Genomic DNA, 144,179 nt, shown 5'->3' with positions numbered 1-144,179 from the left:
AGACAGTGAAATGTCTACGCTCAAATGAAAAAAAAATAAAAAATAGAAAACGTGTGTGTTAGCATGGATGTTTTACATTAAATGTAATGTGTGTGCAATGAACAATGTGCATTAAGATGGCTTTCAGTTCAATAAAATAACAAAAAACTACATTTTGAATTTTTATTTAACTAAAGTGGGCATGCTGTGATCTGTACTGTATTTTTTTTTTTGTGACAGATTCCGCCAAAAAGAAATACAGGGAGGGAACGTGAGTCATTCTTCCGGGATAGAAACGGGAAGGGATTTTCCCCCAGTTTTTTTGTGTGATTGGGACGGGATGGGATCTTATTTTGCGGGAGTGGGACGGTAAAGATTTGAAAATCCACTCCCGTGTGTCACCCTCTACTTCACACACCTGCCACAGCAGCCACATCAGTCCAAGGGGGAGTTGACGTCACTCCGATGCGACTCGTGGCTGCTGTGGCAGGTGTGGGAAGTAGAGGTCGACACGGGAGTGGATTTTCAAATCTCTCCCGTCCCACTCCCGCAGAAAAAAAGATCCCAACCCCTCTCAATCACACAAAAAAACTGGGGGGAAATCCCTTCCCGTTTCAATCCCGGAAGAATGACTCACGTTCCCTCCCACCAGGGGTGCAACTATCCAGTGTTAGGGGGGTATGCAGCAAAAAATTTTGCCCCCCCTTAAATAAATAAGTGTGCCGGACATCATCATGTATATGTATACATATATATACACACACACACATATATATATACACACAGTACAGACCAAAAGTTTGGAAACATTACTATTTTTAATGTTTTTGAAAGAAGTTTCTTCTGCTCATCAAGCCTGCATTTATTTGATCAAAAATACAGAAAAAAAAGTAATATTGTGATATATTATTACAATTTAAAAATAATTGTTTTTAAATTTATTATACTTTAAATTATCATTTATTTCTGGTGATGCAAAGCTGAATTTTTAGGATCATTATCACATGATCCTTTAGAAATCATTCTAATATGATGATTCATTATCAAAGCTGGAAACAGTTCTGCTGCTTAATATTTTTTCAGAGCATGTGATACTTTTTTGGGATACTTTGATGAATAAAAAGTAAAAAAAAAAAAAAAAAAAAAAAAAAAAGCTATGTTTTTAAAATATAAAAATTTTGTAATAACAATATACACTACTGGTAATTTGGGGTCAGTAATTTTTTTTTCTTTCTTTTTTTTAAATAAAATCAATACTTTTTATTCAGCAAGGATGTGTTAAATTGATAAAAAAGTGATAGTAAAGAAACTATATTATTAGATATAGTTTTATTTGTTATTTTTTTTTTTTTTTTTTTGAATAAATGCAGTTCTTTTTAACCTTTTATTCATCAAATATATTAGACAGCAGAACTGTTTCCAACACTCATAATAAATCAGAATATTAGAATGATTTCTAAATGATCATGTGATAGACTGGATGTTACATGTGACACTGAAGGCTGGAGTAATGATGCTGAAAATTCAGCTTTGCATCAAAGGAATAAAATATTTTTTTTTTTATAAATTCAAATAGAAAAAACTATTATTTTAAGTTGTAATAATATTTTACAATATTACTGTTTTTCTGTATTTTTGATAAAATAAATGCAGCTTTGATGAGCAGAAGAAACTTCTTTCAAAAACATTAAAAAATAGATACCTTTAACCAGGGGTGCAACTGTGAGGTGTTTGTGGGTATGATTAAAGATTTTTTGTCGCCCAGCAGATGTAACTGTAGCCTGTATGTCTGACAGCACAGCTGAGCTAACATGAACAGCTAATGGTTAAAAAATAAAAAATAAAAATAAGTTTAATAATCTATTTGTGTTCATGATAAACCACCCTTATTGCATAAGTAAATGGTTTTCCAGCGTTCTAGTCATGTTTTGTGCATGCTACCTTATATTTACCAGTTGTTATTTTACTTTAATAAAAATTGAGATATGTCATGCTGAACTGAAAGCCCTAAATGGGACCCGAAAATCCCCCCCAAAGGGTATTCCCCAGCATGGGATCGAAAAATAAATAAAATAAAACTTTTAAATAACACATGAAAATATAACGACAAAAATGAAAAAAAAAACCCCAAATTTTTTTTTAAAAATAACAAAAGCGATCATGGACAAAAAATAATCCCGTGAAATAAAAAAGAAAACCCACTTTTAAAAAAAATATTCCCACAAAACTAAAACTGAATTAAAAATTTTTCCAAACGCAAACAAAACCCGGGTTTCCCTGTTTCATGTTTTTATTTTTTTTTTTGGGGCTTTTTTTGGTCTTTTCCTTTTCCTTTTGGTTTTTCCACGTTCTGCACTTCCCCGTTTTTTTAAATGTTCCCGGTTGATTTTCAGGGTAAATCAGGGCGGGCTTCAGGGGTCACCGGGGGCCCCCAAAAAGTTTAGATTGACAGTGCTCCTCTAGCCAATCAGTCCAAGGGGGGTGCGTCATCCAATCCCCAAAAACCTTTTGGCTCCCCTGTGGCCGGGTGGGGTGAAGGGGTTAAAACCCGGGCCGTCAGCGGAAAATTTCCCGGACGATCTCGGGGTAATTAGCCAAAAATTTTTTGTTAATGGGGGACAGAAACACCCCTTTTGGTGTGTTATGATTTTTCTGAAAGCTCTGTGTAGTCCGAGTAGGCCCAAAATTATGTAGCCCGAAAAAACCCGGTCTTTTTATTTTGGTTTAGTAAGAATACTTTATTTTTGGGCCCAGTGGGGGCTGCCCCTAAAATCGCCCCCCGATTTGATGGCAGCTTGTCAGTAAACCCCCGGGTTCTGAAATCAGCGGAAAACCCCTTTACCTGCCCCACTTTCTTTAAAGCAGAAACTTTACAAAAACGGGCCTTTTATGTGCCCCCAGGTGAAACCCGGCGCAGGTGACGGAGAATTACCGCTGATTACAGAACCGGAATGCAAATACAGTATTTTAGTGTATATTTGTGGTTGTAGCAAAGAGATCAGCTCCCGGAACCACATTATTTTTTTTCTACCATTTCGATGGGTGTTTTATTAAAGTTAACACCTACCCCAACCTACCCTTCAGTAATGCAGATACATTAAAAGCATTGTTTAGCACAAGAAAAGACGCAAATTGATGGCGCATGCTCAGTAACCTGGTAGGAAATGTCAGACAACCAGCCTTTACTGACAGACCGCATTCAATATTGCGATGCATTTTCGGCAGCCCCGACAGTGCCTACAATATAACGTATTTTGTACTAAACCAAAGAACAAGACACCTGTTAACGACTGATAATCGGCCTACTCGGACTACACAGAGCTTGCAGAAAATATCATAACACACAAAGTGAATGTTTTCTGTCACCACATTAACAAAATATTTATGGCTAATTACCTGAGATCGGTCCGGATTTGCCTTCTGACACTGGTTATCCATTCTCACACTAGATCTTCACATCTATTAATCACGCGGATTGGGACGGCACAGGAAAAAAATGTCAGCGGGGAGTGGGCGGGACGGGAATCGTACACTTTGATCCCCAATTTGTACAACAATAGCAGCCTACCTTTTAAAATTAAAACTATAAACTGTAGGCTTATATTTTAACAACTTTGAACTCAATCTACTTCCCCGGTGTCTTTATGTTTTCCTCCTGTCTGCTTTGGTGGGCGAGGTTCAGGAATGACCTCGCGCGGAATGACGTTGTGAAGGACAGACCGGTAATGGCTGGTCTAGGTGGTAATACAGTAGCTACATCGGGCAGGAGATCCAAAAGCCCAGCTATCATTCATAGACCTCAATATATAGCTTTTCATCTAAAAGATGTATGTAGTCACAACTTTACATGGCCGCTCAATCAATGTTAACCCACACGAAATGTGTGCTCTTGGAGTGTGTGCACAAAACTGAACAGCAGCGCGCTTCACAGCAGGGACAGATGGAGGCACCGGTGCTCTCACTGGCTCTCTTAAAATACTCCGTAATCTTTGGGCATACAGATTTAAAGTAATAAATCTTTCGAATCCATATACGTTCATTTGTGTGCACTCAGAAGAACACACGAAACGTGCTTCTGTAAAATAATTAAAGCAAAACGATGCGGTTTCTGTCATCTCGGTCATGTGAACTGAGCGCGAGAAACTTCGAAACTCTGTATGTTAAAATAAATCTATAGACAGTGAAATGTCTACGCTCAAATGAAAAAAAAAATAAAAAAATAGAAAAAAGTGTGTTTAGCATGGATGTTTTACATTGAATGTAATGTGTGTGCAATGCACAATGTGCATTAAGATGGCTTTCAGTTCAATAAAATAACAAAAAAACTACATTTTGAATTTTTATTTAACTAAAGTGGAAATGCTGTGATCTGTACTGTATTTTATTTTTTTGATAAAATAACAAACAAGAAAGAAATCCAGGGAGGGAACGTGAGTCATTCTTCGGGATAGAAACGGGAAGGGATTTTCCCCCAGTTTTTTTGTGTGATTGGGACGGGATGGGATTCTTATTTTGCGGGAGTGGGACGGTAGAGATTTGGAAAATCCACTCCCGTGTCACCCTCTACTTCACACACCTGCCACAGCAGCCACATCAGTCCAATGGGGAGTTGACGTCACTCCGATGCGACTCGTGGTTCTGTGGCAGGTGTTGGAAGTAGAGGTCGACACGGGAGTGGATTTTCAAATCTCTCCCGTCCCACTCCCGCAGAAAAAAAGATCCCATCCCGTTCAATCACACAAAAAAAACTGGGGGGAAATCCCTTCCCGTTTTTCAATCCCGGAAGAATGACTCACGTTCCCTCCACCAGGGGTGCAACTATCCAGTGTTAGGGGGGTATGCAGCAAAAAATTTGCCCCCCCTTAAATAAATAAGTGTGCCGGACATCATCATGTATGTATATACATATATATACACACACACAAACATATGATATACACACAGTACAGACCAAAAGTTTGGAAACATTACTATTTTTAATGTTTTTGAAAGAAGTTTCTTCTGCTCATCAGCCTGCATTTATTTGATCAAAAATACAGAAAAAAAAGTAATATTGTGATATATTATTACAATTTAAAATAATTGTTTTTAAATTATTATACTTTAAATTATCATTTATTTCTGTGATGCAAAGCTGAATTTTTTAGGATCATTATCACATGATCCTGTTAGAAATCATTCTAATATGATGATTGATTATCAAAGCTGGAAACAGTTCTGCTGCTTAATATTGTTCAGAACATGTGATACTTTTTTGGGATACTTTGATGAATAAAAAGTAAAAAAAAAAAAAAAAAAAAAAAAAAAAGCTATGTTTTTAAAATATAAATATTTTGTAATAACAATATACACTACTGGTTAATTTGGGGTCAGTAATTCTTTTTCTTTTTTTTTTTAATAAAATCAATACTTTTATTCAGCAAGGATGTGTTAAATTGATAAAAAGTGATAGTAAAGAAAATATATTATTAGAATATATGTTATTGGATTTTTTTTTTTTATTTTGAATAAATGCAGTTCTTTTTAACCTTTTATTCATCAAATTATATTAGACAGCAGAACTGTTTCCAACACTCCATAATAAATCAGAAATATTAGAATGATTTCTAAATGATCATGTGATAGACTGGATGTTACATGTGACACTGAAGGCTGGAGTAATGATGCTGAAAATTCAGCTTTGCATCAAAGGAGCCTAAATCTATTTTTTTAAGTAAATTCAAATAGAAAACTATTATTTTAAGTCTGTAATAATATTTCACAATATTACTGTTTTTTCTGTATTTTTTTGATAAAATAAATGCAGGCTTGATGAGCAGAAGAAACTTCTTTCAAAAACATTTAAAAAATATATATAGCACAGATCTTTAAAGATAGAGAGAGAGATGTGACCCTAATTACAGCTTACATGTCACCCAGCAGATGTAACTGTAGCCTGTATGTCTGACAGCACAGCTGAGCTAACATGAACAGCTAATGGTAAAAAAAATAAAATAATTATAATAATCTATTTGTTTCCATGATAAACCACCCTTATTGCATAAGTAATGTTTTCCAGCTTCTAGTCATGTTTTGTGCATGCTACCTTATATTTACCAGTTGTTATTTTACTTTAATAAAATTGAGATATGTCATGCATGGGATTGGTACCATAGGGTTTTAACCAAAATCTAAATGTAGATATCAGCAACATTATTTTGCAGTAAGTTATTAAACACTTGCCAGTCAACATTAATATTTGCAAGCCTCCAAGTTTGGTAGCAAATCTATGCATGATTCCATGGTAAACCAGAGATATTAAAGTTGTTTTCCAGATTCTTGTCATTTATTGTAAATGCTACCTTATATTTTTCAGTTTTGGGTTTTGCATAATCTAAGCTAGATACATATTCTGTCTTATCTAGCTAACGTTAGTCTGTTAACTGTATTTGCAAGCCACCAAGCATAGACGTCACATTTTAAATCCTACCTGTTGCCTTTCACCATCCACTTATTTAGCTGCTGTTGCATCCCCTGACATGCCATCTCCTTTTTCCCTCTTTCTTTTTCTATTTTTAGCCCCGATAGCTTTTTTGCTTTATCCATCTTTTTCGAGTTTCAACGACAACTCACTAACGTTACTGCTGCTCACTCAGCGCTCACGGCGCCCCGCCCACTCGCGATATTACCCTTCTATGTCTAAATTCTATGATGGAATCTTATGAGGGCACCGGCGCCTAGCCCGTTAGTCCTCTAAAATTTATATAACTTTTTTTATATATAACTTTTATATAAATTTATATAACTTTTATTATTTTAAAAAAAATTTAACCATCGCTTTGGCGCCTCCCATGGTGCGGCGCCCCTATGCGCCGCATATAGCGCATACCCACTTTTTGCGCCACTGCCTCCCACTATGTTGTATTTCTTTTTGGCCGGCTACATATCGGCCTACTCGGACTACACAGAGCTTGCAGAAAATATCATAACACACAAAGGGAATGTTTCTGTCACCCATTAACAAAATATTTATGGCTAATTACCTGAGATCGTCCGGGATTTGCCTTCTGACACTGGTTATCCAGCTTCACACACCTGCCACAGCAGCCACGAGTCGCATTGGAGTGACGTCAACTCCCCCTTGGACTGATTGGCTAGAGGAGCAGCTGTCAATCTAGAACTTGTGGCCCAATTGGTGACGCTGAAGCCCGCCCTGATTTACATGAAACTCTAACTGCAACATTTAGAAACGCAAGTGCAGAACGTGGAAACAAGAGCAAAGGGGAAAAGACCATAAGCACACAAAAAAAAACATATGAGCAGGAAACCTGATTTTTGTTTGCGATTTGGAAAAATTTTAACTCATGTTTCAGTTTTTTGTGCAATATAATTTTAAATGTGTTTACATTTTTGATTCACGCTTATTATTTTTCGATCCATGACCGCGTTGTTTGTTATTTTAAAAAAAAAATTTGCATTTGTTGTTCAGTTTTGTGCGTTATTATTTTACATGTGTTTTTAAATGTTTTATTTATGCTTATTATTTTTCGATCTATGACTGCAATACATTTGGCGGGATTCTGATCCCATACCCTAATTTGTAGGAGAAAGTGGATTAAATGATGGTCAAATACATTAAAATCAAAGAAAACAGAAGCAAATGAAAAGTAAGTTAATGTACTGCAATGGATTTATATAAAATAGAAATATAGATTACACATGTATTAGAAGTGTGAACGTGAAGGTTTTTTTTTAATCATTTCTTTCTTTTCTTTAGAGAACAGTTCAGACAAAAAAAAAAAAAAAAAATCCACTTTGGGTAAGGGCCCACAGTAATTAAAAACCATAACCACCTGATTAAAACTTTGTCAGCATTTAAATAACTTCACCACAAGAGGTCAGAATAATCATGTATTATTCTTAGCGCGTTTACACGCACACACACATAGCTTGCATACTATGTTATGCAATACGGGTTTTCTATGCGTTTGATATTTGCATTCTTTTTCAATGCCCCAAAAATGCGCTTTCAGACCAAATTAAACCTTTTAAGACATATACAACATACGAAGAGACATTTAGTGTATGTTTGTGTTGCGTAAAGTCTTACATGGAGCATCTGCAGTATCAACGGTGGAGCTTGACGCATTATGACGCCATAGTTAAGAGGCGGCTTTTCAGATCAGTTCTACTGTTTCTGATCGCAGTGCATATAATCCTTGTTCACAGTCTGGTCCAGCTTCCTTTGAACCACGCTTCATACATCCCCTACTGTCTCGCTCTCAGCTCTTTATTGAATGTTCAGCTTCAGTGAACCAGTGAACATTCTGAACATTCTGAACAGTCAACCAGTTTCTACATGATACAATCTTCATGTCATAAAAAAATAAAAAAATAAATAAATAAGTTCTTCTCAATAAAAATCTAAAAAGGGAACATTCTGCTAAATGGGATGCCCAGTTGGTTTAATCTCTACAGAATCAGCCATATATCCACACCATGATTGTTTATTATATTTTATTACACAGCTCTGTGGAATACTTGATTCTGATTGGTCAGTCGTGACATTCCAAGGTATGTTACCCTGGATAACAACCTGTAAAAGCTAATAACACAGGCTCATCCGGGTAACAGCAGTCGGCGCTGTACTCTTGCTTGAACTATTTTTGTTCTTGGAGGCTTTCCGTTTGTTTAGCTGATAAAATATTAAAACTCGATTCAAAATGGTGTACAGTTGTTTTATTATGTCATCATTTTATTATGGGGGGTTACAGGGATGTTGCTAAAACTGTTTAAAGTGGAACACATTAAATGCATATCATAACTCTTATTGTTTTTTTTTTTTATCATAAATGTTATTTTTATGATTTGTTTTGTTTTTTTTGTTTATGTTTTTTTCTCTGGGGTGGGGCCAAAACGTCTTCTACAGAGAGTAAACTCCATTCCCTCTAAGGGTTATCTTTAATTAAAGTTCTCGTATATCTGTTTTCTGTGTTTTTCAGATGGAAGTGGAGCTTCTAAATTAGCAGCACCTTCAAAGTTCTTGCCATGTTATTTATCTCCTGTGTGAGTGGGTATGAATAAACTTGAGACATATTGAATGCTAAAAGCCTTTGGGGTCAGAGGATGCTTCAAGTGAAAGTGGAAAACAGACATGTTCTCTTTACTAGCACTGATGGGATGGCCGAACAGAGAAAGATCCAATTTCATGCAGCTGACTCTGGGCTGCATGCTAAAACCTCAACATGACTAAAGAAATCATCTGAAAAAGGTTCTGAGGAGACAAAACTAATTTCTGAAATTTGTGTGAAGGTGACATTCGTGCCAAGCTCCATGCCTCATTGTTTGTTTGATATGAAAATGAGTTTAAAAAGGCTCTGTTCCCACCAGTTCCCTATAGAGCTCTGTTTTTGCTTAGGGGGAGAGATGTATGTAATTTTTCCATTTTATTTTCTGTTAGGCTTTGCTAGTGGTGCATAAATTACACACTTCACCTTCAATAACACATATACTGAAACACCCATACAGTGCATATACACATATTCTGTTAGACATTCAAACTTTGTGTTTCTGAATTGTTTTTGACATTTATTGACCCTTTATAAACTCAGAATTCTAAGAAGATGAAAACAAGCAAGATATAAACACTCAACTATGAGTTTAAATCTTGTAGTTGTTTTATTTGATTAAATGATCAGTTGGAGGAAATAAGCCTCCATCATTAAATCCATTGTAGAAGATGGAAAACATATACATAAGTATTAAGGCTGATACATTATTACTTTTTGTAAACCAATCAATTCCCAATGAATAAAATGTTTTTGTTGTTGTTGTTGTTGTTGTTGTTTGTTTGTTTGTTTTTCTTTCTTAATATTATGTTTCATTCAAAAATAAAAGCCTTATATAAAGCCCTATGGAACTGATCTGGAAAAAGGATTTGCACTTTCAAAAAAGGTCAATGCCTGAGTCTGGAAAACTAATTCTGAGTCAGTGCCATTGATATTTTTATGATATTATTTTGTGCTGTGTATATATATTTTCTTTTTTTGTTTTTTTTTTATTATTTTTTTTCGTCCTCTTGTAGAGAAAGAGATATATCTCTCATGTGACAATGTTTGTTGAGTGTGAGAGCGGTTGCAGAGGTCAAACAAGGGTCGGGTGACTGAAGAGGTCAAAATCCTCATGACACAAGGGGTAAAATTATTAGCGTTGATTGTCTTACACCAAAGGCTTTGCCCGCGGTCAAATTCAGAACACTAGCTATGCCAAGACATTTACTTAGACAGGCACAATTGCAATTAACCTTTCAAATTCACTCTATTCGCCCAATTTTTTGGCCATGTTTAGTTCACCCTTCTCAGGGCATCAACAAGATGGTAATTGATTGTGTTTAGCCTCATGCCAGCCCCAGAAAAAACAACAAGTCTGTGTCATTTTGACTGACCAAATTGAAAACGCCCAAGTCAGCTGTCCTTTGAGGGAGATGAGGCATTTACCGTGAATTAATGTGAATTTAATGTCTTTGCATCAAACAATCGTTTCTGATTATAGAAACTTAACTTCCGTGAATTGATTGAAACATTACACTTCATTTTAGTGTAATTCAGTGTTTAAATAATCAGTACATTTCATGTTGCATTTGCTCATTATAGAGACTTACTTGTCTGACATACAGCCGTTTTTTTTTTTTTTTTTTTGTGGGCAAGGGCATTTAGTAAGGAACATAGTCATCATGCTGGGAAAATTCAGGAGGGCTGTTTTCATTCACTGGGAATCACAATAAAATTAAAACATCCACAATAGTCAATGAAAAGTTAATCAAAGTGGTTTTCTAGGAAATATGAGAGAGAAACTTGGATATAGTGATTTTTCCCAAATTAATGACAGTGGGAATAAATGTACTACTGACAGATATGAGGAATAATCTATAGCTTTAAAGGGATACTCCACCCCAAAATGAAAATTTTGTCATTAATCACCCATAAAAGCTCAGTCGGTCTTCGAAACACAATTTAAGATATTTTGGATGAAAACCTGGAGTCTTAAGACTGTCCCATAGACTGCCAAATAAATTACAGCGTATCCTTGATTACACAGAAGAGCATACACAGCATAGGGTGATATGGACAAACACAGAGGAGAACGTTGACAAATTATTGAATAAAGTCGTTATTTTTGTTTTCTTCGCTTACCAAAAGTGTTCCCGTCACTTCATATAACCCAGATTGCATGTCTGATGGCAGATTCTGACGACAACTTTCATACCTTTTATGGACCTTGACACTGTTGGCAGTCTATGGGACAGTCTCAAGCCTCCAGGTTTCCATCCAAAATATCTTAAATTGTGTTTGAAGACGAACTGAGCTGTTACGGGTTTGGAATGACATGGGGGTAAGTGATTAATGACAAAATTTTCATTTTGGGGTGGAGTATCCCATGAACCTTACTGCTATATGTCAAGTTCAGTATGGAAGGACATCACAGTTGGTTGACATTTAGCTGCACAGCTGGTTGCTTTTTTTAACTTCATGCCCCAGGGGTTGATTTTTATTAAAACTAACACATTTCCACTATTTCAGCTTTATGTGCCTTTATTTATCTTATTTATTTATTTATTTATTTATTGGATATACTATATAGAAAGATGTTCTATTGTTTTAGCTTGTCTAAGACAAAGCATGAACATTTATTAGAAAAATATTAATTATTTAAAACTTTGCAATCATGATCAGCCAAACTAAATCTAAATATCTGTGTAATATGTAATGAAATTAAAATCTAATGTCTTAAACAGTGTTGTTATTGTCAACTGAAACTAAAGCTATTACAAATAGTTTTCTTTCAGAATCTTAAATAAAAGAAAAATATATGTTACATGAAAAACTTAGAAAAGTTCCAAAAAATTACTAAAATGCAAATAATCAAAACAATTTGTCTCAAACTGATTTATAAAGATTCTTATAGATTAGTCTTTTTTATAAATTACATTTTTATTAAATGAAATTTGGTTTATTTTAGCTTCAGATTCTTCCATTGTTTATATATATATATATACTATATCTATATATATTTTTTTTTTTTTTTTTTTTTTTTGTGGTGGACAGGAGCGAAAACATCAAGATCTTTGAGAATCAAAGTGATTGATCTCTAATTGCTAGACACTGTATTGATTGTAATCACGATATTGAACAATTTAATTGTATAAGAATTGAAAGAGTGATTACTTCCTGCTGATGTGGAGATACTGATTTTAACAAAATCATACAAAGACAGGCATTTTGGGTGTTTTATTTACAGACAATGTCATCTTTGGGTTTAAATGAGAATTTTGATTCACATCTCTTGCTAAATGAAGCACTGCATTAAAAATATCACAAACACATCTCAAAAGCAAACACCTTTGTCATAATATTAATTTCCGTTAGATTTTTGTGTGTTACATAGAGAACTGTGTGTTGTGTTTAGCAACAATTGTCTTATGAAATTGAAAATCGAGTGAAAGGCCGAGAATTAGTGTATGGTTTTGTAGATTCGGTGTGTGGTTCTGGTGTTTGAGTGTCAGGTTTCAGAAATGGTGTCACAAGTAAAGATTTTGTGTGTAAGCAGTTGAAAATTTTTTATTATTTTTTTTATTTTTTTTTTTTATTTTTTTTTTTTTTTGTTATCAAATAAATTTTGGGTTATTTTAGCTTCAGATTTTTCCCTAAAGGTTTATATATATATATATATTATATTAGATATATCTATATATATATATATATATATCCTCCAATGTTCTCTTACAAAAAAATCTCAAAATGTGGCAAACATAGTAAGATGAGATGTTGTATGTGATGAAAAAAAGCATATATAGGCAGTTGTTTTCCATGTCAAAACTGTACATCATGTGTTGTCTATACTACAATGTAAAAACGTCATGTTGTTCCACACAAAAAGGTGTATTATATTAAATCTTGTATAACATATTTTACTAAAAATGCGATATATTTACTCTACTGTCCATGCACATTAATGTATGTGGGGAAAACGTCAAGACCATTGGGAATCAAAGTGAGTGATCTCTAATTGCTAGACACTGTATTGATTCTAATCACGATATTGAACAACTTGAATGTATAAGTATTGAATGAGTGATTACTTTCCACTGATGTGGAGATACTGATAATAATAATAATAATAATAATAATAATAATTTTAAAAAATCATACAAAGAGAGGCATTTTTGATGTTTTATTTACAGACAATGTCATCTTTGGGTTTAAATGAGAATTTTGATCTCTCTCTCTTATGTGTTTCCCATCAATTTGTTTCAGATGATGAATTGGAGTCTGTGGATTAACTGATTATGATCACATGATGTTTGTCGCTTTTCTATATAATCACTGAGAAACAAAGAACTATTGCACTGATGAAGGCAGATAGAGAAACATCTGCTGTTGATTTGTCTCAAAATTATTTATAAAAATTCCTATAGATTCATTTTTATACACTACAGTTTTTTTTTTACTCTGCTTACACATTTTTTTTCAAAACTCCAAGAAATGCACACACAAAATGCAAAATGCCTCACATTTCTTGCAAAATGAAGCACTGCATTCAAAATATCACAAACACATCTCAAAAGCAAAAATTGGAAATTGGTTTGCAATTTTGTTATTTTATTTTTTACTTTTTGATTTTTGTGTGTTACATAGAGAACGTCTCTGTTACATATGTAACCCTCGTTCTCTGAAGGAGGGAATGGGGACATCACTTCGGTAATGACTGACAAATTAGGATCTCGCTTAGAGAGACCAATCCATTTTGAGTGTAACTAAATGAGTCAATGCACACGATAATTGCATCCAGCTGCCTCTGATCATAGTGTGAGCATAAAAAGACAGCAGGTGCAACGCATACCAGGTTTTCGATTCAGAGCCAAGCCGGTAACCCGGGTGCTCAGCGGTGGTACAGTAGCTGTTGCGACGGAACGTGACGTCTCTGTTCCCTCCTTTAGAGAACAAGGGTTACATATGTAACCGAGACATTCCCTTTCAGTCGGTCTCTCTCGACACACATCGGTAATGACAGACAAATTAGGATCCCTACCAAAACACCATGAATGCTGCCCCTTCCAGTGTCTTGTGCGAGCCTCCTGCACGGTGTAGGCTGGGGCTCACAACAAGAATGCCAGTCACTGTTGTCGTAGCACTACCCACTCAATGAGATTGGATAACACTGAAAAAACGTACCCGTTCCACATGGAACAGGAACGTTGCAAAAGCCCCATGCTTCCCCAAGGAGGTTCGGAAGCACTTACACATATGAACAACCGTTTAGGTGCATATGAAAGATTAGAGGTGATTGTAACTCTCTTGGAAAATGGCAGAAAGTCTGCCGGGGAAACACTGGCTCTGAGGCTATACCGTGGATTTTACACATATGGGATCCACTTAACACTAGAAGTCCCAGAGAGCAGCCATTTGGCTTTTCTACCTATAAAACCCGCAGGACAGCCGATGGGCTGGAAGGCTTTAGCCTAATATCCTTAATCAGCTGTGAACAGTTGCTTTTGTTATGTAAACAATGTGGGGCCATGCTGAGCCACTTCAAGGAAACTTGTGTTTCACTTTGCCATCTTAGGGAGAAATCAAACACACATGTTTTTTTTTTCCCTTTGTTGCTGAGATTTATTGATAAAAATAGTACAAAATAATATAAAGAAACCAACCATTTGTACACATATTTACAAATAATATTAAAAAGTGAGTGAGTACATTCCAGCAATCACTCACAATCCTGGCACTGCCATGGTATCTCCCGTCTGCATTTACCACATGTGTATCTGTAGCAGTGAACACATCGCACAGTGGCATGATTGTTCTTGCATTGGTGTTTGACCTGACACATGGCTCTTTTTCCAGGGCTAGGTGTGGAGGGTTGTGTCCGAAGCAATTGTTCTTTTCTTGCCTTCTTCGCACACATATGAGAGTTAGCCAACTCTCTTGCAAGCTCCACCAGGAAGTCCACCTGTCTTTCCTGCCTTCCGGTGCATGCTTGATACAGCACATGTGCATTCAGTGCTGCCATGTCAATCATGTTATAGAACACGGCAACTGGCCAGCGCAGTGTCCCTGTGCGGACAGCGTACTCCCGCACCATCTGGTCCATCACATCCACGCCACACTTTGTGGTGTTGTAAAGGGTGACAAGATATGGGAGGACATTACAAATGTACTTGGATTTTAGGTCGCAAGCCACCCAAAACTTGATCCCAAACTTGTCAGGTTTAGTTGCAATATACTGCAGGAAACAGCAGCGAGTCTTTGACGGGAAAAGCTGTTCATCAACGGTGATATGTAGACCAGGGTTGTAGGACGTGATGCAATTGGTGACAAATGATCCCCACACACTGGAAATTGCAGCAAACTTATCAGTTTTTGCTCGATCACTCCGGGTGGACCAGTCATCAACAGGTCAACTTCTAGTGTTAAGTTTCTACATATGGAACCCAGTCCTTTTCTTGTTCTCACGGATTCAACGAGTGAAGGCCGGGTGCCAGATGCTCTGCCACGTCTGGCTGCCGAGGGGACGGAGAAGCTTGACAGGGTCTACAGTAAGGACTATCTGGAGCGGTTTTAGCAAGCTGACACTAAACTGGGGCTTCTAAGTGCTTCTAACTGTTTGAGGTGAGAACAAAAGAGGATACCAGCTCTACACATTAAGGCTATAGAATCGCAGATCTACAAATATCGGTCAGTGAGATGCCATGAGCCAGCACCCAGGAGGATGCAATACTTCTAGTAGAGTGCACTCGAACCCTGAGTGGCAGGGCACACCCTGTGCCTGATAAGCCAGGGTGATGGCATCCACTATCCAGTGGGCCATCCTCTGCTTGGAAAAAGGCATTCCCCGTCTGTTGGCCTCCGTAACAGACAAAGAGCTGATCTGAGGTCCTGAAGCTTTGCTTCAAGTCTATGTACCATCTTAAGGCTTGGACGGGACAAAGCAAAGCTAGGCCTGGGTCTGCCTCCACTTTGAGTCAAGTCAAGTCACCTTTATTTGTATAGCGCTTTAAACAAAAAAGATTGCGTCAAAGCAACTGAACAACATTAATTAGGAAAACAGTGTGTCAATAATGCAAAATGACAGTTAAAGGCAGTTCAGCACTGAATTCCGTGATGTCATCATGCAGCTCAGTTCAGTTTAAATCGTATCTGTGCAATAATTTGCAATCAAGTCAACGATATCGCTGTAAATGAAGTGTCCCCAACTAAGCAAGCCAGAATGGAGAAAAAACTTTGGGAGAAACCAGGCTCAGTCGGGGGGCCAGTTCTCCTCTGACCAGATGAAACCAGCAGTTTTCAATTCCAGGCTGCAGCAAAGTCAGATTGTGTAGAAGAATCATCTGTTTCCTGTGGTCTTGTCCCAGTGATCGTCTGAGACAAGGTCTTTACAGGGGATCTGTCTCTGGGGCTCTAGTTGTCCTGGTCGCCGCTGTCTTTCAGGGCTGTAGAGGTCCTTTCTAGGTGCTGATCCACCATCTGGGCTAGATACGTACTGGATCCAGGTGACTGCAGTGACCCTCTGTCTTGGATACAGACTGGATCTGTTGGATATGGTGACCTTGGAATAAGAGAGAAACAGACTAATATTAGCGTAGATGCCATTCTTCTAATGATGCAGCAAGTACATCGGGTGTTTATGGGAAGTGTTCCCGGTTCCGGTTTACCTAATTAATGCAGCCTAAAAATCCTTTAACGGATTTGGTTATTAGAAGTGTATTAGTGTGCTATGTGTAAGCCAGGTTAAAGAGATGGGTCTTTAATCTAGATTTAAACTGCAAGAGTGTGTCTTCCTCCCGAACAATGTTAGGTAGGTTATTCCAGAGTTTGGGCGCTAAATAGGAAAAGGATCTGCCGCCTGCAGTTGACTTTGATATTCTAGGTATTATCAAATTGCCAGAGTTTTGAGAACGGAGCGGATGTGGAGGACTATAATGTAACAAGAGCTCGTTCAAATACTGAGGTGCTAAATCATTCAGGGCTTTATAAGTAATAAGTAAGATTTTAAAATCTATACGATGGGAGCCAGGGGATAGGGAGCCAGTGCAGTGTTGACAGAACCGGGCTAATATGATCATACTTCCTGCTTCTAGTAAGAACTCTAGCTGCTGCATTTTGGACTAACTGGAGTTTGTTTACTAAGCGTGCAGAACAACCACCCAATAAAGCATTACAATAATCTAACCTTGAGGTCATAAACGCATGGACTAACATTTCTGCATTTGACATTGAGAGCATAGGCCGTAATTTAGATATATTTTTGAGATGGAAAAATGCAGTTTTACAAATGCTAGAAACGTGGCTTTCTAGGTTCTAGGTTATTACATGCAGAGCTTTTAGGTCCTATAATTAACACCTCTGTTTTTTCAGAATTTAGCAGCAAGAAATTACTCGTCATCCAGTTTTTTATATAGACTGTGCATTCCGTTACTTTTTCAAATTGGTATGTTTCGCCGGGCCTCGAAGAAATTAGTTAGTAGATCCTTCCTCAAAGGAATCTGCCAGGGAGGGGCTGTCATGAGGAACATTACTTCCGGGAACCAGGTCCAAGTGGGCCAGTAAGGCGCCACAAGCAGGACCTGCTCCTTGTCCTCCCTGATCTCGCACAGCGTCTGTGCGAGAAGGCTCAATGGAGGAAATGCATACTCTCACAGGCCCCGTGGCCAGCTGAGTGCCAGCTGGACCATCTGGGAATGGAGTCTCCATTCTCATGGAAGCGCAGCTCGTTACAGCTTGTTGGCTCACCGGTTGTGCAGATCCAGAATATGAACGGCACAAAGCGACCTCAGATGCTTCTGATTTCAGAGGAGGAGTTCTAGGGGGAGGTGCGACATGCGACAGAAGCATAGACCACCTTGTTGGTTGATGTATACCATGCTTGCAGTGTTGTCTGTGTGGACCAGCACATGCTTGCCTCATAAACGCCCTCTGAGATGGTTCAAGGCAAGACATACTGCTAACAACTCTAGGCAGTTGATGTGCCAGTGCAGTTGGGGGCCCGTCCAAACCCCCGACACTGTGTGCCCATTGTACGTGCCCCACCAGCCAGTGGTGGAGGCATCCTTGTAAACCACAGCATGCCTGGAGACCTGTTTCAGGTCAACGCAAGATCTGACCACGATGTGAAGGTTTGGTGGCAGGCCAGTGTGACTTGGACCCGGTGAGTGCTGTGTAGCCAAGCCCACCTTGAAACTTGGCTATGGAGCCAGTGTTGAAGTGGTCTCATATGAAGCAGCCCCAGCAGTGTGACTGCCACTGCAGCTGCCATTTGCCCCAAGGAGCCTCTGAAACTGTTTCTGTGGGACCGCCATCCTGCTCTTGAACATATTCAAGCAATTCAACACCGACTGACCACGTCCCTGCATGAGGTGTGCTCGACCAAATTAAACTCCATACCGAGAAAAGAGATCCCCTGCATCGAGGAGAGTTTGCTCTTTTTCCAGTTGACCCAAAGGCCCAATCAGCTGAGCTACGAGAGCACCAAGTCCCTGTGTTCGCACAACTGATCCTATGGGTGAGCTTTTTTCTGTTGTATGAGCCAGGATATGCTTGTCCTTCGAATGGTCTGTGGTGCGGAAGGATCGACAGATGTAAGTACCCATTCTTCAGGAATTGCTGCAAACCTATCTTGGGGACGGATGCACCCGAAGATCTGTTTCTGCATCAACATCTTGAATAGTAACCGGTGAAGGGCCCAGTTCAAGACACATGGGTCCAAGATCGGTCGTAATCCACTGCCTTTCTTGGGTACAATGAAGTAGGGGCTGTCAAACCCCGTCTTCATATCGGCTGGAGGGGCCGGCTCTATCGCATCCTTCAACAGTAGGAGGGCGATCTCTGCACGCGAAATATGCTTTACACTGCACGCTTTACACTGATGTAAAGTGGATGCTGCTGAACTTGGGGGGACGCCGGTTGAACTGAATCGCATAGCCTAGTCTGGTGGCCCACAGGAGCCAGTGAGACGTTTGGGTAGCCAGGCACCCAGACATCATAGAAGCTGGACCAGCAGGACCACCAAAGAACTAGCGGAGGGGCAGCGAGGTGGAACGCAGGGAATGGGGGTGGGAGTGATGGTGGACCCAGGGGGCAGCCCTCGGCGATGAGCAAACTAAGGCGAGAACTGCTGGGCCATGTTCTCGACTGTGTCACCGAAGAGGCCAGTCTGGGACACAGGGACCTTGAGGAACCGAACTTGTCGGCGTCCCTCATGTCGACCAGACACAGCCAGAGGTGACGCTACTGGAGCACAAGTGTGGACATCGCATGACCCAGAAAACTCGCAGTGACCTTCATCGCTCGGAGTGCGAGGTCAGTTGCGGTTTGGAGCTCTTTCAGATCTTCCGGATCGTGACCACCCTCGTGCAGTTCCCTCAGTGCTTTAGTCCGAAGTACCTGCAGTAACACCGTAGCGTGTAAGGCGGAGGCAGCTTCTCCACAAGCCACATAAGCATCGTCGGACAGACCAGACTAGTACCTACAGACCCAGGGGGGGAGGCACGGTTTGAATGGTCACAACTGCATCACAACTGACCGCTCCACCGGGGGACCCCTGTATACCCCCTAACTGCACCACTGTCGAGAGTGCAGAGGGAGGAGGAGTTAGCAGATCAGTTTCCAGCAGAAAAAGGTGCCTTCCACGACCTGGTAAGCCCCTCATGCACCTATGGGAAGAATGGCACTGGTATATGGGAAACCACCCGGTGAAGCGCAGCACCGCCAACACCAAGAGCGCCAAAGAGCATGCTGAACCGGTTCAGTCTTGTTCTTTCAGTAGAATAGTAAGGTGCAAAACGATGTGATCGCTCAGCTCCACAGCGAAAAGCTGGTATGCATTACACCTGCTGCCTTTTTATGATCATGCTGTGATCAGCGGCAGCTGGATGCAATAATTGCATTCCAATGTGCATTGGCTCGTTTAGTTACACTTGAAGTGGATTGGTCTCTCTAAGCGAGATCCCAATTCGTCAGTCATTACCAATATGACGTTGAGAGTGACCAAGTGGAAGTGAACTGTGTGTTTTGTTTTGCAAAAAGTGTTTTATGAAATTGAAAACTTTAAAGGCCAAGAATTAGTGTATGGTTTTGCAGATTCGGTGTGTGGTTCTGGTGTTTTTGTGTCAGGTTTAAGAAATTGTGTCACAAGTAAAGATGTTGTCTGTAAGCAGTTGAAAAAAAAACTTTATTATTATTTTTTTTTTTATAAATTTTGGTTTATTTTAGCTTCAGATTTTTTCTTAGACGTTTTATATATATATATATATATATATATATATATATATATATATATATATATATATATATATATATATATATATATCCTCCAATATTCTCTTACAAAAACTCTCAAAATGTGGTGAATATAGATTAGATGTTGAACGTAATGACCAAAAAGCATATACTGTATAGACAGTTGTTTTCCATGTCAAAATTGTACATCATGTTTTTTTTTTCTATACTACAATGTAAAAAAGCAGTTTTTCCACACAAAAAGGTGTATTTTATCAAATCTTGTATACATATTTTACTAAAAATGTGATATATTTTACTCTAATGTCCATGCAGATTAATGTATGTGGGGAAAACATCAAGAACACTGAGAATCAAAGTGAGTGATCTCTAATTGCTAGACACTGTATTGATTCTAATCACGATATTGAATAACTTAAATGTATAAGAATTGAAAGAGTGATTACTTTCCGCTGATGTGGAGATATTGATTAAAAAAAAAAAAACACACAAAGAGAGGCATTTTAGATGTTTTATTTACAGACAATGTCATCTTTGGGTTTAAATGAGAATTTTGATCTCTCTCTCTCTCACACTGATGTGTTTCCCATCAATTTGTTTCAGATGTTGAATTGGAGTCTGTGCATTAATTAATTATGATCACATGATGTTTGTCCTTTTTCTATATAATCACTGAGAAACAAAGGATTCTTACACTGATGAAAGCAGATAGCTAGACATCTGCTGTTGATTTTTTTTTTTTTTTTTACTTAAAATATTTTTAGGGTGCAGACCATTCTTTGTCATTTTTGATCATACATTTATAGGTCTTGGTATTTAAGGTCTTGGTGTGTGTGTGTGTGTGTGTGTGTGTGTGTGTGTGTGTGTGTGTGTGTGTGTGTGTGTTTTCATATTTTTTTTTTTATATATATATATATATATATATATATATATATATATATATATATATATATATATATTATATATATATGTGTATTAGTGTTCCAACCATGCACATCACCAAACTGATTTTTCCAGAATTACCAGCTGCTCTCAGATACCAAGCTGGGGAAGAGAACAAATTATCTCTAAGAGAGATTAAAGAGAGATTAAAAAACTGAGTTTTTATAAAGTGAATGTCTGAAATATATGCCTCTGTGTGCGTTTTAATCTAGAGAGAGTGAGTGAATGAAAAAAGGAGGATGGTCTTAGTAGGAGATCTGTGTCTCTTTTCAGTTTTCTTACTGCGGTTATGTGACAGAAGACAGAGTCACTCCCCCTTCTCTCTCTCTCTCTCTCTCTCTCTCTCTCTCTCTCTCTCTCTCTCTCTCTCTCTGGCTCACTCATTCCCTCTCAGCCCCCAAGCACCCCCTCCACCACAGACCATTGGGTTGGTGGTCTGCACCTCACTAACCACTCTCCTCCTGTGAGACAGTACTAAATGATATCAGATACACACTAATGCATGGAAAACTTGGCACAGAGGATCATTTATGGATGTGGACATTTGGAGATGAATAATAATATCTCAACTGTGGAAGAACACTGAGGGGACATCAAAAATCACACCTTGCTTTACATCAAGCTTTTGTGCAGCAGGTACTCTTTCTGTGTGTCTTTTGCATTTTCTCTGACAAACATGCACTTGCTTCTCATTTACATTGCATGTGCCTTTTCAAAACTGTGCTGTAATTGTAATTGCTTTTAAAACACTTTTTAATTTATGTTTTACACACATTGTGGATTCAGTGCTGCAGTTTTATTATTAAAAAAAAATTCATTTTAATTAAAATTCATAAAGTTTGTATTCTGCTTTAATCCTAACTACTGTAATGCAAATTTAAATTTTATCAGTCTTCAAAATTCAATGCGTATGTTTTTTCTCATCCTGACCACATGCTGTCTGACAGTTTTACTGGCAGCTGATGACACCATCAGATATCATATCTAGTATGACACACTGATAACTATTAAATAAGTTGGCATATTAAGAACACACTGTATCCTAGTGCACATCATAATTTATGCAAAACATTGTTATTAGATAAATAATTTATACGTTTTTAATTGCATTTCCATGTGATATCCATTACCATCATTATTACTTTTTGGCCTTTTCCACTCATATTTGCTGAGCATGTGGTATGATTGCGACTGTAATCATGAATTCATGTAATCACACGTCGTGTAATGAAGTTTGATATATACTCAGGAAGTAATTATAGAGTCATCAAATGCTCATTTTTCTCCATTCAGAAGGCCTGATAACCAGTACATCCTTGTGAATTACCTCTGCCAGACAATATGGCTTTAAATAAAGGTAAATACCATAGGAGTTTCTTCTAGATAATACTAAATAATAACACTGTGATTAGACTTTATGACTCACCTTGAGAAAAAAAAAAGTCTGCTTGAGCAATTAATTCGATCCGTGAAATTCAGTCTTTATGCTTTGTGCTTAGAGGGTGCTCAAGTCTCATCACGGCAGAAAGACTCTTTAAAATGGGTTCCATCAAGAGCATGGCAACAGTGTTTCCATGTGCCAATCTCACACTGATTTTATCTCTAAAGGCTGAGTGAGTGTGTACCTGTGTGTGCATGAAGGTTTTCTTTGTTTTACATAAATGTTTTTGTCACAGGTTGAAATGGATCCTCTTCTGGAACAAGTTTTGGCGGGCTTTAACGCAACCCTCGGAGCTATGAATCGGACAGACCCCCTGGATAAATTTTCAGGAACCCAGCTGCTTTTGCGCTTCAAACCTCTGTTTATTCCACTCTATGCCTTGGTTGTTGTTGTTGCTGGTGTAGGGAACAGTTTCCTTCTTGCCTGCATTCTGGCAGACAAGAAGCTCCACAATGCCACCAATTTCTTCATTGGCAACCTGGCAGCTGGGGACTTGCTGATGTGCCTGAGCTGTGTGCCGTTGACAGCTTCGTATGCTTTTGATGCACGTGGCTGGGCATTTGGGCGTCCAATGTGCCACCTTATTCCTCTGTTGCAAGGTGCAACGGTCTTCGCCTCCGTATTATCCCTCACTGCCATCGCCATGGACCGTTACGTGGTGGTGGCATATCCAGTGCGGAAGCGTATCTCAGTGTGGGGCTGTGGCGCAGTGGCATTGGGTGTCTGGGCAGTTTCGTTGGCCCTGGCTGCTCCCCCTTCCCTCCACATGCGCTACGTGGACCTGCGACCCAGTGGCATGGAGCTGGTAGTGTGTGAGGAATTCTGGCTGGAAGCCGAACGACAGCGCCTGCTCTACTCCTGCTTCTTCTTGCTGGCGTCCTACATGATCCCCCTGCTGTCTGTAAGCATCTCTTACTGTGCCATCAGCGTGCACCTCCGCAAACACACGTTGCCTGGAGAGCCGTCCCATAGCCAGCAGCGATGGAGCAAGCAGCGGCACAAGACTTTCTCCCTTCTGGTGGCCTCCGTCCTTGCCTTTGCCCTCTGTTGGCTCCCACTCCAAGTCCTCAATCTCCTTCTGGATCTAGACTCAGACTTCCAGATCGTGAACAAGCACTACGTCAACGTGCTGCAGGTCAGTTGCCACCTGATAGCCATGAGCTCAGCCTGCTACAACCCCTTCATCTATGCCTCGCTGCACAGCAAGGTCCGCATGCACCTGCGGGGTTACCTGTGCCCTTGCAGACGTAGTGGACAGGAGCTACTATCTCGCTGCGCCTCCCGCAACCCTGCCACCTGCTTGACACTCATCTCTGAGGTAGCTGTGAAGGAGAGCCAATCAGCTGAAAGCCCCGTCCCCGACAGCTGCCTCTGAAGATCTGCGGCACATCATCACAGACTAATCAGAAGGAGCACTCATACATTAAGGGTGTTCCACAGCACTGGAGTGGTATTCCAGCCAATATTCAATGTTCTTATATGAGAAGGAAGGCTTTTTTGTTGGTAGGCTTTTCTTTCATGAGGACTAAAGAGAATACTCAGGCTCTCAGTTTTGTTTTGATGTTTCTGTGGACATTAGTGATCCAGCCTCAAGATTCCCCCATGCATCCCTTTGACCTTGAATGAAAACTCCTGATACTAAACACAAATGTACTGAGCAGCTTTTACTGGAGGCATAGAAGAATCTTTTTGGGAGTAACCTGTCCTTGATCCCACTATGGACAAGGGGAGTACCACCAAACCACAACTAGATGTTGACAGCTCTTTATCAATTTCTTCTTTCTCCAGCTATTAGGAAGTAGGCAGGAAAATATCAGGTTTTTTGGCTGAGTTACCTCTTTCCCATCACCTCTGACTCTGCTGTTTCTTCATTTATAGTATAAGCGGTTAACACTGTTGCTTTAGCTCTCACTCATACTGGAAAACAAATGATGCAGACCGTTTTATAAACCCTATCAGCCTCACAATCCTCTAAGGATCACTGCTCATCTGATATTGGTCACTGCTCTGAAACTTGCCCTCAGAGCCTCTCACTCTCAAGCCCAGACACTCTCAAGAGGGCTCGAGCAATCGGAGTTCAATCAAATGACAGTCTTTGCCTCTGGTAATGGACTGCATGCTCTGCTTTAAGACACATACGAGGTAGCTCGCACTGGAATACTGCTACATTTCTGAAGATAGGCATAGTTCCATAAAATGTTCAAGAGACTGAGCCTGACCTTTTATAAGTGGCAAGAGCTAAAGTAATGATAATTTCACAGGAGCAAGTGCCAGTTGTTTTGCTATTATGTGGTTTTGCCATTTCCCTTGGAGAGCTGTAAGAATTGAGGTCTCATTTTGACAGCTCTCTGGAGGTGTGAGAGAGGCTTAATTAGATGTTCTACAATGCATTCACACCACACTGCATTACTCATCAAGTCAACTATTTCTCAGATGAATTAACAAGAGTATATGACCCAAAAGATTTATGGAAATTAATGGTAGAATGTCAGTGTTTGTGTGACAGAAACAAAGCCATACTATTAATGGTTTTCTTTTTCTTTATCCTAAGATGGGTGCACACTGTGCAATTTTTCACTTCTTTACAATAGTTGTTTGCCAGATTGTATGATGTGAGCCCAGTGAGATGAAAATCCAAAGTAGACTATGCAACCTCAAATATCTTCACTCCTCGTCCTTGTCAGTTCTTGTGTGAAATTGAAGTTAAACCAAACAATCCCAAGCATCTCCTTGCATTAACATGCAATTGTTTTGCCAAGGGGGAAAAAAAAAGATAATAATAATAATTCTGGAGTTGTGGATGGAAAAAGAGATCATGGACTACTCATTACAGTTTCTGTAGTATTATCATATGGGAATGTAATGTTAAATAAGTAACATTACATTTATTTTGCATTTATTATAGTAAACTTTTTTAACTGACAGATTTTAATCTGACTCATACACATCTGTCATCAATGGCTGTTCCCTAATTAATTCTTCATTAGACAATAACATTGTAGGGTGCAAAATTTCTAATACTATCAGAACTTCACTGGAAGCTAAGATTCATCTCAAATTGAATCAACTGAAACATTATACTAAGGTGCTTGTGACCAACAATAAAAATATATCTATGACCCCCAAAATCATGGTAAAATCACAGTGTGCACTCAACTTTAGACATGAATTACAACAGCAACAGTTTACGCCACACACACAAAATATAAATGCATACAGTCTTGCAGTTTTCCAGTGATTCTATGCTACAACAATGTGGTTATGACCTGTGTGAATACAATCAAATAGATAGCATCTGCTGTCACTACGGGCGACCTTTTGCAACTGTATTACCTTGTAAATGTTTGAGTAAAATGCTACACTTTCACCAGTGTTTGAAAGAGTCTTGTCATTTATTGGAAAGCGTATCTAACATGATCATATATACATATATATATATATATATATATATATATATATATATATATATATATATATATATATATATATATACATATATATATATATATATATATATATCACAACACACGGTAATTGACTGAAAGATGTTTGCACACTGTTACAAGCAAGTAACAAAAGTCATCTGTTTCTCACATGAATGCAGGCACCAACAATTTTGTGATTACTAACACGGTCACAGTGGGTAGAGGATGAAGCAGAAGTTGGTACAATTATGTCAGGCGAGATATGCCTGTGAATGTCTCTGCATGCTAATGATCAAATCTAGCCACCAATGCTGATTGCTAGCCAAGCACAGGGCCACCAAGAGCAAGATGGCCAGTGCACGCAGGGAAATGGATCTAGCCAAAATAGACCTAGCCACCAATCCCCAAGGGTTCCCTAATAAGAACTTGTGTATTCCCTGCAGTCAACATGTCTGGACCACCTAATTTCATACAATGGGTCCGTTTGCATATAGGGAGCACAGTAGCAATGATGCTAATAGGCATGATTCATAATAGATGACAAATAGACCCCAGGACCTTGTTGAAACTGTGAGAGGCAGCAACAGTTTGTTACCCCATGTTGAGCATTATGAGTAAGCATATAGTCAGAGCTAACATTTCACACTTGTATGTCTTTGTAAAATCTGAGCAAAATTTGCGACATTGTTGTGATTTCTTCTGAAACTCTAGAGGAGATTTTCCATCTCCTCTTCATATAATCTCATTGTTGAATCAAAGATTCAAGTTATTCAAGGTATGTCCTTTCTCACTGTTCTATTCTATGCTAGTACTCAGAGATGACATCTCAATATCTGCTAAATATAGCATGAGGTACATCAACATCACTGGCCAACCTTTTTATCCAGAAAAAAAAAAAATGACTTTCCCGCAGAACGTATTAGGAAAATCAGTGAAGTGAGAGTTTGGGTCTAATGATGTCATTAAGCTTAGAGCAGGTTTTCAAAGGAATGCTACAGACTTGAAGATGCAGATATTACGATGTGGTGGAAACAAATATATTCTCAAGGCCTGCAACAGAAGGTTTCATAAAGAACAGCTGTTGTTATTGGTTCCAACGTCAAACACATCTGGCTGCTTAAGATTCAATTGGAAAGAAATCAGCTAGGCTAGAGGGGGAGAAAGGGATTCTAAGAGTGAAATTTTATGTCCTTATTTAAAAAAATAAATAAATAAATAAATAAATTCTCTGACCGCCTCTTGACTTTACTCATTCCATGCCAGCATTTTTGAAAAAAGATGCCAGCCACCGCCAGCGATTTTGATGATTTTCACTAAAATTTGTATGAATATTTGAATATGCAATACACCAAAATAAAGATCAAAGCCTCTACTTTAATTAAAGAAAAAGAATCTGTTTTATTCTAGCTTAAAGCATTCTTTTTTTTAATCAACACTTGAATATAGGTAGATTTCAGAAAAAAATAAAAATGTTGAGCAAAAAGGTGAGAAAATCAAATTTTTATCAAAAACTTCATCTGGATAATATTCAGTACAATTATCAAAGCATAAATCGAGTAAATCACTTCCATCAACACTTGCACAGCCATATACCACTTCCTGGGTCATCATTTTACTCCATAACATTATGCAGTTTTCATTTATATGCTGTCTATTGCCGATGATCGCATTTTTTATCATATGCATCTGTTTACATAAGAGATCGCTAGTTTTTCTGTCCTGTTTACGTGTGTTTTTTGTTCGGGAGGTTTTCTACCTGTTCAGAAGATGTGTAATAGCACCCCGAGTGTATAACAGTGAAAACACGAAAAGCCGCAAAAACTCGTCTTTGGCGGGGAAGTCTTCTAAATGACGAGATAACTCGTCAATGGCGGAGAAAGAGTGTTAACAAGGACCTTAAAGTGGTTCTCAAAGACACAAACAAGCTTGTTCAGCAAGACCTCAAGATGAAGGAAAACAAAGTCTTTTTTTTTTTTAAATTAACTCATAAACAAGTTCATTTATTGCAAATCATTTGAGGGAACAAGTATCACCTTTTGTATAAAACAAAGGCAGCATGAGATATTAGAATATATTAATTCTGCAGAGGAGGTAAAAGGCAATCTGTTGCAAAAGGCAATTAGGATCAATGGAATGGATATGAATTAATTTGATTTGTCACGATAAAAATAGATGAATATATTTTTACTTGGTATTTTAAAATATTTTCATAAAACACTGCAAAGCTGTCTATATTATACGGAGCTCCTAAAGGGACATGCTGGTGGAAAAAAATTGGGATGAGTGAAACAAATTTGAGGTGGGAGGGAAAAAAAATGTTTTTGAATGTTTTGCATTCTCTCGCATAACTTTTGCGTTCCCTCAAGAAACTTTGCATTCCCTAGCAAAACTTTTTTGTTCCTTCACAAAAATTTTGCATTCTCTTGCAAAGATATTTGCGTTCCCTCGCAAAACTTTTGCATTCTCCCGCAAAGATATTTGCGTTCCCTCACAAAACTTTTTAATTCTCAAACAAAACCAGTTGAGTTCGGACAAATACTTCCTGTTAACTTTACAGCTTGTAGCGGAAAATACAGCTTGCTTATCAAGGCATGGTTTTGGGTCATTCTAAAATGCTTAATGTAAAACAAGGGAGGACTAAATTCAGTACACACCGTGTTAATAAAGCATACAGACAAGCAGAATAGCCTAGAATATGAACATAACCCGGTAAATTGCATGTAAAGTGTAGGTTATTCCTCATAGAAAGAAAACTCTAAATTAATGGACTAAAACAATGGTATAAAGAGGCTGACTTCAGTACAAGCCTACAGTTTATTATTAAATTTTACATTAAATCAGGAAAGCCCAGAATATGAACAGAAGCATTTTCCTCCCACAAAGAAAACTTTGTCAAAAATCATTTTTACTGTTATAGTGACAACATTTTTCTAGCCTTGTTAATTGTATGTCATGTTTTATTTCAAATTCTTAACATTCCAGTAAGTGTATTATTAATATAATAAATAAGGCAAAAAATCATGGCAAAATGAAGGGATACTTCAGAACTAAAATCACTAGTAGGTGGCGGCAAGTCACGAGCAAGGCATTGCGTCATTCATTCATTCATTCGTTCATTCATACGTTCATACATGTAAGTGTAGACAGCTCAATGTTAGCTTCACTGTATGTTAAACTAGAATTTTTCATTTAAAATATTTTAAAATAATAAGTGCTTAACTACATTTTACTGCTGAAGCCATTGGCATTTTGAGTGTTTCTTCATGACATAAACATTTTTTTGAGAGCTCCAAATTGTACCACCAGACCACTGCATGGTCTGGTGATACAATTTGGAGCACTCAAAAAATTTTTTTTACAAGTTATTAACAAAGTAATTATGGGTTCTACAAGGACATGAATGCTTTATATAAGCCAAGATCTCATCAGTATGATTATTCCAACATGGTGTGAACACATCTATATATCCTCACATACATGTAGACTGTATACGCTAATGGTTTTTCTTTTGATTAATTGCCATGCCATTAAAATGTCAAGTGTGTGATTTCTTTAACACACTAGGGTGAGCAAATGCACTAACAATACTCGCTTTCTAACCTTCCACTGGTTGGACAAACAAATAGTCCAGCCCCAAAATCACACCATTGGTTGAGCCAAAGTTGGCAGCTGTCATGAATTTTCTGTCTCTTATGCCATCAGATAGCTTACATACAGTTGTCTCAACACATTAAACTGAAATATGTATTTTTAACATTACACTTTGACAATTCATTTCACAATTAGAAAAAATGACACACTTTTCTTTAAGTAGCACAGATGCATTTGAATCTAGCATCCTAAAAACTGCACAAAAGCACAAAAGAACTGTGGCCAGCCAAAAAGTAAACCGTTCTTTCATTCATAGATTCAATCTTTTATGCATTTATTGTGAGCCAAAAGAAAATCACACTTAACTTTACACTCTTTTTTATTATAAAATCCTACTCAAACCAAATACTGACAACATTTTCTGAAAAGCTGAAGTGTAAGCGAACATTTCAGGGGTGAAATGGTGCTTCAGAGAAACCATAGCAACCATTTTTAGGTTGCCACTCAAGTAATATTCATTTAGATTGTTCCCATTTGGCAGCACACCGCTGGCCTTCTTCCTTTCACTTTATTCCTCTGGGGAATGGCACAAAGTACAAATCCTTATAGCAGCCGCCATAACAACGGTGGTAACAACATAAAGATAAAATGTATTAGAAATAGCATCAAAAAGACAAGATGGAATGCCTTTAAATTGTATTACCCCTCATACATGTGCAAAATTTTCCATTGGTTTCATTGCCATTTTAATTTCCTCTATTGCTGCTATGCCTTAATGCGAAATGCAATCAGGATAGTCAGCTAGTTATGATGCACTTATTTTACAGAAACTTCAAGTGTTTGCCCCACATTTCCCAAGGTAAACCATGCAGGGATTTGCATAAATTTGCATAGGCCATTCAGAAGAGGAAACAACAATAAATTAGACAAATGGCAAATGCGCCAGACACTGAAATACAAGCAAGCTGTATTTGCACAGCTTCAAAAACAAAATTGCGTAAACTGGAACAGCTATCAGCTGCTAATCTGTATGCATTTTGTTTTCTAAAAATTATAGCTTTAGCTGTACAGCTGTAGGTTTATATGATGTGAACCACTTTAATTTTCCTGGTGTGTGATATAAAATTGCATTATTATTAAGTAATTGTCAGAGAGATGATTATGTGGCTTTGCCGTCTGGACTTTTTTAAAACGATCTGGGGCTTTTAGCATTCTGTGTACTCTGTATGTTCAATAAATAAGTAAGGACAAGAAAATAAAACTTAATCAATAGTGCTCTGAGGAGGAGAGATGAATAGAGGTCTTGCTCATAAATAAGCCCCTCTGTCTTGGTATCTCATTTCATTCACATTCAAATTCACTCTGAATAAAGCCATACTGTACAAAAAATACATGATAATCACTGCCAATATATTAAATGATGCACAAGGAATTGCCGCTTTTCGTATATTGAAAAAATATGTGACAATATATTTACTTATATATCACAATATAAGTCATTATAAGTCATTTTATATTCAGTAATACACTTCATAATATATAGATTTACATGTGATAAGATATGGTACTGCATGTGTAAAAATATACTGAACATATATTCATGCAGTATATACACACACATATATGGAAATACACATTTCACATTCCCTTTTACATTTCAAAATAATACAACATTAAACTAACAGATATCCCCCTACATTAATACTGAGCAAAAACACATGAAATAACACTTAATTTTAAAATTTTTACTCTCCTTTAACAGTCAGTGTCAAAGCATGATGGGAACTAGAAATCTGCTTTAACTCATTGCTTGAATGTGTGTGTATATATGTGTACATACATTAACATTTATATGGGAACATCTATGTGCAATACATATTTCCAATATATGGAAATGTATTTTGTAATATATCGCATTATATTTGACAATATATTCCCATATAGTTTTGTTCTGTAATGGGTATGCTGTGTTTCTTTGAGACAGATTGTATATGCCTCACATTTCACTTAGTAATTAGTTACTCCCAACATTGGTAAAAACTAGTTCTGTTGTGTTCTATGAAGGTATCTTTTCCATGATGGGTTTGATTCTCAATGACTCTTGGTCATTGAGCCTGTCAAAATATTTGAATTGATGTAAATGTGAGTGAGCTTTTGAATAATTTTCGTGAATAGTAATATAAAAGTTGGTCTCTTCCCACAAAGATGCTGTTTACGGTATATAATTCAAGAACCACTTCTAAGACACTTTTTGTTTGTTAAGTTTTGGAGTTTGGAAAGCCCGTTTATTCTTATTGAATAAAGCAGGCCAGTGCATTCTGCCTCACATTTCCTTTTGTGTTCTGTGGAAGAGAGAAAATCAAAGAGGTTTGGAGAGAGATGGGGGTGAGTGCATGAACTATTTCTTCAACCCCTTTCTTTTATGCTCCTTGAACCAATATTTGCAGGGACAAAAGAAGCAGTCAAATACTGCTAATACATACTCCCAATTATCAGATTCCATTATGGAATGGATGTTAGGGTAAGGGTTATATATTATTAATAGTTTTTTTATTATTATTATTTGACTAAATAGAGTGCTCAGACCAGAACTCGTGTTTTATGCTAGAGTTTATTTTAGTAGGAAACACAGAAATAAGCAAGTGGCTCTTTTTTTTTTTTTTTTTTTTTTTTTTTATGGAACATTATGTTCAGAGATCTTGTGTTACTAATTTTGCAAGGTTTCCACAGAAAGCAGGGCAAGAAGCTAAATATGTCAACAGCTTTAACCCTTTACATAAAAGTCAGTCTGCAATTTCTACACCTGTTACTGCCTGCAAAATGGAAAAATAAATAAGTGAATTCAAATCAAAAATGTGTTTTAGCAAAATGTAACAATTTAATCAAAATATATATTTAATGTTTATGTAAAACATAAATTATACATATTGTTTGCTTTTTTATTACTAACTGAGTCTTTCCTTGGTTTTGATAAGACATTCATAAGGCACCACTATTGTTTGTTGTTGAATAACAATATATTGTGAATCCCATATCAAAGACTCATGGGTCTACACGTGCAAAAAAGTTGGATTATTGTGAAGTCAAATATGAACTCCCGGTCTCTCATTCAGAGTCACTAATGGATTCCAAAATCCCTTTGTCTCACCAGGCGCCGTAATGACAAAGACCTGTTGACCTGTTGAGAGAATAATAATGAGGTGTATGATCCCAACTGCAACCACCCTGACAACCTCTTTTCTTATTCTGAATCCATCAATTTCACTTGGTGTGGTCTGAGACGTCCCTGTGAGGTTCTCAGTCTAAAAGGTCATTCCAAGCTCTGTGGTGATGCCACATGAATAATACTCAGAGTGGCTGTCAGAATGTCAGTCAAAGTGATGAATAAAAGGCTAATTTAATCAATACAAGTAATGTTTCATTTTTATTCGTTTTTTTGTTTTGTTTTGTTTTTTTGACAGCTTATATGACGTTTCATTTCATCATCCCATCCCCTTGTCAAAAAATACTAAAAGATTCCAATAAGAAAATTGTTCAAATTAGAATTTACATCATAATTTGGAACCATTCTAATGAGATTCTTACAGTATATGAATTGAGATATGAGAACAAGCTGCTGCAAAGGAAATGAATAGGATAGGAACAAAATCCTTTGTAAACTTTCCCAGAAAATCCTAGATAGGTCCTATTCTTAAATGATTTTGATGGGAAACGTGACCTAGACATGTTTTCATGAGATTTACTCCTTAGGTACTTCGTTAAACAAAAACAATTATCTGCATTTTGATACAATGCCAGGTTGTGCCTCCTACATGAACATGCTCTCTCACTTCCATCTGTTGTCTGCATTCAGGAAGGTGCAAATCAATTGCTCGAGCAGATGAAAGCAGACACAGTGTTCTGTGCTGTTCTCGTCTAAATCCCTCCAGACTTCCTGTTGCGGCGAGACCTCATTGGCAGCTTCATTGTGTAATGCAGAATAGCTTGCATTAGTACTATTGCGATGCAATACGGTTATTATGATGAAAGAATGTGGCTTTCTTTCCTTAAGTGAACTTCGCAGAAATGTTCTGGCCCGTATAGACGGATGACAGCACAAACAAGTAAGTTCTAACACTATATGGCATCCCATTTCCATCTTTCCTGAATGGCACAGCGTCTGGTGCGATAGGTGAAAGCGAGCAGTCATTTAAACCATTCAGACTGCAGATCAGGTACTTTAAGCTGCAATTGATTGCTTCGCTCACACTCCAAAATCACTCCATTCAGATAGTCTGTGGCATTTTACAGTAGAGCAGAAGGCCACTCTCACTCACAGACTTACAGAAGACTGCAGTCATACGAGAGCCACTCATCTATAGAGGCAATCATTCTAGCGGAAGGTGGGTGAACAAAGCTGTACAAAGTGTATTGTGGGCGATACCGGTTAGAGATGCTACACAAACGTTCCTCCTCATCAGCCCTCAAGAACGCTTGCTGGTGTCATATGGGTCGCTCTCTCTTCAGAAAGTAGCATGATTACACTGATAGTAAATGTTCCCACCTCTTGAATAAAATACGGATAAATTTACCTCCGTTTAACGGAAGCATCACTTCCCTAAATGTGGCATTCAGAATCAGAAAATTTCTTTTATTTCATAATCCACTGTTTCTTTTGCGGTAATGTTACACAGGAGGAAATGTACAGAGTAGCAACATGCTGAGAATTGAAATTGCTTACATTGCAACAAGTTTTTTTACATACAGATTAAATCTTTAACGTCTGAATCTGGTTTAACGGTAAGTAACAGGGAGTCGTCTGGAATTAAACAAGGAAAACAAGCGAGGCTTTATCCCACAATAACAACACTTGGGTATAACTCTCACATAGAAAGTTCAAGTGATTCAAGGGTCCTTCAAAGACATGGATACAGGTCCTGTTACGCTGCAGATCCATAATTTGTAAACATCCTCTGTTTGTAAAGACACAGATAAATATATCACAGCTCAGATAAAACAGAAAAGTTATTATTCATCTTTTTTTCACACAAGTGGACATAATGGAGTCTGAGTACAAAAGCCTGCACATATCCATGTTGTAGGCAAGACCAAATCTGAGATTCAAGACTGATCTCAGAAGAGGGTGGAGTTTGAATCAGGAGAAAGACCACAAGAGGACTGAATCTATCCACATGCTCCTGAGTCCATGGCAAAACCAAAACCAGTCTTGAGGACCAAGATCACAACCATGAATAAATGATCTTGGTCTTGGACTCGAAGACCAAACCAAAACCATGAAAATATAATCATGGACTTGGACTCTAGGACCAAGATGCAAATATGATCTTAGACTCATAATAAAAATAAAAATATGGTCTTTGACTTGTTCTTGAGAACCAAGACCAAAACCATGAAAATATAGTCTTGGACATGGACTTGGACTTGGATTCAAGGAACAAAGCAAAAACCATGAAAATATGTTCTTGGACTCTAGGACCAAGACCATAGCCATGAAAATATTTTGTTACATTTAGATTCCAAGACCGAAACCAGGAAAATATGTTCTTAGACTCAGATTCATAGACCAAGACCAAAAATATGGTCTTGGACTCGTGCCTGAGAACCAAGGCCAATACCAAAACCATAAAAACATAGCCTTAGACTCGGATTCGAGGAACAAGACCAAAACCATAAAATATGGTCTTAGACTCAGACTAAAAGCATATTTTCATGGTCTTGTTCATGAGCTCAGGAGCATGTCAACTTGTCCTTGACTAGAATTTGACTCTCTTCTGGTCTCTGTCATAAATTGTACAAATCAATTGGGCTTTACTAGACACTGACATACAGTGGCTAATTCACTAAACAATCACTTTTGTAATACACAGTATTTTGAAACAAAAACAGCATAACAAACAGCCACATTCCAGTTTAACTAGGCTCTATATGCACTAAAATGTGCTGCAGCATCAGTATTATCAGTACAAGTCATTGTTTTCTATGTAAATTAAGCTTATTATACAGTAGATACGCTTTACTCACAAAACTTGGTGCAATTTGCCTATTACCACCTGCAGAAAAGCAAGCGGTTTGCAGTCACGGTGGCAGTTATTTGTCAAAAAGTTAGTTCAGGTGTCTGGATTACAGTGCTGGAGCACACCAGATTGTAGAGCCTGCCGGACCCTCCACAACTTAACAAAATGAACCCATCCACAAGATTGTGCCCATGCTATCAACACAAACAAGTTTGTGCTGGTCACTGATTTGTGAAATTCCTTAATGGGTTCAAAAACAGTATGTACCCTATCAAATGTAAGTCTGTTTTCAAAGATCTGAGGTTGGTTTTAACCCAAGTTGGTTACTCTTGTCTTCCATTTGGAATCAACAAGAGGGCTTCCTGTCACCTGTCTCTGCTTGTTTTTCCAACGGAACCACCTCATATCTTCTCTTACTCCATTACTGGCCAAAACATAAAGCACTGGGTCCACCATGCTGTTCAGGCTGGATAGCGCAAGGGAGCAAGTGAAAGGCAAATACATTGCTTGTTCAAAACTGCAGCTTTGTTTTTCTCCCAAATAAAAGAAGGCGATGGACCTCACCATCAGGAGGATATGGTATGGGGCAAAGCAGAAGGAGAAAATACCAATGACCCCCATAGACAGAAGCTTCACTTTGCGCTTGCCTTGATCGTCGACCCCTCTGCTTTGCTGTACCTTGGTTGGGATCAACCAGTAGCAGACGGAGATGACCACCAGAGGCAAGAGGAAACCAATTCCAACCCGTATCAGGTTGAACATGGCAATGCTTTCCGTCATGGGGAAGGTCTCGTAGCACGTTTGCACAGTGTCATCAAGTGGATCTGATAACTTGTCCAGGTACAGCACCAAACAGTGCAAGGCCATGACTAAAACATAGACCAGCCCACAGATGATCCAGGCATAGCGCTGGCGGCGGAAAACTTGGACTCTCAGCGGGAAGGTGATGGCCAGACAGCGATCGATGGAGATACAGCAGAGGAGATAGATGCTGATGTACAGGTTGGAGTAGTAAAAGAAACCAGCCAGACTACAGAGTCCTTGGCCGAGGTTCCATTTGTGGTTGTTGTTGAAATAATAGACCCACAGAGGCATAGTAAGGATGTACAGGAGATCTGAAAAGGACAAACTGAGCAGGTAGATTCCTAGAACGTTCCTTCTGCAGATCTGCTGAATTATGGGCCCGATGGTGATCAAGTTGAACAGCAGCCCCAAGATGAAGGCAATAATGTAGATAGACATCAGCAGGTGACCTGCTGGCTGGGTCATGATCACACATGATGAGTTGCTTGTGTTGTTTGTTGCGTTCATCATAATCTGTGTGCACAAAGAAAGAAATGCACTTATAAATATCTGCATCGGAAAATTTCATAGTTCATAAAAATTCATTCATTTTCAATTCTGCAATTCTCCTTAACAGACTGTGTAATACAGGAATTTACAATATTACAAAATATCCCAGTGACTGCTTTTAATTTTACTTGATTAAAATGTATACACTTTTTTTTTTTTTTTTTTTTTTGCAGTGTCTTTGTTACAGTTTAATTATGCAGCAGTACGTTTAAGTACTGAGTAATACTAACAACGTGTTTACTAGTTAGGGTTAAGAGTTACACTTTATATATGTATGTGAACTCACAGTGTACTTACCTAAGAAAGTCCTAGATAATATAAGGTAACTACATGGGTTAGGGGTAGGTTTAGGGGTAGGTTCAGGGTTATTACCTAGTTATTACCCAGTTATTGTAATTATTAAAACAAGTATATAGTGCTGTGTATGTACATGTGGGGTTATTGCTGTAATTATGAAAAATGTACAATTGCTTTTAATGTAAGTACATGTAACTTGTGTTTCAAGGAGACTGCAATAAAGTGTTACCTTTCATAAGCATTAATAAAGCTCTAGTCTAACCAAACTGTTTTGACTTATAATCATTCCTAGGATATGATTTTTTTTATATCAACAATTCAATTTTCACTTAAAGGTGGGGTATGTATTTCTTCAAAAACGCTTTAGAAAACTGAGTCGGGCCAAGTACCAAAACAAACTTGTAGCCAATCAGCAGTAAGGGGCGTGTCTACTCATGATGTGGACGAGAGAGTGCTCAGTGCACAGGACGGACATTAGCTGAGCCGAGCGACAACAGAAAGATAGAGTTAGCAGATAAAAACAAAAGAGGAAAACATCTGTGGAACAAAAGAAGGCTTACGATAATGCAAGAAGTAGGACTCGTGTAAATATCAGATCAGCTTTCCAGCGCTGGAGAGAAGGAGCCGATGTTGCTTTGTTTCTTCTCGATAGGTGAGTAATACCGTGTCTACACCAAACACGACAGTTGTTGTGCCATGCTGCAACAGCTAAAGTCTGTCTACACTGGGCATGATAAAGCGACTTTGAAAATCAATGTCAATACATCATAAATAGAACGCAGCAACAGTTTTCTGTCTGGGATTTGTCGTGCCGCATCCAGTGTAGACAGCATCACTGATTATAATGAGTTCTATAGCATTTTGTCACGCCGCACCACGCTGCTCACATATCGAAAGTGTAGATGTGATGTAACACTGGTTTTGCTTTGTTTCACATAACTAATCGTTGCCTGGGTTGTGTACATATGTGTGGGGTGGAGCTATCAATATCAAGGCAAGACCCATTTGGGGTAGGGCGTGTTTGTTTTGGTGATTTGAAATATCAACATTGGCTACCAGAAATCACTTACCCCACCTTTAAAACGTGAATTCTTGATATCAACAATAACATCTTCATTCACAGAAATCTAATTATTGATATCAAGAATTACATTTATTGAAAAAAAAAAAAAACGTAATTCTTGATATTTGTAATTGCATTTTGACTAGTTGACCTTTGTAATGTTATTTTATAATATTCAAGCATACAGGTGTTGTCAGTTTGCATGACAGGTCAGGTTATTCAGTGCATGAGAAATGGTGGTAAACCATTGACCTTTAGGGTTCAAAATTTGAGCACTCATAGCTATGATGTGGTTAAACTTGTCTAGACCTTTTAGCTGTTGATTGTTGTTGATGCAGATGTTGTCATGGTGCACAATGTACTTATGTTTTAAAAGTCCTTTCTAGATTAATCTAGATGTTAAATATAATTGTCATGACAGATGTGAAATATCTAACTACTGAAAGTATGGCTCAGGCAATGTTCTGATACTCAGAATTTATATCGCGCATTTAGGCACATAAGAAAAAATGTTCTTGGAAATGGCAACTCCAAATGAAAGCAACAAATTTCCGGTTGCTGCAAGTTGCAGAATGTATGTGGTTTTTGATGAAACGTGAACAACCTGATGCACAAAACTATACCTTTTACCTCTTAAGTCAAGGTGTAATGGTTAACGAGCCAAGACGAACATCAATGAGTCACTAAAAGCATTTTAGATTAACAACACTTGCACATAAAATAAAAACCACTGCTATATATGCTGCTGTATATCTATATAGCCAGACACATTTGTTGCTTACTTTATGTACAAGAGCGACATTTAGCACACCTACACACCTCTTCACATACATGCCACAGTCCCTTACATGTCAAGGTAGCAAAGTCACAAAAGGTTGCAAAGTCATTCTTATCAGAAAATAACAGCTTGCAGGAAGCCTGGTAATTAATTTAAAATCAAACAAGTTGCAAAATGTCATCCCCAGTACTACTGGCTTCATGTGATCCACTACCTCTGTGACCAGTATTGTTTCCTTAGCTATATATTATGATATGTTTTTGATATTAAAGGCAAAATGTCACCCTTGCTGTTAAACTTAATTTCATGATTGAGCAAGCGTGATTTTTAGCTGACGAGGGAAAGAAAAGTTTTGTAAAATGTGCCTGGATTGAGTTTATAATGGATTTAAGCCCTAACTCTGTTTTTTTGAAAGCATTCCAACAACTTTTGCCTCAGATCTTGGAGATCATCTATATTTGTAGACAGAGCCTTTACATCTGTTTATATGCAGCACATATGGCATGTTTTTTTTTTCTCCATTCACACAAGTGGCAAGCCTTATTTCTTTGAAAGATGCATTTAACAATTTCCAAAAAAAAAAAAAAAAAAAAAAAATGCTGATAAGGTTCACATCAGTTAATTTCACATATAGCTACTGCAGCTCTCTCGTCACAACTTGAATATCCCATATATTCCACTGAGTTCATCTTCAGTGTTATTGCTAAACTTGTTTTTATCCTCTGGAGAGTCTTTTCACTTGCTGCCAGTCTTTGCTCAAATTCAATTCAAGACACTGTTGGCGTCTTACACAGCTGCCGTTCTCCACATGAAGGGTTTTGCAGCTCTTGAATTCTTGCTCTTCAGTGCAAGACCTGTGAGAAAAGCAAACAGCCCTACCACAGTGAAAGAAAGACCTGAGGTTCACCTCACCAAAAAGTCATGTAGCTGTACTTGAACTATTAATATCCTGTCCTTGCTTTTGAGAAAAGCATCATAGTATTGCTCACATGCATGGACTGTATATCCCTAATCTTAAATATTACATTTTGATGCATAAATCATCTTGTTCCATTTCTAATACAGTTTTTAATGATACCTAAAATTACATGGCTTGCTATTTCTAATTTGTAAATGAATCGCTCTTCTAAGTCAGATCTGTTCAATGAATATTCTGAACCTCAAAAAAAGTGTATTTAATAATTTTTTGCTAATTAAAAACTCGTATGACCATTTTATTAGTGCTGTCAAATGATTAATTGCGATTAATTGCATCCAAAATAAAAGATTTTATTGTTTACATAATATATGTTTGTGTACTGTGTTAATTTATAATGTATATATTAATACACACACATACAGTATATTTTGTACATACATGTATATAATTATCTTCATATAATTTATATTATATATAAATATAATTAATATATAAACAATTTTTTTCTGAAATATATACATGCATGTGAGTGTATTTATATATACAATCAATATACACAGTACACACATATATATTATGTAAACAAAAACTTTTATTTTGGATGTGATTAATCGTTTGACAGCACTACATTTTATCAACATGCATATGAATTTAATTTTCATATATATTTAAAGACATGCTAAACATGTTCATCTGAAAGAAGACTATTGTTTTTAATTGTAATGTAATCTATGATGATACGATAAAAATTATGGTAACATGATCTAATTTTGATATTCCACTTTAGACATTCTACTGTACTAACAATAACCAACTTTGCAACTACATGTCAAGTTATTCTACTAAACCCTAACACTCTAATACTCTAAAGAGAGTTATTTGACATAAAGTTGGAAAGTTACTTATAGTTAGACAAATGTCTAAAGTGGACTATCAGAATAAATGTGTCACCAAAATAATACTTTAAAGAATTAACTGAACTGTGCACACAAAACACCCTTATTTACAGTATATTTATTAAATATGGCTTTATTTTGGATCACGTGAGGTACAGCATTATGACATCAAATCTTTGAATATTCTCTCTCTCTCTCTCTCTCTCTCTCTCTCTCTCTCTCTCTCTCTCTCTCTCTCTCTCTCTCTCTCTCTCTCTCTCTCTCTCTCTAGTTCTTTTAAGTTTAACTGTTCATTATATCTCATTCACAGAAATGAGTCAGACTACTCATAGTGTGTGTGGTTTATTGAGGAGTGGTTGCTTATATTTTAAAGTGAGATGATTTATTTTCAGATGAGAAACTAAGCTTTATCTCAAGATCAAAATGTCATGGGGACTGTGGTGTGCAAACGGAGTGAGCTCATATATGATTTGGACAAGGAAGCAAACAACTACTCAGAACACTGTGGCACATGGGGGACTCTACACAGGAAAACACCTCTACTCTCAGCTGCCAGTCCTGATAAAGTTCGTGCTGTAATGTGTTTGTGTATTGTCGGCAAGCATGTGCTAAGAACAAAATGTGATCTGGAGAGATGTCAAAATAAAAATAAACAGATCCAAATCATATTAATGAGGAGTTTACAAGTAAGGATATATCACCCAAAAATTAAGGTTGTTGGCAGTGTTGGGAAGGTTACTTTGGAGATAGGTTACACATTACAAATTACTTGGGATTTCATTAACTTATCGACTAGTGACTAATCAACTAGTCAACTAGTCGACTTTAATGCTCTGCTATGATGCTTTAAGCTTGACGTTGACATTTATGCTCCGTTTCCAAACAGTTAAAATGACAAATAAATGCATACTCTAAAAGCGCTCCACAAGACATGTGTGATTATATTACATTATATTATATTATGTTCTGTAATTTCTCAGTAAAATAACTTAGAAACTGAAAAGTTCAAACATTTACACATTTAGCAGGCGCTTTTTTCCAAAGTGACTTACAGTGCATTCAGGCTATACATTTTTTACCAGTATGTGCGTTCCCTGGTAGAATGCTCTACCACTGAGCCACAGGAAACATATATTTCTTAATAACTAAATCCCACAACTTCACTAGTAGAGAAATGCTGCCAGGTAGAATTAATTCACACATGCAATCACTCTCACTAATTCATTCATATGAATGTAATCTTTAATGTGCTACTTAATGATAAACTGATAAATATTAGCTGTTATTGGGGCAATAGCCACATGGGCAGTGCTGTGTCATATGCCATGGATGTGCACAAGGTGTTTGTCATAGTTTCAGACTTTGTTTTTTGTTTTTAAAGTTTCTATTTTTGGGTGAGCACTCCCTTTAAGTGGCCTTTTATTTCCTTAATATTAGATTATCTGCACAATATTTGGCTGCAAACAAAGACAAGTAAAACATTTAAGTATCAAATGACTTTTAAAAAATGTAATGTATTCACAGACCTCTGCTTCATGCAAGAGACTTTGAGATCTTAACGGTCATCTTAATCTGCTCACAATATCAAACTCAGGCATACTAACGGGGATAGAGGGATTGGCCTAGCAGCAGCAGTATGTCACTAAAATTCAATTCAGGTCTAACTGAACGACGGTTTTTAAGCAATGTTCACAATTCACCCTACCTGTGCAAAACAGAGGAAAAATCAATAGCTGGGTAACCTGAGCACACACTCTTAAAGCTTCAAAGATGATTTTGGGATGTAGAATTAGATTGAACCAACAAATACACAACAATCTCCCATACAATAAAAAAATAAAAATTGAAAATTGCATCATAAACAGCCTCCCCTTCAGCTGTGCTATGAATGATGATGGTACCGAATCATTATTCTTCAAGTCTGATGGATATTTTGGGATAAGCAATAATAAAGATGTGCTGTGATTCACTTCCTGTGAAGTCTATGCTAATGATACTGTCATTTCAAAATATGTCGGGCTGTTTTCCTTGTTTTTCATGTTTAATTTATGTCATGAAGTAAGAGGGCAATGTGGTGTGCCCTTTAAAGATTGCAACCAGGTTGTGGCTGAAATTTAGATCTAGAAACTGAACATTGTTTACTTTTGTTTAAATGTAACATTCGCTTTTAAACCTACAGTATGCCTACATATGCCATATATCTCTGATGCTCTGATTATTTAAAATGTCAAATACTGCATAATGATGTTTTCGAATTTTGCACATAAGTGTTGCCGCTCAAACACCAGATATTAAAAACATGAACACAGGCCAAGAAATTATTTTAAAGCACAGGTACTTTAATATAATATCTTCCAAGTTCAGAATGTTTGACGTGAAAATCTCAAAACGGATCAAGTGAGCAATGAATCACATGGTTTTGTTGTGTTCTACTCACTCCTTTGTTAAAAAGAAGTATAGAGAAGAAGCGTACTTTGAAAAGCATTTTACAGAAATAAAACACTTTAAAAGATGCACTTAAGTGCAAACTTAATGTAATGTTTTCAGGCACTTAATTGCATGTTAAAATATATTATTTAATTGTAATTATAAATTAAGATGCAAACACATCTAAATATTTTCTTTTTAATTTTTTTATTTATTTATTTTATTTTTTATCAGGCTCCTATGTTTAGTTATTTTCCTTTTAATGGCAAAGAAAAGGTAATTGGTCAGTTACTGAATGCCTTATTTTCAAAAATGTCCAATGTTATTTTCATAGGAGCCTGATAAAAATGCTCCTGTAAAAGAAAAATATTAAACGGACTTCAAATATACAATTTTATTCAAATATATTAATCATTTATGTAATTTCAAATAACATACTTCAATTAAAATTTGAATGAAGGTTTGTGTGTTTTAGTATGCAATCAGTCAACACATCAAAATAAAAAGATCATTTAAGCAATGATTTAAAATGGACTTTAAAATCTTTCATTTGACATTATTGCAAAGTGCACTTTTTAAAAGTGTACTTAAGCATGTTAAAAACTTAGTCATGCAAGTTTACTCTCTTTAAGTACATTTAAGTGGCCTTTTTATTCATATTAAAGTCTCTTTTTTAAGATTTGAAGTTCACTACAAGTGCACGTTTAATACAATTAAGTTCATTTTTCACAAGCACTAGTAAACAGCTGCTGGAAACATTTATAAAACAGTTATCATTTGGTGTTCATTTAAAAGAACAGCTGTTGTTGTTTTCACAGGAATTTTTTATTTTTTTTAATCAAATTGCATATTTGGGGCTCAATTAGAGAGTGTGCATTACACTGGTTTTTCCATGTTAGGGATGATCTAACAACTGTTTTAGTGATAGCATTATTAAAAATCTGGGTAGGATGTTTTCAGTGTTTGTCCAGAAAGGAAGTCAGGGATAATGTGGGACTCTTCAGTCAGCAGTTACAGTACAGTATAGATAAACACATTTATATTAATGGAGATTTCCTTTCTGTTTCCTTTCCCTTGGCTTATATAATGTGTTTACCCAGCTTTATTCTTGTTTTGCTATTGTAATTACAGGTTTAATGAGCACCCCTGAGAGCTGTTGAGATACAGGCTAGTGGTCTGGAAAGAAGAGTGGTGGGCTGCTCCTTCCGTCAGCCCCCTCTGAATGGTAAATCGCTCCCTAACCAACTCCCATCCTGAGGCCTACGCATACTCAGGCTGCAGGAAAATGATGTAAGTGCAGAAAAAAACTAACAGTGTTTCTACATTGCATCAAGTCAGTGTTATAAATTCTATTAAATTGGCACAGAGACCCATGACCCCAAAAATGCCTTGGGTCACGCACTGAGGAGATTGTTGATTACTTTAAAAAAAACAAACTTTTTTTTTACAGAGTAAAGTACTTCACATATTTAAAATCTTATTGGGGGATGAGAGAATGGTGCACTTCAGAATCAAAGGGGTCATTTTGCAAAAAAGATGCAATTTCAGTCAGTCATTTACAATATAGTACATATGTGTGAAAAATAATTAATGCCAGCTTTACTATATGTAAATATAGACTAATAATTAGTGCTGTCAAAAGAATAATCACGATTAATAAATATACACAGTGCACACACATGTATTATGTAAGCAAAAACTTATTTTAGATGTGATTAATCAAGATTTATCACTTGAGAGCACTACTAATATAAATTAATAAATAAATTTTTTAAAACATTCAACAACAATTTAGTTTTTTTTTTTTTTAGATGATTTAGTTATTTTTCTGCATTAATTTTTGTATTTATTTATTCTACATATATGATGCTGACTAACAAACAGACGGTCGAATTAAATAATGAACTAAATAAATCATGTGACTGTCACGTGACTGTTATGACAATGTTTTAGAGGGGAAAATATGATGGTAACAGATGATGGTTAACACACCTTGAGATACTGAGAAGCACTTTTTGGAAATTTCCAAGATGTGCGTCATCTTGGTTACTGTCATATTTTGTCCCCTTTTACTCCATTAATGACTAATTATTAAAACCAACATAATTACCTCATCATTTCAAGAAGAAAAAAAAAACTCTTCAAAGACAAGTGAAAGTCCTATCGTTTTCTGCATGCTATATGACTGTCAGTTTATAAAATAAATAAATTCTAAGATGCACCTCATAGTTTAACAACATCACAATATTAAATCAAATTAATTGTCAACCATTACTTTTTCAAAGGTATAATTATCTCCCAAAATGTTTTCATTTTGCTTGATTTTGCGCGATGCAATTTATTAACTTCAAAACATATTATTAGTCTGATTAAAATGTAAAAAAAAAAAAAAAAAAAAAAAAAACACACGCTTTCAAAATTCCCTATTATAATAGACGTGACAGCTGGATGAACTATATACACATCCCAGTGTTGTAAACATTTTAAAATATTAGGATCAAGTGTCTGACAACTGCATTAGTAGTGTTACTATCTATAGCACAGGAAACAAACAAGTCCATGTCCACCCTCTGATTTTATCTTATTTCCACATACACACTGGTTCACCATTATTCTTGTAGTTCTTGTAACAAAACCAGCCCAAAAAATGAAGGAACCTCACCTGCGAATCAACACAAGGAATTAAGTTGTTCTCCACCAGCTCCAACCAGAGAAGGGTGTCCACCCAATCCCAGCAGTGTAACTTTACAACCTCAGTTCCAGAACCGCCTCAAGTCCAGATCCAGTGCCGCGTGACTTCTGAGAAAAGTGGCACAGCTGAGTTCCTCAGATGTGAAGTGCGTGTCATGCACTTAAATAATGCTTCCTGGCCGGAGAAAATCAAAAGTGACCCTGTGAGAGCAGTTTCGGCCAATGCACTTCACACGGAGTGGATGGAGAGGAGATGAATTGAGAGAGAGAGAAAGGGGAGGAGAGATAAAACCTGTGTTTGATGTATCTCGCACATGTATGTCTACAGGAAGATGTTAGGCGAGGGCTAGGGGGTTTTTTTTCCCTGCATGTGCATGTGATAAAGTTCGAGGGAACCGCAATGAGTAAAAGCTTTTTCCAGACACGTGGTGAACGACAGATGATGGTAAACTTCCAGCGATGGTACAGTCTGCCTCAGAGGTGCCACAACTTCCTGTTTGACATAAGAGAAACTACAGTCTTGTCAACATGTTTTCTGTAATTGCCCTAATAGCTGTTATGGAATAAAACTATAATTTGCATTATGAACACTCAGTCATGTTTTTCTATTTTAAGACACCACTATCAGTGAAAGCTGATTGAACAGATAAATCAATACTGATTTTTATTTATTTTTTTTCTCTAATGCCAAACCACCTACTGTTTCTCTGTCTGAAATGTTCTAGTAAAGGCTGAGACTTCTGTGAAATGCAGTTAAACCTATATAAACTTAATATTCTCTTAATTGATTATTTAAAGGTTACATTTCATGAGGAAATGTGGAGCAGTTCACCTATGTCTGATAAAAAGGTACAACTCAAGTTCATCACAAGGTGTTTTGACCTTTTAGTGAATTTCATAAATTATTGACTATAATAATACAGAGAAGGAATGAGACCTGTATCTGAAACGTATTGTTAAATAATTCATGTTTATACTGTACACATTGTTTTGTGGTTACCTGTTGCTTGGCGTTCAGTACTATTTTTTTTAATTTGCATTTTCATTTTCATTTATCATATAACTGACTTATTTCTAGAGTACAGAGCAGTTTCTGGACTCATACATGTGGGCTTTCCCTAAAACTGTCAGGGCAAATATGATACTTTCCATTTCCTAATGTTTTTAACTTCGTAGAAACAACAGTTTTTTTTTTTTTTTTTTTTTTGTAGATCTGAAACAACGTAATGTTGCCGTTCACAGTTTCAGTCAGGAAATATTTGAGTTTAAACTTAAAGCAGTTATTGGTTCAATTAATGTGGAACTCTATCAGCATTTTGTCCATTGTTACATATTGTGTCCCTCAGTTTATAAAAAACAAACAAAAAATGTGTCCAAAGTAATTCACTTGCAATAAAACTGGACCAGAGGGGGGAAAAAAGTATACATAATTACTAATGGAAATCATACAGTATATGATAATTGGGCTAAAAAGTGTATTTCCAAATGTCAGCTGGTTACAGTACTTTAATATTTCAATCAGAACATTAAAAGATGATTTGAAACATCAGTCACACTTTAGTTTGGGGACCAATTCTCACTATTAACTAACTATTAACTACAAATTTTGCTTCAATAAACTCCCACTTATTAATAGTTAGTAAGGTAGTTGTTAAGTTTAGGTATTGGATAGGATTAAGGGATCTAAAATATGGTCATGAAGAATAAGACATTAATAATAAATAGCCTATATGTTAGTAATATTAATGCTAATAAGCAAGTTAATGAGAGTTTGTCCCTAAATGAACACATTAGTATAGGGACAAATTCTCACTATTAACTAGTTTCTTATTAGCATGAATATTATTAACATATTGGCTGTTTATTAGTACTTGTACAGCACATATTCTTCAAGACAATATTCTACATCCCTAATCCTAACCATTACCTAAACTTAACAACTAATAATATTGAGTTTATTGAGGCAAAGGGTTTGTTAATAGCAAGAACTTGACTTTAAAATAAAGTGTGACCAAATATTATTATTGTGAAAAAATTGTATAATTTATTTTCTGTTTAAATAAAGTTTAAAATGTCTCCTTTGATGGCAAAGCTGAATTCTCAGCATCATTACTCCAGTCTTCAGTGACACATGATCTTTCAGAAATCAGTCTATTATGCTGATTTGCTGAATATTTTTATGACAACAGTGGTACTTTTTTCAGGATTCTTGGAGGAATAGAAGGTTCAGAAGAACAGAATGTTCTGAAAGATTTATATATATATATATATATATATATATATATATATATATATAATTTTAAAATAAAATACTGTATTTTGCACTGTTGACATAAGTTAATATTTAAAATTCCAAAATATTATTTAGTCTTATTATTATTTAAAATAAAAAACATAACCCTGTATATAATTGGTATAATTATTCCCTTTGAATGGTAATCTGTTATTAATAAATTTGACCATAATGACACAATTTTTTTTGCTAAAATCAGATGAGAGTGGTGGAAATATTTCCCCCTGGTTTTTATAGTGCCTTTTGATGGTTTTCAAATATTCAATTTTAAATTTTAAAAACTAAATTAGCAAATGTTTCCTTTGATTTCCCTTAATAAGACACTGAATAACACACCATCATCCTCAAAATATTACTTATCACGCCATCTTTCCCAATGTCTGGCATAGTTTCACCATTAAAAGGGTGATTTATAGCCCAAATACTGATGAATGATTATACTTGTATAGGAATTAATATATTAAACCCTCTGCAATGCCTTTTCTCCATAGACTTCCATTGTACAGTAAGCGCATTACTCGTACTCAAAACTTTTGCTTATTTTTTTTACAAACTGAGGAACAAGCTGAAACAATTTTCTGTGCCCACAGATGCTGTCAGTAAAGCTTAAGCCGTATTATACCTGGAACAAGTTCTGCGTGTATTTTTATGTATTTCATTCTCTCTGCTAGATTCTTCTGAGAATCAATCAGGAAAAGAGGATGAAAAAAAAATTCAACTTGACTTGATTTATGCATCACCATGTTTATTATACCTGCTGGAAATGCTCCAACATTACCTTCCACGAACTACATCAGAATCTCTAAGGTTACATGTGTACAAAACAGTCCTTCATAGCAATAAGTTTCAAGCAAACCTAATTCTCAGTGACATGCAGCCTAATGCTCAGGTTTAGGGTCAGTTAGGAATAAGAATACACATCCAGTACAGCTAGTACTAGCAAAGATCAGCCGGTTGCTAACAGCGGCTGATCTAAGAACAGTCTAGGTAGTCTTTGTGCACTCATTTTGTATGCAGATAAGGCCGAGGGGCAACCTGCATATCAGTCCTCATAAGAAAACATCCATTCTCAGAGGTGAAGTCGTCTTCCCCATGGAGGGTAAACCGATGACGATACTGGAAAACACCAGACTCTCGGACTTCTTCCAAGGTATTTTTGCAAAAAGGTTCTCAGTAATACATAAAAAGTGGATCTGAAACTAAAGGTGGTGTCACTACAGAGCGCAGACAAAGAAAAAAAGTCCAGCTTAATAGATACTCTTTTTTTTTTTCCTTTCCATTTGTATCATGACTAATACATTTCTGGTGACCTGGAGATTATCAGCTTGACGTCAATCAGTTGTGAAAAACAAACTAGGGATGGGTCATGATGGTCGATTAGTCAATTAGTGAGATTAATTTGCATGTTAAACAAATGCTGCAGTTTAGCAGTTTAGGTCACAAAATTTGGGTGAAATTTTGCGGGCAAAAATGGTCTGCTGTCCATGCATGAAGCACCGTTCACAGAAGCCGTTTTCAACTTTCTGTTGATCAATGTGGCAAATTCACATGAACATGAATGCAATCTGCTCGAGGAACAACTTAACCTTTGAACTAATGTTTTGATTTTGTATTGAATTGATTTTGGATTTAAAATTTCAAGGAGCACCAGTATATGTGACCATACCTTTAGACAGTTTTGACCATTAAAATTCATCATATTCATCACCTTCAAAGCACCACCGTCAGGAAAGACACATTTAGAAGAATGTCTCTAACCATTGTGTCACATCTTAAGCTGTTTTTTGAATATTCTGCAAGTTTTTAAGATGCTGCAAATATTCAAAATTTTAAAACCATGTCTCGAGATCTTTTGGAAGGTTCTCTTCTATTTGTGTCCCCTAAAGTTACGGTCACATTAGCAAAATTTCATATGGGAAAAGTCTATTGTCAATAGTTAAGCAATTTATGAAGCTCCTTTCACACAGAATTCACTTTCAGACCAAGCAGCTTTCTGTTGGTAAATGTGGCGATTGCGTGTGACCAACTTGAACCAATTGCGAAATCTACATGAGGAAATCTTTCGTCCAGACATGAAATTAACTATTGCATGTATTTCCATTGAACTGACTGGGTTTCGCCTGTGAAAATATGCAGAATACTGGTATATGTGACCGTACCTTAAGAAAGACATATAGTTGGGGGAGACGAACCCAAAACCAGCCTATTTCGAAAAAAAATAAAAATTGTTTCAGTTTGACTTTGTGTCTATATGTTGGAATCCAAGATAGTTCTTCCCAAACTAAATATCTGCATCCCAGAAACAAATCTGCAGCAGTCCTGGCTGAAGGAGGTCAGAGTTCAGACGGACTGCCAAAGACAACTGAAGCTACATTGTTTTTTATTTTTTTACAGAGGACAACCTCCATTCTACGCTCGTGGTGCACTAAAAATCGCTAGAGTTGGGCAGGTACTCTTCATTCCTCTTGTTCTCGGCCTCAGTTCCTTTTTCAAAGAATGCTAACACGCTCTGTCAGCCCCTGCATGTCCGCGTCCTCTGCACCCTCCAGCTCATCGTCGTCGGACGCAGGTGGCGGGGGCACCAGGTGAGCAGGGTAGGGCAGCGTGTGGTCACGGGCGTACTGCTGCCAGCGGCTGTCATCGCTCTCGTGGGTTATGTAACGCTCCCCGAGCTTTGACTCCAACTCTCGGAGGTCCAACCAGGCCTGGTAATCCTGAAAGAGCAGACAGAGGTGGTGGGGGTAAGAGGAGAGAGAGCAGATAAGGAGATGATAAACACAGAAGGATGCCACAGCTAATGATGATTCATTTTGTTTTTGCGGTGTCTAAAAACGCTTTACTTAAGGAGCTTATTTGCCCTTAATGTAATTTGCTTGTCAAACATAAAACTCTCTTTTACTGCAAATCCATACTTGGATTTTGTCATCTCATGGGTTGTTTTTCACATTTGTCATTTTTCCTTCTTTCATGCGGAGCCTTTAATGTAATTACTGACCTATTTCCAATTTTATTTTATTTTTTATTTTCTTAATGTAAACATAATAGCCTTATCCTTGTCTAGATTATCCTTCTTGCTTCCACTCATTTATTTAAAATATGGTCTTTTTAATAGTAATAGTAGTTGAAATTTATATAATGCACACTCACAATCACACACATACGCAATATATTTCAGGTTCTTTAAAAAAACTCTTATGCTTACCAAGGCTGCATTTATTTGATAAAAAGGCAGTAAAAACAGTAATTGTGTAAAATATTGTTACACTTTAAAACAACTGATTGTATTATCTGATTGTATTGTATTAACTCTATTTTAATATATTTAAAAATACAAGTTATTCTTCTGATGACAAATCTGAATTTTCAGCAGTCATTCTGTGTTTGTGTGTTTGTTTGTGTGTGTGTGTGTGTGTGTGTGTGTGTGTGTGTGTGTGTGTGTGTGTGTGTGTATGTATATATATATATATATATATATATATATATATATATATAGATATATATATATATATATTATATAGATATATATATATATACACATACACACACACACATGTGGGACCCTAATCATGGAAAGAGCCATTAATAGCATGAGCCTGATGTTGGCATTACCTGTAGATAGGTATGGCTGAGACTCTTGTCTACACTGTAGCGTTTTCTCATCTTCACTTGCAGCAGGTTATTGATGAGGTCGATAGCTATGGAGATACGGAGAGATCACACAAATAAAATCTGCATTGATTGAAGCTAAATGATTTACAGCAGCGGACAGAAAATCAAAGGCGGATGGAGCGACTCAACGATCAGTCTGCTTTTAATGCATCGAATTTCTTTTTGTTATTATGAAGTAAATTTCCAGGAAGAGCCAAGCAAAGTGTTCTCTTTTCAGCTCTTTTAACTTTTCATATACTACTATGTTCAATTTGATCTGACATGTTATTGTACATCAGCAACTTTAATTCGTTGTGTTTTTACTGTGTTACCTTCAGGAGAGATCTGTTTCCATGGGTTTGGTGGGTACATGAAGGCGGCATTGTGGATCTGATCATTGATGTCTTCATCCTCGTTGAAGGGGAAAGTTCCACTCAGACTGACATACATGATCACACCTACAGACCACATATCCAGAGAGCGATTGTAACCCTGGTTCAGCAGGACCTCGGGGGCCAAATAAGCCGGCGTACCAACGACCGAACGGCGGAAAGACTTCTCTCCGATGATGCGAGCAAAACCAAAGTCACAAAGTTTCACCTGCGAATATCCCGTGTGGGTGGGAAGAAGTGTTAAGAGTCAACAAAGTGTAAAAAGGAGAACTATAACCTTTCATTATGCAACAGAAAAAAAAGAAGAAGCTGTAGTTTGTTTCCCATGCCTCTATATCAGAATGTGTTAAAGTAGCATTTTTTGAATTTCTGACCTGTGGGAAAGGATCCGCTGATGCTAACAGCACATTCTCAGGCTTGAGGTCACAGTGCACTATGTTTTTGAAGTGAAGGTGCCTCAGAGCAGCCAAAATCTAGAGAGGGAGTGAAAGAGAAGATACTAGTTTAAAATAATGTCTTTAAAGGCCCTTTCACACCAAGAATGATTACTATAACGATAACTATACAATAAAAATGTTGATGGCCAATCAGAATGTACCTGGCTTTTAAAGAGCAAGTATATATATATATATATATATAAATTAAAAACAGAACACAATGCTAATATAGTTATCGGCAACACTTTACAATAACAGTACATGAGTTTTCAGAAAGATTGAAATTATTAAGATTGAGATTGAGATTAATATTGCAACACACAAGTGTGAGTAACAGTTTTTATTATGTGGTCACTATTGCTTTGTCTCTTCTTACACATCGTTTGATATGTACTGAGTATTTATGCAGTGTTGACCTAAATCACAGCAGCGTTCATCTGTGAAGGCTGTCAAACATACATAACTATTAGCCAGTCATAGCAGTGGGTGTTTACTTCCGAGTCCAAAATCTGCCACACCTTTTCAAACAGAGCGTACTGATGAGGGGGTTCAAAACAGGACAGAAAATAGCTTATTAATTCTAAATGAGGTTTTTTTTTTATGTAAAAATCTTGATAACATAAGTGGATCTCAGAGGACAGCATGAAATAATAAAAAAGGTAGTTCATGACCCCTTTAAAGCAGTAGACGAAAAAAATGCTGCATGTGCTTGTAATAATAAACAGGACATTTATATAGTTATCATTATAGTTGTAGTTAATAGCAATTATAGCTATCCCTATTGGTGTAAACATGCCTTTAGAATGACTGTAATAACCATATGTCCAGGGTGCGAACAGCCTTTAAACTCTGAGAAGCAAGTTTTAAGCTCTAAACACTGCGCTGACCTGCGTGATGAGGAACTTGGTGAGTCTCTCAGGAAGTCGTCCTTTCTCACTCGACAAGATCATCTCGAGCATGTCACCATGAAGTTTTTCCATCACCACAAACACCTTCTCTGGCGTCTCAAACATGCATTCGAGATTCACTATACCCAAGTGTCGCAGGCTCTGAAAGAGGATGAAAGGACAAGATAAAGAGATGCGGTTGAGTGAGTCACCTTGTTGCTTATTTGCATTCACGATCTTATGTTAGGTGTCCTCACAATCAGCAGGCACACAGCAGGTTAAATTGTGTTATATGTGTTCATTATCATTCAGTCAATACAATGGCCCTCATTAGCCACACAGTTCTATGTGTGATGAATCATTGATTCTCCATCGCCCCCTGTTGGTCACCTGCAATATGGCTACTTCATTCCTCAGCTGGCTCTCCTGCTTGGTGGGGAACCGGAGCTTGTCGATCACCTTCACGGCTACATCCCGGCCACTTTTCCTGTGTTTTCCTGTGTGGGTTGAGAAAATGATTATGTGTTGTATATGTGAGATCATTTGCAAATGTCCTTTTTTGCATATCATTAGTGGTGCTTGCTATTGCATATACTTATGACAAGGGTTATGAAGAAGAATTCCATTTTTGTTGTTTAAACTTTTGAAAAAAACTAGAAGAATAATAAGATTCATTTTGCAGTGATGCCATAGAAGAACCATTTTTGGTTCCCCAAAGAACATGAAGAAGATTTTAATAATCTAAAAGGGATGCAGAATGTAGGATTTTGCCGATATCTGATTTGCCGATATTTTTCAACTCATTTTGGCTGATAGTCGATTCCAATACCGATATATTTCCTTTTATTTCCTTTATCTACAACATTAAGTCTCTCCTGTGCAAAGATAAGGAAAAATTTCATTTATTTTTTATTTATTTATTTATTTATTTTTTATACTTACTTGTTAGAATTAAATAAACAATAATGACGTTATTTTACAATGAGAGAACACTGAAAGCTGAAAATAACTAAGTGAACTAAATCAATCACTGCATTTTTTTCTTTTCTTTCTCAGATGTGGAAACATTAAAATTATTTGAAGATTTAAAAAGGAAAAAGTAAAAAAAAAATTTTTAAAGCTCCTTGAATTTAATTTCATAATCTGTTTTAAATAAATAAATAAATAAAAACATTACACATTAATGAATAAATCTGTATAGCCTATATATAATTTTACTTACTATATACATTTTTATTCATGTGAGCTTTAGCTTCTGACCTTTAAATCAAAGCATACTCTGATTTTATGACATCAATTACTGCTTTAGTTAATAGGCATATTGGCATAATTTATCATATCGGGCCAAACCTTATATTCACATTTTAAGCCATTATCGGCCCATTCCAATATCATTCCGATAATATTGTGCATCCTTAGAAAAAATACCCTTTTCCTTAAAGATTCCATGGATGTTAAAGGTTATTCATGGCACCATCAATGTCAAAAAGAACCTTTATTTTTAAGAGCGTAACTTGTCCCAAATTGGACTTCAGTCTAGAATATCATAACATATTAAGGGTGCATGTACACTGTTTACATGGTCCAGTAAGAAAACACCTAACAACCATCCAGAATAGCCTGGCAACCACCAAGAACGTCTTAGCAACTGCATAGCAATGGCCTAGCAAATGTTTAGAAATTTAAAAAAATCTGGTTTTCAGTCATAGACTTACCTCCATATACCACACCAAACTGTCCAGAGCCCAGAACCTCATCAGCAAAGATTTGATACACCATTCCAATGTCCTGTTGGGTACATCATCGTCGTTTATTATTATCTTACTCATTATCATAATCATCAGACTATGTGATGTATCACATCTTTAAAGGTCATGTTTACTCACCACGTTCTCCTGAATCTGACTGTTAGACACTGAGATGTTGACTGATGCCTGGCCTGAAAATGAATCAGATTAATAACCATATTAGTCTCACTTTATAATCTATTTAAAAAAAAAAAAAAAGTTGTAAAAAAGTATTTAAAATGTATATATATACTGCATATATACTGTGTGCGTGTGTGTGTGTGAGTGTGTTAGTCCAAATTAAGAAAATGAACATCAAATGAGCATCATATTATATTATCATATCATAGCACCATCATGTCCAACTAAATCCTTCACATAACCAAATGATTTGTTTAGGTTTCATAACAGTGACCACTATTATGATTATGTATGCAGAATCACACCTTTCTTCCAGAATTAATCTCACTTACGGTGAGGAGTATGACCTTCTGCTGGAGGGTTGTCTTGGAAGATGACTGGCATGAGGGCTTGACGTATAGCAGTCTCCCATCCTTTGGCAAACTCTCGTCCCACCCCACTATTGGGCGCAACACTGCTGGGGCTGATGGAGATGGGCAGACCAGACACACTAGATGACAGGGACGGGGTGGTGTTGGGGTCTTCACCAACAAAGTAGATCATCGTACCCGTCATGATCTCAAAGCAGTGGGGGCTTGTGCCAGGAGGGACAAGAGAGAAATCACCTGCCGGGCGGACCTCAAGGATTTCTGAGAGCGGGATCTCCTGTGGAGGGAGGCAAAGGGGCAAATTAGACCCTCAATTATGCAGACAATATGCACCAAGGTTAATTTAAAAGCAGGGTCTTGGTTAATGCCAATGTGAGTTGAGATAATTAACTGATTAAATGATACATCAAACCAGGTAATTCTACATGTGAAGTCACCCCAATGGACAACTAGCTTGTGAAAACCATACATAATGCATTATTTCATGAACCCAAAATATTCATGCTTCATCTGTCACTGTGAACGCATAATCCATAATGTAATGTGGCATATCCACACACACATTAACTCCTTTTTAATGTGCAATTTAGCTCACTATGTCCATAAACGGTGGGAGGCTTGTTTCCACCATGGGATGGATGGAAAAAATAATAAATAAATACTGTACATACATAAAAACAAAGACAAAAAAAGTGATTGCAACTTTTTATCTTACATTCAATCAATACAATTCATCAATAAAAAAATTTTTTCGCAATTATGAAAAAGTCAGAATTGTGAGACATAAATTCAGAATTGTAAAGAAAAAGGTCTCCTTTAGTTACCTTTTCATTTTTTTATTCTGTGGCAGAAAAAAAAAAAAAAAGTGAAATATAAACTCTGAACTGCGAGAAGAAAAGTTGGAATTCTGAGTTTAAATCTCACAATTCTAACTTTTTTCTTGCAGTTCTTAGGAGAAATAATAATTGTTGTGCTTTTTATATATCAATTTTTTTTTTTTTTTTTTTTTTATTATGAGAAATTTTTTGTTTTTGTTAGTTTATATCTCATAATTTTGACATTTGCGATTCTGAGAAAAGAAAGTCGGAGTTGCAAGATATGAACTCAGAACTGCAAGACAAACTCTAACTCTAAAAATTCTAACTTTTGTTCTTTAAATTCCAAGTTTCCGAATTTCTTTTAAACCATGGAATTAAAAAAGTAATTGTGTAATTTAGTAATTTAGTTTCTCAAAACTGCAAGAAAAAAGTCAGAATTGCCAGATATAAACTCAGATTTATAATATATAATGAGAAATCTACCCTTTGTTCTTGCAATTCCAAGTTTACATCCTCACAATTGTTTTTCTGTTTCCAACATGGAATAAAAAAAAAACGAATTGCTTTTTACAACTTTTTTTTTTTTCTCACAATTCTGAATTCGAATCTTGCAATTCTCAGAATTGCAAGAAAAAGTCAGAATTGTGAGATATAAACTTGGAATTGTGAGAATAAAAGTCCAAATGGTCAGATAAAAGGTTGCAATTACCATTTTTATTTCATTTTATTTTATTTATTTATTTTTTTATATAATTTTTTTCATGCATTGGCAGAAACATGCTTTCATAATAAACAGTCATTAAAACACAAAAGAAAGTGAGATTCTACCTTGTAGTATTTGTTGGTGGTGTCGTTTTGAAATAGGATGATGCATTTGCAGTCCAGGCGCCAGTAGTGTTTCTTCCTCTGTTGGAGGGTGGGATGAGAGGTCAGAGGTCATAGCTCAACAAGGAGTTGGTGCTGGGGTCAGATTCACCCCAGCAGACAGGAGGAAGAAAGCGAAGGGCAAACAGAGCTGAAGAGAAGAGGAGGAAAAAGAGGAGGAAAAACCAGAAGGAAAGTTAGAAAGAAAAGGTTAAATAGAAGTGAAATGCTACACAGAAAATCAGAAGTTTTACAGGAGGCTGAGAACAGGTCAATATATCAATGTTCAGAAAATGCCTCAGCCAATTTTTCCCCATTCTTTGTAAAAATACTTGTCTAGAAGCACCAAACACTATGAGTGACATTTACTGCTATTCATTCCTACAAACCAATACTCACTCCTGCAGGGGAAGCTCAGAATAGCCTGTGATTTAAAAGCTGAAGATTTGCTGATATTATAGTGCAAGTGTGCAGATGGAAGCAGAACATATAAAGAAATATCAATAGGGTGTTTGGAAGTGAGGTAAGAATAGTATAAAGACTAGACAGAAAACTCTGGCTGTGTTAAAAGAATAGTTCACACACAAAAAAATAAAAATAAATAAATAAATAAATGACTTCATTTACTCATCCTTATATCGTTCAAACTCTGTAGAACACAATTTATTTGTAAAAATCCTTGTCACTATATTCCATATAATGAAACAATGTTTTAAGATGCAAAACACCTAAATGATTAAATGAATATATAAATACATTAAAGTGGTCCATACTACTGCACTATATTACTATTAAAAAAACATTAAATAAATATATAAATGTAAAATTATTAAATAAATAATTAACCATATTAAAATAAGGTCACTGTCAACAAACGTTTGCAAATAGATAACCATAGTCTATGAGTGTCACTTTAAGTAATTAGGTAATTAATTATCAACTTAAAAATAAAAATGTTAGTAGATAAATTGGAATCTGGCAAATAGATATATTTATAATGTCAGTTAAATGTCATAAAATAACACCTACCTTCCAAACCATAAAAAATAATTACAAATAATTCATATAAATATATTAATTATAAATATGTATTTGATCAATTTAATGCAGTATTTTATATATATATATATATATATATATATATATATATATATATATATATATACACACACAGATGCTTGTGTCTGAAAATGTATGTCTGCGTCTGCCCTCATCCAACCTGACAGAGCTTGAGAGGTGAGGTGAAGAATGGCAGATAATTACCAAATGCTGATTTGAAAAGCTTGTCACATCATACCCAAAAATACTTGAGGCTGTAAAAGTGCTTCAGCTAAGTACTAAGTTAAGGGTTTGAATACTTATGCAGTGTACTTATTTCAGTTATATATATATTTAATTCTGTTTTTGCATTGTCATTATGGTGTATGAAGCGTAGATTGATGTGGGGAAAAAACATAAAGCTGCAACTACGGAGCCCCCCACATGACATGCAGGAAAAAAATAGTAGGCTAAATCGTGTGCACGATTTACGTTCCCTCAATGTACTAAAACGTGCACACGATTACTATTGCATTCCCTCGATTTACTATTCCGTTTTATAAATAGTGCACACGATTTACTAATTCGTTCCCTCGATTTGCTAAGTCGTGCGCACGATTTAGCAAAGCAAGGGAACGCAATAGTAAATTGAGGGAACGCAATAGTATTTGTGTGCACGTTTTAGTACATTGAGGGAACGAATTAGTAAATCATGCACTCAATTTATTTTATTTTTTTATTATTATTTTTTTTTGCATGTCATGTGCGGGGCTCCGTATTTTTTTTTGCATGTCATGTGCGGGGCTCCGTTCTTTAGTGTTAGGTGAGTGAGAAAAAAATGATGAGGTGTTTGAGTGATTTCACAAGGCACTGTATATATAGGTGCATCTCAAAAAAAAAATAATATTGTGAAAAGTTCATTTTTCTGTAACTTATTTCAAAAAAGTGAAACTTTCATATATTCTAGATTTATTACATGTAAAGTAAATCATTTCAAAAGTTTAATTTTGATCATTAGAGCTTATAGCTCATGAAAGTCAAAAATCTAGTATCTCAAAATATTAGAATATTTCCTAAGATCAGTAAAAAAAAAAAAAGGATTTGTAGAACAGAAAAGTTCAAGTTCATTAAAGTATATTAATTTATGCACTCAATACTTGGTCGGGGCTCCTTTAGCATAAACTCCAGCATCAGTGACAGTGAAGTGTGGCGTGGAAGCGATCAGCCTGTGGCACTGCTAAGGCACTGTAGAGCCTTCAGATAGTCTGTATTGTTGGATCGACTGTTTCTCATCTTTCTCTTGAAAATATCCCATAGATTCCATATGGGGTTCAGGTCGGGCATGTTGCCTGGCCAATCAAGCACAGTAATATCATGGTCACTGTGAGCAGGTGCTAAAGTCCTGCTGGAAAGGGAAATCTGCATCTCCATAAAGCTTTGTCAGCAGATGGAAGCATAAAGTGCTCCAAAATCTCCTGGTAGACAGCTGCATTGAATTTGGACTTGATAAAACACAATGAACCAACACCAGCAGACGTCATGGCACCCCAAATCATCACCGACATTAGAAACTTCATACTGGACTTCAAGCAGCTTGTGCACCTCCAGTCTTTCTCCAGACTCCAGACCTTAATTTCCAAAACAAATGCAAAATTTACTTTCATCTGAAAAGAGGACTTTGGATTACTGAGCAACAGTCCAGTTCTTTTTCACCTTAGCCCAGGTAAGATGCTTCTGACGTAGTTTCTGTTTCAGAAGTGGCTTGGAAGCCCTTTTCCTGAAGACGTCTGACTCCAGCTTCAGTCCACTCCTTGTGAAGCTCTCCCAAGTGTTTGAATTAGCTTAGCTTGACAGTATTCTCAAGCTTGCAGTCATCCCTGTTGCTTGTGCACCTTTTCCTACCCATTTTCTTCCTTCCAGTCAACTTTGCATTTAATATGCTTTGATACAGCACTCTGTGAACAGCCACCCCTTTCAGTAATGACCTTCTGTGACTTACCCACTTTGTGAAGGATGTCAATGATTGTTTTCTGGACCATTGCCAAGTCAGCAGTCTTCTCCATTATTGTGGTTTCAAAGAACAAGAGATACCCAGAATTTATACTGTAGGGATTGTCATTTAATGAAACTCAAATGTAAATATTTTAATATTTTGTGATACTGGATTTTTGACTTTCATGAGCTGTAAGCTCTAGTCATCAAAATTAAAAAAAAAAAAATTAAAATTAAAAAATAATGTATAAATGAAACTAAATTAAGTATTAAATATATGTTCATTTGTGAATTTGAAAATATCTATTCTTATTTTTGAATTAATACATTAATAATTGATTTCTGCATTCTATTTTGTAGTCTTCTTAAGTAATCTAAGTATTATAAAGCCTTTGGAAGATTTTTTGGTAAATGTAAGATGCTCTTCAAAAGATCCCCTCTTCAGTTGCAAAGGAAAAAGTCATACAGGTTTGAAACAACATGAGAGTTAGCAAATGAGGTCAGAATATTCATTTGTAGGTAAATTATCCCTTTTAGGTCAGCCAGCAGTTAGAGGAAGTACCAGTGTGTCCTTGTTGCTGTAGTGCACCATCCAGCCTTCCTTGATGGCTGTGCTAGAGCGACGTGTGGTCTGCCTGATCGACTGCACTACTCTCATCAGAGGAATATTAGCACTGGGGAAACATCACACACACACCATAAATGATGAGATCTTACAACAGAATCCAGGTGTGTGGCAGACATAGAGGTATGCAGGCAACTCTATGCTGAATAAAAGCTATTCGTTCAAGGAAAGATGCACCAAAACAACATGAATTGTGAATAGTTTATGAAAAGCCAATATCTTATTGGTCAGTTTGTTTTTGCAAAGGAAAGCTGAACTGCAATATGTGACTGCATAGTTGTAAATTGAATTTTCACACTTGATGTGAAGGGCTTGTACACCTTGTAATTTTGATGTATATGATTTGTATAATCCCAGGCTCATTGGAAATACATGACTCAAAATCTGAAATAGTTTGTCCAAATATACATATTTCACTGCACTTTTCAGATGACATGTCCACAATAGGTGCTTATCAGTAATATCTCTTTATTTCCACTGCTGATGCGGGTTTATATACAGCACAGTGTCATAAAAATAACATGCCTGTGGATACAAAATAGTTGCAAAATGACATTATGCTTCTTGAAGCATGTTTCATAGCAGTTTTGGGTAAAATGTGTTTTGAGTGACGCTAAATAGTGTGTTCAATTTTCTTAGTTTTTACATTGCTTATTGTACATATCACGGCATTTCAGAACTGAGTGAGTGGCACTGAATCGCATTAATAGCATTTTTTTTTAAAGCAGCCCTGACATAACTGATAGTATATTTTAGAAATGAAATGTCTGGTGAGTACCCATGATGGTTTAAAATTGTCATTTTAGCTTCCTTATGCAAGGCTTTGACCTCTTTTGTGGATTGCTGTGTCACTGTTTTCACCAGATTCGTACCAGAGTGCTCCATATCACAAGTTCTACACTCTACCGGGTGAGCTATCGAGCAAGTTTACTATGTCAAGAAAAGCCATACATATGGAGCTGGTTATGTTATGCACACAATAAAATGTATTAGATTTCAAATCAAACACTTTGGTAAAAATATTTTTAATGTCAGAACATAGAATTGTGCAAAAATAAGCCTAATCTGCTACTGTAATTCTAATTTGTGTGCAAAGTTGGACAAAAGTTGTTGCTATTTTATTACCACTAGTGTTCATTTCAGTTGGAGCTCTAGTGAAATATATATATGTATGTGTGTGTGTGTGTGTGTGTGTATGTATGTATGTATATATATGTATATATAGGTTCATTTTTGCAGAAGTGTAGGCAGTCACGTATTTCCAATGAGCCTGAGTTGCATAAACCTCTATTATTATTCTTTCCAATTTTGTGTTTACGATGACTAGGTCTGAATTTTGTCTGTGTGTCTAAAATCTAGCTGTCTTACTACCTCTGGTCTCCAGTGGCTCCATGCTGGTTGCTGTCTGGGGAGAAAGACCCGGGGATACTGCAGGCCTCATCTGAGTCGTCCATCAGAGATGACTTATCAGTGTCAGAATACTCATTACTGTAGTCCATCGGCACCTCCATGTCTGTGCTTGGACTTAATATGTCTAAGAGGCAGACAGATGGGAAAGAAGTAAAAAATTCACACACAAGCACTGTGAAGTGACAAACAATAATTATATGTTTGCAGAAGCAGAAGACACAGTGCAAATATTCCAAATGTGTTAACAATGTCCATCGTGTCAACAATGTCTCTCTCACACTTATTACCGAGAGTCTCCCCTAAGCAGTCATTTGGGACCTTGTATGCACATCGCTTGTGGCAGTTGAACTTGCAGTCTAAAAAAAGAAGAAGAAGAAGAAAGAAAAAAAAATAAGTGTCATAAAATCAAATATTATATCAAATATAAATATTATTATAATAATATTATACAAATTAATATAGGCTTTGAAAGGCTTAATGCATCCTTTGATTAATAAAATTATTAATTTGTTTAAAAAAAGAAAAGAAAAAAACTTACTGACCCATTTTTTTAAAAAGAGAGTGTACATATTGAGTGTACTTTTACTGTTATTTTAAGATAATCTACAAGCAAGATAACTACATAATTACATAATCTCCAACTCAATATTTAATTTAAACTCAAATCAATATTTTATGTCCATGCATTTTTTTTTACTTGACTGAAGAATGTCCAGTCAGCCAATCATTACCGCAAACTCAATCCAATCACCTTGTCATTGCATTCCCATATGGGTCATTATGTAGATCAATGTGGAATTCACTAATACAACATGAATGAATGTTGTAGTACTAATCTGTAAATCAGGATGGATTATTGAGCAGGATTGTCAGACCTTTGCACTGGAGTCCCTGGCGGAAGAGTCCTCTCAGCAGTCTCTTGCAGTACTGACACACGGTGGGACGCGTGTACGAGTGAACGGCGAATGTGTGCGGGACCTTCACTTTAGTCATGAGGATCTTGTCCAGGTGGACGGGCCGCCCGGTGTAAAAGCGCCTGGCCTCACTGGGGGTGCGGGGCTGGAGACAAATCAACATGATATGATATTATTGAATTAAACATTAATATTCCATTATGTTAAAGTTAATTGAAAAATCTATGTATATTATTACTAACTATAGTTAATTATATTTTTATGGTAACACTTTACAATAAGGTCCATTAGTTAAGTCATCTTAAGTAATGCATTGACTAATATTAACTTAATATAAGCAATACATTTGTTACAGTATTGAGTAACCTTTTTTAACAGTAAGTAATAAAAAAAAACAGAGAAAACTTTTAATTTTAATAATGTTTTAGTAAATGTTGATAGATAGATAGATAGATAGATAGATAGATAGATAGATAGATAGATAGATAGATAGATAGATAGATAGATAGATAGATTTTAAACATGGAATTGAATGTGTGCTGTACCATCTGAGTATGCGATCGGATAAGACTGGCTTCTTCAGACGTCACGCTGCTGTTGAGACTACTGAGGGACTCTGCGGTGGACAGACGCAGAGACTGACTGCTGGTGAGGGACGTGGTGGACAGCCGCCGCTTCCTCGCACCACTGCAGTTATTGGGAATGCTAAAAGCACAGCGCTTGTGGTAATTCAGTCCACAACCTGCAGGGGGAGACAGTGAGAGGGCAAAAAGTTGGGCACGGTGGGCATATATCACACTTATGTCCAAACACTCTTGGACATAGATGGAGATAGCTAGGCCATGGAAAATAAATGTAGTTGCATGACAGCTCATAACAAGTCTAGCTTTGATTGAATGAAAACAAGTGCGGTGTGAAGAATACAAATTGTGAAAGACAGAGTCCCCACCATCGCATTTGAGTCCTTGACGCACCAGGCCGAAAAGCATCTCGCCGCAGTGATCGCAGAATGCCGGTGCACGATACGAGTGCACGTTTAACGCGTGAGGACGAATCTGGAAGTCCTCGGATGTAGCAGCAGCTGCAGAATACACAACAAAATCACAAAAAGGAGACATCAGTGCTAACTGTTTTAACTGCTTTGTTGCTGCGTGTTTGAACACCTTTTTAGCTATTGGTTAATACCAATCAACTTACCGGACAAAACAACTTCCACCAGGTCCCCCTCCTGGATGTCCGACACAGCCTTGACCAGCTGCAGGATGTTACTGCTGCTGGTGTCATGCTTAAAGAGGATGATCTTGTCATAGATCCCATAAAAGCCACATTCAGGAAACTGGACAAAACAAAGAGAGAAAGAAACATTGATTAGCCTCATTTATAACCCATCTTTACATATCCACTACACTCTGCTAATGTAATATTTCTCTTTTCCTGTTGTTAGCAACCTTCACCACATTGCAGCAGCTCATAACAACCACATCCTTCATAGATTTTTGGACAAACATGGAGAATCCAAATTTGAGATTAGCTACTTAGATCGACGGTCATCATGTTAATGAAGAACCATCTTCAAGGGTCCCTGATGGTGACACTTTTGCAGGTGTACCCACCAGAGATCCCCTCTCTTATTTGTGCAAGTGTTGCACGTCAAGGCGGGGTGGGGGTGTTCTTTGCTTCTGCCAGCTGCATTTTGAAGATTTCCTGTTGTTGCAGAGAAGAGCTTTTAATTTTCGTAGCTCTGCTGCCGTAAGACTTCTGAGCGGTTTTTAGAGGTTTTATACATTTATAGGAAGGATTTATAAAAAGTTCAAAACAATACGTAAACATAACGTAGGTTTCATTACCAGAAACTTATCTTGTGTCCAAAACAACCATTTACTGAAATGATGCAGGGAAACTTTTTTAATGTCAGATTAATGCACACAACAGCCCACATTTACGTCAACAATGCAGCTTTCATGAAACTTGGGTCACTCAGTCAGTCAAGATGAAGAAATAAGGATGTAGTAGGATAGATAATATTATTTAAAAACATGACAAGTAGTAAATCTTATTCCAGTAAGTATATAACCAACAATAACAAATATAGGAAAGCTTTGCTAAAGTTATGTGGCCATTAAACATTTTACTGATCAATTTTGTTCAGAAATTAAGATTCTGTTATCCCTTACTTAAACTCTTGTTGTTCCAAGCCTGTATGACTTACTTTCCTCTTAGGAACACAAAAGAAGTTAGTTTGAAAAATATTTTTTTAGTCCATACAATGAACATCAAAGGGGTCCAATGTTGTTTGGATCCCAAATGATATTCGTTTTATCTTATGTTCCACAGAAGAAAGAAAGTCATACATGTTTGAAATTACATTGATAATAGTAAATGATAAAAGAATTTTAATTTTGGGGTCAACTGTATTTTAAAATGTGTTTAAAAATTTGTTTAATGTTACAGTGTGTTCTTGCTTTACAAAGAGGCTGATACTGAAAGGCTTCCTACACCGCAATATATATATATATATATATATATATATATATATATATATATATATATATATATATATATATATATATATATATATATATATATATATATATGTTTTCTTGTTTAGTAGTTTTGTCTTTTTTGTCTTCTAGTACAAGTATCTGAACATTCTTAAATCAAGATAAATCTACTTGAAAAGCAAAATAGCTAAAGATTTTATTTTTCCTTAAACATATATCAAAATTGTTTTTTTCTTTTTTGCTTAAAACAAAGAAAAATATCTGCCAATGGGGCAAGAAAAATGATCTTGTTTTCCATTTAAATTTAGATTATATTTTCTTACCCTATTGGTGTTTTTTTTTTTTTTTTTCTTGTTTTAAGGAAAAATCATCAAAATTTTGATAAACATTTCAGGAAACAAGACTTAATATCTTAAGTCATTTTGTTTCTCATGCAAATTTAGCTGGATTCAAGAATGTTTAGATATCTGTAATGGAAAACAAGACAAAAATACGAAGAAAAACTATTCTGCAGTGTACAAACTTGACTGAATCCAAAAGAAAACCTATAGCCCATGTGTTAAACTTTGCATCTCATTTTGCATTCAAAGATACATTTTAATTTGAGACTTTATAGGTACATTAGTGAAAACAGACAGTTTTATCCTAAGGCTCATGTAATATTGCATTATCACTATTTTAATGCAATAAAACATTGACAAACATTAGCATTGGCCCTCAAGAGAAATAAAAGGTTCAAAACTCTATACGGTGATCCTTTTAAGGCCTGGTGCATTTTTAAAACCAAATGGCGATATTACAAACCAACAAAAAATCATTTACATCCAATGCCTTTTAATCACCAGCCATGTAGAGCAGCAGAAGACGCAGTGGAGCAGCTCTTTGATGAAGATCTTGCAGGGGGGATTCCGACGCAGTGTCGCGCAGAGCCCATTTGTGCTAATTAGCATGAGAGCTGGTGTGGTGGATTTGCTTGGTTGCTTTTCATTTTGAGCTGACAGCTGTGACCGTGCTGTGATATAAGCCTGAGAGCCAGTCGGGTGTGATACCCGAGCACTTCTGCATTACAGCCATTGTCTGCCAATCATTGTAGAGCGAAATCCCACTTGGCACCGAACAACTACCTGGCATGAGAAGATTAGCTACCTGAACAAGCCAACTTGGAGCAAGTTTGAAATGAGAAAGCTGGGCACAATCAATAGCATGACAAAAGTGCAGTGTTACATGTAATGGATGACAGAACAACAAGGATGAAAAAAGATATAGCCGCCCCATACCGCAGGTCAAATGAGTGTGGGACGTAGGCTTGATAATGTCAGTCAAATGCATAGGGACTTATCAGCGATGCAGATCTCCTGAATACTTTATAATGTGCCATTCAACACATGTCATACAACTCAGTGAGCTGGATGCCATCACAACCAGCATACCGAACCTGACTCTTGCCCCTTGTCTTGTGTCAGTGTTTGTGTACAAGCGACGCTGGAGAAAATCAGTTGGGATTTTCCACTACGGAACATGGAATCATTGCTGATATCGGTGCACAAATAGCACTCTGAAAAAAAAAGGCATTCATGTGTAAAGAATCCTTTAAATAAGTAAAACCTGATTCAAGGTTCAACCAGAACAGTACATTGGTCTCACATCCAAGTCATGGTGGAGTTTGGTGGGATTTTCCGAAGAACAAAGTGATATGATGTAATTTCAAAAAAAAAAAAAAACTTCAAAGCATGTTAATTTAGAGCAGGGGTGTCAAATTCAGTGACTTTTTTTCATGTTTAATATTCTAAAGCTGCTTGTTTTAAAGAAATCTGTTGTACGAAGTGATATATAAATAAAGGTGATGTGACTTGACCGGAGCACCAAGTTGAGTATATGGGGGCTTTAATGAAGGATCATGCTGATGTAGTGATACAAACATGGAAAACCATTTATAGTGCAACAGCGAGGAGTGTGAGAACACAAAACCCAGGCACGACATCAGAGAGACAACAGGAAGAGACAAACTGAGACAAAAGGAAAGAGAAAGAATATAGAGAATTACTACACTCCATACCCAAAACAACACCTTTCCACCCAGTTCCTGTTTTTCCCACCGCCTAAGGATTCCCATGTGTTCCTTTCAGAGCACATGTGGCTAACCTCCACCTCATCCAAAGGAAGAGACAGACCCTGGTCCGTGGCCTTCCGCTCAAAATACTCCCTCCCTCTCCCTAAAGCTTCCACAAGAAAGTCAACAACCCTCCATCTTGTCTATTTCCAGAGGCTTGAGCTGCTGCCAAAGATTATAGTCCACACCCGGGCCTGCTACCACAACTTCTAACCAACCTCTAAACATGCTTGACAGCAGCAGGCGGCCTCAGGCGAAAACAGTCACACAGTGGCTTGAGGCTCTTGCTAAACTGGGCAAAGTCTGTTCAGAATCTGTCTGCAATTAATGGAGCTGCTCTAGTGACTTATGAGTCAAATGGCTATTTCTCTTCTGTTATATAACTATAGTATTAAACTATTATAAGACTATTGCACAGTCTCAGATTGTTCAATGATCGCCGTATGCATCTTTTATACAAACATGACAATGTATACATGGACTGTATACACATCACTGGCAGTTGGGAGCACTGGAATGGAGAATAAATTTTAGGTATGCTGTCGACAAAATATTGAGTACCCTGGAATTGATAAATAAAAAGAGCAGCCACAGGACGATTGCATTTAAACTTAACATTTAAATGAAAAAGGACCAAAATGAGAGCAAAACAACCAAATGTCTGGACAAATAATCTTACAAATGGAAAACAGCATGTTAAATGAATTGAAGAGGTTTGCCCATGTCATAAACACAAATCACACTCATTTGAAAACCATGTCTGAGGGGCAACATTTCTGCAAACTGATATTTCTATATCAAACAACATTTTCAAAGTCACATGTAAATGAAGTATGTACATTGCTGGTCTAAAACAAGACAATAAAATACGAGTCATACAATAGCCTGCATACTAAAACTAGCTCCAACAAGCACTTGCTACTTACTACTTTGTACAAACCCAGTCCTCGTTTTATTTGTCAATTAAACTGATAGCAAAACGTTTTTCCAGACATTTTACATTAAATGGACCGTAGACCAAACTGTCGGCCACAAATCACTCGGCTACATATGTATCCTCAATTGTTCCTATGCATGTTTGCACAGCGGCACAAACAATAGACGCTGGTGCAATCATATCTGCCATTCCCTGGGCTTTGCTTGGAGACAGCGCAGTGTTTCTAAGGGTGCTTTGTGTTGACTAGGATCGTGTTTCTCGCATGGTCGCAGGCGGCTGTGCCCATTATGACTCTGATGAATTATGGAAACCATTGCCCCTTCTCTTCTCTTCTCTTCTCTTCTCTTCTCTTCTCTTCTCTTCTCTTCTCTTCTCTTCTCTTCTCTTCTCTTCTCTTCTCTTCTCTCACAGTAGCAGTCTACACAAACACCTTTCATAACATCTGTCAGAACTTTAACCCCGTCTTGTCTCATCAGACATGAGTATGCTGACATAAAAAACCACATGCTATAAATAGCCATTGCCCTGCTTTACATGTAATATTGGAAATCTCTGGACTGACTGAAAGCAATAAAGATGAGTGACATTTATTTGCACTTCCAAGTGTTACATGTATTTTTTGTTTTCCCTCCTCGTGTTACCCATCAAGTGCCAATAAAAGGTGATCCCCAGTGCGCTCCAGGGATTTGGACTGATCTGGCAACAGCTTCTTCTAATAAAAATGTAGCATCAAATGAACTGCACAGCTGATCTCCCAATATGAACAGCTTTAGTTTTTAAGCAGCTCAGACTGTAAAGCACATATGGAAGCTTGCATATATATACACAGCTCATCGGGGGAGGCAGGGGAGGCACCGCTTCCCCATAATTTTGAGGTGAAAATGGGAGGAGGACAATTTAATGGTAATAAAAATCACAGTTCGCTGGTAATGTACCAAGTACTTACGATAAGTAGCGATACTGAATATTTGATTCCTAACAGATTTACCGAGCTGTCATTCAAACAGTATATATACAAATTTAAAATAAAGGGAAAACACGCCTAAGCTAATATAGGTTACAGCAGTCGACTTAATTAAATGGTGCAGCAGGCAGATCTCTTTTAACACAGACTTTTAAGAAGGTATGAATGTTTGCTTCAAGTGATAGGCCAGGTAAGTGAAATTATATTATCTTGCTGTATGTGTGTTATTTTCTTTACGTTTTCTGACTAAAAACAACCAAAAAGCCATTTTAAAGTGGTTAAGCAAATAATAATAATAATAATATTAATCAGCAGGGATCACAGAAAAATACAATTAGTGTGCCTCCTCTATTTTAAAACCCACGAGCCGCCACTGTATATACAGTGGTGTGAAAAATCGTTGGCCCCCTTCCTGATTTCTTATTTTTTTGCATGTTTGTCACACTTTAATGTTTCAGATCATCAAACAAATTTAAATATTAGTCAAAGATAACAAAAGCAAACACAACATGCAGTTTTTATGTGAAGGTTTTTATTATTAAGGGAAAACAAAATCCAAAACTACATGGCCCTGTGTGAAGAAGTGTTTGGCCCCCTGCTAAAACTGTGGTTTATCACACCTGAGTTAAATTTCTCCAGCCACACCCAAGCCTGATTACTGCCACACCTGTTCGCAATCAAAAAATCTCTTAAATAGGACCTGCCTGACAAAGTGAAGTAGACCAATCTGTTAATTAGGAGCTGGATATCATGCCGAGATCCAAAGAAATTCAGAAACAAATGAGAAAGAAAGTAACTGAGCTCTATCAGTCTGGAAAAGGTTATAAAGCCATTTCTAAAGCTTTGGGACTCCAGCGAGCCACAGTGAGAGCCATTATTCACAAATGGCAAAAACATGGAACAGTGGAGAACCTTTCCAGGAGTGGCCGGCTGACCAAAATTATCCCAAGAGCACAGCGACGACTCATCCAAGAGGTCACAAAAGACCCCACAACAACATCCAAAGAACTGCAGGCCTCACTTGCCTCAGTTAAGGTCAATGTTCATGACTCCACCATAAGAAAGAGACTGGGCAAAAATGGTCTGCATGGCAGAGTTCCAAGCGAAAAACTGCTGCTGAGCAAAAAGAACATAAAGGCTTGTCTCAGTTTTGCCAGAAATTATCTTGATGATCCCCAAGACTTTTGGGAAAATACTCTGTGGACTTTGGAAAATACTCTGTGGACTCTGTGGAGTTTAACTTTTTGGAAGGTGTGTGTCCCATTATGTCTGTCATAAAAGTAACACTGCATTTCAGAAAAAGAACATCATAACAACAGTAAAATATGGTGGTGGTAGTGATGGTCTGGGGCTGTTTTGCTGCTTTAGAACCTGGAAGACTTGCTGTGATAAATGGAACAATGAATTCTGCTGTTTACCAGAAAATCCTGAAAGAAAATGTCCGGCCAGCTGTTCATGACCTCAAGCTGAAGCGAACTTGGGTTCTGCAGCAGGACAATGATCCAAAACACACCAGCAAGTCCACCTCTGAATGGCTGAAGAAAAACAAAATGAAGACTTTGGAGTGGCCTAGTCAAAGTCCTGACCTGAATTAGGGCTGTGCAATTAATCGCATTCGATTGTCGTGCGCATCTCGTCAGTAAAGCCGGTCCCGTGATTAGTGCTAAATCACCATCACCTTCTTTTAGACTGAGCGGCTTTCACTACACAGAGCCGTATTTTACTGACAAACTAGGTGATATAGTGTTCGAAATCGAATGCGATTTATCTGCGATTATGAGGGCGATTTTGCCTAATTGTCAGTGAAATACGGCTCTGTGTAGTGAAAGCCACTCAATCTAAAAGCAGGTGATGGTGATTTAGCACTAATCACGGGACCGGCTTTACTGACGAGATGCGCACGACAATCGAATGCGATTAATTGCACAGCCCTAACCTGAATCCTATTGAGATGCTGTGGCATGACCTTAAAAAGGCGGTTCATGCTCGAAAACCCTCCAATGTGGCTGAATTACAACAATTCTGCATAGATGAGTGGACCAAAATTCCTCCACAGCGCTGTAACAGACTCATTGCAAGTTATCGCAAACTCTTGATTGCAGTTGTTGCTGCTAAGGGTGGCCCAACCAGTTATTAGGTTTAGGGGGCAAACACTTTTTCACACAGGGCCTTGTAGTTTTGGATTTTGTTTTGCCTTAATAATAAGAACCTTCATTTAAAAACTGCATGTTGTGTTCACTTGTGTTATCTTTTACTAATATTTAAATTTGTTTGATGATCTGAAACATTAAATTTTGAAAGTGATTGTTGTGTTTAATTGTTTTGTATTTTGGTAATATCTTTTTCACACCACTGTGTATATATATATCAGGGGTGAGAAGAGGCAACGTCTCCACCGCGCTATAATTGGATATGATCGGTTAAGGTTGAATGTGATTGGTTCGTGTGATAAATCCCGCCTCTTGTTTTAGTGCGAACTCTCGGTCTGAATGAAGAAAATGGTGACGTTATTGACTAATTATAAGTAAGTGAACAACACTCCTGCTTAGATATCACTGCTTTGTGTCACGTCAAAATAAAACTTGAAATGGTCTGAAAACATGATGATTGTGTCAGTTAACTAACATGAACAAATAATGAACATTTATTACAGTATTTATTAATCTTTGTTTATATTAGTTAATACAAATACAGTTGTTCATTGTTAGTTCACAGTGAATAAACTAATGTTAACAAACAACTTTTGATTTTAACAATGCATTAACTAAGATTAATAAATGCTGTAGAATAGGCTATTGTTTATTCTTAGTTCATGTTAACTAATGAAACCTTATTGAACCTTATTGTTTCCAGAATATTGTTCAAATTGTCACTGCCTTTAGTTATTATTTTGGAATAAATATAAAAATGCATAAAAACACTATGAAATTTAGAATTAGTATTAAAAATAATAAATAAAATACAAAATAGAATTATATTTGTTCTCTTTTTTATGTAATATTTATTTACCCAGGAAAATGTGACAACATTAACTATATATATATATAAATAACTGCCTCCTCATTTAAAAAACATCACCGCACACCACTGAGATACTTATATCATTTATATATAAGAATGAATTGATTTTCTTTTTTTTTTTTTCGCATCTCGTCTCTGTTGAAAAAAATTTACATGTTGGAAAACTTACATGTAAGTTCCAGTCTTTTGGAACTATCAATATGGACACACACTCACATATACATATAGCACATTCATTTATGGACCCCTTTAAAGCACTTTGTTGCTTCATTCTGTTATATGATCATGGTCACATGACCATGACCATGGTTTGAGCAGTTTTAGAATGAATGGTTGCAACACCATGACCCACTTCAGTCTGTGATTATTCCCACATATCAAGCCCTCGTTCTTACCAAACAAACTACTTAATAATGGAACAAGAAGTCACTTTTTCCTTAAATTGCCCTTTGTGTGCTATCCAAACATCAACTAATTGTAATGGAAATGCCCATTGCTCCAATTCAGATCTCTAAGAGCTGGTTCATAGTGTTTAGAGACAGTTTGAAACCAAAGAGACTCTCCGGATACCCATGGCAACATAGGAATAGACTATTTTGCCATTTTATGCTTTTGTGTTGAGAATGATTTACATTTGCCTTTGCAGAGATCTGGATTTTTCTTTTCTATTTTTATTCAAGATGGTTTTATTCTAGAACTCATCTCAAATTTATATTGTAGCCTACATTTAAAAATATATTAAGTGCAAGGGAAGCTTTATTAACCCTATATATCCTGACATATGAAATAGTAGAATTTATATATACAAACTTTTGCCGTTCAAAAGGTTGGGGTCAATAAGATTTTTTAATTTCTCATGCTTATCATCAAGACTGTATCTATTTGTTCAAAAATGCAGAAAAAAAACCCTCTAATTTTGTGAAATTTTACTGCAATTTAAAATAACAGTTAACTATTTGTATATACTTTAATGTATAAAAAAAGTGTGTTACAGCCATTCCTAGTGTGGATAACCCACTTGTTTTGGATTTATTAAAGACTGTTTCTCTGACCTACATCATTCTCTCCGACACAGAGTGTGACTGTGTGTGTATATACACTATGTATATATAGTGAATGTATACACAAAATATATATACCAAACATATATATATATATATATATATATATATATATATATATATATATATATATATATATATATATATATATAAAATAAAAACTGTATAGATCAATATAATCAAGAATAATCAAGTAAACCTAAGTTGCTTCAGTCCAGATATTTTTTAAACGTAGAATATTGCTAATAATATAAAAATGTATTCTTACATTTACTTCAAATCAGTAAACATTGCACAGCAAAATATACTGTCCATCTCTGAGGTCGTGACCCCAATGTTGAGCCCCTCTACATTACAGCAGGTGAAAGAAAATGTGTGGCTGTGTAAAAAAAAAAAACTACATTGACGCCAAACTGAGAGAAAACTGTGTGACAGCATGAGAATCTGACTCCAAAATAGCAATAGAGAAGAGCAAAACATGAACTAATAGATGCAAGTTCCGCTTTTCATCATCACCACCATTTCCTTTCATATATCTATAGAGTTTACAATACACACATACAGTTTATGTGGCTTTTCATGCCCAGCACTGCTGCTTTATTTGAAAATGAGTTCACACTGCCCTAAAAACAGTACTGAAGTCAAATCTGAAACCTGCGCCTTTTTGTGTATCGAGCTCTCTGAGGCATTACAGTAAAGCAAGATGTTCTCCTTTGATGGTGCGGTTTGATTTGATCTAAAGGATGTAGATAACTGTACTCTCAACATGCTGCTTAAAATGCCACAAGCAGATTAAATGGAAGTTATCAAATCTGTTATGAGATGTTCAAACAAACTTATTTTCAATACTATCGTTCAGTCTATCAATGATCAAAAACAAAGGCCTGAGCTCTTTACAAACACAAGGCCTGAATATGATATTATATAGACGTCATTGATCAGTTGTAACAGACTCAAGCACTGAATCATGCCAGAAGCTGTGAGTGCTTATATGACCTACTCAGATGGCAATAAAATTGCTAAAGATACTATTAGCAGAGTAATCATTACTACAGTCGAGCAATATAAAGCAAATAAACAAGAAAGGTAGATGACATTTTAATTACTGACCCAGATTTTGTGATATTCTAAAATTTATCAGCTTGTCTTCACTGACAGAGGAAAAAAAAAAAAAAAATTCTGCCTTCAAGTGCACCTGATTCACACCAATGAGCACGGCATCCGTTATTACAACATGTTACACATTCTAGTTGGAAACATAACACAGACAGAGCTTAAACAAGACAAGAATCATACTGTGAACAGTAAATTAATAAATGAATCTGATTTTTAAAAAAAAAAAAAAATAAATAAATAATTCTCATCACTTATTAATACATGATATTACAAGCAAATGTTTGTGTTACATTAAACAAATCCTTAAAGTTAGCTGTTCTGTACATCACACCTTTAAAAGGATTGAATTATAGCATGCAAATATTAAAATAACATTCAAAATATTTCATTATAATTGACTAAACTTGTTGTCCACTTACTTATCTTTATATTTGTATTGTATATCAATACATAATGTATACAGGGTATCTGATACTATCTATTTTATATAGCAGTGTTTCCACAGTTTCAGAAATTAGAGTCTCATCAAGCTTATGATTTTGCTCTGTCATTTATGTGCTCAGAACTCATAAATACAACATTTCCAACTCTACTTGAAAGGCACATACAATTCTATAAAAACTGACCTTTGGTCAATCTCCAACCCCTTGGTAAATGAGGTTTGAGACATAAGTTTAATGCACAGAAATCTCAAAAACGAAAAAATACCTCTTTGTGTACAGATACCATGTGTCACTCTAATAAGTGACCTGTCAAAAATATTTAGTTTAATTTACATTAAAAGTTCAGTTTGTAAGTAGTGAATTGCAATATCATTACAGATTTGTAATTAAAATATACATTTAAATAAATTACATACACGTTTCAATAGAAATTATATTTTAGTTGATTGTAAATACTTGTCAGTGAATTTGGCAATACACAACTAAGACAATAAACTTAATTATGCAATTTCATATAATGTTGTACTTAAATTCTACTTAATTCGATTAAAAATATAATATAATGTAATATAGTATAATAATTAGTGCTGTCAAATGATAAATTGCGATTAATCACATCCAAAATAAAGTTTTTGTTTACATAATATATGTATGTTTACTGTGTATATTTATTATGTAAATACATACACATATACAGTATATATTTTACAAATATTTACATGTATAAACATTTATATATTTAGATTCCTATATTTTACATTATATAAAAATATATTTAATACATAAAAATAGCATATTTTTTCTTAAATATATGCATGCATGTGTTTGTATTTATATATACATAATAAATATAGACAGGATACACACATATGTTATGTAAATAAAAACTTTTATTTTAGATGTGATTAATCACGATTAATTGTTTGACAGCATTTCTATAATATAATATAATATAATATAGTATAATATAGTATAATATAATATAATATAATATAATATAATATAATATAATATAATATAATATAATATAATATAATATAATATAATATAATATAATATAATATATTAACATGCATTTAAGAGGCAAAATACAATACAATAGACACACACACACACACAGATATATACATATATGTATATATATATATATATATATATATGTGTGTGTGTGTGTGTGTGTGTGTGTGTGTGTGTGTGTGTGTGTGTGTGTGTGTGTGTGTGTGTGTGTGTGATATAAGGGTATTTCCACAATAAGCACTTTTTTTTAATATACTAAAGTGTAGGCTACTTCTTTTTCACAAGGTTATGTATGAAGCAAAAGGAGATTATTGTGTGGCAGACTGGACTGAATTAATATTAGGAACAATGCCTTATTGTTTGCAACATACTGGTTTTGTTTCCAATCATTACAGTTTATACACTTACCATTTCACAAAGATAACCCTTTCAAAACCAGTTTGTTTAAGCATTTGTTTCATTGTGACGTTATGAAGTTAAATGAATGACAGAAACTGGACTGTGGCTTAATGTTTGTAGGAACTGGAGGTCATGCATGCAAATGTTTTAACAATGTTGCAAACAGCACTCGGAAGAGACATAGTAAAAAGGCTCCTCTTTAAAATAACAATACAGATAACGTAATACAATGTAATAATGTTTGAGACAGCACCCCTGGCTGCAACTTCTTAAGCCTTCAACACCTTTGAAATAGTCTTCTGTTACTAGCTAAAACAGCTCAAATAAAATCATCCCAGGGATTTTGGCAGATATTAACGTTAAATGAAATGGTGCCATGGCAACTGCGGCATAAAGACGTCAACGCGCTACACTCATTAGCGTCCGACAACTGCTTGGCTCAGCTTGGGAATTTCACCGGCCATTGTGTTTGTACGTGATGAAACAAACGCTTTTAGCTAGTTGGGTTATTTTTAGGCCGTGTGATGTCATAAGGCCTGCAAGCTGAGAAACATATCAGAAATGCCAAGCTTTTTGCGCAGAGACACAGCCTAACAACCTGAGTGACAAGAGTGGATGAGAATTCCCCGCCGCAAGAGATGACGCAATAAACAGGTGACGTCAGCAGCTGATTCACAACAACAAACACAATGCTGAGGGGTCAGTTGGAGCACAATAGGATAAAAGATTCTATTCTACTGAGCTTGGCTCTTTTAGGCTAACTCTTTTCTTCTATTCCTCCACCCTGTTCCACTTGTGCAACAGATAGTCCCATATAGCATACGCTAAAAGACAACAAACTAAAGGAGTTCTTTGCTATGCAAATCTGAACTACTAGCACGGTAGTGCCTTATAAAAAGGAAGTGTTGCTTAACTGTATTGAATGTGCAGTTGTAGTCAAAGACAATATAATTATGAAAACATATTACTTAATGTGTTACCTGTAAGCCCGTTCCGTATACGGGACGCCTACTTTTGTTTTAGTAAATCCTTATCTAATCATGACAAACTATATATCGTTGGAAAGGTCTAAGACTCCTAAATAGATATTTTACCAATGTTTTTTGTTAAAAATGATGTAGGAAAAGTAATAGATTAATTTATGACAAGAGTGCACCCTCAAAAATCTACATCATAACAGGAGTTCTGACCTTGTCAAAAAAAAAGTCTTCTTCGTTGCCTTTTTCTCTATCACACTTTAGAATAATCAGAAATAATATCAACTGAAAACTTAAAATCTCAAAATTCATCATTTAAAACCCATTTTAAAAATCAGACATTGCATTACCACGAAAATGGTACATCAATATCATGTTATAAAATGTTTTTTGTTCATGAATTATAAAAATTTTAGTTTGGAAACACTTTCAAGTCTATGTTCAAAAATGTGAGTGACAGTTAAGGGGAGACAATATAATTATGAAAACATATTACTTAAGTGACCCATTTTAATGCAATTTTAATGATTGAATTAAAATTAACATTTTAAGATAAATTATACTATAATATAATTTAATGTAACTGCAAGTAACATGCACAGAAATATTACATTTATTTTACACTTAAGTATATTCTTTATAAAATATTTTATATACAGAATTACTTTTTTATACATGTAGCAAATTATGTTTTTGATGAACTGTAAGCTAAAGGCTATTAACTAGTCAAAATTCAAAAAGCTAAAAAGTTCCCTTCGATAAGTGCCACCCCAACTTATTTTAACAGGAAATATGACAAAGACAGGAGATAAAATTGTTCATCCAACCATTGAATCTTCATTCTTATAAACTCAAGTGAAGAGAAAAGTGCAAAGCTAAAGCTACATGCTAAAGCTACTTACACGGATCAGTAAGTCTGTAAACCTCTGTAATGTTTATGTAGAATATCAGTGTTAAGAGCCTGACTTCCTGTTTGTGTTCTCACAAGTTCAAGAGGACAAGGAGGGAAAGTCTGTGGAGCTACTAAGTCAACTATTTTCTTTGTTCAATGTTCTTGCGTCAGCCCCATGCAATCATGTTGTATATATGGTGTAAGACAACTTTCCCTTTAGTCATGAGTAGATAACACAGATATAATAACAATGGTGAACATCTGTGTCATGGAAAAAGGTGTAAAAGCCAAATTTACATTCCTCACATGGCTAGAGCCCTTACGTAGAGCATGACAGCCTGCAGGACTTGTGCAAATACCAATGATACTTTCACACTAACAGTGCTTTCACATTGCTGCTGTAGCATTCCAAATTCATTGATATAGTATCAAATAAGTAACTTTAATGTGAATTAACATTTTTTAATAATTAATACAAAATATTTAAAATAAAATTCACTCACATGAACTAAACACTAAACACACCACAACTAAAATAAACCAGACTGTTAATGTACTGTAGACCAAACTGAACTCTGTATTCCAGGTTAAATGAAACTAAAACTATAGCATCTGTGGCATGCTGTCAGTCACCACGGATATTATTTTGACTCGATTTATAAAAACAAACAAAAACTGTGTTGACACATAAAGCATTTATTATGGATTGTATACTGGAAAACTGTTAAAATACACAATTATTATGTAGTTTATACATGCTAAATTTAGTGTGATAGAGTTGCTTACAGACCCAGTCCACAGAGTTATGTCAAAAATTATCTCTTGGCTATTTAAACCAGTAAACCCGGTACTTTTTGTGAAATGTGTGATAGGATTTCAAGAAGAGACATAACTACATGTTTTAATGATCTCTGCAGCAATTTTCCATGGAACAAATTCCAGTTACAGGAAATTACGCTGCGAATGCATAACCAGAAGTCCTCTAGATAAGCAAAAAGACAATTCAGACAAAATATACCACATTTTGCATGGAATAATTAGTAAAAGCTCCTTAACAAAAATACACAAGGCACGTTTTTTGCTTTTAAACAATTCTACACTATATATATTCGACTATTTATCTAAAATTTTCCTATACTTCAAAATGTAAAATTTAATTCAATTAGTTACTTGCTGTTTCTTTATAAATATTTGTGAAATTTACTATACATTTTTGAGTGAAAACTCTATATAATTTTTCCCCCATGTGTATTCAATCGGCTGATTAACTCTTTCAGTGTTAAAATTATTTTCAGTAATGAGCAACAGCATAACAAATACTGTCAGCAGAGGTTGCATATTAAGTAGAGTCACCGATTTAGTTGTATTTAACATTGACAAAGTGAATTTGAAGCAAGACATCTTTTCAAATGCACAGCAACAACAACAAAAAATACAACAACAGCGCCTGAAAGTGGGACCGGAGCCGACCACCTTCTGAACTCAACATGTTGCTTTAGATGCAAAAATCACACACACTGCAGACACACACACACACACACAGTGATTTCATTAAGCGCACAAACTTCTGTGCGCCGCCTGGGGCTGAGGCAAGGGCTCGGAAAACAAAGCAGCCTTTTTTTATTCAAGTGAACAGTAACACGAGAGGCATGGCTGGCAAGCGAAGGGGAGAAGAGGGTGGAGGGGACTCAGTCAGGGGACTAAATGGAGTTTGTGCTCCACTGTGCTGAAATGGACTTTTATGGTCCAGGCGTAAGGGAGATGAAGCAGGTAAGCCAATAGGAATGCCACATTGATCCCCAGAGCCCCCTACAATTCAGGACCTTATCACTTTGAACAGAAAAATAGAAATGAATGGGAATGGAAGTAAGGATGAGAATTTAATTTTTTTTTTTTTTTTTTTTTTGAGGGAGCTGATTCATAGACTGATTCCAGAGCCTTTGTGATTGGGTCATTAAAAAGAATTGGCTCCTACAGTATTAGTGTTTTAATAAATTCATAAGATTATTTTAGTACTTTTGAAGGAGTACATGACTGATTTAGTAAAAAGAATCAGTTGGCAATTTAATCAAATCTGAAAGACTCTTATTGTGCTGATACAATGGTACAGTGATAGTATCAGATGCTAATACTATGGCATTTCAATAGCCCATGTGAAAAAAATAAGTGTGCTTAATTGTATTGAATGTGCATGTCAAATCTTAAAAGCATTATGTATAGTTTAAAGTATTACGTATAGTAAAAGTATATTTTTTATGCTTCATTACTGTTATTTCATGCTTTGTCTAACACTAAAGTCGTTATTCTTGTTTTCTTTGTACACAAAAAGTATACTCGTAGCTTCATAAAATTAGTAGTAAAAACATGGCAGTTGCGTTACTGTCTAACAGGGTCAGAAATTTCATTTGGATTTCATAAAACAATATCTTAATTTGTGTTCCGAAGATGAATAAAGGTCTTATGGGTTTGAAACAACATGAGGGTGAGTAATTAATGACAGAATTTTCATGTTTGGGTGAACTGACCCTTTAAGTACTTCTGAGTCAGAAAAGCAATTTAATCTTTTCTTGAAAGTGTGTTAAAATCTACTCCTCTTAAAAGTGTACTACTTTTTCACAAAGGATATGCCATGGTATTGAATGATTACCATATTATGCCTCGTTGCTTGCCAATAAAACATGCTAATATTACAGTTGCTTTCTTTCATTCTTTCGTTAAAGAGAATAACAGGGCGCACAGCATTTGAGAACACACATAAATACTCGTCTGCCAGTATGACTGGAACCAGACTTCTCTCCTCACTCTGAGATCATGTGTTTACCCACTGTGGTAACCCACCCATTTAACTTTCTGCAGCAAACCTGCTTGGAAACACACAACACAAAACCTCCGTTCTTATGCCTAGCACATGCACACACTGCTCCACCTTCTCCAAATTCGCATGCACACTCCACCCACGCCTAATGTTCACACCGTCCTACATTACAGTAAATCCAAGCACACGCAAGTCTGACACCTCGTTCCACTTGTTTCTGCTCTTTTCATGCCGGAGTTAAGCTGCTTTGATTTGTATTACCATACAAAATCTCCATTCTTCCAAAGAAACCAGTTACAAACCATGGTTGGTCTGAAAAGAATATAATCCTATAATGGGATTAATTGCATACCGATTTACTCACAGCATGGCATTAAACAACACATTTCAAAACCAAAAGATGAAATTAAGGCCTTGCAATCAGTGTTTGTGTGTCTATATGCTAAACTGAGTGAACATCCTGCCAGCTAAATGTAGTCATTTAGAATGAATTGATATGCTAAATCAAAAACAGGGCCTAAATATGTTGTTTATCAGCACTATCATTTTCAAGAATATCTATCATTGCACCTAATACAGCCTAGCAGTAAAGCCACAACACCCTAATATGACTATTTTTGCATGGCCAAGCATCGTTCTAGTAAAATTCCAGTTGTTACTACTTCATAATACATTAATGTTTGCACAGTTTTATTGCACTAACAATCAATGTTAACTATGGTATTTTGGTGGAAACTGTGGTGCTGTGGGTAAGCCCAACAGTCCCCCGGATAACAGAAACCATCTGTGACCTCATAATTGGGTGACCAACATGCTGAAAGAGTAATCTGGGCACACCCCCAACATAAAACAAAAGTTTGCTTTTGTTCCTATCTTGTTTGTTTTCTCTTTTTGAACTGACAGAGGAAAGCTAATATGTCCAGGCATTATGAAACTATTGCCATTATTTGTACACAGAAATCACCGTGGCTGTGCCTTGGTACAATATGCTAATATCACGGTACTTTGACATACACCAATTGTAGTCAGTAAGTGCCATATTTATCATACACAATGGTATATGCATAGTACACTCGAAATATGGAAGTACCATTTTTGGTGTGGCTCAAAAGAACAGGCTGTTGAAATGTGTTTTTGTTAGGTGCTGAATTGAAGTGTCACAGGCAAGTAAAATATATTTTACATTAAATAATCTTGTAATTGGGTGCCATTTAATGGCCATTACATTTGCCACATCATATTTTTATTTTATTGCTTATTCAAGGTATTTTTTTTATCTCTAATTCTCATTTGCTGCATACTATCTATGAATTTCCATTGTTAAATTAAAACATAACAATATAGTATATAACATATAAACAGTCTGTTCACATCGAACACAACATTCACTGTATATTCAAATCAAAGAAGAACTTGAGTAGATTTCTTCTTATCTAAGGACCAGCGACTCTTATCTAAATCTTCAAAATTAAAATGAAATGCAAAACAGCTCTAAGCTCAGCTAAGAAAATAAGCCTAACAAAACACAATGTCAAAGATTGCCTCTCTTGTCTTTTCTCTTTTCACTTTTGTCATTCATTTCCTGTTGAGCAAATGTGTGTTTTGAATAGTCAAATGGTGGCCAGTACTGAGCGGTATATTTGCCAGGAAATACGGTCCTTCCATGCAAAGACTCTCCGTAGCCAGGCAAATCAGCCGGAGTGAGATGATTATAGCACGTGGGAGTTGAACGGTGCAGAATTACCTGTGTCTCCCCTGATATCAGACACTGTGTGCTTTACAGTGGCCACATTTGTAAGAAATAAACAAGTAGTGATTTTAAGCTAGCTGCTGACATTTCATCAGGAGTGTCCTTAAAATTCTTCTTTCTTCAGGAATGGGGATTCACTGTCTGATAGCCGACCTCCTTAACTTGTTGATCTAGAATGGATCTACAGCATGGTGGAATTGAGATGTCCATAACCTTGTTTCAACGCTAGTTACAGTCTACTGCATGAGCATTTTTGTACACAGGTCAAAAATGTGTTTTTGTACTGTTTAACTTTTTTCTGTTGAGTATAAACTGACTTGCATGCTTGCTGCAAACTGTGATTTTAATTAAGGAGGACCTGCCCATTTGTTCTTCCCCACTGAAACTACTAAAAACAACCACAAATCTGCCCTCTTTCTACTTTTATCACCCCAGGCCTAGAATACAAGGCCAGAGGTGGGTGAACAGGAGATTGATGGAGTGTTCCTCCTCCTAGGATCCAGAGAAAACCACACACATTCCTCCCTAGCGGACAACATGTGACTCAAAGGGTTAGTTCACCCAAAAAATGAAAATTAGGCTGCGTTTTACTCACACATGAAGCATCCTAGGTGTGTATGACTTTCTTCTTTCAGACGAATCCAGTCGGAGGTATATTAAAAATTGTCTTCGATCTTTCAAGCTCTGTCATTGCAGTCAGAAGGTGTTGCATTCCTTCAATCCAAAAGAAGTTAAATAAAAAGCACCCTTCCATAAAAAAAGTGTCTCACACGGCTCCGGGGTGGGGGGGGTGGGTCTTAAACAAAGGCCTCCTGTAGCGACTCGATGCATTTTTGTAAGAAAAATATCCATATTCAAAACGTAATAATCACTTTAATCTAGCTTGCGCCAACAGTTGTACAGAAGCAGTTCTGGGAGTATGACGTATGAAGTCAGCGTTGCGCATGCGCTGGTGAGTCTCGCGAAAACCATGTTTGTTTACAGGAAGGAAGCAAAGTTTCCTTAGTTTAGCAAAGGAAAATCAGTCTCCTCTTGGCTTATATCAAAATCCTCCGACATTCTTCCATGCTTTGTACTTCTAATTAGTGACCATTGTTTTGTTTTGATCTCTGCGCTGCGTTTCCGCGCGCATTACTTCTGAGTGGCGCATGTGCAAAGCTGACCTCATACGTAATTTCCCCGGAACTGCTTCCATTTACAACAGTGAGCGCAAGCTAGATTCAAGTGATTATTATGCTTTGAATATGAATATTTTTCTTAAAAAAAAATGCATCGATTCGTTACAGGAGGCCTTTGTTCACCCCCCGGAGCCGTGTGAGACACTTCTTTTTATGGAAGGGCGCTTTTTATTTCACATCTTTTGGACTGAAGCAATGCAACAACCTGCTGACTGCAATGATAGAGCTTGAAAGATCAAAGACAATTTTTAATATAACTCTGACTGGATTTGTCTGAAAGAAGAAAGTCATATACACCTAGGATGACTTGAGGGTGAGTAAAATGCAGCCTAATTTTCATTTTTGGGTGAGCTAACCCTTTAACCCTCAACCATTTGTTTCATTTTAAGTCTATATATAGTATCACTAGACACCTATTTTGCTGCCAACCACATTTCAAAACTCCTTCTAAGACCTCGTGCAGAAATCTGTCTGTAGGCAAAAAAGTCTTAAACTCTTTAAAGGTCTGTTGCATGGAGAGGTGCAGAGATGGAAGTAACAGAATTGTCTGTGAACCTGCAGTGAGAAAACAATCTCCAGTAGGAAGCCAAAGGGAGTGGTTCAGAGGCGGAGGACACACCATGGCCTCCTACTTTGGGAGGAAACAGGCTTCATTTCCTCCTCTTTATCCCATGGACAATGGCTTGCTTACGTGTTGGACCAGCAGCGAAAATAGGCTGGGCAAGGAACAAAAGGGACAGCCCATAGCCTGGTACTCTACAGATGTTTTAATTATGCATTACATAGACGGCAGAACCATTTTGTAGTTCTTTTGGGATTGAGGGACAGGAAAACTTGTTCTAGAAGAGAATAAATAATGCCTAGAGGGAGGAACTGAGTGTTGCCGCCACATTACCTTCCAAGTGAATGGAAAAAAGTGTCCATGGAACAGAGGGAGCCATTTGAATAAACAGAGAGGGAACACTGTGACTCACTTTGTCTGACGCCAGGACACAACAAAGGACTTGTTGTAATCAACTGATTTGTGAGTTAATAGGAAAAACATAGTGATGGTCAATGTTTCCCCAAGTCCAAATCACATTTATATTATTTTGTAGATTCCCTTCTGGGGCAATTTTTAAAACAAACTTTCCTCTTCATAGCAACAGTTCAAGACATTCACCTTCACATGGATAACATAACTCAAGCCTGAGTTTCCAACTAGTGAATGCAAAGCTCTATTGGACAAAGCATGGTATAGTGATACTGAAATGCTTCCTGGAAAAGAACTCTTCCTAATGAACCTTTTTAAGATGACCCTTATTATTGCCCAGAGCATGGAAATCCGATAATCAAATCATCTCACAGTCTGACTGGCTGATAAAATCTCAGATGTTAGGTACTAATGCAGGTTTGAGGTAAGTGCAGTCACGAAATGGATGGCCTGTTTTTCGTCCCATTACTGCAGAAATGGGTTCTGGACATTCCGTGCCACACTAAGACATTAAGTGAATCTAATTTTTACATCAAGGGCTTTATTCAGGTAAGATGGCCCACCTGGAGGGTTTGACATTTGGCAATTTAATCAACAATGCTTAGAGTTATTAATGCATTTTTTTTTCTTACAACCTTCCATGAGCTTACATATTAGTGCCTTCATTGGCAACACACACATCAGTGTGGGATTTTTCTGTGAAGAACTGCTGGCACGGAGTTGCCATACTTTACCACAGCATGTTCTGCATGCATGGCATATTTCTGTGGTCACCATGCATGTGAGCTAAGTAAGAAATATTGTGAATTGTGTGTGAATTGGAAACCATTTGCTTTAATGAAATCATCAAAAAAAAAAATACAATTCAGAATCTTGAAAATCATTTTAGCAGACCTGAGGGTAAACCACTACATTTCCTATATAAACTGCTGTAGATGTAGATGCTGAACTTAATACCCAAACTCTGAGGGCAAACATGCTATTTCAAAACTTGTGCAAAATTGCTAGTGCATACAGCATCAAGGGACAACGTACTGGGTGGTGCTTACCTTCTGGTCCACAATTGAGCAAGAAATTTGTTTGATGTAGGCCAGGTCTGCAGTCTGGGGTAGAAGCACAGATTCTCTAGTAAGCCCAATCTGTATCATGAAGGAGACACCGGCTGGTGCCGGAGGCCCAGAAGTTATTCCAGATGCCCCGCCGGGACCCGGGGCAACCCCCATGTCCACTGTAGGAAACCCTGGGGTTTGAGAGTTATGGACAGAAACCGGTGTCCCCTGCTGCATCACCACTGACCCAGGTGGAGATGGACCCCCAGGGGGGAAGAAGACCTGGGACATGGGTCCCGGAGACATGAAGGGACTGACGTTGGCCATGCCGAAGAGTCAAAGACAGTCAAGAGATAAGACTGGGTAGTGTGAGGCAGCAAACTCACCTACACACACCAGCAGACACTCACTCATCAACAGTGGCCGTCTTTGCTGTGTGTCCCGTGTCTACTAGAGCTTAAAAACAACTGATCCCTTTCCAGGAAGTGGCTCTTCTTTCTTCTCGCCCTCCCTTTCACAGAAAGCTCCTCTATACAGCTTTCATTCCAGAGAAGGAGCAGGTGAGAAATACAGATAAAGTTTAGCTTTGAAACTAAATGTCCTCTCCTCCTCCTCCTCCTCTTGCTGCTTCCTGTTCCCCCACTACTCCAAAGCAGCTTTGAAGAGGAAAACGTCCAAACTTCAAGGAGACACACTGGAGACAAAAAAGAAACTATAACAAATGAGATAAGCAAACAAACGCCTATAGCAGTAAGTCTGTCAACTTAAGATGGCCTCCAAGTACAGGAAATAAGCTGGAGAGAGCTCCTGGTTAGGCTTGCTTTGCAAGTCAGACTGTGTTTCAGTTTCTTGTCGTGTTGAGCTGTGTCTGCTGTGCCTCAGTGAGAAAACTACTGAGGACACTCCCTCTTCCCCCTGCCTCCACCTTCCTACTGTCTGAACCTCGCAGAGCCCTGGAGGAAGTGGTGTGACTGACAGATCTCTCGGCCAATCAGCAGAAGAGAGTGGCTCTGTGAGATCATACATATCCACTTCGGTCTCCTCCCAGTCCCACACACACCTTCTTCCCTCCCTCTTAACTTTTACGTATTTCTCTTTGTTTAACTGTTTGCCTTGTTTACTCCCCCACCCTGGAACAAATTTGTCCTCCTCTTTTGTTTGCCTGGGGCCCCACGTTAACTTGCACTCTTTTCCCAGTCACTCATTCTTACTCACTCTCTTATCGCAGTCCCATTTTCCGCATGTCCCAAATGATAGCCAGATACCTGATTTTTGTGGCATAAACATGGCTAAATGATCAACCCACGTGCAATCCTTCAGCCAGAATAATTTTTAAATAAGATAAGGAGTTCTGCATTGTTTCCCTCTGAGTTGATAAAGGGAGTGTCAGTACACTAATAACAGACAACATTGCATTAATCAAAAAACTTTGAGACCTAAAAAAAAAAGTGTTTGCTAGGTTATCAAAATAAGCTGTTGTGAAAAATGGCATTACATTTGACCTTTTTACAATAAATGAATACAATTTAAAGAAGTAAATATTCTTGTTGAACTGTGTTAGGTTTTTGAAAATAATCAGTCAAATTCATGAATTCTCTCTCTAGCTGCTGTTGCTAGTTGGTGGCAGGTTTTGTGAGTAGGGAATTTTCACATTCAAGAGCCTTTTTTAAAGATACTTTGTGCAAAATGAGTTCTTATAACTTCTTAATATTTAATAGTTAATAAAACAGTTTTTTCCTGAAAAGACTACATTTTCTGCGAAACGTGTCAAATTTAGCATATAGGCTTTGTTGACATTTAAATGTGGGTGCTGTTGTAAGTGTGTATCAGACATACAAAAGTTCATAAGTTGTTTTTTGCAGCTTAGTTTCAATAAATGGTCATTTTGAATTGTGTTCTGACAATACTTACAGTATGTTTACATAATTTACCACTTATTTTATTTAGATAGATAGACAGATAGATAGATAGATAGATAGATAAGATAGATAGATAGATAGATAGATAGATAGATAGATAAGATAGATAGATAGATAGATAGATAGATGTAAATGTATATATAGATGTATAAACATATATATTCTGTATATAAGGCACTTTCAGAGACAGCAGAGTTCAGACCAGACAAGGATGAAATGTCTGTACAAAACTGTTTTTATTTAGTTGTTTTGGGATTTATTTATTTTTATTTTTATGACATACAACACAAGACCTGCAGAGTAAACAAAAAAAAAAAAAAAAAAAAAAAAGAAAAAAGAAAGATACATTTCGATACAAGCTAGAAAGCAGTTCAAAAATATGTATAATAAAACAAAATAAATAAAAGGCTGGTCTTTTTTTATCCCTTGTAGTTAGAGGATATAGTTTTAATGCAGCTTAATATGATGTACAAAATATCACACAGTGATAAATTGCTTTTAAAAAATAAAAACACTTAACAAAAAGTCCTTTTACCTTGGCTGTGGACTGAAACTTTTTCTTTTTTCTCTTTTTTTTTTTTTTCTTAAAGTTTAGGCTTTTGCACAATCACAAGCGAGTCTTAAGCCTAGCAAAAAAAGGTACTACGGTCGTCTTACACTTTATTACTAGTAATCATAATAAAATGTCTAGTAAAGAAAAGCATATAAGTGAGAAAATGGGAAAGTTACATTTTGCATTGGGAGCTTTTCAAACACATTTTCGGTTTCTTTCAATTTTTACTTTTTATTTATAAACAGATTCTCGGTAAGGAATGTGTTTTGTCGTTGTAATTTCAAGACTCGTATTGCATCGAGGGGTGCGTAAATAGAGGTGTACAAAAGAGACAGCAGGACTCGGCTAAACACCCATGCAATCGGCAGTCTTTGGAAGAAAACATAACGATGCAGCAATACATGGATGAACCGAACCGTTCGTGTGATCCTACACGTGCAGTGTAGCATAAAGCTAACCATTAGTGTGTTAGTGTGGTGCGAAGTTACTAGGTAAGAGGTAAGCAGCAAAGGATTATGTATTCCACTGAACGCAAGTCTGTGGTTATGTGACATTCACTGACTAGGCGAATAGCCCAAAATGAATTGGTGGTCTCGATATTGGACAAGGGACACAAGACATAACCTTGTCCATTAAAGAAAAAAAAAAAAAATCACACCCCCAACCTTGTTTTCCGAGTTGGTCTGGTTACGAACTGACTTGGCTCCATTATGCAAGAGCGCTCTTTATGGCCCATCAGTCTTTTTGTCGCTTCTGGGCACTTGTCTGTGACCATGGAAAACCAGTAAAGGATAAAAATAAACCCCTCAAAACGGAAACTGGCTAATACAAGATGTGACCTTTGATATCCAGACCTCAAGACCAGGCTCCCTCCGACAAAGAAACCTAAAGATCAGATTCAGGTCTGATTCTTCATCTCACCTTGGTTTCCTCCATCAGGTTTCAGAGTTGCATCTTGGATTCCTTGCTTAGCCAATAAGAAGCAAGGTGCCCCACTTTTATTTTTCACTCTTTTCTCTGGGCTGTTTTACTCTGAAACACCTTGCATTGACTAACAGCACAAAACCCATCAAGAGGACTCTTTGAATTTGTCCAAGTTTCACTACTGGGCTTTGACCTCTTTGTAAGTCAACTGAAACTGGGCGGCACTAGTTTCATCACTTACAACGCCCTTCATTCTCCACTTTTGGGTAAAGATCACAGATGTCTAAAAACTCAGCAATCAACAATACACTTGTACTGAAACACTGGAACTTGTAGTTGGTTTACATTTTTTTTATTGGCGACAATCCCCAACCAAAGAACCTCCAGGGTGGATATAGAGTTAATCGTCTTAAAAATACCCTGACAAAACCTTAAAAGTCACTTGGGCACACCAGAAGTACTTTGAAATTTCCAGACACACTTGCTGTATTTCTGAAATGCCAAAGAACCGTACGTGATGACTCTGAGGAATGGCAGGCATCAACCGAGATTTGATACTTTACGACCCTCGTCGTGTACAGGTCCCTGATTCAGAGGAGATCTTAGCACCAAGGTTGTGAAACAAGTGTGCTATGTACAGCGCATCTCGCTTATATACAGAAATCAGTTGCGCATCCAACTGCAGATCTTCCCAGAGAGTCTTCCGTCCGATACCGAACACTACAATAAATACACTACTCAACAGTCACCTGACTATTACGGATAACGCCACCTGAATGGATATGAACGAAAACGGCGATTGCAAAATGCTTGTGTTAGCACCGTCACAAACGCACACACGCAGATACACGTGTTTGGTTTTAGTTCAAAGTGTACTTAGTCATACGAATGAAATGTGTTGAACTGATTATGAAAGGCTAAAACACTAAGGCTCTTAGCTGTGAGGCTAAAGGTAAAGCTGTGTTGTACTTGCAGCTAAAACGCAACCCAAAAACTCATCTAAAGCAGTCTTTGGAATGAAATGCATTGATCGCCTCACGTTACCAGGCAACAGTTACGCGAGGACATTAATTCACAGATTAGCACTAATGCAATTTGCATTGAGAAAATGTGCAGGCTTGGGTAATGTCTTGTTTACCAAGAGCCTTCAAATCCTCAACCTACACAGAGCATGAAATTAAAATCCAGGGTGTGTGTTGTGTTAAGGTGTGTTTGTGTGGGTCCATCCGTCAACAGATTGGACATCCCTTGCAACACACTGTGGAGGTTATTAGTAGTGTGGTCTAAAACTGAAATTAGCACATAAGCAGCAAACTCATTAGTATTTAATGCAGTAGAGTTTGTATCACATAAAAAATTATGGGTTATTGGGTTGTGTGTGTAGATTGTTGTTTCCCCTGTTTAGTGAGCAAGTGTGTGTGAGTGTGTGTGCGGATACTCGGCGTTTCACTCTTTTGGCCCAGTAGTGAGGGTGGATCCCCTGAGAAGAGAAAAAAAGCAAAATATCAGCTCAAGACAGAAGGCATCACGTGTGAACATACATGCAAAACTACGACTACTAACAAGGTGCTGCAAGCAATTTTAGCCTTTTTGCTGACTTACGCCAGACATTAAAGACTGAACTAGACCATAAGGACAACTATTTCACTGCTGAATCTCCAGTGACATGGAAAAAGTTGAGTGCTGTGAGTGAATTGAATCTGAAGAGATAGAGAGACTGTGTAATGTAAAATAACAGCAAGAAAATGCTGAACTGACCTCATGGCTGCAGACAAAAACATACATGACTAACAGCGTAGTCCGATTCACAAACGAGTGACTATTTTGGCCATTCTTTTAATTAAAGGGGATATAAAATGCATTTTTATATTTATTTTGTTGGCGCCAATAGCATCGTGGCAGTGCGACGTGCAGCACCACTGAACTAAGGGTGTCCCGAGTTCGAATCCCAACTCGAGGACCTTTCCCGATCCCGCCCCCATCTCTCTCCCACTTTTCTTCCTGGAAATTCTAAACTGTCCTATCATAATAAAGAACCAAAAAAAAAAAAAAACTCTCATAGGATCATAAGGCATGTGTCTCACTTGGTTGCCCGTTGATGCCAACATTAACTAAAATTGCCCAGCAATATTGCTAAAAAATTTCTTACGTTCTTATTGTAAAACAAAGTTCCATTATTTTATAATAAGAATAAAAATCTGTTTAAATTTATCTTTAGCAAATGTTAACTAAAATAAATGACTATTAATGCTAATTGTTTGCTTGCTATTTGTGTTAATAATAAGTACAAGCTGCAACTGCGACAGACTTTACTCCAAACAGAGAACATATCATGGTGAAATCACTGAATATTGTCATTTGTTTAACCAACATTATCAGTTAAACTCAGGACCTGAATTTCGTTTTGTTAACCGTTTCGGTCTATAGTAGTATTCAGGTACAAAAATATTAGAAAACTGAATAAACTGTAAATTAAAAACGGATTAAAGTTAGAAAGATTATTCAGTCAAGAAGAGCAGTGAGTGATTGTCTTTTGTTGTTTGATTGACATTAATGACAGACGGCACAGCTATAGGCTGCTGTCACAGGACACTGCACAGATCCAATATGCTGATACGGACATTGAAGAAGTGTTACATTACAAATACTTGGGCATTACCATTGATCAATCACTGTCTTTTACATTGCATGTCCAAGATTTGGTCAAAACTGAGGTAGAATTAGGTTTTTTTCTTTAGAATCAAGTCTTGTTTATCTTTTGAAGCAAAAAAACAACTTGTCAATGCAACTTGTCTGTTTTAGACTATGGTGATATTTTAAATATGCATTCAACCTCCCAGTGTCTTCATGCTTTGGACACGGTGTTTCATGGAGCCTTAAGATTCATCACAAACTTAAAATTTCACACTCATCACTGTTTGCTGTACTCTCGGGTCGAGTAGTTCTCTCTCTCCATTAGGCGTTGGATGCATTGGCATCTTTTTATTTTTAAAGCATTATTAGGACTACTTCCTCCTTATCTGAATGCTTACATCCTCCCCAGGTCTGTAGGAACATATTACTTGCGTTCACAGGATCTGTTTTTATTGACAGTGCCTAAAGCCTGAGTTGGTCTCACTTTATTCTTTAAAGGCTTGTTATAGGACCTTGCAGAAAGGCAATCTGTCATTGTTTTTAAATTGATTTAGGACCCAGGTTGACATTTATATATTGTTGTTTGAATATGATGAGTGAAAGTGTGTTTTTGTATTTACTTGTTTTTGTACCATGCTGCTGCCACTTGCCAGGACACTCTTGTAAAAGAGATTTTTAATCTCAATGAGTTTTTTTTTATCCTGTTTTTGCTGTCTATGCAGGATCAGAAAGCTCTTGGATTTCATCAAAAATATCTTAATTTGTGTTCCGAGGATAAACAAAGGTCTTTCGGGTTTGGAGTGACATGAGGGTGAAGAATTAATGACAGAATTTTCATTTTTGGGTGAACTAACTGTTTAAATGGACCAAATCGCATATAGCACCCTTTTAACTTCTAACTCTTAATCTAGTTTTAATGTGTTTAAATATACATTTACCAGTGAGAAAATCAAACAAAGATCTTGGCAAGTGCGTCGGCCCCTGCACTGGCGATGAAGGGCTGCGAGGGGTGGAAGGCCACGTCATGAATGGCCTCATCGTGTTTTTTCCTGTGTGCTGTGATCTCCTGCACACACGTGCGATTGTCCAGCATCCACAAGCGCACAGAGCAGTCATGACCTGAGAAAAACAAAAATCCCATTATATTGCTGCAGAGATTTTCACATTTCCGTGAGAATGTGGTCTGTTGACGTGCATGTGCCCAGAAGGCTTCAGTTGGCATGTTGCTTTGCTTTCTGACGTCACACACTGCGTGTTTGTGTATATTTACTTACTGCCGGAGATGAGGTAAGTGCCTTTAGGGTCTGTGGCAAGACAGGTTACAGCATCCAGGTGAGCCACCATGGAATGAATCACTTTCCCTTTGGCCAAAGCGAGAGGAAGGAGGAAAGATTAGGTCATGTGCGATATTTTTGATCCACAATATTGTTTCTAAATGGTCCAATATTCCAAGTTCTGGCTCAACCTATAGGATAACGTTGTGTTAAGTTATAAAAGCAACACACAAAAAATTAAATATGCTATTTGTTTAACCAACAACAGAGAAGCGTGACCAAGCAAATCTGTTTTTTTTTTTTTTTTAATATTAACTTATTTGATATTATTTTAGGGATTTGTCTAACAAAAAAATATGAAAAGGCTTAAAATAAATATAGATAAACCTCACTAGATGACTAGTTAACCATCGTAACATCCTCAAATTACACAATTTACCTTTAAGACGAGTTCCATTATGAACAGATACCCGGAAAAAAAGATCAATAAAAACATTCTAATGTGCCTGGAAACAAAGCCACAGGTAATGCACCACTGGGTTCATGTTTGAGATGTCTTTTTTTTTTTCTGCTGGCTAATCTTTCACACCAAGAATGTTATTTGCTTCTCTTCAAGTGTACTTGCCATATAAACTTGTGAGTAAAGGTTGGTGTGTGGCACCGATTCGATTGAGGTTTTTTATACCGGAGGTTCTTTTTTTAACTGCCTTGAGAGGTCTATTGTGACGGCTCGGTAGGAGAGTCAAATGCTTTGCTGGTGTATTTACAGTTCCCACAGCGCACTGCTGGAAAATACACTGTTATTACGGGCCTCAAAATTGCTACAAGCTCTCTCCACACACACACACACACACCTGTCTTATTGTCCAGGAAGCGGATGGTGCGGTTCTCGTGGGCTGTAATGGAAATCGGTTGGGTCGGATGGCTGACCACGCGGTTGATCAGCTCACTGCCTACAGGGGGCAGTACAGAAAAACACAATATTTTATTATTGTACAACAGACTTCAAGTCGACAAAAGCATTCATAAGCCATTCTACTTTTGTAACGATGTGTGGAACTATTATTTTCAACATATTTCAAGAACTGTATCATCAACAAGGATATATATATATATATATATATATATATATATATATATATATATATATATAAATATAATATATATATATATAATTGCAAAATCCATTTTATGAGAATAATTCTATAGATTTCGGCAACTTGCATGACCTTGTAATAATAATAATAATAATAAAAAAAAAATATTATAACACTTTATACTAAGGTTCCTTTTTTTAAGATTAGTTACCTACAGTAGTTTCATTAACATGAAATAACAATGAGAAATACAGAAAAATACTAATGCATTTATTAATTTTAGTTAATTTCAATATTTTCTCATACATTAAGTAAAAAGTCTAGCAACATTTAATGGAAATATTTAATGGAACTGAGCTAACATGAAATAACAATAAACAGTTTTATTTTTATTAAATAAAGTTAATTTAAAATATAAATACTATAACAAATGTTTCACTCATTATTACAGTCAGTTAAAATAATGGAACCTTATTATTCCTTATAAGTATAATTTCTAGAGTCAATTAATTCATATCATAAGAATAATATCATTTTTACACATTTTTAAGATTTTATTAATTTAAATGACTTTTCCCAAAATGGCAGACTAATAAACTACTAGAATAATAATTTTATTTTATAGTTTTTAAATAAATTAATACAAATTGTTTGCTGGTGAGCATAGAATCACTTAATTCTTATTTTAAGAATAAGATTATTTAATTTATTTAAAGCAATTTTCACACCTTTTAAAGATTAATTTACACAACCTTTTGCCCAAAATGGCAGACTAATAATAGTTAATAGTTTTAAATAAATAAATAAAATTGTTTGCTGGTGAGCATAATTTACATTTAGTCATTTAGGAGATGCTTTTATCCAAAGCGCATTATAAATGAGGACAATGAAAGCGATCAAAATCAACAAAAGAGCAATGACATGCAAGTGCTATAACAAGTCTCAGTTAGCTTAATGCAGTACATGTAGCAAGTGTTTTTATATTTATATATAATAAATAGAAAAAGATTAGAGAAGCTAGTGCTAGAATAGAGTTCATTTGTAAAGGTTTATTCCTATATGAATTGGTGCTTACCATCCTTAGCCTGATTCTCCAGGACCATGATGCTTTGCTCTGTGTTGAGGTCATAAAGCAAAGTCTCACCCACATCGAAGGACACAACAACCTGGGATGGGTCAGAGTTTACAAAGGCAACCGAGGTGGGCGTGCCATGCTCTGAAAGACAGACAGGCAAAGAGTGAGAGGGACAAACAGAAAAGACAAACAATCCGAACGCACAAGGTCTTCTCCTTACCTTTCTCCTTGTTGAAAACAGACACACACGGTGAGGAATTATGGGGGTCCCAGATCCGCACAGTCCCATCTGCAGAGCAGGAGGCCAGACGCTTCAGGCTGGAGGAGTAGGCCAAACCCCACACCGCGTCCTCATGGCCCGACAACACGCTGCTCTCCACGCCTGGATCTGAACACATTCATACACAACATGAATGACTAGCTCTGTCTAATGTGTTGCTCAATTCATTTATAGTCAGCGCCCTCTAGAGGACTGTAATAAATAGTGTTAACCACCGTCTTTCAGTCACACTGCAGTATTAGGTAGACTTGCCATAGTTGTCGTAAGGATCCACATTAAGGTCAGGAATCTTCCAACCGCGCACGGTGCTGTCCAAACCCCCGCTGAAGCACGATTCTCCTTCCTCCCCCATAGCCAGAGAAAGAACAGCACCACTGAATCACACACACACACGAAACATATTAAAAGACCACAACAAAAATACTATAGTGGTACTGGTAGTACACTCAAACTTGATGTATATTGTGGTTCTGACTGATTTCAGTATTGATATGGATGAAATGGTTTTTACATTGTTAACCATTTACATATTTTTCAAAGAACATGATTACCACATCTGGAAAAACAATGGTAATATTGTTAAATTAGCGAAATCCAAACTTTTCTAAAACTTAGAGAGCTGCTAGAGAAGAGTATTTTATGAAATTATTATTTTTAAAACAATAAGAAATTATTATTATTATTATTTTAAAAAGCAAGTATTATTATGAAAATATTGTGAAATATAATTAGAATTTAAAATGTTTTCTTCAACCTTTTTATATGTACTTTATGCCTGCGATGGATGGCAAAGCTGAATTTTTAGCAGCCTTTACGCTTCGGTTGTCTTCTGTGTCAGAAATCACTCAAATATTGTCATCTTATGTTTCTTGAGATTTGCTGCTCAAGACAAAATTCTTACTATCAATTTTGAAAACATGTGTGCTAAATATTTTTGTCTTTTACAAGATGTTTTCATTCAGTATTCTAAATGTCTTTACTGGCACTTTTGATCAATTTAATGCATTATTTTATATAAAAGTATTAATTTCTTAAAAAAATAAATAAATAACCCCAAACCTTTGAATGGCAGTGTATATTTATAAATAATTAGCATTCAATATTTATTAAATGAGAATTAATGTTAAGGTGAATATTTTAACCCAAGTTTTTTTTATATATATAGGAGTATGTTTTATTACTTTACTCTAATAGTTTCATTTACAGATGGAGAGATTTTAACTAATGCAAATACTTAAGTAATTTGTCTAAATACATTTAAAAAATTACACTAAAACACTTACACTAAGCTCACACTACAAGTAAATTTTGGCATTAAGCATTACAATACACAGTACAGTAGGAAAATGGATGTTTTGGAATTTTCCAAAGATTACATTTAAAAGTTCAATTATTAGCATTTTCAATGATTTATGGAAGCTCATTTCTGCCACTGAATTAAAAAAAATATATAAAATAAAAGGTAATTGTCACTTTTTATCTCACAATTCTGACTTTTTCTTGCAACTGCAAGTTTATATCCCACAATTCTGGCTTTATAACTCACAATTTACTGTTAAGATCTTAGATCTACCAATACTGATAAATGAAAAAACAAAACAAATCTACACTCTTATGGTGTTTCACACCAAACGCAAATTTAATTATTTGCGCGAGTAGATTACATACTAAGTCAATGCAAAGACGCAACTTGAGGCAAATTCGCTAATGATGCGAAATGCACGACGTGTTTGCCGCGAACGTGCGATAATCGCCTCAATCGCATATTTACATGACACATTCTCACACAAGCAAATCAGCGAAGAGCTTATGTAACACACAAATTAGTGCAGGATTAATACTTGTCCGGCTTTGGATGGTGCTGTGAAACCAAACATGTCTGCGTTTGGATATGTTTGCCATATTTGGGACTTCCACAATGGGTACAAAGCAGTGATCGTAGTCATCTTCACCATGGTTGATCGCGCAATGTATTTATTCTCACGAGTGATCTAGAGCGAATGAAGCGATGTGCATATTCGCTTCGTGTTTGGTATAAACACACCATTGGATATTCACCAACGTTACCAATATAATGTGCATCTCTAGCTTCAGTTCATTTTTCAGTTCAGCTGCTACTTGGGAAGCCCACTAGGTTTTATAACGGCGCTTTAGCCTCATAATTTAGCCTCGAGCACTTGGCAGAATACGTTAGCCACAGGTCATGCAATTTCATTTTTAGAGAACCGATCTCAGTCTAATTATAAACCTGTCCCACTCACCTGTGTGCTCTGAATGTATAAATGGGCTCAACGTCCAGCGCTGCATTTCTGTGAAAGCAAAAATTAGAGGCTTTCGTGTTAGACAGCACTAAAAGAATCTTTTATGGATCGATATTTCTAAATACACTTCCAGAAACACCCACACTAACACAATTATAGAGACATTCTTAGCATAAGAGGGCAGTAAAATAGGGATCTTCCCAGCCTTGTTTGTGCAGGGTTAGGATGTGCTTCTTACTTTTTGGAGTGCATTGCCTTGTTGAGGTTCCACAGCTTGAGCGTTCCATCCTCAGAACCGGACAGCAGCACGGCCTGGATGGGGTGAAAGGTCAACGCTCGGATGGCGTCGAAGTGGCTTCGTAGTGTGAAGCGAGGGTTCCACGTTTTTTTGAACTCTTCTCGACTCTCCTGCAACTGATCATATCAAAGGTTACTATTCCTGGTGAAAAAGAACATTTTTGTATACATTTAACAAAAGTATTTTTTAAAAGAAATAATATCATTTTTGAAGAATATAGTGGAAAGTGAATGTAATGTTTTCAGTCACTTAAATTGCTTTGTGTATATTCACCATTCTATATACTGCAGAAATAATTTTATTTAAAGCTTAAAATTCACATTTGTTTGAAGAAGATTATAACTTCTAACACTAACGTCAATGGTGAGGTCATTGTCATTGGCAACAGTAAGGTCAGCCAGCTCTCCGAGGTTCATATCCCCTCCTCCAACTGCATCCAGAATGAAGACATCAGATGAGAAACCAAGAGCTCCCCCGAGTTCAGACAGATACACAACGGTTCACAGAATGAACATGGAACATTCAGCACAGACATTCTAAAGTCTAACAAGGATAAACATATAGTTGTTTATCCTTGTTGTATATAAAAGCATTTTTAATTTGCATAATGTTGCCTCTAGATAAACACACATTTCAATTTTATTAGAAAAAAAGTGACAGAGTTTTAAAATCTAAATAGTTAACACCATAATATCTGGTTTAGGTTTTTTGAACTGTCTATTTCAATTAATATATTCAAAAATAATATGCATCATCATGTAGTTCTCACTATGATTTCACATTTTGGGGGTTAAAAAATGTAAATATCAAAGCTTATTAATAATCACTGTTATTCTATGACAGTTTTTCTAAAATTATCGCAAGATAATTTCTTTATCAAGAAAGAAAGAGAAACATGCATCACTCAACTTCCTGCTTTGCATCAGACATGATGGATATTTAAACAGAAAGAACATTTAAATAAGCAGAGTTAAATGAGTCTTTTAATCTTTTTTAAAGCAAATGGCTGAAAATACTAAGCTTTTTTATGGTCAAAACAAGTGATCAGTTTGGGATCTGACAGTGCTTTTAGAGATTCTGATCTTACCCTCTCCGGAGCGCGTCTGGCCCGGGATAGAAGGAGGTGGAGCAGGTTTGGGAGGAAAATCTGACATAATGCCTTGCATCTTGTTCCGGCGGTTCTCTGAACCTGGGCAGAGGAAGTGAGAGACGTAAACAAACCATCAGACAGAGCAGAAAAAAAACTAAATCCAGCGCTGCCCTGTCGCTCATCCTGTGGTACGATGACATGTTCGGAAGAGGTGAAGAGAATATCAGGGAAACAAACAAGGGTGCAGTGACGTGAGGACAGAATGGAGGTCCCGTCAACAGATTTTATCAACAGGAAGTCACAAACAAAAGCAAATTAAAAGAAAACAATGAGTGGTCACAGCATGACAATAAAGGGAAGGGAAACCCTCACATTCACTGTCAAAAATACATACAGGGATAACGCGTCGTCTAGTAGCACTTCTCATGACCACCAGTGTTGAACATTACGGGCCTCCATACCTAATTCACGGCCGTCTCCAGATATGCGAGCTTCTCCCGCCCCTTCGCCTTCCTCTCCTGAGGCCAAGAAATCGAACTCGCCCAGAGCGTCCTCAGAATCATCTTCGTCGTCATCATCCTCAGGATCAAGATCTGTGGTCATTGGTTCTCCGGCATTCTACTTGCGCACAGGCGACACGCTGTTAGCAACAAAACAGGATCTGTGCGTGCAGACCTTATCTGCGTGTAAACACTCTGACCTTGCTCCTGGACTTCTTGTTTTTGCGGCCGTCAATGCAGTCTGTAGTCATGCCCTGGAAGTCCTCCTCTTCATCACTGTCATCTTCATCGTCGTCCTCACAGCCACGAAGGAAAGGAATTTTATCCAGGACAGAGCTGCCCATCCGCTCTTTAGAGCTCTCTTTTCCAGCACGGCTGCAGGAGAGAGATTTCTTCATGATTACCACAACTACAAAAACAATAGTTTCAAAAATGCCCTTGCAAACACTTATATGATATTTGAAGACCCCTTTCAAGTCTCTTGTGGATTATTGCTTGTCTAAACTGCTAGGAACAGCAATATAATAAAATACACAATATTTGTTATGAACAATTAAAGGAATAAATAATCCCTCCGCCAAGAAACATACTGCATTATCCTAACAAATCACTGTATGCTGCAGTTTCCAAGCAACACAAGCCTAAGTGCAGTCAACAGTGTGTTTATAGCAGCCTTCAGCTGTGGGAAATCTGCTGAGTAAAATAAAACTAAATTGAGTATAAAATAAATAAATAAATAAATAAAGCAAATAAAAAAAAGAAAAACACACTGCAATGTAAAAAAAAAGAACAAAAACAAACAAATAAACAAAAAATAACAAAACACAAACACAAGAGAACATTACAATAAAAAATAAACAAGAATCAGACAAAAAACAAAACAAAAGAGGAACAAAACAAAAGTTCAAAACAACAGATCAAAAACAAATAAAAAAAATCAAACAAAAAACAATGAATAAATCAAACAAAATAAAAACACTAAATAGAACAAAACAAAAACAAAAGAGGAACAATAAGATCAAATACAAAAAAAGAATCAAAACAAAAAACACTAAATAGAACAACAAAAACACAAACAATAATAGATCAAAAGCAAATAAAAAAAGAATCAAAATAAAAACAACAAAATGAATAAAACAAAAACAGTAAATAGAACAAAAAAAAAGAACTAAAAAGCAATATAAATTTTACAGCCTCTTTAATAATTTCTCATCCAATTAGAATTTAAAGCTGGAGCTGTTTCAGTCTGTTTTTATATCTTACATATTACACAAATCAACAAATAAATAAATTATGTTTTCTTTTTTCTTTTTGTTTGTTAGTTTTATTTTTGTTTGTTTTCTCCAAAAGAGGACAAGGTCCGAAGTGGTAAAACTAGCATGGTTTTGTAGGCAACTGGTAACCTGGGACAACTGTAAATCATTTTATAATATTTGATCACAAAATGTGTGATTGTGATTTCAGAGATCAAAATAAAATAAGATAATTAATTTTAATATTGATTAAGATTTCTAAAGATGATTTCGTCTGCACACAAACACCTACTGGACTGTATTTTGCTGACTTAATACCAAGATGTCAAAATGCGTGTTGCTCTTACCGTTTGATCTGCTCTTCTATCTGGCGCACTAGTAGTGACTCTCCTCCACCGTGAGGTTCTGGTTCTGCGGGCGGTTCGCTGGGAGGAGGCCCGTTCGCCTCTGGGCTGTTGCGACCCAGAAGGGAACGAATGCGTTTGGAGCGCATGTCTAAGATGGTGTCGGAATATCCCACCTCCTCCAGGTACCTGCTCATGTACATAAAAAAAAAAAAAAACACATGCACAGAGTCAGCACAATATTTTGCTAAGTAAATCTGATAATGAATTCAAACAAAATACACTGACTTGCGCAATAACTGACGGCCCTCCTTCCAAGGCATTTGATTGGTTGGTTCCGAATCTGAATCTGCAGGCCCATTGGGTACTGTGAGAAACAAAATTACTTTACTAAGCACAAAGTAGTAGTAGTATATTTTTATTTAATGCCATGTCAGCATCTTAGGCTATTTTCATGGCAAATAAATAAATACAATAAAAACCAGCAAACAAACAAATTTTTATATTATATAAGTGATGTTTTTTACATTAACATATGATAAAAATTCTAAATCTTTTTTCTGGCAAAATTATACCAAATACTTTTTTAAGGGAGTTCCAAAGAGCACAAAGAAAACATATAAAAAACAGCATACACTACTTGTTCTGGGCATGACAGATATGTTTTGGTAAATTTGAATAACATCACATCTCATAAGTGCATGTGTTTTTTTTGGTGTTACTTGGTTCAGCTTCTGTCTCTGGTTTCTTCTCTCCGGAGGTTTGGTCAGTCCCACTTTTCAGCTTCTGATGTTTGGCCCTGGGATCAAAATGACAAGATTATAATTGATTAACAAACATACGAACTCGTGGAAACATACTCAGATGTCACAATGTGCTTCAGGATGGCATTTTATCTCAAACAATTAAACAGAAAAAAATAAAACAGAAAAACAAGGCAGCATAAAAGAAAAAAGGAACACAATATAAAGCAAAAAAATGGAACAGAAAAAAGAAAACATATGAAAAACCCTAAACAAATACACAACAAAACATAAAAAGTAACAAAAAAATACAACAAAGCGCAAAACAAAAATGCTGAACAAAATAATAATAATAATAATAAAACAGACAACAAAAACACAGATCAAAACAAAAACACAAAAAAGACAAAAAAACAATCACAAAACTAAAAAGAACACAGCAGAAAAATAAAATAAAACAGAAGAGCAACAAATCAAAAAAGAACAGAGAAAAAAATAAATAAAACAAAAGTAACAACAAAAAAAGAACAAAGAAAAAAATAACTGAATAGTAACAACAAATCCACAAAACAAAACAAAAAAGAACAGCAGAAAAATAAAAAAGCGGGAAAGTAACAACAAATCCACAAAACAAAAGAACAAAGTAGAAAAATGAAATAAAAACAGAAAAGTAACAAAATAAAAGCAGAACAATTAATCCAATTAAAATTTAATGTCGGAACTGTTTTAATCCATTATTTTTTGTCTTTTTCATTTTTGTAAAGTTCTATTTTATTTTTAATGAACTGTGGTTTCACATTATACGGCGAGCTGAAGAAGCTCATCCTCGGCTCACCTCTCCTGTTTCAGAGCGTACTCCAGCATCTTGATTCGCCGCACCAGATCCTGCTTCATGTTCTCCTGACCTTTCCTCTCACCCTGAAGAAACGCCACCTGAGCCTGAGACAGACAGACACAGAGGGAAAGAGAGAGATATAAATATGGTAAGGATTCAAACAAGATTCATCTGAGAGAAAATGAAAGGTTATATGTTGAAGCTCTGCAACCGTACCACCACCAATGACATTCTGAGGGCAACGGTTAACTAAAGACCTGCAATTCCACAAGCTTTATTTTAGACTGCTGCTGACCGAGCGCCGACCAGAGTCATGAAAGTCAAAAATTTCTTGATGGAAAAGAGGCTATAAAGTAAGAGAAACCACAAACCATTCATTTGTCATGGTTTAAAAGAGAGAGAAAACTAAGATAAAATAAATAAAAATGAGTCTAAATCGCCCCCTAGAGTCCACCTTAAATATCACATCAATCAAAAATACTATTAATTATGCCAAATAATTAAAATCAGCTCTATTCGACCAGGGAATTAACCTTTTAGGATTTTTTTTTTTTTTTTTTTTTTTTTTTTTTTAAATGGAGCATGCTTCTATGGCTTTGACTAATACAATTATTGATTATCAATCATGTTTGCACATATCACTACAACAAAACGTGCTGTTTTGCATGCTTTTTTATGGAGTGAATCTATGCTTTCAGGTAAATCAGAAATAGTGATTAGCACTGGTCAGCTCAAAGGTTTGCACAGTCATCTTCTTGTTTTCACTTCTCCCTGGCACAGAAATCAGTCACACACCCCCACACCATCAGTGTATCTCACACAACAGAACTGTATAGGCGTTGTACTCTACATAACACATGCAAAATTATATAATAATAATTATTATTATTATTATCATCAATAACTATAAATAAAGTATTAAATAAATTAGTATTATTTTAATATTGTTAAAATCATACTGTTAATGAAATTCTATAAATGTTAGTTTATTTTAAAATACTATACATTATCTAAATTACCATATTATGAATACCACCTATACCATAATACATAAACTACCATAATTACTATTGTTATTTTCAACAACAAAAAATCAGTTAATAAATATATCTTTAAAAAAATAAGTTATAATTATTGTTGTTGCAACTGAAAACAATTATAAATAAACAGATAATTCCAACACTACCCTTAATAATAACAAACTATCAATATTTTCAAAAAAAATCTAAAAAGAATCTATAAAGAATATAAATTATCATTATGACAATACAAAAGGGCCATTATTATACTATTTTTGTTGTTGTTATTATTATTATTATTATTATCAAGTTAATGTTAAATATTGTAAAACATTTTATAACAAATAGAATTTTAAAACAAATAAAATAAAGTTGAATATCTGTTAATTTAAATAATCTGAATCTGTTTATTTAAAAAATATAAATTATTATATAATTAATATCTCCATTACAATTAAAACAACAATATATAAATTATCATCATTTACAATATCAATAATATTAATAATAATAACAATTTACAATAGTAATCATTTCTATATAACAATATTAATTTATATTGTGCATTACATTTTTAATTATGACTGCTATGTTTTCATTAAAAAAAAAGATTTTAAGATTTTTTAAGATTTTTAAATCATCCTTAAATCATGGAGACAAGTTTTTTTATATATATATATATATATTATATATATATATATATACATAATATATTAATGTAAGCCATGTCTAGCCATAGATAACATTCGTTCAAAATCACTCCCCGTCTCCAGGGCTGACTTGGAGGAAAAGTAAAGCATGACAAGTTGGCACAGGTCCTCATGGAGACCGGCTCGACTGCGGTTGCCATGGTGTGGGCAGGAAACCTGTTATGGCAGGTCTTTGGAGCACTTTGACATTTTCACAAAGGCAAGTAATTGCCCATGTTTTCGGCCTTTTGAAACTGGGATGTTTGTCACACAAATACTGAGAATCTGGCATCATTGTCAGTCAAGGAAATAGACTGCTTGAAGAAATACACTTGCAATCTACCTATCAAAATATAGTTTTGGCACTAACAAAAAAGGAAAAGCATAAATACGATGGCTTAGAATAGTTATGCAGTAAAAGTGTAATACTTCAACTCGAACAGAGTCACTTCTAGCTACACAAGCTCAGTATTGTGTTGCTGTTCTGCAAAAAACAAAAGCACAATATTTCTGCTCATCGAAGGTTTAGGAAGTGGCAGGTAGAACCACACTGACACATTTATATGGCGGACCATTCCTCTCGTGACTTCCTGTGTGGGTGGGAACAGGTCAAGGGCACATGCAAAGTCTCTCTCCACATTAGCACCCCTTTGAGACTCACTCCAACAACTAGAGCAGCAGACGTTTTCTGGGACGAGTCTTTTTAAGAGTATATGAACCCGCTGAACTCTTTCTTATGATAATGACTAAGTGTTTCTATACCACTTCTGCTCAGTGAGACAGGAGAACCTCTGACTTTCAGCCTTCGGTGAGGCTTAAATGCAAAAAAGGTTGTATTGACAATACAATGTTATATTGACATTAAGGGAGTTGACAGAGATGAAGCTGGCTGTTGTTTGACGGATCACAATCGGATCTTGTATCACAAATGATACTTTGCTGACTGTATGTGGCAAAGACCAGTATTCGAGTACAGTATTAAACTACATGCAAGAATTGTAATAATGATGGACAAATTGCTTGATAAATATTTATAGACTAGACAAGGCTAATTATAAATAAATAATATAAATAAAAAATTATAAGTTTTTCCTCAAATAGTAGCTGAAAAATGACATCCCTCATGCTGTCAGAATGAGAGTCCAAACAGGTGCTAAAAACATCACAATAATCCACACGACTCCAGTCCATTAGTTAACACTGTAAAGTGAAAAGCTACTTGTTTATAAGAAACAAATCCATCATTGTTTCTGGCCAAAATACCATAATCCATAATAACTCCATGCCCTGTTGTCCTCTCACATCAAAACCCACCAACATATTTGTTCAGAACTGTTTTAGACTGTTTTCTTGTAAACTGAGCTTGATCTGTGCATATATCTCCCCTGATTCAGACAAGACTTTCTCATGGGAGATAGCTAAATTATGAATACAGCACTCAGCTTTTAGCCGAAAGCAACAATTTGAAGTTGAAACTGTCTTAATGATGGATTTGTTTCTAACCAGCATGCAGCTTTTCAATTCACAAGATGTTCATTGATGGACTGGAGTGCTGTGGATTATTGTGATGTCTGTATCAGCTGTTTGGACTCTCATTCTGACGGCACCCATTCACTACAGAGGATTTATTAGTGAGCAAGTGGCGTAATGCCACATTTCTTGAAACCTGTTCTGATACAAAATAAAAAAAAAAATTGTAAATAATACCTCATGTACATCTTTGGACAACCTAAGCATGAGTACATTTTCAGCAAATTTTCATTTTTGGGCGCACTATTGCTTTAATTTTAATAATTTTGTTACGTGGTTCAGTCATTATTATAATTATTTTAAATATTTTTCCTTTCATTACAGGGTTTCATTTTTAGCTTTTATTTATTTTACTTGTATTTTACTTAAAATTTATATGTTATAGTTTTAGTTAACCATAACCCTGACTCAAAGGTCATCATACCAGATTGATCATGTCCTGCCTGCCACAGAGGACACACAATGGCACAGGTGTCCCACATAAAAAAAAAATCAGGAAATGTGACGTCCCACGGCAGGAGAAACCAAGGAGGAGTTGAGTTACTCTCACACTACAACTGTCCCTTAATACCCTTTTATAGGCCACGTCAAAAACAATGTGTGTGCGTGTGACACGGAAAACATAGCAGTTGGTCCCTGAAGCCTGTGCACACATCCAGAAGAGGCCTGGCAGAAGAACACACATCCATGAGAGCCACAGGGCCTATCCTTTTATAGAGCACACTGGCAACTCCTTATGTAATCTACTACAGGCACTGTTTGAATGGGGTCACTTAACTGCGAAGCTTTTCTCAGGCCAAGATCTACAGCAAACTGGGCCAGTGGAGTCCAGACTCAGAAAAGACGGTTTAAGCAAATTTTATTGGAGGCAAATCCCTAATCCTTGGTTTCTCTAATACGCTCTTGATGTGAGTGCAAGCTTTCCTAATAGATTTTATGTTTCCAGGTTTCATATAAAATGACTTGAGCTATACATCTTTCAGATGCTGTTATATAGTAAAAGCACTACATGATGAAATTGTGCTAGACACACAGATTGGCTCTCTTGGGACTGAAAAAAATAAATACAAATAATAATAATAAAAAATAAAAAAAACTCGCTTTAATCCTCCAGCGGGACTGCATTACGTCATGCATTGGATAGAAGCTTTACAATTTACAAAAGAAGTAGCAGTCAATGGGACGTATGACATCCCAAAGTCAATTATTGGAACATTTATTTGAATGCAAATTTCTCTTTTACATCACTGCTTCTGAACTGCCTTGATTCTATTATCTCACACTTAGTGCCACGGTCGAGAAAGATGCAAGACGATTACAGAAAACTTAATAGCATGAAGGACAAGATATTAAGTATACAGAAAAAGGTGCTTGTTTGTGCATCCTCTATACTTAATACTATACATAAATGACTCTTATGAACCGATTCTTTTTGGAGAATCAAGAATCAAACGCACGAGCCTACAACATACATACCTGACTCACTTACTAAACCTCAATTTATTCCATTCATCGTGTTTAAATAGAAATGAACCGGGAAATACTACAGATTCTTTAGTTAATCCAACATGTAGAGCAACCGATCAATTTCAATTCATGCACAAATTACTCTTATGAGTAAATCAAAAACATTGACTCCATCTGTGTAATTTGTTCATGTATTGGATGACTCTTACGAGCCAGTTCTCTTATAAAGAATTAAAACAGACACCTTTAGTTTCAATTCCTGAATCCATTTAACTCACTTTCCAAACTGAAAGTTAAAGGGATAGTTCACCCCAGAATAAAACAGTTCACCCTCAAGTTGTTTTAAACCTGTATGAGTTCCTCTTCCTGTTGAACACAGAAGAAGAATGTGAGTAACCAAACAGTTTCTGGTCTCCACTGATTTCCATTGCATTTTTTTTTTTCCATACTATGGATGTCAATGGGGAACGGCAACTGTTTGGTTACCCACATTCTTCAAAATATCTTCTTTTTTGTTCAACAGAAAGAGAAACTCATACAGGTTTTGAACAACTTTAAGATTTTAACTCAGAATTTTAATTTTGGGGTGAATTATACCTTTAACAGTTTAGTCATCATACCCTATTCGAAATTATACAAATAAATAAATAAAAAATATGTTATGCATAAAACACGTAAGATTTTAATCACTGTGGACTTGTTCATATGAGAACGTGTAGTTAAAAATGGGCAATATGTATTTTGTTTTAATCAAATGTGTTACCAAATTCGTTTATTATTGCTATATAACTTAGTTACGACTAATTCATGTAGGCTACTACATTTATCTGCTTTTGAAATCTATTCTCATCATTAGCAGCAGACTGCTGACAGCAGTAAATACAATATGAATTGTATAGTTATTTGATTTTTTTCCATTTACCCCCTCAAAAAAAAAAATAATAATAATACCTAAAAGAACCGCTACGGAACTCGAATCGTTCAGATGAATCAGATCAATAAACGATTCCGATCCTAAACTGGGTATGGATATTAAACAAAGGGATAATTTTTCACAGTCACATTTGCTACTGTTTCAATGAATAGCATCAGATGCTTAAACCCGGTGTAATCCCCAAACTACATCTTATCTACAATAGCAGCAGGCGATCGTGACTTCTTCCTGCGTCTTATCTGTAAATGTGCTCTTCCTCAAGGAATCCGTCTGGAGGAGACCAAAACATGCGATTCAAGAAACCCCGTTTTGTTTTGTTTTTTACCCTCAGCTCGTCTCGTTCGGCCTCCCAGCGGTATTTCTCGGCTTGAAAGCGGCTCCACTCGTACTGGATGAAATGTAAAATGCCGGGCAGCGAGAGGCCCGCGTCCCCGTCCTGCGGATCTCGCGGCTGGGAGGCTCCAGCCATCGCCCCGGTTGCCGCGGCGGCGGCTGCGGTAGGAGCGGGACTGAGCACAGCCTTCGGCCCGTTCGGATTGCGCCCCGCTCCGCTTCCTGCGGGGCTCTGGTTCGTTCCTCCCGCGACCCCGCCGGATCTTTCCGCCTCCATCAGAGCGTTCGCGCTGTCGCCGGAGCCAGGAGGTGGAAAAACAGAAGAATAAGCCACCCTGTTGCTTCACCGAAGCCCTCTCCCGTTTTCCTGCCCGACACAGATAGGCGAGTACTCACACACACGGGGAAGTGCCAAATAGTGATCCACTCCTACTACGGAATGGCTGCAGACGCGACCCGCTCATAGATACTATTGCTCATAACTGCTGCCTATGGGTCATAAAGCGGACTTCCGCAAGGGGGCGTTTTGCGGCTCCATAAGCCTGATCCTCCATTGAGGTCAATTCAAATCTCAAGACGTTTTTTGTTTTAAAGCAGACCTTCGACTGCTAAAACGTACAAACTTTTACATTTGTTGATTACCTGAGATTTGTTGCTGAACTGAAAAATTTAAACCCACCTCAGCAATCTCTATTTAATATAAATATTTTTAAATACGAGTCCAAGCATCACGAATGGCTGTGATTGGTGCATCCTGACTAGCGATGAGAAAAGTAAAAGGTTTCACGTGACGCGTCCCTTCGTAGTCGCATACTTGCATTTATTATTATTTTTTTTCTGTTGTAAAGTTATTTTCTGTGCTCTATATTGTCAATTGCGAAACTGTATATTAATTATTTTTTAATTCATTGACTGATTTTTTTTTTTACAAAATTGCAGAGAAAAGCATTTTAAAATAAATTTTATTTTATTTTAATCAAGGTTACATAAAATAAATATATAAAATATTTCCACACTTAATAAAATAACTAATAATCTTGCTTACAAATTACACCGAAGTAAAAATTACACAGTAGTGACGCGTTAAAAAGAAAAATATGTTTAAACCCATCCCGTTACCGCTAAGCCCCGCCCATTTGAGAACATAAGTATCACGTTATTTGTCATTCTACCCGCTCCTTCTATTTCTATGGGATTGATCGAGGCGACCCAGTTGTGCGAGCTTCCTGCTACATTGTGGTTTTCTCTCGGGCTTCCTTTGCTCATTTCCGAATTAAGCGGGGGGAAGAATAGAAAGAATACCGTGCAAACAATGTGCTGATAAGGAAAATGTTGAATCAATCTTAAAATGTTAGTTCTCACAATCGTGATTTCTGCCGTTTTGCATAATGAAGATGCGTGCCATTGTTTGTGCATGCTTTCTAGATCAGAGGCTGCATATATCTATATGTATCGATGGTTGTAGGCTTGTTTGGGTGTAATTTTGCATGCATGCTCTATATTTGGACGAACTGCCTTTAAGTGATCAAATGCTAGTTTCTTAAATACTCAAATCTAGAGCTCATCTCTAATTGGGACAGCAGCTTGAAACATCTCTTTGTTTTCTAGGTCATCTTTGTTGGCTAGACTTCGTAGTAATGACTAATAGGCTTTTTGCAGTACAAACATGATCTGTGAATCAAGTGAATTTGTTTATTAAAATGTTCTTTGTTTTGTCTCCATGTTTAGCATTTTTTTTAATGGACTGTGGCGAACTAAAGGCACAACTAAAGGGTCGAATATGGAATATGCCCGACAGTCTTTTTTCCTGGATGGGATCAGCTGACACATCAGGAAGACATCAGCAGAAAAACTGATCTGGTCAAAGAAGATGCTTCATCAAATATTCAGCTCCCAAACGCTTTCCACTTTGCTTTCTTTTTGGCCGCACCAGAATGATAATGCTCAAGATTTAAGGAATTCAGACAGGTTATGAGAGTCAAGATTTTCTGTCCTCTTTATATTTGAGCTTTCACTTACTGTATGCATCATAAAAGTGTTTAACCACAAGAGCCATAATGCGTATCAGTTTTTGCCAGGCCCTGTTAACAGGAGCAATAATTTTGAATTTGCTCATCCTATATTATGTCTCACGGGCCCAGCAGCAGATGATGGAGAAGCGTCGGGAACAAAGTAAAGGCTTAAAGAAAGCCTCTTTGCCTGTGGCAGGACTGGGAGCTATGGGTAACCTGGTAGGTGGAAGCATTGTTGGAGGTGCCAAAATGGGAGGCCTTGAGGGCAACATGCGTGGTCCACGCGTCACGATCCTCGTTCTTGAATTTGAAGACTTTGAAAACTACGCTGGTGATGTTGCACGCTCCTTTTTGCGCCAGAGACCAGAGTTGCCCTTCCTCGCTGTAGCCGAAAGTCCACCGTACCCTCCTCTGGCTCTTCCAGAGGGAGCCCGGCTCCTGGTGTTGTCGCCGAGCCCTGACCAGCCTCCACAAACTCACCGTCCCGAGTTCAATGTGCAGACGGAGTTTGTTTTGTTAGTTCCAGATGGCGTCGAGCTGGACCACGGCCGACAAATCGAGCGTCTCATTCGGGAGCTGGAAGGGGAAGGTGGTGGGCCGGTCCGACTTGTTGCCGCCCCTGTGCTGACCCGCTCGGCGGTGCAGTGCCTGCACCTTCGGGTGAATCTGAGGGAATGGACCGCGACCTACACCTCTGCGGCCTCAGGGAGCAGCGGCAGTGTCTGCACAGCCCTGCAGGGAGACGCTGTGGTTCTTATCCGCACCGAGGACCTCTTCAATCTCTCGGTTCCCTTAGGGCGCCCCCTCATGTCTTCCTTGTTTGTCCAAACTTCTCTGCGCGGCTGGAAGGTCAAGCTCCTGGAGGGACCTTCGTTCTCTGCAAGTCATCGCCCACTGTTTAGCTCAGCGCACAACCAGTGGAAGGCGGACAGTCGCCTGAAAGACGCCACCAGTCACCTCATGCGTAGCTTCGGGATGAAGCGCGTGGTGCTGCCTGATGGTCGCGATCAGTGGTTTGGCTGCAGTAAAGAGACTCCACGATGTTTCGGCACAGTGCGTGACGATACACCAGAATACCTCTACCTAGAGCGCTGGACTCCTCCTTGCTGTTTGCGCGCCCTACGAGAGACCACTAAGTATGTTATCAATATCTTGGAAAGTTCTGGTGTGCGTTACTGGCTGGAAGGGGGTTCCTTGTTGGGAGCTGCTCGACACCAGGATATAATCCCATGGGACTACGACGTGGATTTTGGCATCTATTTGGAGGACATTCCGAATTGCGATTACCTAAAGAACCTGGACTCCGGCTCACTGGTGGATGCTAACGGCTACGTGTGGGAGCGAGCGGTCGAGGGCGACTTCTATCGTGTGCAGTATAGTGAAGCAAACCATTTGCATGTGGACTTGTGGCCCTTCTACCCTTGCAATGGAGTTATGACCAGGGACACTTGGACTGAGCACAAACAAGACGTGGAGTTCTCAGAGCATTTTTTGCAACCCCTGGTACCAATGCAGTTTGCCGGCATCACCGCTTATGGCCCGAACAACCACCGTGCCTTCTTGGAACTCAAGTTTGGGGAAGGAGTTATTGAGAACCCCCAGTATCCGAACCCTGCCAAGAAAAGACTGGACAGGAGTCGCACGTTAGGATCGTAGCAAGCAGTAACTTGATGTGCCACAATTACACAACACTGCATTTGTTGCATATCTGACATTTTAAACTTTGTAGAGTCTTACCATCAGACTGAAGGTTTTGAACTGTGTCTGATAACTTGAACGTTTGCATTTCTTGCCGATTTAATTTATTGTATGTGTGTTGTGGTTTGGGGAGTCATAAGTCCCAAAAGTAGTCTAAATATACTGTATGTAACAATGGTAATAAAAGTTCTAAAAATCTAAGGATGTAATATTTCAAACTGCAGCATCCCAAGAATTTACAAACAGAGGACAAAACTTTTTTTGTAATACATGAACATTAATATATCAGTTTCTGTAGCTATTAAAGGTAACGTTTTATTTTAAGGTGTCCTTGTTACATGTTACATGTACTTACTATTATAATAACAATGCATTATGCATAAGTAACCCTAAGCCAAACCCTAATCCTAAACCTAACCGTATAGTAAGTACATATTACTCGGTACTTTAATGTATAATTACACTGTATCAAGGACACCTTTAAATAAAGTGTAACCCAATTAAACACTAAACAAATGTTAGATTTTTAAACTGATTGCCAGAGAAACACCAGTTTTAAAGAGCTTATATCGCTTACTGCAGTAGTGCATTATTTACAGTAAGTGCTGGCATATGGAAAACTGATTCATGTTTGTAGGTCCACAAGTGAAGCATTTACTTAACAAGCCAGGCAGCTCATTAAAACCTTGAAAGGACTTCACTGCTTTTCAACTTAATGATCAATATTATACCACCATGAACTTTGTAGAGTGTAGGATGTGTTTGTTGACATGTGGTGACACTGGTGTACGCTGATGTTAAAAAATGCTGTAATGACCTTTTAACAAGTTTTCTGTTTATTATTTTAAGAAGCTACTGTTTTATGCACATATTCACTTTATTAATGATATTTTCACAGTGTTGCATGATAATAACTGTACTTTTGATGTTTGAATTTTTTTGACTGTTTGACCTCGATTTTGTTTTAATGTAACTCATACTAATTTTTGTTTTGTTTTGTCTTGCTGGTTCACAAATATACTATGTAATGTCCATTTTGTAAATGCATTATGACCACCAAATATTTAACAAACAGCATAACACCAAACTGTGACTTAATATGTCAGTGTATTTCAGATGTCTGGAAATAAACCATCACAGAGAATTACTTTTAGAGTTTTTATTGTAAACATTACAGTAAATGTTGAATAGACCACAAGGTGGCGCAATAGGACATGAAGTCTTCAAACATGCTTAGCTTTGTCACTGCAGTGCTACCCAGTTTGTACACTATCATTACTGTGCAAACCTTCGAAGCCTCCCTAAAAATGTGGCTTTTGTTTACAGCAGTGCATTTTAAGTCTTCAGTATCTGATAACAGAGATAAGAGGTCAACTAGTATCTTGCATCGGCCTGAAGGCGTGTATTTTGCAATACTAACTGCTGACTATACATGACCTTGCATATTAAGTGGCCTCTTACCAAATGAATGAATGCACTGACTGAATTCGCATCATAAAATTTCAATTGTGTGAATATTGTCCCATATGAGAGATGTAGGAAACCAGCAACCAATGCCTAAGCACAGAAGGCCACATTTATAAACATGATATAGATAAATATGATTACCAAACAAGTGGTTCAGTTATCCTAGTTCTGGGACCCAATGTGTACCTCATTTTAGCAACTTGAACCCATAATAAAGAGAACATCACTGCTGATTTATTTTAAAAAGACTTTATTGCAGTCTGTGTGGAGTACATTCACTGGTTTTGGCATCAAACAACCATTTATGACAACCACACATAAAACTTGCACACGGACACATATCCACATCAGCAGGGCAGCTACGCTACAGCCGCCTGGAATGAGAAGCCTTTACAGTACTGGCTTTTAAAGGAGTGATGTCAGTCACGCAGAACATCTGTGAGATTTGAAATACAGCTTGAGCATAGAACAGAACAGAAATGAGAGACTGTTAATTATGCAGATTATGAGCACCAAAACGCCATATTTTAAGAATGTATGTTGTTAAATTAATATGAAAAATGAGAAATGTTTCTTTGGTCAGATTTAACCTTTCATCAATCAACTAGAAGTCAAACTGATTTCTACAAAAATGGGCTATTAAGTCGTTCTTCTCATCATAGTGACTAACATTTGGTCAACATACAGTACAATGGCAATTGTCTCTCACCCTGTCGCCCGATACCTTCCTTCTGCTTTCATATATATATATATAAACTGAATAAGTAATCCAGTTCAAGTACTCGTTACAGTTAAACATTCACCAGTTAATGGTGTTAGCAGAATACTCTGCCTGATTTCTCCTCGTAAAGTTAACCATCTTTAGAAAATGACACGCATTTTATATTTGTTCTCTTCTGCAATAATATACATAGAAAAAAAAAAGATCTCAGAAGTATACTTTCAAAAAGCAAACAAAATTGATACTTCATTTCTCAAAAAAAGGATGTTTTGTTTTGTTTTTGTACACAAAAAAACACATTAAAAAAGAGAGAGAAACCCAAACATTTTAACACATCCAACATGTTCCTACACAAGTTCCTTATTCTAGCTTCAATACAAAATAAAAAAAAGTCTCAGTTCCAGTCTTGATCATGCTCTAATCTATGGCTTTCTTCTTAAACGGATCTGTTTACACCTCTTGACCTCAGTTGCTTATCAACTTCCACATAGAGAACTCCCTCACCTGCAGGCTTCAAGGCTCTTATCCAAACAGCCTCGGAGTTTTAAGACAAGGAGTACTTTGCATGTGACCCATATATCATTGTGTTTACATTCCTGTCTAACCTTAGGATACAACTTGACCCCAAAGAGCCTGCCGTAAAATGTATAAAGACAAAGCCGCGGAAGGTAAGATGTTGTCTCTTGACTGTCAGTCAAGCTTCCTACAGCATTCTTTTGGCTCCTCTAGTAGCAAGTTTAGTGAAGTTATTAGCAACCTGTTAGATGGACCTACATCTGAGGAGCCTAAGGTGGTATAAAGGGAATCAGCACAAATGAGGTATTTCAGCATAACGGACCATAAAACCATCTAAAACAATATATTTGGTGTGTTTGAAAGATGCAGAGAGATTCTGCGGTTGCTTTGGCTTATTAGGAGATGTTTTGCATGAAAAGGGTGTTCTGAGGTTTAACTCAACAGCAAATAATCAGAACTATAATGGGCATGTGTAATAATAATAGTAATATAAATAGATTATTTTAAAAGGCCGGACTATTTTTTTTTATATAAAAGGAGTAAATCAAACATTAAAAAAAAAGAGGAAAAAAAAATGTCTGACCAGCATCTAATAAATAATTGTTCAAGCATTTTCCATCTAAGTGTGCACACGTTTTGGCAGACTCCTTTCATAAAGAGATGGGCATAGAGGAGGGTCAAAGAGATGTAGTCTTTGTCCTGTCTTAATCTAAACCTGTATCTCTCATGGTCACTGCGTGGATGCAGAGACTGATTTAATGAGATCAGACAGGTCGTGAAGGAAAGTTTGTTGAAATATTGTGCAAGTCTACATGACGGAATACTCTTCACAGGATTTCTGTCCAGCGAGCTCTTCCAATTCAAGGTTTCCCTGTTTCTCGATGAGAGGAGAACTTTCTGGCTTGGAGGCGGGGTCTTTGTCCTCCACTCGCACTTTATTTAGCTCCACCCCTTCTTTACTGGAAGTGCGGTCCACAAAATACTGCAGAAGACCTGCTCCGTAGGCGTCACCTTCAACATTGATGACGGTGCAAGTGCGATCGCTAAATGAAGAAACAACACCGAAATGAAAAAATTATCTTCACTGTACAAAAATAATGAGGACATGAAATTAATACAAGTAGCAATAAAAAAGACAATTATCCTCGAGCACTCTTAATTTCAAATTAGTTTGTACAAATACTTTAAAATAATAATACTTAATATTTCAACACAGTTATCTAATAAAATAAAAGTGCTGTCAAACGATTAATCGCGATTAATCGCATCCAAAATAAAAGTTTTTGTTTACATAATGTGTATGTGTACTGTGTTTGTTTATTATGTATACATACAGTAAATACACATATATTAAGTATATATTTTGAAAATATTTGCATGTATATACATTTATATTAGGGATGTAACGATTCACTCAACTCACAATTCGATTTACGATCAATTCGATTTGGATAAAAGTGTCTGCTAAATGAAAACATTTAAATAGAATGTAAATGTAAACAACAAAACTAAACTGAAATTTTAAAACAAGCCCCTTTCCATTTAAAATTAGAGGCAACCACTGCATTTTAATCATGATCCAAACAAAGATGCTGCGTACATGCAACATGAGCAGTTTTTAATTTAAATTTGATTGTATAATTTAAAAATTTTGAAGCAAAAACAGAATGGTTTGACTTCAGTTTTGAGAAACTATACATAAAAATATCTGCATGAAACAGCGGATGAGCTGAATGAGACGCAGAGTCACTCTCTGCCAGCAGGTGGCACTTAAAGCGTTTCCTTGGTTTCTGCTGTAAACGAAACAGCGATGCACTTATGAATTTTAATATGCATTATACCAGAGGCAAGATGAAAAGTAAAAAATACCATCTAAACAATTCTAAAGACAGTAAGTTCCCCTCAGACATGCATTCATGTATACTCCTACCCCTAAATGAAACACGATTTGTTTAGCATCTCAACCGATTTGAATCGTCACATATTATTTGTATCGATTTTCAACCAGCTTGCGGTTAATCGTTAGATCCCTAATTTATATATGTATTTATATTGTTATATTTTATATTCTATATATAAAATCCATCCAAACTACAGCTTTACCATCTTTCTCTTTGGCCCACAAAAACATCTAAACCAGATACTCACACAAGCCAATCCACAGCCAAGATGAGGGACAGATCGGTGGTGGGCAGGCCTATTGACTCCAAAATGATGGCCAGTGTCAGCACCCCTCCAGCAGGGATGCCAGCAGCACCCACGCTAGACGCTGTCGCAGTCACGCTACAAACAGATAAAAAGTCAGTCGGTCAAAGCCTACGTCTTCCAGTCAGAGCTGAGTATGGAGGTGGATGACTGAACTCACAGGATGGTGATGACCTGGACGAAGTCCAGCGAGATTCCGTTCAGCTGAGCGATGAACACCGCAGCTACGCACTGGAAGCAGGCGGCTCCATCCATGTTCACAGTCGCTCCGATGGGCAGGATGAAGCGGCTGATGTGCTTGGACACACCGTTGTTCTCCTCCACACATTTCATCATCAGGGGCAACGTGGCAGAGCTGATGATACAAATCTGATGGTTATGCATTTGCAAAATTCTTTTAATAAAGCTAAAAAAGCCTATCAAAGAACAGTTCCATTTTATCTTAATGTAAAGAACATTTTAAATCTCAAATAACCTCTTTCCACTATAAAGAATGTTTTGTGCAATGGAAATCTTCCCTGGATGTTAAATGTTCTTAACGGAACTGTAGATGCCAATAAAGAACCTTTGTTTTTAAAGAGAGTATGTAGCTGCAATCATTTACCTAGAGGACGTTCCAAAGGCAGTGGCCAAAGCAGTGACCAATCCCAGCAAGAAAGTGTATGGGTTCTTCCGTGTAATCATGAAGTAAATGAGCGGAAGGACGAGGAGACCATGGACGGCATGGCCAATGACGCAGCAGGCGATGTACTTCCCCAGGCTAGCAAACAGCAAGCCAACATCCTCCATTTCTACAATCTTACCAGCAACCAGGAACATAATACCCAGGGGTGCATACCTGTAGAAAAGAAAGTACATGGAAGGAAAGTGAAGAGATGAATGCATAGGACACCACAATTCAAACACTGGTAAAAGCACATGCTGTTCCCTTACCACATGATCCAGGAGACCAACACCATGGTGGCCTCATTGAAAGAGTTGAAGAACTTGATAAGGATCTCTCCTTCCTCTCCAAGTTTCCTCAAGGCCACACCAAACGCCATAGCAAAAACGATGAGACCCAGGATGTTCATTCCATCCACTTCTTCGCCATTTGGAATCTAAACACAAAGATAAAAATGACTGAATACACATAAAATATAGAAATATTATTAAACCACTCATATTTCATACATACATTTATTACATTATAATTAGACTATTATACTGTAATAATAAATTCCTACATTATACATGTATTAATAGAAATCTGGACTTGACTGGAGGTTTTATATGTGGGATTTGGTACCTTTTCCACAGTGGTCAAGTTGGTCGAGATGATAAAAGTTTTATTCTTGTAACCAGTGGCATACTGTGAAGAAGAAGAAATGTTCAGAATCACCTAAAAATCACACATCACATATAAAACATAAAACCAAAAGTTTAAAGAAATGCCTGTTAAACCCACCGACTTAAAGGCAGCTGATACCAGGTTCGAAGGGAAGATGTTTCTGAAAGAACACGACAGGGAGGAGTTATATGTACGTCTGACATACTCTCAAATCAGGCTTCGACTAACGAATTAGTCCATTACACTGAACAAAACATATATAATGGCCAATATAATTTTATTTAAGAAATTTGAAATAATTGGAAAATGGATTAAAAAATAAACGTGTGAAATAACCATACTTATACTTTAGAAGACAAAGTATTTTTCACAAATAAATAAATATTTAATAAAAATTTTAAATGAAAAAGGAAGTAAACACTATTATATATCTGTCCGTATTAGACAAAATGGAATGACAACAGCGAACAAGAGAGAGAATGTGAGCAGTGTGTGCTCAGCGCCATCAAAATAAAAGTCTCGCCTCGAAACACGGCCAAACAGAAAAACGTATCGGCTGATGTCGATATTTAAAAAAAAATTTAAATATCGGCCGATATATCGGCCTTGGCAACATATCGGTCGGGTTGACCACTAAACAAAACCAAAATAGTTAACTTCAGAAGTTATTACTAAGAAGTCTGTCCACATGTTTCACAATCAAAAAAAGAAACAGACATAGAAACAGTGTTAGTGGGTTAAAGATATTCACAAGTTCAGTTCAAACAAGTACAAAGACATTTTTATTTTAACTTCTGAAGAGAAATAACATAGACAGTGGACAAGGATGAAACTTTTTAGTGCATTTGTATCAAACGCACGTGCTCGCACACTATCAAATGGAGTCCCCTTTGAAAGTTTGGTTGTGGACATATGCAAAGCATTTACATTAAAACTAGAGATGTAATAGTATTATCAATAATATGGTACATAGGGCTGGGCGATATATCGCATGCAATTGTCACGCGCATTTCGTCAGAAAATGCCGGTTCCCTGATTGCCGCTAAATCGCCATCACCTGCTTTCAAATGGAGCAGCATTTAATAGACAGAGCCGTAGTTCACTGACAAGCTACGCAATATCGCGTTCATTATCGAAGGCGAGTCATCTGCGATAATGAACGCGATATTGCGTAGCTTGAGGTATTATCGTATCGTAAGATTTTTATATTGTTACATCCCCAATAACAACTGAAGTATATTTTGGCAAACACTGTCCAGAACAAGGTAGTGAGAGAACAAAGATCCAATTCTACAATTCACAGATTTAGCCCACTGGTACTAAAATCTGCAAGGTCCTGAGCAGCCAATCCCTGAGCGGCCTGGCCTCACAAGGTGCCTCATGTGGAAATAACTTGAAGAATTTAGTCCGATTATATCCCTCCACTAATCCCAGTTCCACACATTACCTCCTATTCCTATAACCCCATTCCCTCCAATGGAGATGGGCACTAGGACCTGTCTGGAGGTGAGGATTAATGACAAATGCAGACATTTATTCAGGAATATCCCAGTATCCCTGACCTTAATATGGTGTGCATACAAAAAAAAAAAAAAAAAAAAAAAATCTTCAATCTGACAAAGTTATAATCCCTTGTATAAATCCTGTGTGCCACCTTTTTCCAAGTAAAATCACAAAAGCAGCTGTGCTTGAGTTACATTTCCAAATAAAAAAAAAGTGGATTCTGAAAACGTTTGGAATCTGCTGCCCGTAGGCATTCCCGCTAACATCTAAAGAAGCCTGGAAGGTGTAAAGAGACTATTCTAATTATAAAATAGTGCAACTGGAGCAAGATGAGACTGGAAAACCGGGGGAAGAACAGCCTTAAAATTGCTGTGCCGTGCAACAGGCTGCATCCCAGACAGTAGGTCACTGCCAAACACCAATGCCAGTGATCGTTCTCTTCTCAGATTTCCTTCGTCTGAACACTGAGGAAAGTTAGAACTGAAACCAGCATAGCAACACTAGTAAAACCAGTTCATGCCATTAAAATATGTCATTATTGACGCATTCAAATGTTGTCACTGGTTTTTAAACCGTCACATTCAAATCCAGCTGGGTGGGCTGAGCATTTGTCCAACATTTACAGCTCATACAATTTCATGACTCAATGGATTCCAAGTATGGCTTTAAGGTGTGATTGAAATTCTGGCTTTCTACATAGATGTAAATAGTGAGACATGTCTAACAGGACCTCCTTGAAATGTGGCGCTCCACACACCTATCAAAGCTCTCGTCAAAGATTTATCCTAAGTTCAGTGTTTGTTGACATATTAAAAGTAACTATTAACAGGTAAATGTACCTACACTCTGACTTTGCCCTGTCTAAAATAAACTTTCACAAAGTTTACACAAAAAAAGGCCATGATGGGGAAATTGTGGGGTTCAACTCATCTGGCTGCCTTTCATCAGTTAAGCAAAAAAAAAAAGAAATTTAGCAGAATGTCCAATCCGCTTTTTTATGCAATGAAAGTGAATGGTGACCCAACAGCCTATTCACTTTTACTGTATCGAAAAAAGTGTTGCATTAACATTCTTCAAAACTTCCTTTGTGTTCTACAAAAAAAAGGTCAAAAGGGTTTGCAACAACAAGACTCACTTAACCTTTAAGATAAATTGTATCTTTTGTGTAACAAGGCAAGGAGGGTTTGTTCCAAAAATGTTGTTGCTGTCAGGGGTCCTTCCATAGCACTGAAGCTGATAAGGCAATGCAACTTCAGATAACAGTAAGTATAAACTTGCAGAAACAGAAAAATCTAACGTGGTAGAGTTAACGAAACATACATTCACCCAAGCAAACCTAATAAACATGCCAGAACCCGCTGTATGTAGACTTTCTATAGAAAGACCATTCAACTGCATGCTTGCCAGACTGTAAAATTAGCAAGGCCCCACAGTGGTCCTTGTGATCGTGTGGAAGGATTTAGTCATGGTGAGACCCCAAGAAAGAACCCCCTTTAGATGGATGACAAGCCACATCAGCTGCCTAATTAACCTTGCTCATATTGTGCATGTGTTTGCACGTGTGTGTTGGCCTCGTGTGGCAGGCATACGCCGCCTCATTGACTTCCCTGGAGATGCAGCCAAAGACCAAACACTACAAATGTTTCAGTTTGGCTTTAAATTAGAATTCTAACTATGAAACAAAACCACATAAATTTACATAAACTGCAACTCATTTTAACAATAACTTACTTCAGAAATCTGGTGAGATTAATATTCTGAGGAACTGGTCAGAAACAAGTATGACACATCAAATGAAAAGGAAGTATAAAATAGCTTTGCCAGCAGGAAGAGACTGTCTGTTACAGTCAAAATAAAAAAAAAAGGCGTAACTTTACACACACAGAGAGTTTTAGAGGGAAATCTAACTTCTGGTAGTGGTAACGTTAGTTAGAAAGTTTACAAGTTGTCCACAAAACGTCTTTTGCTGTTGTTTTGAAGGTAAATGAGAACAGAATGTTCTCTTCACATCATTCTGTTGAACACATGATGAAATTTGACCTGTTTACAGGACGACAGGACCAAACCCTAAAACTCACCCTTAAACGGTATAATTTAGGTTTCCTTTTGGAATGCAAGGAATGTCTGCCTCTGCTTAAAGAATAAATGATAATTGTATTTAGAATTTATACTTATTTTATTCTATTAAGCGCCACAGTCTGGAATATACCGCCAAAAAAAAACAACCACACAAAAAAAACTCGCTTTTTCGAGTAAAGGAAACCGCACACACGAAAAAGGCGGCATCCTCTTGGCGCGGAATAACTTTACTGCGTGAAACACGCGACGCACAGCTGATGCAACTGAAGCGCGCTCTTTCAGCACATGTAGACCGGTTTAACTAATTCATTGAAAAGAGCCGACTTGACGTCAGTTCACGAATTCACATCGATACTGACAATGCCGCACAGTAACTATACAGTTAAACGTTATAATTTAAAAGTTTATCATAAACATTTTTGGAACCTTAGAGCTCCAATTTCGAATCCCAAAGCGGGAAATGTCGAACACGTGTTCACTGGGGAACTTTGGGGACTCACCTTATCAAGTCTAAAAACGAATCGATGACTTCTTTGGCTTCAGGAACCTGCGTGTCATCCTGGTTGAGGTTGGATATTTTTTTCCCGTCGCTGGAGCCAGGCTGTATGATGAACGCCATAATAACGCCGATGGCAGACGCGATCAGAGTGGTCACCAGAAAGAAGAGCATCGCCCAGCCGCCCAGCTTGCCCAGGGCTTTGGGGTCGAGGCTGGCAGCCCCTGACACCAGACTGCAGACCACCAGAGGGATGATGATCATCTTGAGCAGGCGGATGAGGAGCTCACCGGGGAATCCGAAGTGAAGGATCTGCGTGCGGCTCAACCCGGCGCTTCGCACTCCGAGCCCGATGAACACGCCGACGATGACCGCGGACACCGTCAGGATGACCAGCAGATTGGCCATGACGAAGCGTTTCAGCTTCTGCCCTGTGCTCGCCGGCTCGCTCCTCTTGTGATCGCCCAAGCCGTTGGCGATGGTCGGGTCGTCCTGGTGCGCTTCACCGTTGGACGTCTTTACATCTTCTATTGAGATCTTTTCTTCTGCCATTGTGCTGTCTGAAGGAGGGAGAGTTAGTGTAAAAGTCTTAAGTGTCTTTGGTGTGAGCTGATCGTCTCTCTCTGCTGTCTCCTCGTGGTGCTGCTGGCAGCGTGGTAGTGACTAAAACGTGCGTGCCTCGAGGGAGGAGTTTCCTCTAACGTCATTGGAGAGGGGCGTTCTGGAAAACAGATACATTTCCTCTTGAGACCATAGACTGTAAAAAAATAGCTTGAGACCCAGAAAAAAAGAATATTTTACACACACACACACACACACACACACAGACACGGTGTGTTTGGGGTAAGACATGTAATGTTTTTTTTCTTTTTAAAAAAGTATTTTATGCTCATCAATGCTGCATTTATTCTTTGATGAATAAAAAGTTAAAAAGAACAGCATTTATTTAAAATATAAATCTTTTCTAACAATACAGATCTTTGCTATCACTTCTTAACAATTTAACACATCCTTGCTGAATAAAAGTTTTAATTTCTTTCAAAAAAAAGAAATAATAAAAAATAAATTTACTGACCCCAAACTTTTGAACTGTAGTGTATATTGTTAGAAAAGGTTTCAATTTTAAATAAATGCTCTTCTTTTAAACTTTTTATTCATCAAAGAATCCTGAAAAAAAGTATCACTGGTTCCAAAAAAAATATTAAGCAGCACAACAGTTTGCAGCACTGATAATAAATCAGGATATTAGAATGATTTCTGCAGGATCATGTGACACTGAAGACTGGAGTAATGATGCTGAAAATTCAGCTTTATTATCACAGGAATAAATTAGATTTTAATGTATATTAAAATAGAAAAAAGGCTATTTTACATCATAATAATATTTCACAATATTACATTTTTCCTGTATTTTTGATCTAATAAATGTGGCCTTGATGAGCAGAAGAAACTCCTTTAAAAAAAACATTAAAAATCGCTCTGATCCCAAACTTTTGACTTGTAGTGTATATGTGTTTATATATATATATATATATATATATATATATATATATATATATATATATTATTTATATATAATAAAAAATAAAGCACAAGCACACTTTTCAATTAAAATACTGAACAAAATGACAAAGAAAAAAAGTATTGTGACACTTTATGGTTGTGAAACATTGGTGGAGTGTGTGATAAATTACACCTGCATTGCTCTAAGTAAGGTAGTAGGTTAAAGTAATCACACACGCTCACATTGTTGAAGTTCTGATAAAAAGTCTGGCAATTAAATGTCAAAAATAAAGTTCTCTTTCAGAAAAAGTCTATCATTTGGTCATTGATATCATATTTTATATTTATTTAATATCTTCTTAAAGTGTGGCTTAAAGGGATAGTTCATCCTAAAACAGTTGATGGCCCCCATTAACTTGCATAGAATTTTGTCCATACTATGGAAGTCAATGTTTACCGGCAAAATGTTTATGTTATTATATTAGCCTATGTATGTGACCCCGGGAACCAGTCATAAGTAGCATGGGGGTATTTGTAGCAATAGCCAACAATACATTGTATGGGTCAAAATTATCGTTTTTTCTTTTATGCCAAAAATCATTAGGATATTAAGTAAAGATCATGTTCCATGAAGATATTTTATAAATTTCCTACTTTAAATATATCAAAACTTAGTTTTTGATTAGAAGCATTGCCAAGAGCTTCATTAGGACAACTTTTCTCAATATTTTTATTATTATTTATTTGTATTTATTTTTTTGCACCCTAAGATTCCAGACTTTTAAATAGGCTAGTTGTATCTCGGCCAAATATTGTCCTATTCTAGCAAACCATAAAAAATTGATACTTATGACTGGTTTTGTGGTCCACGGTCATATATATTATTAAACCAGCTTGTCCACTTATCATAATGTTTAGTTGGTGTTTGATGTGAATATTGTGAGAGATTTCTGCCAGTGTGATTTGAGCTAAAGAAACACAGATTATGATACAATTTTTGTCTGATGGTTTGACATAAATCATACTCTTCATACTCTTGACACACTCTAGACATCAAATAGGTAGAATTTCCATGTGCTGGTGATTCCCATATTCAAGTACATAGGAGCTGTACTGGTATGTCTGTTGTCTTCATAAAAAATAAAATAAAAATAAAAATACAGCTTACCAAGATGGCCACCGATTTGACTAACTTGACCTACATGGATACTGGCTGAAAACTGGCATACTGCTTGTACTATTTCTGCCTTATCTTTATATGACAGCAATAGTAAGAGTGGTATGCTTATCTAAATTCAGCCTTTGACTTATCCCTGACCTGAAAACAAAAAAAAATACTTGACCCAACCTAAAATACATTTGCAGAGCATCTAAAATGACAATATGTCATTTTTATCAGAAATCTGGTCCTCACTTCTGTAATCAAAAATGCTGAAGATTAAGGTGTCTGCATGGAGCCAGAGTCATATTATCTTTAATAAACAAAAGACCTCATTTTATTTAAACAGTTTTTTTTTTTTCTCTCAGCGTGGTGCTTTATGGGAAGAGCTTTCATGTTAATAAGAGCACTATATAAACAGAGCACTCATCAGGGGTCCCTTTTTGAAAGCTAAGGGTGTGCTTATATAAGGGTCATCTTTTCTGTACTGGACTGGACTGTGTGAACCGTATTTCACAGAAGCACGACATTCCACAGATATTGTGTGCTGGTCTGAGAGAGAGATTTGAGTGCCAGCGATCCAATACGGTGAGAGAGGATGATGTGCGGATCTTTCGAAGCAGGGGGCCTCTCTTCTCAAAACAGAGCGTTCCTCTCTCCTGTTTGTGTCACCATGCCACGACCTCAATGCCCTTGAATAAACACCACTGGCTTGCCTGGCTCCATATAATGACCTCCTACAGAAAACCTTTTCCACCTGGGACTTATAACATACTACAGTAGATCTGAGCAAAATTACTTTTATTTATATGCATGTTTTAAACATTTAGAGAATATTCAGAAATAATGTTTTATAATGTTAGCAAAATGTTAGAATATATTTTTGTTAACTAGGCTGATACTGCGATTCTGGAGGTGGTGAAGGCTTTTTCATATTTCTGCCATATCATTTTATTGCATTGCGCTTAATGTTGCTGAGTCATTATACAACTGCAGTTTCATTTTCATTGGAGTTGCCTGCTTATATATATATATCTCAAAACTAATGGGAATACATAGAATCTGCATTAGCAGCTCTTGCTGAATACAGTCATACATCTGCACACAAAATTCAGCAATGTATTTCAACTTAAATCAATGTATTATTACATAATTTGTTGCATATTTTTGTAAAATAAGTTTAATGTAACACTTGCTGTCTTTTCTGAGTAACACTTTTTAATGAGGAAGAAAATAAAATGTAAATGAAATCTTTAAAATGAGAGACAATATATTTTATATAAATATTAAATAGTATTTTTTTTTTTTTATTTTAACTTTTAATTTTATAAGATATTAAATTCGTTTTCTTCATGGTGACCTTATTTGGTGAACTAACCCTTGACTTTTTGTCTAAATGACTCATCTGCTATCAGATAACATGACTGTAACCAGTTTTAACACATTTTTGTTTTTACATTTTCGTCTGTTAAAATGTGCATGGTGAAAACAAAGTATTATGCATTGATGCATGCCAGTTGGCCAATCATTTCCTGTCTCAGTGCTGTTACAGTAGGTGCAGTGCTGGCAAAACAAAGCAACAGGGTAAAATGACCTGAGAGTCACATGACCTTTTACAACAAGGAAAGGGAGAAAGCTCAATACAATGCAGCAGGTTTTCATGTCATGGGAAAGCAAGCCCAGGGCACAGAGATTGTGGATTAAAGCACCAGAATGGCTTCAGCAGAGAAACCAGATATTGTACATCTATCTTGCAAACCTGGCACCCTTCTTTTGGTTCTCTTCAGCCTCTGTATTTCGTTCACACAGAGACTGTATTTTTCAGAAAAGTACAAGATAGCAAGAAAACAACAGTCCAAAAAGAGGGTTACAGACGGTTATATAAGAACATGTATAGTGACATGTTCCCTGGACAGTATGTGGTGAATGTGGTTGTCAGGTTTGTGTACGACATTCCCAAACGGCACGTGCTTATAAATAGAAAGTTGCTCTGAAGTGACATTTGGTATGGTAGCTTTACAGTATTTGAACATACTGTAACTTTTGGACAGAGGCATCTTAAATAGTTTTTAATGTAAATGCAAAGAGTCCTCTGTGTGGAGCTCCTCTGAGGGCGGACGATGTAAAATGCTGTGTCACCCTTACTGAGCTGAATTAATGGATATACAAGCTATTATATTTAATCTTGTGCATTGAAATGATGGAATGCAGCTTATTCCAGAATAAAGGCTACTTCAAAAGTGGAAATGTTCTTGTCAGGTCACGCTACAGATCCATTCAGCTATGCTTTTCTTCCTTGGAGAAAGTCCAGACTGCAGAAACCGACATGTGGTAAGATTATTGGCACAGATATGAATAAAACTGCTGAATCATGATATGTAAGTGCTTCTGTGCTTCTGCTCTCCTTTATAAACTGGGACTTTTAGTCAGGTCAAGTCGATTTTATTATCTGTCTAGCACTTTTCACAATGCACATAGCCTCTGAGCTGCTTTACAGAAAATCATGATGATAATGTGTATCATATCTTCATGCCTTAGTTGCATTTAGCAGATTACATCTGGCTGATAATAAAGTTTACAGTCTGTGACGATACAAAAAACCAAGAATTCGCTTGAATATTATTATTATTATTATTATTATTATTATTATTATTATATTGGGGCAATTTAATAAAATCCAAACATAATAAAAGATTCATGAATAAATAATTTAGATCAGTTTTTTTTTTTCAGTCTTTTTGACCAGAATACAACCAGTTCATTTAGATTTGACCATTTTTTTCAGCATATGGCCAATTCTACAACATCATCATCATGAAAACATAATACCATATGTAATTTGGAGAAAGTGAAATGCACAAAAGTGAAGTGACATACAGCCAAGTATGATGACCCATACTTAAAATTCGTGCTCTGCATTTAACCCATCCAAAGTGCACACACACAGCAGTGAACACACACCCGAAGCAGTGGGCAGCCATTTTTGCTGCGGCGCCCGGGGAGCAGTTGGGGGTTCAGTGCCTTGCTCAAGGGCACCTCAATCTTGGTATTGCCAGCCCGAGACTCGAACCCACAACCTTAGGGTTAAGAATCAAACTCTCTAACCATTAGGCCATGACTTCCCCGAAAGTGCCCCGATGTTGGTTCGTGTTTATTTTAACTAGTAGTAACGAGGAAGAGATAAATTTACATGCTGGTCCAGCCTGAAATAAGTTGATTTTAATGCTATTTAAGCACAAGAAACAACATTTATGGGATGGTTCATGCCAGATTTTGTTGCCAATTTGAATTTATTTTTTAAATGTGAGTGAGACAAGCAGCTTTTGACATTTCAGGATTCAAGTTACTAAGACTATCTCGCATGCAAGAAATAACTGCCTGGAGGCCTTGCAAATATGGCTGCAGGTTGAAAGGGACTTTAATACAATATTGCACCAGGTGGACCCCTTTTATGATACTTTTATGGTGCTTTTGCATACTTTGCATGAAAAAGAGCGAACCGTATATTATTTAAAACTTCAATAAAAAAAAGAGAAAAGGTCAAACAGGTTTCAAAGAGAATTTTTTTTTTTTCATTTTGGTGTGAACTAATCCTATAATGATTGTTGGTATGCTCTTATACACTGTTGTGAAATCTATTAACGTAGTCGAATGTAATGCTGTTTGATTTCTGACACATGTCTGAAGGGCAGCTTCTCTTGGGAAATTACCCACCTGCAGTCCCCTAAATCCGGTTTAATCTCGCCTGAGCCGCACTTGCACAGCACGCCTACCTAATGGACGACAAATTTACACGCTGTAACCCGACTCCCACCCTTCCCAGTCTGCCTGAGTATGTTCTTTACTTCTACATTACACTAGCTGAATATGTGTCTAAAATTAAAACTGTATGTTTGATGAAATAGTACTTTTGCATAATGCAGATTTGAAGGAACAGTTCAGCAGTTCTTTCTTCAGTGGAGCACAAAACGAGATGTTTAGCAGAATGTTCATGCTGTTCTTGAAGTGAATGATGAAGACTATCAAGTTACAAAAATAGCCTAAAAAGCACTTAAAGTTATCCATAGGACTTGTGCACTGTTTTAGTCATTTCAAGCCAGTTTATGAGGCAAAACATAAAGGGAGGGAAAAAAAAGAAACCATGTAAGGTTTGTTTTGTGTTGGTTTCCTTTTATGTCTTCTCCTGTCGTGCTTTAATGCCTATCGCATGTCTCCAGTCCTTTATAGACCATCTGCTAAAGTCACAGTTTAAGCGGCCTGCATGTGCCAGAGGTTATAACAAAACTGTTTACGTCTGGGGTTTTTTTTTTTCTGTTTTTGTCTGCATGGTTCATGCTTCTTAACTTTAGAAAAGCTGACATATGCAGAGAAGCAACTGCCAATACTTAACATGATCACTCTTTTATTAATAAACAGATAGAAAAGAATACACCCTTGTTGTTCATTTCCATGCTAGTTTTTTTTTTTTATTATTTGGGACCAAAGTATAAGGTCTATTATAAATTCACATGTTTAAGAAACTTTGTAACTTTTAACTCTTTGGCTGACTTATAAGTAAATAATAAACAAATGAATAAAGATATTAAAGAAAATTAAGTAAAATCAGACAAATAAAGAAAACATAAATATATAATAAAATACTTAGGAATATTTGTATGGTCTAAATATGACAGCATTTTGATATGCTGCATTAAAACTCAAAAACCTCTGATAAGATATGTTGATTAGTTTAAGGCTCGTCATTATCCCACACAGACGCCACTGTCGCACCCTACTGCTGATAAAAATAGCCTTTGGCAATTACCTTATGTTTTACACCCCTACTTATCGCTCTCTTCTTCCAGCTTTCACAGTTTTACTGCTGGCTGTCAGGATAAATTACCTGTTAAGGGCATACATATCTCACTTTGTTTTCCGAGATCTCCCGCCAAACCAGAAGCATTCCGGCACTTGTGGTGGAGAGCAGTGGTTCTCGGGAGAGTCACAACCCATAAAAGGCTCACAGGTCTGTTCTGATAGGGACGGGAAGGAAAAAAACAATGTTAAATGCAAATAATAATTATGTGAAAGTGAAAAAAAAGTGAAAGTGACATGATATACAACCAACTATGGTAACCCATACTCAGAATTCGTGCTCTGCATTTTAACCCAATCCAAAGTGCACACACACAGCAGTGAACACACACACAGCGTGAACACACACCCGGAGCAGTGGGCAGCCATTTATGCTGCGGTGCCGGAGAGCAGTTGGGGGTTCGGTGCCTTGCTCAAGGGCACCTCAGTCGTGGTTTTTCTTATACAGATTTGCATGTCATCCTTTCGCAGGGGCCATGCTAATCTTCTCTGTATCGATCCAATTTTAGTATATATGCCGCCGTGGTAATGTCATCAATCATTTAGTTATTGGGGATGAAATGGTATGTTTCACTGGTATAAAAGGAGATGAGACTGACATCTAACTAAGCGCGTCATTCGGCGTCTCGGAAGTGACGTGATTTATTGGTGCACCGTGTTTATGTCCAGGAGGTAGGTGAGATATTGTGGTGGTAGTTGCATTGTGAATTTTATATTTAAAAGGGTAATTTGAGACTCACTTAATTTTTAGTGTGTTTGTGAAGTGTTTTGTTTGTGTTGTTGGAATGTTTATCTTTGTGAGTCTTTAACTTGAATGCCATCGATTGTGCTGGGAGGTGCGAGTTATCTGCAGGTAGGCCTATGTTATTCATTTTGTTCATGCCTGGGTTAAAGAGATGGTATTTTTTTTTCCTTTTGTAAATCTAAAAGTTCTTATGTTTTAATAGTGACACGGGGGGCCAGGAGGTGTTGCAGCAGGCTTTGTGGGCGCTGTTAGGCTTTGTGATCATACTGGAGCCATATGAATTGTTTTCTGCATGTTATAATGAATGCCTGAGCCAGAACGTGTCCGGACGGAACGGATTGTGTGTTATTCTCTCTGCAAGCTCCTCACCTCGACCACTCTTCTGCCTCATATCGCACGACACAAGAACATACAGTTGTTGTTCAATGTTAAAAGGTGACAGAAGGAGCTGTATGATGATTGGCTGAGAAAAAATACACCCACCTTTTCATGCCCCAGCATTCCTCTTCCAGTAATATGAGTTCATATTTCAATATACTTGTGTAGAATGGCTTTGAAATGTTGCTCTTTCATTTCTGAAAAGAAATAAAATATCAAGTCCTCTATGGTGGAGTATGTAAGGCAACCCATTCATGAAAACGGTCCAGCTGGACTCCACAAATGAATGTGAAGAATCCAAATCCAGAATCTGATGACTTGGAGAAAGATATTGCATTACTCTGACTAAATTACAATTATGTGACTTCCTTTAGGGCACTATAAATAGATGAGTACAGATAATGCTTATAATAAAGCAAGAAATGTGTTCCTTGCCTGTTTTTGCAGTATAATACATAAAGTTTATTGACAAACACAACAGTGAGATTTATTTAAATGAATAGTTCATTTAAATTCTGAATTATTTACCTGCCTTCACATTGTTTTAAGCCATATGACTTGCCTTAAATTCCAACGTGAAACACAAAAGAAGCTTTGAATAATATTCATGCAGCTCTCTTCCATACAATAAAAACAGACAAGTTTTGTTCCAAATTAAACAAGAAAAATAAAACATCATATGTACGTTCATATGTTACCTTTGTGTAAAGAACAGACTGAAATTTAAGTTAACTCAACATATCTGCTGCTACTATCAATTCTCAATATCAAATGGACATATTCAAAATAGATTTTTAGACACACATCAACCAATTATATTATGTTAGTAAATGTCATTTTGCATTCTTGGGACAATTATTCTTTTTACATAGCAAATAATATCGAAGCCCACCTTCACAGATGCATAGGATGTGTTTTAAGTTTAATAAAGGCCAATTCACATCGCACCACCAGACAAAACCAAACGAATGTGTTTGTTGCCGTTTGTCAGCGTCTGACTCGGTGCATTGTGAATTGGCCTTACAACACAATTTTATGTAATTTTCAATATAGTATACTCCGTTATGTTAGACATACTCTATTCAAAGGTTGATTGAACTATATGGAGGAAGTATAAAAAAGAGTCTATACAAGTTTTAGGCCATTTAATATGAGTCATTTAACATTTCAAACAGAACAAACAAAGAACTCACAATTTTAAGTCTGGTCATGTGCTGACAAGATGGGAAGAAACAAAAAATGTACCCAAAAGTTGATCTGCAACCATCAACACCCTAGTAATGACAAGATTTTTGAGTTAAGTCAGCACGGATTTGTTATAATACAAAGCACAGTTGTCTACATAAGACGTACTGAACTTAATACCACACCTTTTGACCTGTTGTCTGAACTTACGTCAAAACTAGTTTGTTTGAATTAGATGGTGTTTTCAAAAATTCATCTGTATAAAAAGGTTGTACATCGTGCTACTAAAACATTTTGAGTTGAGTCCATAGACTGTATAAAAACATGGACGTAGTGTCCGTGACGTCACCCGTAGTTTTCTGAAGAGTGTTTTTGAAGCTCAAAGTGGGCGGAGCGGCCCGTCACCATCTTGGCAGATAATCGAAAATGGGCAAAAGGCGGGAGCTGGTTGCTGAAGCCACGCCCACCTAGCTCCACAGCAGTGTCAGCAACGGCAAACCTGTCACTCAAGTGGCCACACCCTTAATTATGCAAACTTTAAGGCTTGATATAATTTAAACAGATGAGTTCTAAAAATATTCACCCCCCTCACAGTTGTCATGAAGGGCAAAGTTAGCTATGTATATAGGCCAAAATCATTGTAAACCAGGCTGTAAACATATTTTTATTTATTTATTTATTTCTGCTGAAAAGTTGGGCATTTTAACATGGAGTGTCTATTGGATTGGATTGACTCTTTTGACACTTTTGCAGCCAGCTTCTAGCAGCCAGTTGATGAATTACAGTTTAAGTCACTTCCGCTTCACGTAAGAGAGCGGAAGGTTGCCGCTTGGTTGAGTCACCTTGAACCGTTTTACACCGTATGATTGCAAAATATAACTTTTTTTTTTTTTTTCTTTTCTTTTTTTTTACTAGTGATATGATTTTATATCTACTGCAAATAACAACAAAACTTTCAGTGTAGCAAACTCATATAACCGCTTTAAACAGCGTGTTGACAACATGAAGTCATGTGTGCAGTAATTACCCCCTCAGTTGACGGCAGACCAGCTGCATGACATAAAACACATCAACAACACACACAGAACACATAAAAAGAAGCACGCATTGCTTTCTTAGTTTCTGTCATGTGCACTTCTAAACAGTCAGCCATCAATCACAGTATACTATATCTGTCTGTCTTTACCACCTCATGATAGTTTGCGCAACCAATTGTCACGAGACAGTGAATAAAAATAACATGTAACATCTACATGACCATCTCTCATAAGGGCTATGACTGAGTCTGCTGTGTTTACTGAATATCTATTCTAACATCTGAATAAGAGCAAATATTATTTAAAGGGATCATATGATGCGATTTCAAATTTTCCTTTCTCTTTGGAGTGTTACAAGCTCTTGGTGAATAAAGAAGATCTGTAAAATTGCAAAGACTAAAGTCTCAAATCCAAAGAGATATTCTTTATAAAAGGTGAGACTCTTCCACACTCCCCTGAAACGGCTCGTTCTAACACGCCCCCAACATCTCTACGTCAGTATGTGGGAAGATTTGCATAACGCCGCCCAGATGTTCACGCAAAGAAAAGAAGGCGTACCTTTTATTCTCGTTGTAGTATTGTTGTCGCCGCCATGTCGTATACACGCTGTGAAAGCGAAACTACTTTGTTTGGCCTTCCAAAAGAGGACAATATCCGCTTCGTCATGCCTGGGGCTGATCCGTGCTGGTCGCTGAGGAAATACATCAACTTTGCACTGTGGCTCTCTCTAGACTGCGACTCACTCTAGGCATCTGCTGACTCAAGGCCGCGGTGTGTGATGCTGTTTTGTTGAGAAAGCTAAACTACTTGGTTTGGCCTTCCAAAAGAAGACACGACTAGAAATCATGTTTATATCATGTTTATAATGGCTTTTATGTTTATGTCTCGTCGCTTCGGCCGGACAAGGCAGCACAATATGTTAAGAGGTGTAACATTTCCATCACACGCTTGAGGCATTCGGCCAATCACAATGCGCTGGATAGCTGGCCAATCACAGCACACCTTGCTTTTCAGAGTGATGAGCCTTGTAAAAATCAATGTGTTTCAGAAGGCGGGGCATAGAGGAGAAACAATAATGTACAGTATGTGGAAAATAATGTTTTTTTAACCTTAATCTGCTTAAACACGTTTCATTACACCAAATACACAAAATAATGTTCTTTTTAGCAGCATTTTATGACCCCTTTAAGTTGTCTGTTTTGAAATAAAACAATAAATTCTCCATGTTTAGCAAGTAGAGGGGTGTGAAACAAAGTCCAGGCTAACATTAAATCTGAAAATTAATAAAATATTAAGAATAAATATATAAATATTTCTAATTCTTTTATTGAAATATTTCAGTATATTTTATCAATTTTATAAATGGTAGCTAATTTCTTAATGATTTTTAGGAATTTACCAAAATTTCCAAAATTTGAAATCACTTTTTCCAACAGTTTACATTAAAAAAAAAAAAAAAAAAAAAAAATCCTCATTTAGTACCATTTCAGCCAAATTTAGTAATGTTTTGACCTTTGTGTTATTCAATGAAATTATACCAAACCTTTCTAGAATACCACAATTTCATGTTTGAATAAAAGAATAAATTAAAATATCTAATTAAATATCTGTTGACCCTAAAACATTGTAACATTGTGCACTGACTTGTTGTCTTGAAGACTGTGTTGATATTTATGTGAGTGTAACCAATCGCCATCACCAGGAGAATATTGTCATCATAAATGCTTGCTGGCAGGCATATACACGCCAAAGCCACATTCAGACAGTAAATGGATTGCATGTGGCAAAAATCAGCATATTATTCTGTCTTGTATTAATTTACAGAAAGAAAGAAATAAGTTCTCAGATGTGAGCCAAATATTTATAGCCAAATATTGCTATAAAACCACAAAATAATATTTTTTTCTTGGAAATAAGCCTCATACAAAATTATCATGACCTGCATCTGCCTACTTCATTATTCCCATAAAATGGATTGCTTTATGACCAGAGCCAGGCCTAAACAACAAGATGCTTAATAAGCATTCTTTAAAATAAATGGACATGGCAACCCTTCTAGAGTGCACTCTGCAAAGCAGCCTTCCAAACCTAAAACACGATGGCTCTGTCATGGACATTCGCCACATATAACGAGTCTTTGGTCTCTGTTATATTACTTTTGGCAAAATAGCCAATACCAAACACACAAGACGGCAAAACGTCGCTGTTGCTACAATGGTGTCAATCATCGCACTTTCGAGACTAAATTCTGAATTAGGTGATTCACTCCTGTATGTATATGCACTTGTCACTCCTGTTTACTTGGCCCCGTTAGCACCCTCTAAGTGAATTCCAATGGTATTATAAACCCAGACTCATAGGAAACATTCCACTAGATTCCATTCCACACATTTATAGATTCCTGGACATTCATTGTTCTTCCATCCTTTTCTTTTCATCACAGAATATACACTTTACTGCTTCCTTCATCTCATTCAACTTAGACCACTGAACAGCAACAACAGATCAGTAACGTGACACTGAATGACCTTTAGCTTCAACTGTTTTGCTGCATCATTTGCATTAACATGAAATAATACATTTCATAATCCATTACAAAACTTCTTACATTATAGTTTCTTGTTTCTATTATGGCATTAGAAATGTATTTCCATCAAGGGCAAACTTCTAATAGTCTCTCATTCTGGTCCAAGACTCGAATCAACTAACTGAATCAACAGAATGGTTAGGTTTATCCATTTTATTTGATATAAAACTCAAAACAATCCATGCACTGTAATTTGTGCTGCTGTGATCTGCATCGGATCAAGCTCTTGTGGTTAGGCTCGTTCACTTCAGTCACATCCCCCGTGCAGAGTCAGGTTACTATAACTACAGGCTGTCACCATAATGACCTATTTCCAAGGACCTCAGTTGCCCCTTTAGTCCTGAAGTCATCCTAGTGTGTGTCAACATAAACTGCCTATCAGTGTTTGGAATAAAAGTACACTATGCTTATTACTGTTTGGAAAATAAATAATCCACTGAACAATCTTGGATTAGACATGTAAGACATTAATCAATGTAAGACATGTTAAAAAATTTATATAATTAAGAAAACCAGAAGAATACATATTAACACATAATTACTTAAGTTTATTTAATCCATGCTCATATTTAATTACACTGTACCATGGACACTGGCTATTTTTAAATTAATATCATACTATGCCTACTATTTCTGCAGTATACAGTATGTTACATTTTTAATTAATTTATTTATGTGTGTGTGTAAAATAAATATATAAATAATAAATAAATAAACATTTTTGACATGTTCATTGCGATATAAAGTATTACTAATTTTCCTAAGCATTCCAATTTCTGGAATAAAGAAAAGAACTGTTAAAAAAAATAGATTAAATTATACATAATTACACATTTTTGTAATTGTCTGTAAATTTTTAAATGTTTCTAAATTACTTCCACACTTAATAAAAGACATGCATTTCTGTAAGTGTGCGTTACTATGTTTGTTTGTTTTTTAATGTGCAATATATTTGACATGCAGACTGCTATCTAAAGTATTACTAATTTCCCAAACATTTCAGTTACTGGAATTAAGAAAATTATTGTTGTAAAAACCATGTATCAATTGTATGTAATTGTATGTAAATAAACAATTACAAACAATTACTTAAATGTGCTTAATAAAAGTACTGAACTTCTGTAGTGTCTGTTAGTATTTATAAATGTTCCCACACATTCTAGTTTCTGTCTAGCTCTGTGGCCTGATTGCTGGCTGCACTAAACCTGAGCTTCAAGGCCATGGAAATATATGAAATACCTTTTGTATTAAGGTACAGTAATGTCTATAATGCAGCGACTAATAAAGTCAAAAGCTAATGAAAACATTATCTCAGGAAGACGCTCTGGTTTCATTTGTTGTGTATCTTTTGTAGCCCTGCGGATATGCAGAGAAATGAAGAGCTGCCCTGCTTAAGTTCCCAAGAAATCCACAGGTGGTCTACAGAGACAATCGTCTGGCTTTTGCAAAACCTGGTGAGTCTTTATTGAGTTTGTAAAGCGGCAGGAGCACTGTGAAGGCCATCGCACAACAATTCAGTTTGTGAAAACACCTCCTGCTGCTTTGATTAAATTCCCAAAGATCAGCTTGATTACTGACCTTTCTGTTGACTAATGTTCATGACTTTGACATCGCTGGACTTTGCGTCCTTTAAACTTTGTGGCATTTGTAAATGATTTGGCACGTTTTAAATGTTTGCTCAGGCCACTAGCTTAACAGACATTGCCAGCTAACGACAGGCTGATCTACCGTTGACTGTTTGCCATTGCTGTTCTAATCCAACTGTAGATCAAGATCTTTACCTGGCTTATGGAAAGCACAGCACTAAGATTTGTAAGAATAACAATACAAGTGCTAGAAGCTAACTGCGTAAACCCTGATAAGCTTTTGCTAGCAATCTTGAAGCCACCTCAGAAAACAATAACACAGACATAATTTAGGAAAGTGTGATGGTATTGTTTTCTCTCTCTGGCTCGGTCCTGGAATCACATGGCATCTTAATCGCATTATTCAAGGTGCCAGGTCGAATGTGACTGCCACTGTTCTACACTAGCAAGTGGCCCAGTTTATAGCACTAATCCTGCTCTAATACTAGCACGGCTGATGTACTGTAACCTCATAAACCGCTGTGGCTCTTCATTCAGAACACCACTGGAGGCTTCCATTCATCACAAAGTTAGTTACAGCATGTCACAAAAATAAAATAAAAAACTTTTAATTTAAAGAGATTCATTCTGGATCACTGCTACACTACAGTAAGCAGTGCCTATCACGCCGTTCCAGGGCCTTCACTGGGTCACTCTGACCATGGTTCATCTGATTCCTGCATACAGGCAGAAATTAAAGCTTTCCAAACATGTTGTGAGGATATCAAAGCAGTGGACGAGAGAAGCTGTGGGGAATCTGGATGAGTATACAGAGGCTGTGACATCGTACATAAGCTTCTGTGAAGACTCACCAGGGTGAGTTACAACAATGACAAACCCTGGTTCACAGCCAGACTCAGACAGCTGAGGTTAGAGAAGGAGGCTGCATTGGGATAAAATCAGGTTTAAAGAGTCAAAGTACAAGTTTAGCAAGGCGGTGAGAGATGCTAAACAACTGTATTCTGAGAAACTACAACAGCAATTCTCAGCTAATGACTACACTTCTGTCTAGAAAGGACTCTGACAGATCACAAACTGTAAACCTAAAGCACCCCACTTAGCTAACGACCAGCGACTGGCCAACAACCTGGATGAGTTTTATGCCGCGTTTCCACCGAAATTACCCGGAACAATTTTACCAGGAACGTTTTTCCCCCCAGACATGTTGCTTTTTGCATTTCCACCGCAGTATAAAGTATCGTGAAGATTAGGCAAATAGTCTGATGATGTAGGTCTGCGCACGTTTCTCAATACAAAGTACACAAATTTCGGACTTGCATCCTCGGTAGTTCGGACTTTGTGAGTTCGACTCGGGAGTGTGATCTCCCGCGGATGTGACGACGCAAGTCTGGTAATTCTACAAACAGCAGCATACTTGATAACATCAGTCAGCTCGCCTTGGCTACTTCAATTTGCCTCACTGTATATTTACAATAAGACGAAATATGATATCAAACACCACTGCCTCCTTTCGTTTTCATTTAAGCATAATAATAGCCGCAGAAATGTAGTTCAGGGAAATGTATAGGCTTATAATAGCCTACATTACAATGAAATGAAATATTATATCAAACAGTATTGCCTCTTTTTATTTTCATTTTAACATATTAATAGATGAATTGAATAAAGACCAAAGATTACCTGTTATATTTACCCAAAACAAATTATATTTTATGTTTAGCCACTAAAGAGACATCAGAGCCAGCGGCAAATGTCAGAAGGACTAGCCGAGTCGAGACTGCTCTCGTCAGTAAACATGAGCACTGAGCTCCCGCTGATCGCCTGGAGCTGATCATCTCCGAAATCGGCAGGTCAAGACCTCCACCATCATCCCTGTCCCCAAAATACCCAGGATCACAGGTCTAAATGACAACAGACCTGTCACCTCTGTATTAATGAAGTCGTTTGAGCGCCTTGTGTTGTCCCACCTAAAATCCATCACAGACACTCTCCTGGACCCCCTGCAGTTTGCCAACAGGTCTGTAGATGTGCAGTTAACATGGCCCTTGTTGTGTTATTTATTCTGACTAAAGAATATATATAAACCCTCTATTCACATCTTTGTTTCCCACAAGCAGTTACAATATATAAATATCAATCTTACCTCTGGTATTTATCAGATGCAATAGAAGCTTCAATACTTCTTCCCACCGGTGTCCAGATCAGCTCAGCTGAGGTCATTGCCGCTATGGAACTCGTAATGCAGGTTCAGGTATAAAGTAAAATAATAGATTTACTCTTAATAAATTACCCAGAGACTTGTTTAAAAGAAGTTTAACGCATCACCATAGGAAATGGTTTCGCTTTATTAAAACAATAACTCAAATAAGCAAATAACAATAAAAGTAAATAGCGTAAAGTCTTCACCCCGAATTACGGCCGTGAATGTGTTCCAACCATAACATTTTATAGTCACAAAAACAATACGTCTCCCATTTCCGAATTCCACATACCCGTACACAGGTTGATATGGATACAGAAGCATGACCCTTTAGCAACCTCACACTGGCATAAGTTCAGATGAAGTAATTGCAGCATCTTTTTCATTAAAGCAAGTTAATTTATCTCTATTTTTAATCTAAACAATTACTATTAAAATAAATATTTATTTCTAAACTGCATAGCAACATTTCTTTTAAGATAAGATAAAACATATCACAATACAAAACATTAAGAAAGAAGGTCCATTCTGCAACATTATTGCAAAATGCACTTCCTTGCACAATCATGATGTTAGCAAAAAGTATACATACTGTACGTGGCAGTCTTAAAGGGTTAGTTCCCAAATATGAAAACTGAAAATATGAAAATTCTATCATAAATTTTTCACCCTCATGTCGTTTCAAACCCGTAAGACCTTTGTTCATCTTCGGAACACAAATTAAGATTTTTGTCGATGGAGTCTGGAGCTGTCTGATCCTGCATAGACAGAAATGCAACTGAAATGTTCCCAAGTCCAGAAATGTAGCAAGGAGATCTGTGAATTAATCCATGTGACATTAGTGTTTCATCCTCAAGTATATGAAGCTACGAGAATACTTTTTGTGCGCAAAAGAAAAAAAAATAACGACTTTATTTAACAATTTGTCTCCTCCGCATCACCCTGGTGCCATTTTGGAGAATATCTCAGATTCGTCACGCCAGAACTGACCCATCAGGGCTTTTTACTCACGCCCATGGACATTGCACTTGACAAATAAAAAATAAAATAAAATAAAAAATAAACACCATACACACACACACACGTGTTGCATTAACACACACAACTCCGGCTGCTATATTCTCATATTCTTACATCCCAGACTGTAAGCTTTTGCACTGGCTCCTCGCTGCACATTTTGCACAATGTTCAGGAATGGACAATTTAAGTTTCAACTGTTAGCATTTGCACTCCCCCCACTTTACATATTCTGCATAAATGTAGAGTTAATGTTCATGTTTATTTCGTTTTTTATATTTTTATCTTTCTGATTTTTTTCCCTGCTGTTATTGTATAGCTTTTACTTGTCTTATCTCATTGTTTATCTCATTGTTCTATTATTTATTCTTGTTTTTTTTTTCTTTTGTCTTTGTCAAGCACCAATTTACCAAGACAAATTCACCGTACATGTATACATACAGTACTTGGTAATAAACATAATTCTGATTCTGAAATATACTGTGGAAGTCAACGGCTACCTGCAACTGTTTGGTTACACATATTCTTCAAAATATCTTCTTTTGTGTTCAGCAGAAGAAACAAATTCATACAGGTTTGGAACAACATGAAGGTAAGTAAATGATGATAAAGTTGTAATTTTTTGGGTGAACTATCCCTTTAACACAAATGCGCCAAGTTCTACGATATATACTCTTTGGATCCATGCTATGGTTTTGAAAAACTTAAATTTAAAATAAGTTTAATGACTCTTGCAGTAAAAAGTAATATTTTTCCTTACACAATGAATACATGTGTACATAACCATTATTTTCAAAAATATACTTTAAAATTTTAAATATGCCTTAATTTTATAATTATCATAAATTATTAATGTATCATTATCATTGCTTTTTGGGGAGGTTTTTTTTTTTTTTTTTTTTTTTTTTTTACATCTCATGACATTTTACAGCCTGAGCCTTGTCATAAAAAGATCTGATATTTCAAGAAACTTACTGACCATGACACACAATCATGAGAGTATGCAATGTCCAATAAGGGATAAAGGAAATAATAATAATAATAACAATATGATAAATGACTATCATACCTTTATTTTTCATATGTTGGATGCACCACATGGCTTGGATTTAGCAAACACATTTTATTCAGATATTAATCTGCAGTAAAGTGGTTTCTGTTGTAATAATAATAATAATAATAATAATAATGATAACAACAACAACAAGAAATATACTATACTATACTAAGCTAAACTACCTAAGGTTTAATTTCAAGAATTTCATACAAAAAATACATAAATAATAAATAAATAAAAATACCACAATGATTTTGAATGCATATATTAAGAACATACTCATCATAAAAGAAGTCGAAAATATGAATTGCATTTTTTTTTAATACTTCAATATAAAATTTTATGGCTCTAACAAAAAAAAAAAAAAATGAGCGTCATCTCATTTACAGAGTATGTACCTTTAACACAGAGTGCACAGCAGTCACAGGAGTCAATGAATGTAAAATGTATCCTGCAAAGTGTGGCTTACTGGTAGGAAAAGAAATGGGTCAAAAGTGCCCTCAGTTATTTAGATTAACATTAATGCATGTTGCAGACACTTTTCTGCAGAGTGACTAACAGTGTGTTCAGCATTTGACCTGTATAAAAGAACAATGTCATGTTCTTTTTATTATGCATGAAACAGAGTGGGAAATGGGTAATGACTGTATGGTTTATTTCTAAGATGTAGGAAGAGAGAGGAGTAGTGAAATGCTAGCATGTAGGAAGCGTAACAGTCAGAGGGTCACTGCGAGGGTCAGTCAGTCTGAGCCTCCAATGTGAGAGTCTCTGGGGGGAAGCTGCTTAACTGCTCCATCCCATGAGAACATGCACTGAGGGAACCTTCCATAAAACCCACAGAGAATATGAAACTGAACCAAATATCACTGTCTAAGCCCTTGATTTT

General features: G+C 36.7%; 7 protein-coding genes and 1 non-coding gene across 11 annotated transcripts in view; 2 read left to right on the top strand and 6 right to left on the bottom strand.

Moving 5' to 3' along the window:
* Positions 1–7,063, bottom strand: part of LOC109083686 — a 23,171-nt gene extending 16,108 nt beyond the window's left edge. Inside the window, exon 1 of the transcript XR_006156537.1 lies at positions 7,002–7,063. The gene's annotated coding sequence lies outside the window, so the exon portion shown is untranslated. The remainder of the gene's footprint in view (positions 1–7,001) is intronic.
* A 14,548-nt stretch (positions 7,064–21,611) lies between these two features.
* On the top strand, positions 21,612–26,057 carry si:dkey-202l22.3 (7 transmembrane receptor domain-containing protein). 2 transcript variants are annotated; one of them, XM_042739178.1, is made up of 2 exons: positions 21,612–21,830; positions 22,871–26,057. In XM_042739178.1, the coding sequence occupies exon 2, from the start codon at positions 22,877–22,879 to the stop codon at positions 24,008–24,010; it is 1,134 nt and encodes a 377-aa protein (XP_042595112.1). In that variant the 5' UTR covers positions 21,612–21,830; positions 22,871–22,876; the 3' UTR covers positions 24,011–26,057. The 2 variants fall into 2 exon arrangements, with proteins under 2 accessions (XP_042595112.1, XP_042595113.1); XM_042739179.1 differs by lacking the exon at positions 21,612–21,830 and adding an exon at positions 22,408–22,551.
* An 8,203-nt stretch (positions 26,058–34,260) lies between these two features.
* On the bottom strand, positions 34,261–46,710 carry LOC109086638 (G-protein coupled receptor 4-like). The gene is made up of 2 exons (XM_042739177.1): positions 46,061–46,710; positions 34,261–36,982 (listed from the first exon to the last, which is right to left on the bottom strand). The coding sequence occupies exon 2, from the start codon at positions 36,977–36,979 to the stop codon at positions 35,975–35,977; it is 1,005 nt and encodes a 334-aa protein (XP_042595111.1). The 5' UTR covers positions 36,980–36,982; positions 46,061–46,710; the 3' UTR covers positions 34,261–35,974.
* A 2,396-nt stretch (positions 46,711–49,106) lies between these two features.
* On the bottom strand, positions 49,107–87,851 carry prkd2 (protein kinase D2). Its single transcript, XM_042739176.1, has 18 exons — positions 86,907–87,851; positions 64,901–65,039; positions 64,653–64,784; positions 64,249–64,445; positions 63,665–63,848; positions 63,077–63,145; positions 62,751–62,913; positions 61,317–61,428; positions 57,689–57,766; positions 56,007–56,319; positions 55,633–55,685; positions 55,462–55,534; positions 54,137–54,243; positions 53,747–53,908; positions 52,797–52,895; positions 52,363–52,630; positions 51,992–52,077; positions 49,107–51,096 (listed from the first exon to the last, which is right to left on the bottom strand). Exons 1-18 carry the CDS (start codon positions 87,231–87,233, stop codon positions 50,872–50,874), a joined length of 2,787 nt encoding a protein of 928 aa, XP_042595110.1. The 5' UTR covers positions 87,234–87,851; the 3' UTR covers positions 49,107–50,871.
* A 1,522-nt stretch (positions 87,852–89,373) lies between these two features.
* On the bottom strand, positions 89,374–110,455 carry LOC109103822 (striatin-4-like). 2 transcript variants are annotated; one of them, XM_042739174.1, is made up of 19 exons: positions 110,355–110,455; positions 109,951–110,248; positions 103,987–104,090; positions 103,131–103,207; positions 102,697–102,775; positions 102,412–102,597; positions 101,012–101,186; positions 100,773–100,929; positions 100,310–100,410; positions 99,578–99,697; positions 99,162–99,337; positions 98,924–98,971; positions 96,915–97,036; positions 96,603–96,770; positions 96,383–96,523; positions 95,065–95,163; positions 94,211–94,297; positions 93,875–94,055; positions 89,374–91,782 (listed from the first exon to the last, which is right to left on the bottom strand). In XM_042739174.1, exons 1-18 carry the CDS (start codon positions 110,420–110,422, stop codon positions 93,886–93,888), a joined length of 2,376 nt encoding a protein of 791 aa, XP_042595108.1. In that variant the 5' UTR covers positions 110,423–110,455; the 3' UTR covers positions 89,374–91,782; positions 93,875–93,885. The 2 variants fall into 2 exon arrangements, with proteins under 2 accessions (XP_042595108.1, XP_042595109.1); XM_042739175.1 differs by lacking the exon at positions 110,355–110,455 and having other exon boundaries at positions 109,951–110,348.
* Positions 110,456–111,137: 682 nt separating this feature from the next.
* On the top strand, positions 111,138–114,815 carry LOC109103823 (fukutin related protein). Of its 2 annotated transcripts, none has more exons than XM_019117170.2 (2): positions 111,138–111,308; positions 111,687–114,815. In XM_019117170.2, exon 2 carries the CDS (start codon positions 112,016–112,018, stop codon positions 113,624–113,626), a length of 1,611 nt encoding a protein of 536 aa, XP_018972715.2. In that variant the 5' UTR covers positions 111,138–111,308; positions 111,687–112,015; the 3' UTR covers positions 113,627–114,815. The 2 variants fall into 2 exon arrangements, with proteins under 2 accessions (XP_018972715.2, XP_042595107.1); XM_042739173.1 differs by lacking the exon at positions 111,138–111,308 and adding an exon at positions 111,338–111,566.
* Positions 114,816–115,368: 553 nt separating this feature from the next.
* Positions 115,369–124,697, bottom strand: LOC109104268 (neutral amino acid transporter B(0)-like). The gene is made up of 8 exons (XM_042739172.1): positions 123,990–124,697; positions 120,025–120,067; positions 119,866–119,928; positions 119,511–119,677; positions 119,182–119,415; positions 118,738–118,932; positions 118,521–118,655; positions 115,369–117,415 (listed from the first exon to the last, which is right to left on the bottom strand). The coding sequence occupies exons 1-8, from the start codon at positions 124,535–124,537 to the stop codon at positions 117,181–117,183; spliced, it is 1,620 nt and encodes a 539-aa protein (XP_042595106.1). The 5' UTR covers positions 124,538–124,697; the 3' UTR covers positions 115,369–117,180.
* A 7,228-nt stretch (positions 124,698–131,925) lies between these two features.
* On the bottom strand, positions 131,926–132,036 carry LOC122139909. Its single transcript, XR_006156642.1, has one exon. It is a non-coding gene; the product is annotated as a U6 spliceosomal RNA (small nuclear RNA).
* Positions 132,037–144,179: the final 12,143 nt, after the last annotated feature.

The sequence above is a fragment of the Cyprinus carpio genome, chromosome B15, assembly GCF_018340385.1.
Source record: "Cyprinus carpio isolate SPL01 chromosome B15, ASM1834038v1, whole genome shotgun sequence".
Classification (NCBI taxonomy): domain Eukaryota; kingdom Metazoa; phylum Chordata; class Actinopteri; order Cypriniformes; family Cyprinidae; genus Cyprinus; species Cyprinus carpio.
This window is presented reverse-complemented; position numbering and strand designations above follow the sequence as displayed.

Coding starts and splice junctions, on each gene's coding strand:
- si:dkey-202l22.3 (XM_042739178.1), top strand. CDS start 22,877: ATGGATCCTCTTCTGGAACAAGTTTTGGCGGGCTTTAACGCAACCCTC.
- LOC109086638 (XM_042739177.1), bottom strand. CDS start 36,979: ATGATGAACGCAACAAACAACACAAGCAACTCATCATGTGTGATCATG.
- prkd2 (XM_042739176.1), bottom strand. CDS start 87,233: ATGGCCAACGTCAGTCCCTTCATGTCTCCGGGACCCATGTCCCAGGTC. Junction 63,849..64,248: donor TCCGATCGCATACTCAGATG/GTACAGCACACA, acceptor ATTTGTCTCCAG/CCCCGCACCCCCAGTGAGGC. Junction 53,909..54,136: donor ATGAAGTAGCCATATTGCAG/GTGACCAACAGG, acceptor ATCCTCTTTCAG/AGCCTGCGACACTTGGGTAT.
- LOC109103822 (XM_042739174.1), bottom strand. CDS start 110,422: ATGAGCGGGTCGCGTCTGCAGCCATTCCGTAGTAGGAGTGGATCACTA. Junction 103,208..103,986: donor TACGCTCTGAAACAGGAGAG/GTGAGCCGAGGA, acceptor TTTTGATCCCAG/GGCCAAACATCAGAAGCTGA. Junction 102,598..102,696: donor GGCCGTCAGTTATTGCGCAA/GTCAGTGTATTT, acceptor GTACATGAGCAG/GTACCTGGAGGAGGTGGGAT.
- LOC109103823 (XM_019117170.2), top strand. CDS start 112,016: ATGCGTATCAGTTTTTGCCAGGCCCTGTTAACAGGAGCAATAATTTTG.
- LOC109104268 (XM_042739172.1), bottom strand. CDS start 124,537: ATGGCAGAAGAAAAGATCTCAATAGAAGATGTAAAGACGTCCAACGGT. Junction 118,656..118,737: donor GTCCAGGTCATCACCATCCT/GTGAGTTCAGTC, acceptor ATCTGTTTGTAG/CGTGACTGCGACAGCGTCTA. Junction 117,416..118,520: donor TTGGCTGTGGATTGGCTTGT/GTGAGTATCTGG, acceptor TTCTTCATTTAG/CGATCGCACTTGCACCGTCA.